General features: G+C 39.1%; 5 protein-coding genes across 6 annotated transcripts; 3 read left to right on the forward strand and 2 right to left on the reverse strand.

Annotated features, from left to right (window-relative positions):
• Positions 1-13,924: 13,924 nt before the first annotated feature.
• On the forward strand, positions 13,925-50,248 carry LOC108664463 (flocculation protein FLO11). Its single transcript, XM_018151050.2, has 5 exons — positions 13,925-14,218; positions 38,018-38,125; positions 40,574-40,829; positions 44,082-44,449; positions 44,832-50,248. The coding sequence occupies exons 1-5, from the start codon at positions 14,206-14,208 to the stop codon at positions 45,839-45,841; spliced, it is 1,755 nt and encodes a 584-aa protein (XP_018006539.1). The 5' UTR covers positions 13,925-14,205; the 3' UTR covers positions 45,842-50,248.
• Positions 50,249-50,514: 266 nt separating this feature from the next.
• On the reverse strand, positions 50,515-61,310 carry LOC108664462. Its single transcript, XM_018151049.2, has 7 exons — positions 61,058-61,310; positions 60,275-60,464; positions 59,497-59,630; positions 54,740-54,867; positions 54,470-54,580; positions 52,717-53,327; positions 50,515-50,992 (listed from the first exon to the last, which is right to left on the reverse strand). Exons 1-7 carry the CDS (start codon positions 61,134-61,136, stop codon positions 50,794-50,796), a joined length of 1,452 nt encoding a protein of 483 aa, XP_018006538.1. The 5' UTR covers positions 61,137-61,310; the 3' UTR covers positions 50,515-50,793.
• A 2,790-nt stretch (positions 61,311-64,100) lies between these two features.
• Positions 64,101-93,727, forward strand: LOC108664466 (glycine N-methyltransferase). 2 transcript variants are annotated; one of them, XM_018151055.2, is made up of 8 exons: positions 64,101-64,253; positions 78,666-78,805; positions 80,071-80,139; positions 84,015-84,142; positions 84,600-84,729; positions 85,235-85,355; positions 91,897-92,060; positions 92,333-93,727. In XM_018151055.2, exons 2-8 carry the CDS (start codon positions 78,666-78,668, stop codon positions 92,499-92,501), a joined length of 921 nt encoding a protein of 306 aa, XP_018006544.1. In that variant the 5' UTR covers positions 64,101-64,253; the 3' UTR covers positions 92,502-93,727. The 2 variants fall into 2 exon arrangements, with proteins under 2 accessions (XP_018006544.1, XP_018006543.1); XM_018151054.2 differs by lacking the exon at positions 64,101-64,253 and having other exon boundaries at positions 78,505-78,805.
• Positions 64,247-71,068, forward strand: LOC108664465 (glycine N-methyltransferase). The gene is made up of 7 exons (XM_018151053.2): positions 64,247-64,393; positions 64,950-65,018; positions 68,003-68,130; positions 68,585-68,714; positions 69,225-69,345; positions 70,037-70,200; positions 70,473-71,068. Exons 1-7 carry the CDS (start codon positions 64,254-64,256, stop codon positions 70,639-70,641), a joined length of 921 nt encoding a protein of 306 aa, XP_018006542.1. The 5' UTR covers positions 64,247-64,253; the 3' UTR covers positions 70,642-71,068.
• Positions 93,728-104,087: 10,360 nt separating the features above from the next.
• LOC108664461 lies at positions 104,088-108,311 on the reverse strand. Its single transcript, XM_018151048.2, has 3 exons — positions 108,188-108,311; positions 107,248-107,399; positions 104,088-106,413 (listed from the first exon to the last, which is right to left on the reverse strand). The coding sequence occupies exons 1-3, from the start codon at positions 108,263-108,265 to the stop codon at positions 104,580-104,582; spliced, it is 2,064 nt and encodes a 687-aa protein (XP_018006537.1). The 5' UTR covers positions 108,266-108,311; the 3' UTR covers positions 104,088-104,579.
• Between the last annotated feature and the right edge of the window lie 35,868 nt (positions 108,312-144,179).

Consider the following 144,179-nt stretch of genomic DNA (forward strand, 5'->3'; position numbering starts at 1 on the left):
CAACAAGTGTCCTTTCTGTGCTGGCTTACCGTCGGCTTTTCGTGTGGCGTCGCGGATGAAGGGTGGACCTTTTTCATAATCCCGGCAATAAAAACCGCTGTAGGAAAACCATAATACTGCGAGACATGTTATGGCAAGCTTCATGCGACCCGAACAATAGAGCGCCTCATAAGCCTTCCAAACATCACTCAAAAGGCCATAAAATTAGCAAGAAAAACTTGAAACTAGTTTGTGAACGCCCTCCTTTATTTTACAAATTGCGGGAAATTTTATATCACGAACGTGACACAAAAAGATGGTTACAATGTTATGCCATTGTGCGGCACACTTTTCGCCTTTAGTTAATAATATTGAATAGCTTTCATGACATTAAAACATGACTTTAAATTCTCAAATTTTTATCGAAGGTATGCCTGCAACTCTTTAGTTTAACTTAAATAATGGTAGAATTATTGAAATTACATACAAGGCACCGTTGTTAATGTAGTGATACTAAATTCTATGAAACTGATTCGGCGCATAAGTGGGAAAAAGGTTAAATCCACGTTGGAACAACTGCCTTATTTCATTAAGGGCCGTTCAAACGAAAATGTTTCTGGTCGACGACAACATTCACGGCTAATGCTTAAAAGCCTGAACACAAAGAGGAGCAGTGGGATAAGAGATGAAGCATTGACAACACTTGTCCCAGGAAGGTGTGAACGCGTCAAAACAAAACGCCGAACACAATGAACGTATCTTGTCGCGCCGCGTGGTGCTAATTGATTCATCCTCAATTATTCGTTGGATTCTTAGCGATATTTTCTCATCATTCGACCACTACAAGCATTTATTCACAATTCACCTCCGATTTAAGCATTTCGATTGATATTCTTGAAGTATCGAATTAGTAAGTGCTGCGAGCGTCAACTAGAAAAATTTGCTGGACGAGTCAGACTGAATGTTAACATTAACTAGAACAAAGCAGCGCTGAGAAGTTCGGTAAAATTTTTTGTTTAACTCAATACCAGTCGTGGACTACCATTACCTTACTGTTTCAAACGCGTAATCAAATTTTATGAAGGGTTCAATGTGCTTCCCACAGATACTTCAGTTGGGAGTTGTTCAGCGGTTAGGAGCTCCCTTAGAATTTTGAGAGTTGTTAAAAAATTTTTGAAGAGGTTCGAAAACTTATCTGAAAGCTATCTTATGCTTTTCTTCAATATAAAAATATTTCCTACATTTTCACATGTACATTTCTATAGGGTACTTCTCCACGTCAGATTGGCAGAGTAAAATTTTAATTTCATATTTTTTATTTTACTTCACTGTGATTTCCAGAACTGCTGCTCGGTGACCTGCGCTGCAATGACCCAAGTCCCGGCAGCCGTTGACAGAAGACGTTTCCTGCGGCGGGCAGTTCTCACGGCCTCTCAGCTGCAGGTGGCGAGCTGCCACAGGATGCTGCCTCTACAGTCCTCTCTCTCTCCCGACACCCCCTGCCTGCCTTGTCACGCTCAATATCCCGATCCTGCCTACAGCAGTCAGCGCCTGGCACGTTTCTGCTCGTTCATTACAGGCTATAATTAATTTAAATGCCGCCATATTTTTTATGTCGCTACTGTATAATTGATGATACTTAATTAAGTGTTGTGGGAATATTTTGGATTGGTTAGTGAACCATTTCACAAACCAAAATTTTCGGGGTGAATTTGTGTAAATTAAACAATTCTCAAATGAATTTAAAAGCTCAGTGAAAAGCATTTATCAATAGCAGTGTTTCCGAGTTCGGTGCGAAAATTAAAATTCAATTCGAACAACCAGACCGCTCGATTATAAATTATTTTGTGGAAAAACTCATCAGATATGAACGAACCATTACAGAGTTCATCAATATCTATATGTATGCAAATTATACAATGACATATTAATGTTTTTAATCATGTTGCCACTAGAAGCAGCAACATACAAGCCATAAATTCTCACAAGATGGGCTGTGTTGTACCGCCAGATCGCTCCGCAGTCGCCGTTCCGCAGTACCGGATGTTATGACGAACCAGCGGTCCAATGTCAACAAACCGACATACGCGACCCACCAAGAAAATGCTCTTCTCTCTCCATCCAAAACGGATTTTCTTTCTCCAGCTTCATTTATTCCTTCAATCTGGGGTTAAATGGCCAGTTTTGGAATATGAGCTAGAAGATAGAGACTGTATTAGAAGTAAGATAGACATAGTACAAAATTTGGAATATAGTCAGATGGGGTAAGACAGGACCAAAATCACTAACAAGCCTGTAGCATCTATACCATGAATAACTAAAAAACCCTAAACCTATCACAAGGTGTATTTATGCAATGGGCTTCTAAGCTACAACTCAGATGTTTCGCATCTAACCTAGTTTTCTGTACAGATTAAAAAAAGTGAGCTGGTCCCATCTTACCCCATTGGGGTAAGATGGGACCAGGCTGGGGTAAGACAGGACCAACTGGTAATTCTTATGTTACAAGGTATCTAATAAAAGTATAATTCTTATATTCAATATTATCCATCTAGAAACACATTATTTGAATAAACAACCACTTATTACTGTTTTGTGTTGTGGGAAGTTAACTCTAATATCAGTCACATTGGAGGTTTTGTCATGAGAAAACTTTGTTGACATTAAATGCAGCCATATGATCCATTTAGTCTTTTGAGCAAAAAATATGGATGATATTATATAGCTGGCATAGTTAATTATCATTTTATACTTTACTTTTGCTAGCAATAATAAGAAGTCCAAGAAACTTGCAAGAAACTCCAGTATTTTAGCAATAATGCCTTATTTGAGATTGAAATTTTCAAAGAAATTTGATGAGAGTGAGCAAAAGATAAAAATTTTGACCAAAATACTCCAGTTACTGCATAATAATATATTAATTTAAAAACTATTTTTGATATACTGTAGGGTAATAGAGGACCATTTGTGGGGTAAGACTGGACCATATGTGGTGTAAGATAGGACCGTATGTGGGGTAAAATAGGATCATTTAGTGGTCCCGTCTTACCCCATATCCGGTCCTTTTTTACCCCATTTTAGAATACATGTCAGGCAATGATGGTAGCAGGTAGGAATGCCAAGTATGTCTCAAAAGTTGCTTATTACTTGAGGTTACCTGCCTACATCCACAAACCTGGCCAAAAAATTTTTTGTCATTAGACAGAGCTTATTTCCTAAACAAGGTTAACTATTTTGTGACCCTTCTTCACATAGGTTTTCTTTAAAAATTAGCCAGAAATTCAATATTTACAGAAGAGGGTTGAAACAAACACTGAAATGACAGGCAATGATTGCTCTAACATATTCTTTTGTCAAATTAAATTTAGTGCAATTAGAATGCACACCATGGGCTGGTCCTTTCTTACCCCATGAAGGCTGCGATCCTGTCTTACCCCATTTGACTATATTCTCTCAGTAACAAGAAAAATTAAGTTTTATGCAGCTTATATATTTTCCACAGATGGATGGCACTTTTATAAATCAAAATGCATGAAATGTGAAGATTAAATTTAGCGTTGCGAAAAATTCAAATGGAATTCGACCGATAAAACGAGACAATTTAATGATGCCAATGTCCACTCAGATGACTTTGATTATTATCAGCATTAAAATTTGCCTTATTTGAATTAAGGTGATGCTTATTGTATGTATTGGTAAGAACAGTGTTTTATCTCTTCAAAGGCATGCGATTAGGAGGAAGTGAGGACACTTTATAGTTTACTGACGAGCTAAAAGCCTAACGTCTTGCGACGTGATCGATGTGTGTAGGCAAACTGTAAACACGCTCGTCGAGTAGGAGAAAAACTTGCCGTATTACCGCTGCAATAGCGAAATATCTGGGTGGATTTCTAGCTCTCTAATCTTTATTGTCAATGCTTTAGGAATTAGTTGAAATATATTAGGAGAAATTAGCATAACTTTTTTGATGAAGTCGCCATTGCTGCCGTTTGTTTCATCACGGGTACATTTCTAGCCGATTTATTTAGCTTACCAAAGCCAGCCAGCATATTTGCGGGCTATGGAGCTAACTTTTGAATTAAACAGTTAGCATTACACCGACATAAAAATATAACGTTAAATTTTTTATCTAACATAATATTTTTTATTAATAATGTATTGTATACAGACTGAACACGAAGAGTTTTCAGATTTGGTGATGGGAGATTAGTTAAATATGTGGGAGCGTCCCTATTTTTGCATGGTGTTCCTGAATGTCACTAAGTCTTTGTGGCTATGATTATGATTGCCCGTAGGAACAGTACAAACTAAAAAGGGAACAGTACGAACTAAAATACATGATGAGCACTCGATCTTATTGCATTTTTTTGGAATGTGATAAACCACAGATGATGCGTAAAGCTGATTAGTGCATCTGCATGTATGGAAGAGGCTGAAAGCTGCAATTTCGACAGAGGGGAGTTGAGTTTCAAAATGTATTTATTAAAGTTATCGTAAATTCAAACACTCCGATGTATGTATATCACTAAATTTAAAAAATATATTGCTGGAATTATATTGATTATAATGTTATTAATAAAGTAAAGTTTATTATTACCCAGCACTAGCCTTCTATGCGTCACGAAGTTTGGCTCTTATAAACATTTATCTCAAGCAAAAATATGATTTTCTGTTAAACGTTTCAAAAAACTGTAGATATCACATTAATCTACATGTATCACACTAATCTTCGAGCCATGAGATCCATTTATCAGTTACTCAGGCGTTGGCAGTGCGCGACAATTTTACGATCATTTACCGAGTTTCTTATCTTTTGGTAGATTTATTTCAAACAGGAATAATTATCCACTGATTGATCTAGGAGATGACTGTCATGTACAAGTGCTACCAGGTTCATGCTAATCCCAGGGGTTTCAGTTTGCGTTGTCAAGCTTCACCCAAGCAACTTGCGCTCTCCCGCATCTTCGTAAAAACTCTCACCAAATTAACGCGTCTAAAAATAAATTGGCAGTGCCTCTGCTTCTGCTCATTATGTTTTCTCCCAGTGCCGGATCTGTTAGGAATTATTACGTAGCTGGCATTTACCGCTGGTTCTGTGCTGGCCCGACTCGTTAATCGTCGGTAGTTACGCGCGTGACGGTGCAGCGTAAGCAACAAAAAATTCTCCGCAAAAATAAGAAATAAACTTTACGCTCAGAGCCTGCGTTTTGGCGGGACAAAGGCGGCTCGCGCGCTCGAGACTCGTCGCCGCACTCTGAGACATTGCTCAGTGGTCGGAAACATCAGACAACTCGAGATGTGCACGTTAGAATAAGTAGATTTTATAAATGTATTCATAGAATTATTGAAAAATAACTTATGCGGTTTTGATATAACAATAATTCTTTCATGATAGTAATCGACAATGGAAACCTTTTAGAACAGAAACTTAGCACAATTTGAGCACAATTAGAATAATTCTTATGCACTGGATTCATTCTGCAAATAAATGTTTGTAGTGGCTTGCTCAATTGATTAATTTTCAAATAAGTGACGAAATGGAGAAAATTCAAATTTTACGAGGGGTTCCGAGAATTCAATCCACGGTTAGTAAACTTTACGCAATTTTTTTAACGTATTTGCGATAAATTCTAGAATTTATTAATGAATGATACTGAAAGTTTCAATTTCTATTAAGGTTTTACTAGAATTAGAAGAGGAGATTTAGAATTGGAAGATTTATTAAGGTCACTAGAATTAGACGAGTGTTGGGTCCCCCCAAAAAATTTTGTTCGTCATCAACGCATGCCTATTATGTTTTGTTCAAATTCGTTGCTGCAATTTGGAACATTAAACTAATATATTGAATACGAATAAAGGTTGCACATTTTGCACAAAAATCAAACGATTTTAAAACGGATGTCTCAACTCCTGCTGATTGTCGTGACAGCTAAAATAATTGACTATATTTGATATGTTGTGCTGGCCAATTAGCTGGCTTTAATTTGTGATTCCGTCGACAATATAACATAACATAACATAACATAGTGATGTCGACTCTGAAGTGTAGGCCTGATGTGGCCTGTCGCCGATTCTTTTCCATTTCGTGCCTTGTTCATAGATCTAAACCTGTCTCTTATACACATCTAGATGTGTATAAGAGACAGGATTGGTGGTGGCTTTTGCCCAACGGAGCCTCGTGGCGAAGCTCATCTATCATTGATTCTTCACTAGTAAACACAAGATCTAGAATATTTGGGGTCTGTTTACCCCTAAAATGGGTTGGCTTGGTGATGTTCTGGATTAAATATGTCTATTAATAAGAGGTAGGTTGCTCTCATTGAAAAAAATTAGGCAAACGGTTAACTTGGGAAAATAATGGCTACTAGATGATTAATATGAAGCCTAATAATTAATATTAGGTTTATTAGGTTTAAAATTATTTGAGAAAATTAATTAAAAGAATCGCATGAACTTGTCCGAGATAAGGAACTCGTGTTCCCATGTCATCAGTGTATCCGCAGGTCCTCATTTCGTCTCGTTACCACGCCGTGTGTTCAGTTGCACCCAATATTTTATCAGACAGCAACGGAAGGTCAAATTTAGGTTAAGATAGGAATAAAACATTTCAGAGCACAGTTTAGTTAGTTAGTTTTATCTTTAGATTATTACTGACTGATCAACGAAAATATGTATATAAAGATAGTGAATTCATTTTAATTTAGTAGTTTGACGGGTTAGACTTGAAGATTCATACTTGAATCTTTCTATTATCCGATGCTCTAACTTGAGAAATCGAGTGAAGAACTCATCTGTTCTTGAAATCGAGTTTGACATCTCCCGTTGTACATATCAATATAATTATTTATTTCTTGCGAATGTAACTAATTTTCTGTTATTACTAAAATGTATAGTGCAAAAGCATATGCTATGATCTATTAAAAAGAATAGCACCTTTATGAGAAAATTCGTCTTTTAATTTCGATTTGCAGAATGCGATATTATTAAGAAGCATATTTTTTTAAGTTATGATACATTAAAACACAAACTTAGCAGAGGTTTATATATTTTCCTGGTGCTTCGCAGAAAAATACTGTGTAATATTGTGGAATTTCCGTTAGTCCTGGGGCAGCGTATTATCTGAGTTTAATTCACAAGTTCTTTGACCTGCGCGGGCAGTCGGAAATCGACCACTTCCGTTAGTGTTGCAGAATAAGTATATCTTGAGGCGCAATATACGACTGCTGCAAGACCAGCGCTCGCCTGGGGCATATGGATACCATTAACTTATATTGCTTTCTTCTTTGAAATAAGTTAGTGCATTGGATCAATACTCATGAAACATTTAACTAAACATCTGGAGTTGCGATGTAACCGAAAGTATCGTCGAAGTTTTTGTATGCATAAAGTTAACCATAGTCATAATAATTCTAATTCCTGAGTTGGGTGGATGGATAAACAAAAACACCAGAGTCGTTGGACAGGATATCACGCCGGCGACAGCAACGGTCTTGCGTCTACTAACCACATACCTAGGATAGGATGCTGCAAAACCCTGCAGCACAGCCTGCAGCAGCACTCCTCCTGGAGCTGCTGTTCACCGAACATGGTGCTGCTAAATGCTGCTGTTTTCAATTGAAATACTAATGTTTTTATTTTCTTAAAGATCCGTCCATCCTTTTTCTTATCACTCGTCAACTCATAGTTATCTTTTTCTTTCCTCTTTATTATTCACCAGCTAATTTTTTTTAATAAAATCCATCGCCTGCATAGGATAATTGGTCTTTATTCTAAGAGTTGAGCCAGTCTTATTGATTTTCTCCAAAGGTCCCCAGCTCGCAGGAACTACTCCTCCACGACCTGTTCGATCTTGTTCTAAGGTTTCAAGCTCGCTGGAACTACTCCACCACCAGTTTGATCTTCTCCTAAGGTCCCCAGCTCGCTGGAACTACTCCTCCAGCACATGTTTGACTCTCTCATAAGGTCCCTAGCTCGCTAGATCTTCTCCTCCACCACCTGCTCGATCTTCTCCTAAGTTCCCCAGATCGCTGGAACTACTCCTCCACCACATGTTTCACTCTCTCACATGGTCCCCAGCTCGATGGATCTTCTCCTTCACCACCTGCTCGATCTTCTCCTAAGGTTTCCAACTTGCTGGAACTGCTCCACCTGCTCTATTGATGTTTTTCGTCACTCGCTTGCTCGCGGTTTTCTCGCAACACCTGCGCTCTCGCCAAGACGGCCTGCGGGACCCAGCAGCCCAGCTCGACCGGACGTCGGTCGCTGTTGTGCCCGAGGCACCGATGCCCATCGGCGACCAGCGCTCCTTGCGGCAACGGAGCGACAGCCGCCCAACCAACGCGCTTGCCCGTCTTTGTCGACTCTGAATCGCTCTAGCTGAGATAGTCGAAATTTTTGTCTTGATGTTGATTGTTACCTGACAACATTTATACGTTTCGCATGTATGCTCAAGATGTGGTGATCAAGCCTCATGATTGATTTGAATATTATTCTTCCATTACATCAGTAGACCATTGAATTTTTACTTCAAACTGACTTATAATAAACTGCGAAAACACCGAGTAATTAGTTTCATCAATCTCCGAGAACTTATGACTGGCGCAGATTCTCTGCACTGCTTTCATCTCTACGCTAACATATGTATCATTAAAAGTCATTGAATAACTTCTCAAATTAGTTTTTTATTGCTTGGACGTTTATTTAAATATTTTCCTAAGCTTTTTAATTCACAAGTAAAATAGTTAACAGTAAGCAATCAATCAATCATAATAATTCAGAAGGCAGCTCAATATACAGAAATGTCCATTCGTCACATTCATTTACATACGAATGATCTTCCTCTTCGTGACTATTCACTTTCAGAAGCGGTGATCGCCGCTTGACCTCCGCGAGGTTCAGAGGTTTCGGCCACAGGAGTGCCGGTGCAGGATCACCGGTACACCGGAAATGCAGCTACATTATTCATGACCGTGCAAACACTTGCATGGTAGCGCGTGACTCATGATGAGACACGTGCTTTATTTTGTTCTTGACGAGACAAGTATCAAGCCAAACATGACAGTATGAGAGTAATTAGACTTAAATTTATTAGTATTCCTGTTAATTTCTGTACTATTTGGTTTACACCCTTAGCTTGGAAAAGATGAGAGACGCGATTAAATTACATTTCAAGTATCATGTCAATAATCTCACGATGTAAGATTGAAATCATTTAGGGAACTGAACAACTTGATAACAAAATAATGACAGATGAACTCATCCTATACCATTACGTCAAAAAGATAAGTCGTATTTATTCTATTTGGTTTCATATTGTCTGTTTACATTTTGGGTTGATCAGATCACGAAAGATTCAATCTATTAAAAATATTTTTTTCTTCATGATGTATCATTAAAATTTGACGTAGTATCAAACGGGTCCCGCATATCCTGGCGTGTTGACGACCGACTGACGTGCAACTCGAGTACCTTCGTATATAATTTTTCTGGATAGTCTACGTACATGTATCGCCCGCATAGGACATCCGGACTCTCTACTCTCATCTGCGATATCCGGGCTCGAGAGCCAATCTACTTCTCTATAAGAGCTATCCGGCTCTTTATGCTCTAATGTAGCCAGCTGCTGCGTGAATATACCAGCTGTTGCACATCTGAACGGATGCCAACTATGCTGCACTAGCTTATTCCTGCTGTGCTTCGTGTGATAAGGGCTGCGCCCGGCGAGCGCCCACGTTATATATCTACAGGAGGCTTACACAGACAATCAATTAATCTAGAGAAGAAATTACGTAAATGAGTCAAGTATTTACGCACGTTATTTTGCATTAACATTTCACTACTTTTAGATGATGTGTTGTGCATACGAGACGTTGACGATGTTTCATAAGTTAATCAGGAAGACTCATAGTATTATTTTTATGCAAAGTTTTCGATTCATGTATCATGAGCAGGCTATTTTTTTTTACAAATTATCGCATCTCCATACATATATACGTATTAAACAATTCTACATAAGTTCATAAATTTTATAAAATCAACGTAGTATCTGTCTGGGATCAAGCAATGGGTAATCTTCATTCATAACTTAAGTACTTATTCGCTTCACTGATGAGTCACAAAATCATACCAGATTATTAAAATAAACTACTACGGTATAATTTACGTGTCTTTGATGTATCTCATTCCGGATTAGGAAGGAAGTTGAAGTTGAAGAGAAGTTGAAATCGCCGGGGCGTCGAAACCTCATGCCCTAGCTAGAGCCTCATCCCCGGCCTCATGCCACGGCCTAATTAATGCCAAGGCCTCATGCCACGGCCGCATGCCACGGCCTCATGCCATGGCCTCATGCCCCGCCTCATACCATGACCGACAGAGACACATTACTGGGACTTGTTATAGTGCAGACGTAATTAGCGCAGACTTCTTCTAATAAATGGTTGTTACTTCAGCGCCTCTAGGCACTCCCTGTATACGAAATACGCGCATGAGAACGCGACTCTTGCGTTAACCGGCATCGACTATAATAAATGTTGTTCGTATTCTTAGATACTCGAAAAGCTCAGTTTACTTCAGTGTGTGTGATGTCATATTTACTGCATCATTTTTCAAACGTTTTGAAATAACATCGATACGGGGAACGGAAGATCTTTCGTTCTTTTTATTCCGATCAGGACGATTTTGATCATCTTCCGATCTCAAAATGAATAGTAGTTATTTTCTCATTAATATGCTAATGCTTTAAATGCACTTGTGTAGTTGTATGCTATAAATACTGATGGTTACATGCAGCTTTTTCTCAACATAGAGAAATAATCGAAAACACGACATCGCTACCGTCAATTGTGCGCCTGGTCATTAAATAGGCATAGACATAGGGGGGCATGCTTCAGGACTGGTCGGAAAATTCAGTTTTAAAATATCAGTTTGAGTGACGTGACCCATTTAGACACGCTGTAGAGGTCGAAAAGGCAACTAAATCTTCACTTGAACATGATAAGGAAATGAGAATTGATCTCTTAATGGTTTATGGCGCTTGAAGTTATTTACGGCCTCTAATCTGCACGGTAATTCGACCGTTTAAAAAAAATTTTCATCAGAGGAGAAAAATTTATATCGGTCAAAAATGTTCTAAGTTAAAGGCAGTTGTTGTCAAGCAACAACGGGAAACTTGAGCGATATAAGTGATTCATTTCAATCCGTTTTTTCAACGAATGCCCTGGGTTAAATAACGAAGGTCTATGTTGAATTAATTCAACTCGCAACTTGTTGAAAACGAAACTCGAGTTGACTCTTCTAAGGCTTTAATCAACATAAATGAATACCGCTACTTTACAGCAAGCTTAAGGACGACATTAGCGCAATATATTCATAAGTGAAACATTATGAACGTCGAGTAACTAATTATTAAATTCTCTTTAAGAACGAAATGAGTGGGTTATTAAATAAGGGTATTAACAGTACAAGAGCTGAGTCAGTTCTGTTGATGTTCGATACTTCTAGTTCAAAGTAAAATACTGGAATAACCTGTAGTAGTACAAATTTCACGACACAACTTACTAAACATGTATTTTCGTCAATTCAATTTCGGCTCTTTAATTTGATTATCACACACGCCTAAACTTCTTCCACCCTCAAGTTCTTCCTTGCCCTCACACTTTAATTATCATAAACACAAAAACTTTTCCCTTACCTTGAAGTTTCATCACCACTCACACCAATGATTCTCTCCCAATTTAAAATCCTACTGTTGGGCTCACCACGCCCACTACAACTTTTCCCCACCTCAAAGTTTGATCACCATAGACACCACAATTCCTCTCCAACCCATCAGTTCTGTAATTATAGACGACACAATTCCAACCGTAACCTGCAGTTTGATCATTATAGACACCACGATTCCTCCCCTACCCTTTAGTTTGGTCACCACAACTCCTTCCCGCACCTCAGAATTTCATCACAACTCACACTACTACATCTCACTCACCCTACAGTTGATCACCCACGCACATCTCATCACATTTGCCCGGTAGCGCTGGCGGTGCCCGGGGCAAAAGCCTGCCATCGGCCAGTTAGCATCCGGCCCACAGCCTAGCACTGGGCATAAAGCCGACCAACGTTTTAAGTTTTACTTGTTCCAGGATGAAAAGTTACTAATTACCTATACTAGTGAGTTAAATCTTTATGGCAGAAAAATTGACTGCTTAAAGAAAATAAAGCACATATTACGATTTAGAGCTTGTAATCAAATAATACAAAACAAATCATAACTATTAAAAGCAGTATTCATGGTGGATGGTCAAGTCCCATGGCAACTCAAGATTATCCAGAAAACTTGGAGTTAATATTTGATCATACAAACAGAAACACCGTTTTTTTAACTCCCACAAAAGTTCAGTGGGAGGAGAAACTGGAGCGATACTGGCCTGGAATCTGTGGGCCTGCACTTGTCCTTCCCAGCATCCACCTCAAGCCATTAGATGCCCAGTCGTCGTCCTTCATCCAGTTGGCAGAACAGCCAGCCTTGCTGGTGCCCCCTCTTGTTCCCAGCCGGCAGCCGCAGGCGATTTCTCAGTCACTGCGACAAGTCAGTGTATACCCAGGTGTCGTTGAGTGAGGTTGTGTGGCTTGGTGCTTGTGATGTGCTGTGTCCACTTGATCACATTGCATCGTCGATGTTGCCGAAAGACCCGCATTATAACTGTATTCCAACATACCTACACTAATCGCTGTTAGACTCCTAATATTGGTCAAAACGTGGAAGTTTATCAAAGCACTTGTTGATGTGCACGCAGCCGTGGGCTTAGTAAAGAACAGCCTTGAACGCGCGATAGAATTACTCCAACCGGAAATCGCTTCGCCCTTACATCTCGTACAATTTCTTTGCATTTGTTCTTAAGAATTATATGGGCTTTGGTACATTATCGAGTAAATTTATCTGCTTACATATGTGCAGTTTGATCCGTCATATTGGTTTTGTTTCCTCTCCCTCCAAAAAACTTATTTTTGTAAAAATTTCAAGGATTGTATCTTGTTTACTGTTTATGTACGTATACAAACGCCAAACGATAGTGCTTTCCACATTCACAGACTTTAAGTCTAAATTGTTGGGATTTCCATATTTGTAGGATGATTGATATTTCGCACATCACGCAGATCATTTGACAGGGAAAGTTTAGAATCTCACACCTATTTCTTATGTTCATACATAATTTTGTCAGCTTTTTCCCGTAGCTAGTGCATCTTGAGACGTGCAAGTAATGAAAGCTGTTCCCCTGCGTTGCATGTAGCAGTTTGATCGCCTGAATTTTTGGTCTACATTTCATATTTGAAAGTTTTAAGTGAAAGCATCGCAAGTTATCCGTGATAATAGTTGATGGATTAATTGCAATGAATTTGTAATAGGAGTAGCTCTAGAAATTTCGAAATTTGTAGGTCGGAGGAGCCAGGACTTTTAGTCCCCAGTATGAGACTTATTGGGGCTTATTTCAAAGCATTGAATCCTAAGTAAATTAAGGTACTATTATAGAAATGAAATAGGTCACAGAAAACGGAAGGAGATATGACTGCACTGTGCGTAGGCCTCATTACGTATACTATCGGATCTCATTTACATAATTGATAAATGCGTGAATAACGATTTTAACTGGTTACGACTATTTTCGTCAACCTTATAATTTCTTTTATACTTCGCTATTAAGTTTTTGCTATATTACTAGGTGTAATTTTTTACGCATATTTTATTCGACTTGCTAGTTATTAACACCGACGTGTCAGATGATACGACGTATCTGTATTTATGAAACTCCTCAATGAAATAAATGCACTTCCATTCGAACTTTCCTCCAGTTCTTAACCTTGCATGTGACAAGGTATAAATGCCGCTTTAACTTATTCAAAAATAAACATCTCATTTGATTTTATTTTAAGAGCAAGAGCTTCCTTCTCTTCGAGCATTTCTGAATAGTCATAGGACACACCACATTTAAATATATTGATATAATTTAAATCTCTTTCCTAGTCCTCTCTGCATTCCTATTCATGAAGGTTGCTTGATTTTTCTCCCTGTCAGTGCCGATGATTTTGGAGAGACACTAAAGTGTAGAATCGGTTTCCAAAACGGTCAGTGTACAAGGCTGTGTGCAGTGCAGCCAGCGCCTTGTAGTGTAGTCTGTACGCTGCAGTGCAGCGTCGGTACAGAGTCGGACTTTCGAGAGCACATCTCGCAGGATGCACATCAATAGTGAGTACTATCCTAGTATGTTGGTATATTGTCTCCCTGGCGCCTCATCGTAGAAGATATTTCATCATCGTTAGGACATATGTTCCTTCACCAATTTAACCTAATCTACAAGTAATCATGTTTGCAAAACGCACTTCATGCAACGATGAAATTTAAAGTGAATTGTTGTCGTGATGAAATGTCCCAATGATGAATTGCCACAATGATGAAATCTCTCGCATGATGAGGTGTCTGACCACCGTTGGAACTGTAGTGTTTAAATCGGGTTATAGAATTTGTTGTATTTATATCTGTTTCGGTTCTGAATCCTCAGTTACGTACTAATTCATGATTGAAGGTATGTATACATGTTTGTTGTGTATTTGTGGCTCGTAATGGATTTTGTTGATGAGAAAAAGGTTGTCTTAGATTGAAGTTAAATTAAACTTTATTCTGGTGTTTGGTTTCGTTACATTGGGTGGATGAGGCCATTCTTTACAATCGGTGGAAAACTGTTGAGGTTATTAGTTACATAAGGTTGAAGTTTTCTTCAGCTCAAGGTTGAAGAAGGTTTATACTTGCCGTTTGAACAGACGAGTCAGTTGGCCGTTGGGTCTGGAAGATAGGGTTGTCCGTGAGTCATGTGTGTGTGGCTGCGTGTTGAGAGCGTGCGTGGTTGCAGCAAGACGTCGCTAGCCGGATGTGCGGGAGGAGAGTCGGACAGGTGAAAGTTCTGTGTAATGTTCGGAAGGGTATCAGGTGCTCGAGCTTGTGCCCCTCTCATCCTCTTGTCGTCCTGACTATTAAACTTTCTACTCGATATGTAATGTCTCGTGATCCTGACCATTTTTGCCATGACCTCACTAATTCTTCGTATTATGACGGACACTTGTATATAGGCACAGGGGTTGGACAAAATTAGGGAAACGCCTTACATTTTGATATCGTAATTTTGAACATGTAATAAGCAATGAAAACGTGGCATATTTTTATGTTTTCTTGTTTATTGTTGCTGCTAATTGAATTTTTATCCTTTCAATGATTTTTCTAGTAAATTTTTTTTCTATAACCTAACCTATAACCTATAAATGGAAAATCTCTCTGACTTATAATGAGGCTAAATTGTTGGTGCCCGATTGGTAGGTGCTAGTGTAACAGAAACTTGCTCGACGTTTCTAGAGGTACTGTCTCAAAAGTATATATATATTGCTTTCGAAATGGAAATGCCCTCAGCAAAACACAGGTCTGGTTGAAAGTCAAAGTTGTCTGAGAGAGACATTCGGTACCTAAATCGAATTGTGAGGGACAATCGAAAGACCACGGCCGGTAAAATTACTGCAGACCTCAATTTACACCTACAGAACCCAGTTACCATAAAGGCTGTCCGCCGAGAGCTGCCCAGATCTGGATTCTATGGAAGAGCTTAATAGAGCTGCAATTAAAAACCTCTAGTTTCAAATACCAATGCTTCAAAGCCTTAAGTGTGGTGCAAAAACCACCAGAATTGGTCCCTCGAGCAGTGGAAAAATGCTATTTTCTCTGACGTATCATCGTTTAACTTATTTCAAACTTCTGACCAACATGGCCAAACATGGCGAGAGAAATTTCATGGCGAGAAATCTGTGATGATCTGGGGCGTTATTCCTTGGAAACCATACGGACCAATGATTTTTCTTCATAGAAGAATCAACATCTGTGAATATTTGGGAATTTTGGAGGATTAAGTTCAATGTTGTAAGTTTTGTAGAACTAAGTTCAAAAAAGTTCCACAATCAAGCACTGATTGCGAAGGAGAACGCCTCCTTCCAACAAGATAATGCCCCGATCCATACACATGGAATAGTTGAAAAATGGCGTGAGTAACCTTCTATTGAAGTTGAGCATCAAATTGACCACCACAATCAGCAGACCTGAATATTTTCGAGTATTTATTGTCGATTCCAGAGATGCAAGTCAGAAGTCGATTCCCGCCGCCATCGTATTTAAAAGAGCTGGAGGGAGCTTTAACCGAAGAATGGGTTAAAATTCCTTTTATAAACAATTCACAATTTTCATGAATCAATACCTCGGAGAATTGAGGCTGTAATTGCCGCAAAAGGACCTACACCATACTAAAATATATTTGTGAATTTCTCAGGTGTTTCCCAAATTTGTTCTAACCCCTGTATATGCCTGTTTTTGAGTTAGGATACATGAAGCGCATGGTTGCAGTTCATGTATTTGTGTATATAAGAGTATCTGATGTCTCGCGATTCTGAATACATTTGTCAACATCCACCCCATCGGATATCGCGCGAACCTACATTCGTAGTCAGTCAGCTATGTCCGTAGCTATGTTACACGATTCTTACTTCATAGTTTACACGTCATCGAGTATCTCGTAATCCTGACTACATTGTTCTCTTCTCGGCGGGTAATATCATTTCTGACCTCATTCTATTGTATTCTCCTAACTACACTTGATTAATTATTTATTTATCCCATGCTGCCCATTTTGCTCGTCACTTACACGTGACTTTTAACCGCATTGCATGAAGCATCACCCTTTCACAATATTATTTTTAATTTTTATGTAACCCAAAATGCAGTAAAATCTTGAAAATCTAACGGTAAATTTATTCTATCGAACCGGAGGTTTCGGCGTTGCACCTCTGCCTACTCAATTTCATTCAATGAGCGTTTCATTTGTTTACCCATGATTTAGCTTTTCATTTGTTAATGAGCTTGCAACCCATGATAGCAAAGAGCTAGCAACCAGCACGCCTTTACCCGAGTAAGTTCCAAGCTTGCTTCCTCCCCCAATAAATTATTACGCCATACCACCTCCCATGCACGCTGAGTCGAACATAGATTAAATACAAATGCCAACAGAATAGAATCGTTCGGTATCCTTTTTTTAAAGTACAATAAAAACTCAAGTTTATTTGCAAATAAACAGCATGTTTGCATGCAGGTATTTTATTCGAACCCTACTTTAAGGTACAGCGTATCGAAAGAATTCCTTCATTAACGGACTATACCATATGCGGTGTATAATAAGTTGACCATCACCGGGTGCTACTGCATCAAGATTTTTCACAATCTTGAAGGTGACTGACTGAACAACTTGTAAGATTTGCTTTGAAGGAGTTGATAGCTGCAGACAACGGCAGTGAAGTGTTGCTGAGAGAAAACGTCATTCTCGATCTTTTGGCACCATCAAGAAGAGCAGTTAAACTGAGGGAGAGTCGGTCCATAAAGTCCTATACCATATAGCGGGAAATTTCAGAACACGCGACAAGCAAGTGTGTCCGTAAAGATATCAGGTACCTACACAACGTAAAAAACGACAACAAGACTCGCCTCCCCGACACTCCTGTAAATTTCAGAAATGACTCTTCGACATCATCTTCTTCAGAAATATGGCTTCCAACTCTGGTGACTTTAACCTCACGCACCAAGTTGTGTTGGGTGCAGCTAAACATTGTTAAAATGACGCTCATCCGATGTGTTGGTCTGTTATCTTTAATATAATTCCAAGGAAGTGAAAAAGGCATATCAAGGATCGAGATCAAATCAAGGATTTCACTGACGCCTGAGGTTTTTACTGAGTAGGAGGTCGCTAAAAAGTAATGATCCAAATTTTGTGTTTTTACTGTTTTGTGATTTTTAAGCGATGTAATTTTTAAGCTATGTACAAAACATTGGCACTCTCCAAACGCAAAATCTTGCTTATTAAGTTACTAAATTCATCAGTTATTGTAAATTATCAAATGGCGGTCATCATGTCCTTTCACTGGTCCAAGGAAGAGCGCCGAAGTTCGTGTTTATTTTTATAAGCACGGATGCTTGTATTGAGGTTCTGGGCCCTTCTATTATTGTGACGTAACCATGACATTCTCCTTTGACTGTCGTGCACGGGCAAGATGCTTGCCTTCCCTCCAAGCAAGAGCCGTCTATTTAGAAATTTATATTTACCACATTGGTCGAACGAAACTAAAACTGTCATTCATCAACTGTGACTGGCCAGAAAATCAAATTGTATTCGTCTCTGAGACCCAGTGCTGTAGCTGTACGTACGTTCAGATGCCTTAATAATCGCGTTATCACGAGGAACTAAATAAATCACTAACATAAAAAAAGTGTTGGATCCATTACTCACTAGTAAAGGACTGGTTATTATTTATTACTTTACTGTTTTTTTTTCAATTTGAGTAATCCCACTACCTAGAATGTCTCTAATTATCGGTGTGTTACGGCAGTATCGTGCTTGAATATTGCAAAATTTTCATGCTAATCTCTTTTTGAAGCACCGCATCTTGCTTGACTACCGAGGCGCCGCGAAGACGTCGAAGACAAAGACGGTTGACCGGATGCTGAAGTAACCTTACGCCGGACTGGTCTAAGCGTTGCAACACTTGTCTCACGCCGCTGCCGTTATATTCCTAAACAAGAGCAGCTCTGTGAGCTCAATGTAGCCATGCTCACAACCTCACATTACGGCATATAGTTAAATTTATTTGATCACTACTTATTTAAAATCTTAAGTGGAGTTCTAAATGGATGAAATTTGTCGCATTCATTAGCAGGATCTTATATGTTGTATATACGTTTGAGGGAGTTTTCACTACTATGATCATATATATTCCTTGTCGTATAGTGGAGTGTAGGCCATTTTATGATAAATTATTTTAAACCGTGACTGATTGTCTTCCACATTGTCTTTCCGTAACGAATTTCTTTCCCTTCATATCCACACAAATAAGTTTTTTGTGGCACCTGTCCCACTGAATGGATGAGAAGTTGGATCTTGATAAAACTTGATTATCTATAATTAATCTTTATCCATCAATTTTTCGGTCATTTTTTTCAAATAGAACAGATGATTTTTTTCAGAAATTTTTGTTCTGGTATTTGCATGGCTGGATGTTGAATGATTTGAAGCAATGCTGTCTTTGTACACTCGGTGCGCGCGCCTGACCTGCTATACGGCAAGAATGCGACGTGGAGCATTATCGTCTTACGGGCCTTCTTTTGTTATCTCACTCAGACCGATCCGCTTCTCCTTCTTTGCTGTCCGGATACTCTTCTTCCCTTTGGGATCACGTTTTTTCTTAAGTGAAGAAACCTTTGCTGTACGCAGTTCTTGGTTTTTGTGCTGTTGGTCGTTCACTGGTTTATATGATGTCTAGAATGAAAGGTATTTTTTTATGAGATCGATTCCTTGAATTGATTAAAATTTTTTGCTGTATTTTTTTTAGCGTGACTATTCATTACAGCTTATCTCTAAGTTCCACTCGAGATTGATATGTCGTTTGCTGTTGTTAAAATCTAGGTAATCTTGACCACTGATAACATCTAAGGCGGATTTGTGTATATATTTTTTGTCTTTTTTTGAAAAGTTTTTGGAGCTACACATGATTGCGTATCTGCACCTTATACTTATTCGACAAATTCAAATAAAGGATTACATTGATTCGTATCATTCAATTCAGACTTCAAGAAATGAACAGTGCATTGGCAGTGAACCTTCGTCTGATATGCCTTGTAAACTGTAAAATAAAAATAAAATCTGATGACCATATGAACTGTAAATAAAAATCTTCCCTAAAGGAAATATTCTTAAGGTCTCATTTTGAACTGAAGCAGCGAAGCCTGAAGTATTTGCAAACTTGAACCATTCAGGTATATTTAATACCATACGATCACATGAAATTTTATTTAGCACTAACTATTTTTATATGGTGTACCCCGTTATATACCATAATCACAGTGAACGGTATGTATTGGTGATGCATGTATACATGTATACACAATATACACCAATACATGTATGTATCGGTGATGTAACGTGACAGGCAGGGTATGGGTATGATAGGCAACCACACGGAGGGCGCTAACGTGCGTGTGTGCGTGCGTTCGCTCGCATAGGCTTTGCGGTCACCCATGGAATGTTCTACTTGAGCCGCCGTGGAGCATCATGTGTCCTGAGATGACGTAGCATCATGTGCCCTGAGCTGACGTAGCATCATGTGTCCTGAGCTGACGTAGCATCATGTGCCCTGAGCTGACGTAGCATCATGTGCCCTGAGCTGACGTAGCATCATGTGCTCTGAGCTGACGTAGCATCATGTGCCCTGAGCTGACGTAGCCCCGCGCATGCGGCGCATAGTTGGACAATATCATGCGTACCGGTATATCAAATAATATTATGAAGGTTCCTAAATAATTTAATTTTGCCGTACCGTTTTTTTTTACTGCAGGCTGACAAGTTTATGAGCGTTGGCGTTTGTGTTTCAAAAGTCCACGGAAGTGACGTGTTGCGTTTGACGCCACTGCACCCCGTCCCCGTTTTAAAACTTGTGATTTGTAATTATTGTAAAGTGAAATGTTCTTTATAGCACATTTTTCTCATTGGAAAAAAGGCGTTATTGTAAGGCGTCATGTCCGTCCGTCTGTCTGTCCGTCCGTGACTTCACGTTTTCCGTCGACGAGAAAATTCGCGCTCTTTCACTCACTGCAGTGAGTACTGGGTTATATTTTTTCTTCATTATCCTACTTAATTTCTAACTGAAATTTATATTTCCGTAACACTTGAACTATTGTACTTAAATTTGAACTTGTTCACTGCTCATTTGATATTTGTTTAATGACACCCAACCGGTAATCGTGTAACTTTTCCTGATTATATATACCTCACTGAATTATTATCCATCCTTTGAACTTCCTGTCAACATTCAGATTTGTATTCAATTCGAACTCGATTTAATTAGTAACCCTCATAATTATCGTGCTGTTTTTTTATCTTGTTTACTTGGGCATTTGAACTAGAGCAAATATACAGCTATTTGTTGATCACGGCCTATAATTTCACGTGATGACTGTTATGCTTTTAATCATTTCATACTAACGAGTTCACCAAGCGTCGACTGTTGAAATTCGACCTCTCTTTCATAGTATATTGATTTAGACTTATGGAGGGGCTGTTATAAAATATCGTTTTCTGCATTTACTTACACAAGTTCAATGAGGGAATTTTGTTGTTATTAACTAATACGCGTTAAATCGGTCTATACTGTTTTTTCTGAACAATTTTGAGTCATTTTCAATTGTGCATTTCTTCCCAAAGGACGTGCAAGTATTCAGTCAAGTTGATTTTGATACGTGAAAAACATAATGAAAGAAACAATTACCAAGTAAAATTTTGAATACATTAGAGTCGTTCTGAAGTCAATTTTTTTATTTTGTTTCGTTCTTTATGTGTATATCAGATGCGCCACTAAATCGTCTAAAATAATTTGCCAGCTAAATAACTTGATTTTGGTGTGGTTTTTCACGATCAAGTCTAAAGAATTTCTTCCTCTTCGCGAGTGCAGGATGCCGTCACGTTAATTACGTTAAAAAAGTAATGATTTTCCTACGAGCAAAAAGTGTTGACGGAGTTTCATGTAGCCGGGCGGTGGCCCTGGAATATAGCGCTTCCTCCTCCACGCTCTGGATAAGAATCACAGGAAGTTTCTTTGTTGCATCCGAGGATCGCGGCGAAACTCGGTGAATTTCCTCCGGAATCGTCGCGTCGGACACTATCTATCATTGCTTCAATTTTAAGTGCCTGTCACGGATTCATAAATCGAGTTTAGTTTCTTATACTATCATAGGAATATTCATATCAGCTCATGAAATAATTGCGAGTTGCCTATGCATAATTTTTTTTGTGCTTCTAGTTTTCTAATGCAGAAATCGTCCTATTTCCGAAGTAAATCATGTCTGGATTCTCAAAGCGCGAATTTTCCGCCGCTGATCTCCTGTCGTTCGATTCTATTTTTGTTCTTGTCTCCTATTCTTCTTCTAGTAATTTTCTCAAAGATGTCGTTCTGACTATCGAATAAGTAGAATTCCTCTCCATAATTGTTATTTCATTCATGATGATGAATAAATTCAAAATTCAGTTGGCTTAGCTATATCATCTGACCATCAACGTAGCCGCATGCTCGCTCCATCCTGGCAAACGATTAAAATTAGTTACTGATCGTAGAATATAATCAATATGAAAATGTTGATTTCATTGAAATGTCTCCCACTTGTACATTTTGTAATGTTAAGTATTATATGATTGAAATAAAAAATTTATTTTTTGACATGACCGCCTTTAAGTTGAAGAGCGCTCACCTGAATAGAGATTGTGCGTCAAGACTTGCATGTATCACTGACAGAGCCGCTGTATGCCCACTCGCCTGCCCGCTCCTGTGGTGCTTCCGAAAGGTTTAACTCTACGATAGTTTGATCAATTCAACCTAGTTCGTTCTTATTAATTAAAATCTCGAGGTTATGCTCTCGGCACGTTGATTAATGCATTTCATCGCCAATACCAACGGGTACTTAATGTTTTATTCTTAAATGTTATTTCTTATCCGTTATACTACTGAAGCAATCAGCTTACGTTGGGGCTCCGGATGTAGGAAGTGATACTGATGACCTGCGGTGCTGCTAGGTGATCAGCGCTGCTATTTGATAACGCAGGAAATTAATCTTGTAATCCAGTACAATGTGTTAGTGATCTGTGGTGGGCGCAACACGCGGGAAGTGCGTTTGCCACATTGGTACGCTAATGTGTATAACACGCTTGATCAGCTGTGCTTAGTTGTAAGTCGAAGCTTGTGGAAACAGAGATTAATTTCTCTAGATTTCCATAAAATCCGCATTAAATTTTTATTTTTATAAGCGCATCGTTTTTTTATCTGGCAAAACTCTTTACTTGACTCTTCTTCCCTAGCAGTCACTTGGAATTTTTCACTTGCATAAAATAAAATTTCAATTATATTACAAAATCCGAAATTATTTTCTTAAATTAATGTAAAGCAATTGTTCACGAGTATACTGTACGCTAGAGGATGCTGTATGAGAAGTAAATAAATACCTTATAGAGCCATTAACCGAAAATCAAATTTTCCTGTAATTTGCCTTTGGCTCGTCTTGCATGACTTGGTTGCTCTCATTGACCACGTATCCTATTTAGCGGCTGATCCTCCAGCTCCCTAAAGTGGATAAGGCGTTACCGTGTAAACTGCCTTGGGTTTAACTATTTACTGGTGTTGGCGATGCGGTTTTGCGGTATCGTCACACTGTCATCGAAGGCCCTAACACTCACGCTGTTTCCTCGAGCATCCATATAGCTGCTCTCTTTACCGTGTCTTTACTGTATTGTGACAACTGTATGAAACAATAGAAAATCAATACGCAATCTTGCGAATTAAATTAATCGATAATTTATTGAATCTCTACCTATAATTTGCAACGAACTGTCGTTGGGAATTTGTACATCTCGTAAGCATTTACCATGCACCGCGTGCAGTCTCGAACTGGGTTTTTATGTGAAGTCGTGGAGTGTACACAACTGATAGCTCGATGTTTACGTTGCCGCTTATTTGTGCTTGTGGTTTTTCAACTTTAGATCGGTGGTGCAGAGTCCAGCTATCAAACTACGGAACTTCCGATTATGTGGTTACCCTGCCTATTACAAGTGAAGGTAATGTCAATCCTGGCATTCTACATTAAGCTTAATTTGCCCCGTGCTCTTTTATACTATTTTCAAAATTTCAGGTTGATATTCTGGAATTTATACAGCGGATAACTGAGATAGTTTGAAAGTTTTAAAACATTTAGATTGTATGAATTTTAACAGGATAAACTTGAGAGATAGTTTTACTTTTGCTATAAAACTATACATGTTTAAACGAGTTTTACTGTTTTTTCTTCTGAAAATCAAATTTCGGGATTCTTCAGCCATTATATGTATATACATATATGCGTGTTGTAATAATTAACCCCTTGCTTTATAATATCTAAGTGCATAATGACTAATGAGCATCTAAACGTTGACTCTTTATTTAGATATCAATAAGCTACATTTCAAAGCTATCATTTGGACACATTACAAATGCTTGCGTCATTGAGTGGGCAACTGCATTGAGTGGGCAAGGCAGAAATTTCCTCCTATGATGCACCTGCATGTAACAAGTGTGCACCTGCATGTAACAAGTGTGCACCTGCATGTAACAAGTGTGCAGCTGCATGTAACAAGTGTGCAGCTGCATGTAACAAGTGTGCAGCTGCATGTAACAAGTGTGCACCTGCATGTAACAAGTGTGCAGCTGCAGTGGTCCAGGTGTACTGTACGTTAAGTGAACAGCATACGCACTCTCCACAGCTGCCATGAGCTTTCCCTGTTCAGAAACCTGGATTTACAAGCGATTATACATTTGTTTTCATTTTCACCTGTATTTCATTTTGTGTCTTTAGTATCTTCGTTTGGTTAGGAAGCTATTTGATTGCCGGAATGTTTGTTTGTGTTGCATTGTATCGCGCTGGATTTGAACGTCCAATTTGTGTCTATCTCTCCGAGAATATTCACTGGACTTGGCTTGTTGGAATATGAATCAATGTGAAAATTTTCCCATGTATACCTTTTAAAAATGTCGTATACATTTTTGAAGTATTGTATTATACTTCGATTTATGAATAATTTTTCATTAATTTTCTTTAGCACTTCTGATACAAACCTCAGTTCTTGGCGATATCTCGAAATTGTTATCATACAGAAACAACCACGACTCCTACGTAGTATGACAAGAACGTATAGAACTGAGTGGATCTTCAGTTATAAAACTCCAATCACAAAAAGCACTCGCGTACTTGTAGTTATTCAAAACCTGACGCTGCCGTTCCACTAATTTAATTTTCTTCCTATAAATCGTGTCTCTGGTGCCGCTGCTGCCTAGATAGTGATCAAAGTGACTTATTAAATCGCTCTCCAAGGCCGTGGGATTTATTAGTCGCCGGAACCAAGCCTCAGTCTCCTACTGACTGATTGAATGTTCCGCCGCCTCTTCCGCTGCTCCAGTGCCTCACTCACCGCTCTATTGCACCGCGACTCATTTTTGTGACTCATCCTTCGAGGGAGAATCGTTAATGTATAAGATTTTTAATCCATATTAATTTGGAATAACAAAATAACGATTTTGGTAGTGCGAGTGGCATAATAAGTAAATATGTTCACTTACTTACGCGAGGTAGATGTACGTAAGTGTGAAGTTGTAGTTGAAAGGTAGTTGTTCAGATGCAAACAAATATAGTATTAATGGATATGTGTTCCTGACATTAAATATTCTTAGTAACAGCTAAGCTTTATTAGTTACAACTACGGGTTCATGCTTACGGATACTTGGTAAAACCTGCGGTTTATAAGTCACAATTGTGGTTTCTTGGTAGCAGCCACGATTTCTTAGTTGCAGCTACTTTATCATCGTAGCTGATGCGCTATCCCAGCAACTAATACGGTATCAAGGTTGCAGCTTTTATTGCAAGGTAGTAGCTGAAATTATTTGTTACACCTGAGGTTAGATTCTTACAGCTGTAATATCCTACGTACAAACTGCAGTATTAGGGCCACAGCTGTGATTGTATAGCTACAGCTCGGACGTCAATAATGCTGCAGTATTTTCGTCGCTGCAGTATCATGGTTGCAGTTTCAGTATTATTGCTGCATGACCATGGCTACTGCTGCAGTATCACGGTTACAGCTGCGGTCTGCTCGTCGTGACTGAGCAGCCTGTTCGCGTGACGCTATCACTGATGCCGTCATCGCGTTCGTCTGTGGTAAAGCAGCTTCCCAGACTGCGTCGTTCTAATGATCGTGTCGTTAGTTTAATTGCTTAATGAACGTCTCTTCGTCAACACCCTTCCGTGCGCGCGCGCGCGGGGCTCTTGCGGCGTCGCACACCCACAAGGCTTAATTGTCAAATTCTTAACTCAGCGGGAAAATCAGAAGAGAGCTTTACTGAATATTTCCGATAATGATTATCCTTTTTTATATTGTTATAGGTTAAAGCCTAATTACTCAACGCCGATTCAAAGTATTTATTGATGTTTCATCTTGTTAGCCATTTGGAATAATAAATTAATAATCCGCAGTTTTTAATCACTTTTCATTGGCCGATCTGTGTTGCTAATATATCTAGTTAGTGTGTACAGATTCAAATCTTACGACTCAGTAACTCAATATAAGCAAGCTCGTGGGGTTGCCCAGACGTGTATGCTGGGCAACGATCAATGGTCTGATTGAGAGGGTTGACTGCAGCTTCTGTTCATCAATGATTGATTCTTGTTCTTATAATTAAGATGCTTGGCTTAGAAGACGTCCCTGACTGCGTGATGATGTCTGCATACTCTATTTTGCTGGAATTCTGTTTCATGCGAATTCGTTAAGGAGTAACGCTTAATTGTTTCTTTTGTTTCAAAATTTAACAATTTCGTAGTTGTGCGTTTCTGCTTGAGGAAAAGACAGATCAACTTTGATTTATTTTGTATTATTCATGCTTTTCTATGATATTCTGTGTGAATTAAACTGGAATGCATGCTTTGCCATTGATACATTCAGTGTATATATATGAGAACATCTTTCGTTTCATTTATCGTTTGCGATTGAAAGAACGAACTTGAAACGAGAATGGTTAGATTGATAGAAAATGTTAAATGAATGGTTGGCTATTTATTTTAATTATCATTAGTTTGAGAAGAATTACGAATCCTGTACGCATAGAAAGTGTTCGCTGGCAAATATGCGAGTTTATTGATGTATTGGAATCCTACATGTACAATATAGCTATGCCGACGGCTCTTGTTCTTGTTAATGATACCGTGAAATAAAATTGATCCTCACAGCGTTAGTTGACTGTTTATTGCGTATAAAAAATAACCACAAAGTTAATATGTATGAGAAACGTTAGCAGACTACAAGAGTATTTTTGTGTGTGTGTTATTTGGCGTCACTCACAGAGGGCGTTGTATTCTGCATTGCCCAGCTACACAGTCACAGACTGTCTCTGTACATCTTCGTACTTCACTTCAAACACATCGACTCGCCTGGTCCCAAGTCCGCTATGAAATCCTCATGAAAAGCTTGGAAATTATTGCGGTAATTGCGAAAGCCAAACGAATTATTAATCTCGCCAGTTGACTCGTCCAAAGTTTTTACTGGCTAGTGCAGTAGATTTTGAAAATAACTCTAGGCAAGATCTTGCCACGTAAATTAGATTGATAGCCGGTCGGTTATTCTTATTATTGTGTCTTCTTAGATACCGGTAGGTATATAAATAGCTTCATTTGTCATTAATTTTTTTTCTCATCACGACGAATCAAATTTTTCCTTACTAATAAATAGCATGAACTTCCTGTATTTTCGTTTGAATTGTGGAATTACTCTTTTCAAGTAGCAAACAATTGTTCATTTCGAAGTTTGATTGTTTCATAATCAAAATAGAAGAGTTTATGCAGTGTTACTGGTGGCAAATTTGTACCTATTAGTACAAGAGATATGTTATCACAGCTAGTGTACTTGCTTGGACGCCGCAGTGCGATTGTCACAGAAGGCTGTTGATAATCGCGAACTAGGCTTCGGTTGCTATCCAAGTAACTGTTACGAACGTTCGTTAACTGACTAACGAATAGCTAACGACTAATGACCTATGACTAGCTTCGTTCAAAATTGCACGAATTTAAGACCTATATCGTGCTTAAATTGTGTATACCAAAAATAGACCTTATTTTGGCAATTTCGAACTGTAAAAATGAAACTAACAGTTACTGGAGGTCCAAATTACATTAAAATTTGCCTTACCTGGAATTAACAAAATTGCGGTCAATTTCAGTTCCTGCAATATCAATTCTCATCAGAATTCTTTAATGTTCAATTTTTGTTATATAATGTAAGTAAAAAAGCTTTGTGCAGTTTTAATGTAAATTGTAACATTGATTTACGTGTCCTAATTTTTTGTGGCCTGTGAATAATTGAAAATGACTGTAAATTTTCGTCTTTTAGTTAGGTATGATCGTATGAATTTATTCGCCTATCGCATCGTGTTTTTTTAGATCGAATGCACAAAAATTCGCTGAGGTGCTCGTCATTGCTGACAAGAACGTAGTAGCTCGTGTCGTGAGTGTTATGAGGCCATTGCTACCACACGTAAAAGTCAATAAATGTCAAGCTTTACAACCCATGACGATTAAAATAAAAGCGACTAATCTCTTGTACAAAAGAGTCATCGATGCCAAGAACGTCACGACTCACGTCGGGGGATTTTTAGCGACAAAGCTGTCTTACAGAAGCGTAATTAAACACTTTAGCTTTTCGACCCACATCGTAAGTATTATAGTAGATAGTAAGTGGTTTTGTGTCACTCACGACGTCTCGTGTCCACTACCGTAACTCTCACGATCTGTATCATTTAGTGAGCTGAACTTGTGTCGCACATTCTTGCCAGATTCTTGAGAGCTCTTAGCGTTTTTGTATCACAGTTAGTGCTTTATACTGCCTACATTCTCCGCGTGTTTAGCATTAGACCGCGCACGACTTACCCCCGATGTTTTTTTCTATTGCTTTGTTACAGAGTCGTGTGCTACCTTAGCTTGGATGCACCCTCATAGTCCCAAGTGATCTCGGTAACAAAGGATCCATTTCTCATGTATAGTTTCCTAAGCTGCTTAATGTTCCTTGCTTACGGAACTTTCACTTATGTAGCAGAGTTTTGCATATAATTAAAGATACGTAATTAATATATTAATTGGCGAGAGAACATGATGTAATAATGCAGCATATGATGCAGTCAGCGATCACTTTATTGTTATTCAAACTTGGAGGCTATGTTGACGATACTAAAATTGGTCCTGCAACTTTGTCCAACGGTTCTCGGGAGCTCGGTTAGTAAACCAAGTTCCTATGTTGACTTCATTTTTCATCAAATTTTTGTTGAATTGCAGTCATTCATTTTTGTTAGTCGAACATTATGTTAGAGCGGTTAACTTGATCGAGCCCTAAATGCTATTTTTTGTGTTGATTTTTATGAATATGAAGACCAAGTTCATCCATATTATTAAAACTTATTCATTATCCTCGTTTTAATAGCTGCCGTAATGTTCTGATTTTTTATAATTCCGTTATTTGAAAGTAAGAAGTAGCTAGTCTCCCAATCAAAATTAAAATAACATTCTGCTTTGATTTTTTATTAAATTTTTCAAATTGCAAAGTTTCATAGCGTTATTATAGCAATTACTGCGAATAACTCAATTCTTTAAAAGGTTGATGATCTTGCTTTAAATCACTTTGTAACTATTATCCAGAGTTTGTTAATTACATAATAGTTCTTAACTTCTTGTGTATTTTACACGAGCAAAGGCGACGTAATAAAGTGTAGCTCAAGCGGTGCGTGACGCAATGATGCCAACGGCGCTTGGCAGCGCTGCCTGCTGCCGTCCCTCCCTCATAATTCTCCTCCCCTCACTCCCTCATATTGCACCTCCCCTCACTCCCTCATATTGCACCTCCCCTCACTCCCTCATATTGTCCTCTTTTGTATCAGAGGTTTTCTCTATCCATGTTCTAATAACAAGTGATAGATATGAGGTTTAGTTCTGTTAGTGAATAAAATCCTTGGTTCATATTTATTCATTGGCAGTGCCGTCTTATACCTAGTCTGTATGTTTGTATTTGTTGTGCCAATCTATCTATCTATGTTTATGCTTAATGTTGCCATATTCTTCAAATTACTATCCTGGCATACCTGTTAGTGATTGTTTTAATGTTTGTGTTAAAATGCACTCAGAATGATATTGCCTACTTTATTTATATGCTTTGCCAATCATTAAATTTAGACATCAATTCATAATCATCTTCGATTGCTGCAGATGATAAAAAATGAATTTAATAATGTTGGAGAATTTATAATAAACTATTAACCAATAAATTCCACCCCCTTAAACATGGTATTGATGTTAGAAGAAGCATTGGCACCATCTGGGTATATATGGCGGTCACATCTGGGTGGGCGGTCACACAGATGGCATACAGTGCCAGCTGCCATCCTTGTATTCATACTCACTCAGCTGGCACACAATACCAGCAACCGACCTCACACTAATTCAGCAAGCACAACGCTGCCGCTGTCGCCTTTGTTTATATACTCTACCTTATAGGACACATTTCTTGCTCCCGTGTAAATTTATTCACTATACGTTACATGACAAATTTTCTAGGACTGTTCATGTTTATTTATTGAAAGTTTTCACATCTCCAGCTGCCCGCTATAGTTATTCACTGGATAGAATATTACACATTTCCAGCTGCCGTACATCTTTCACACTGAATAGCGTTTCGTATATTTCCAGCTGTCGCCTTCAAATTCGCACTCAATTAACTCGCCTGGAATGGAATTGAGTGCACGCGAAATCTGTACAGTCACACTGATGCGTCACGTTAATGTAGCATTTTTACGGTGCTAAAGACCGCCAAATTATTATGATACGTACTTAATACAATTGATCATTTTCATATTGAAGATACATTATTCAAATTCATTACTTATTTGCCTTGCAATTGCTCCATCATGTCAATGCAATTTTTACAAACTATAGTTCTCATTTCAAATTAAGTCTAAATACTTAATAGCATTCGTGTTCAACACCACAGAAAAATTCTTCATAATAATAGCTCATGCGCACTATTAAGTTGTAGGAAAAGCATTGATATTTTCAGGAAGAGGATATAGGGTTTGGCTTTTGACGCTGGAATTTCATTACATGGCCTACTCCACTATACCAAATGTTCCATATAAAGATGATTTTGCCACTCCGAGCGTCGTATCTTTGAGCGTAGTTCGGAGATCTATTTATGTTTAATTCTCAATTCTTAGAGCAAACGATTATATTGAGTTGCAATTAAACTGTCTTAATACGTAATTCTAAAGTATATTGAACTCTATAGAATGCATGCTGCTCGAATTCAATCGTTTGAAATATTTTTTTTTTTCAAATTTGAAGCATGTTTTTTCTTCATTTTTGCCGAGTGCATGGTTTTCTGAAAGTCGTTCGATAGTTACCCGGAAGGAGAAAACCTCCCTTAATCATCCCTGTTAATCAGGTTATAAGTCAGAATTCTGATATAAATTTCTCTAAACAATTTCCTTGATTTTAAATTAGTTGGTCATCCCCCACTCTGGATTTGTACGCGACGTCTATATTCCTACTCAGCTTAATTCATACTGAGTCATTCCCAGCCATATTCCGACCCTATAGGTCCTCACTGCGTTGTTTATCCCACGCATAGTGCCAAGGCAGTTCCGGGAACCGCCTGAGCTTAGAGGAGGCGTTTCTGCGAACATCTCTCCTTGCAAATTTTTTCATATCTGCGCTGGCGCTCGCCTCACATCGAGGCAGCCATGTGTATACGTGCGCGCGTAGGCCCTTGTTTTAGCGACGCCTCCTGCCAACATGCACCAGTGTACAGCTCGAACTACTTATGTTTGTGCAGTGATAGTCACGGCCCATGTACGGCTTATATGTCTGTTGAAGGCTCGTATCGTGTAGGTTATACGAGTAACGGAGTAATTCTCGAATAAATTTCCGCAAATTTACAACTCTCCATTGAATTTATAGTTCATTTGCAGTTATACCGGGGAATGATTTGGACTATAAGCAAAATGTTATGTGCCATAATTTGTACTTTTGAAAGAGTAGCCTGCAGGCACAGCAAATAGCAGCTCGCCAGACTGTGATGTGGTCTGCCTTATTAAGCGGAGTGCGTCATAAGCTGACCAAACGCCAAGTCCAATAACAGCTCACCAAGCCATGCGTCATCTTACTACAATGAAAATATCCCGGAGGCCGTATCCAGATTATCTGTTATAGATTATGGATAGTGAGCAGATTATAGATTCGTTCTGTGCTATTGTAAAGTGTGTGGCAGTTATAATTGAAATGGATTTATGAATATTCGAGTCAATGTTATATCGTAATTTTTAGTTTACCAAATGAATACATTGTATTCATTTGTATTCATCCACGTTTTTATGAATACATTGTATTGTAAATGTTATTGTTATGCGCACAATGCATATTGTATTTAATTGTATACGGTATGTGGTTATACAATGTGTTTCGTGATAGCTACCACTTCATTGTTCTAAACATTCTACAGGCGTTATTTTTACACCTGGTTGATGTCTGATCTCGATCGCTGATGTCTCGATCTGGTTGATGTCTCGATCTCGAAAATGCATATGAACCTATTCCAGTCAGAGTAATTGAGAGCGCTTCTAACAGGCTCATTGACACATTAGAACAAGTCATTTTAACATACTTGATCATCTACTGGCGTCTTTCCACTGAATTATGCACGACAAATTATTTCTAAAGATGCTACACTACAAACAGTAAGAGCTCTTGCGTGCTAAAACATTTGTAGTTGTCCGTTTCATGTCCTCAATGACTCAGTCAAAAATATCTATGCATTGTGCTTGCAATAATTATTGATGAGGTTGGTGTGAACTGTATAAGTGGGACGTCTCTGGCTCCCGAAAAATACAAGTGGTGAGGAAATGCGTAATTTGATCTGCTATAAGCTTGCATAGCAACATCTATTAGCGATGTCGGGAGCACACCACTCAGTTACTCGCCTCATCAGTCATTCTCATGCTTCAACACTACTTTTTACCATCTACCGGAGTTTAGGCCACGTCAACGTCTATATCCAACGTAGATAGGTCATTTCAGGCTGTCAGCGCCTTTATTCAACTTAGATAGGTCATTTGAGAGCCTCGCAGCGCCTATATTCAACGTAGCTAGTCATTTGAGAGCCATTCCGCGCCTATATTCAACGCCTTTATATATTGATAGCGCCTTTATCCAACGTAGATAGGTCATTTTAGAGCCTCTCTGCGCCTATATTCAACGTAGATAGGTCATTTGAGAGCCTCTTTGCGCCTATGTTCAACGTGATAGGTCATTTGAGAGCTTCTCTGCGCCTATATTCAACGTAGATAGGTCATTTGAGAGCCTCTCTGAGCCTATATTTAACGTAGATATAGGTCATTTGAGAGCCTCTCTGCGCCTATATTCAACGTAGAAAGGTCATTTGAGAGCCTCTCCGCGCCTATATTCATGTCTCTTATACACNGCCTCTCTGCGCCTATATTCAACGTAGAAAGGTCATTTGAGAGCCTCTCCGCGCCTATATTCTACTCTCGTCTGTAGTTTGAGGTGCGTCAACGCGTATATATATGCAACTGATCAGTAGCGTCAACGGCAACATTATAAATGTTGATCTGCCATCTGAGACGCGCACTATTGCCATTATTCAGTTTAAATCGGTCATTTGAGATCACTCAACATTTCATGGATCTGTGGTGCTTCAACTATATGTGAACCGTTTTACATGACTTAATTGAGTCTACCTTTCACACCGACAAAACTTTTCCTCAATCATATTGTTTGTTTAACATGCATTCAGCTGACTATCCGCACTAGAACCAATACTACAGAGCCAGCATGTCAGCTGTATATTCGAGGGGCGATGTAGCTACACCTGTGTGTATTTTCATATCAATTTACGACTGTGTCAAGTTCAAAGCACCCTGGCTGGTGGCAACAAGTCTTCTGCTGAGTCACTTTTCCCTTGAGAAATGACTGTACAGTGTACAGTATAGAGAGGACTGGACTGGTGCCAACAGTTAGGCTGCCGAATAAATACTTTTGCGCCTATTGCATCAGTCACTACATGGTTGCTACATGCAGACTACCACTGCAATAGAAATCAGAAGCATTTTATTGTCGGTAGAATTATTATTCGAGTTTTCTAATTCGATACTGGAAATATTTTCCATGAGTATAAAACAAGAATGATGCCATCATCGTACCCCTTTATCACAACTCAATTTACCATCTCATTTTGCATATTAGTTTTGTAGTTGTGTTTAGTTGGATGACAACATAAAATTATTGGAAAATTGAACCAGGCGGACTCAATTGAATTCCCAAACCCCCGTTTTTTGTGCCTTTCGTTTGATGCGACACAGAAGTCCCACCATTTAACCTCCTCCCGAGGACAAGTCATTTTTTTATTTTGTCGAGTACCTTTTAGAAAATTGCCATATATTCAGGTATCTTTTAAAAAAGAATTATTCTCCAGTATCCGATAGTTCTCGTGTTGATGGTCAAATTCAGCTTAGAATTTCTACAACATTTCCATTTCATTTTTCAGCGGAAATGAGACGCTTCTAGTTTCACGTGGAACAATCCAGAAGTAAATATACGGTCGACGGAATTATCAGATTAAAATTTATAACGTTCTAATTATTCCAAAGTAAACAAGTTTAATATCAGTATGTAAATATTTATAGATTGTGTTGGTACAATTTATTATTAGTTAATATTTTATGTGGTTACTATATGATACAGAAAGATCTCGTGTTTCTCTCGAGCTATTAAGCCTATTTCTTAAGGGTACTAAAATGAACCCTTGCGTTGAGAAAGCTTGATCTATTAAATAAATTTTCAATTAAAAACTTTCTAGACATTTTATTCAGTGTTCGAAAACAGTGCATGGTAGTGTTTACTTTCCTTGGTAACAAAAAATCTCTATTTGCCCGTTGTTTTTCTAGCATGTCTTTCGATTTATTTTCTTTGCACTTCGTACAGGCTAGCTTGTATCAACAACACATCTATTCTTTTGAAGCAAAGGAGTTGCTGATCATCAAGTTTGTTGTGTTTCGTGGATGAAATAGTGTTAATTTTCAACACTGTTTGATCGATACCCCTCTTAATTTCGTTGTTGATACATACATACCGTAACCCACGAAGAGTTTTTCACGCTAGTTGCTCGCTCATTGAACAATTTATCTACATTCAGCGTGGTTCTCGGGACTTTCCTGCTTTAAAAACTCAGTAAAGAAAGAACTAGTGAAGATATCATTACAATATAAATTTCATTGAAAAAGACATTACCTGAATTTTTCTACTACTTAGTTTTAAAGATCACTTCGGGCAAATGACAGCCCCTATTTTCAATATATACATTCAGTTAGTCAATTTTTTAAGTTATGTTCAAATCGTTGAAGCATATCGACGAGTATGTTGGCGATGGCTTGGCGTTTGTTCTTCAAATGAGCTAGGGTCCTTGGACAGTCATTATAAACAATTGATTTATGATAGCCCCATAAAAAATTTCTCAGATCCAAGTTTGGCATTGGACCGGCCAAAAAGGTAACCTCTCAAAGAGAGGAGGCGCTCTGCAAAATGTTGTATCAGACGGAGACAACTTTGCAAAACGGCCATTAGAAAAGTACGCCTCGACAGCAAACGCACGCTGCTCACTTGTCTAATGCATAGTGGCAACTGACTAGGCGGGAGACAAAACTTGATGACGTTGCCTTTAATATGAAATGCTTCCCGCCCTTTTCCTACAACATCTGGCTGCTTGGCACGAAATTCGAAACAGAAAATTTACGTGAATCACCTGGTATACTTTCAGTGAAATTGGAAGTTCAAAAAATATATACGTGCAGGTCTGTAATCGCGAGCCCTAGAGCGAATACCATCTATATTGCAGACATAAGGAATGAAGCTTTGGAACATTTTTTGTGCTCCACGTCTAGGAAATGACTGCCGCATGCAGAGGGGCACGATCTGCTATAATCCTATAACCCTATGTATACTAGCGATAACTAGATATACCTTAGTTTTCATGTCCTAGCAGCATTGACTGCGGTTGATGTGTCCGTATCTCGTATCTTTGAACTGGCTTCCTAAGGTGAATACGGTTTGTGGTATTTCGATTGAAACCTCGCGTACAATACTGGTGGTGCAAGTTTATTTCCTTCACCTCCGCACCTCTTGAAGTTTGTCGAAATAAAAAAACTTGCACTCTAAATTGCGTCCAAAATCTTCCGAAGTGCTTTCATTTCATAAAATCACCCACTGCTTTCAGTTGAAGACTCGTCTATTTTGAAGAGAACAATGGGTTTGGACTTCGACTTACAAACCTCGACGTCTCCTCTTAACAAAAAATCTCGTAATTTACAACAAATTTTCATATGAGCTCGCACTTTGATACGATGTGATTCGGTGTTAGCACGGGGATGTACAGCAGCTCGTTCCTGTTTGCTCAAGTGACTTGAGCTGTCATCTCTTGCTATTTTTCTCATCTACACTCGAGACTCTTTCAAACTTCAGTTATGTTTTTCCAACCTTGGCGTTGCCACAACTTCCGGAAGCCTTAAAGAACGATTAAATTCTTCGATTGCAAGAAAGTATTTTTCATCCGTATTATAAATTTTATGAATCTTTCCTCAAACGAAAGGCAAATTTGTTTGAGAAAACGAATCCTGTTGGTCGCAGACGTTCAACAAACTTCTTGTGCAATCACTTAACACGAGCAGCCAAAAAAATATGAAGTGGCCAAGCTTTTTTTCTGTCATTTCTTGGTGGTTGCAAAATATTGACGGAATTGCTTTGAGTTGAGCCTAATGAATATCAACAATACAATGTGGTAGATAAAGAAATTTTAGTGGAATTATATTGTACCTCATTCATAACATCACCCAATCCACGTGAGATACCGGCTAACGAATAGATGAAAACATACTTTAGTGGCAGAGTGGCTCCCCGCCATTTACTTCATCCGAAATTCGGAGCGCACGTTTGCTGATTATAAACAGTAAATACTGCACCCGCTAGCAAATAAATTCTGTAAGTTTGAGTTGGTGTTGTGAGTTTGTGGATTGATTGTGTACGTCCCTGGTGACCAGTTTGTTTGCTCAAACGCATCGGGAATACCGCCGTGACCCTTACCATTTAAACTCCTCAGCCACACCAGAAGCCGATGTGTTGCACTTATGCTCCCCTCAAAAAGGCCCACAAGGTCACCCAGCTGTTGGCAGGAAGCGGTCAGTCTCTTACCGTAAAGCTTGCTACGTACAAGCTCCGCTTGTTTGCATCACTGTTGTTCTTCAGAGGAGGGCTCTGCTGTCCTCCAGAGTTACTTAACCTTTAGTTTTTGCCCGCGTTGTGCGCTCAAGGGATTTGGCGACGGCCTACCACGGCGTAAGAACGTCTTGCCCTTAATGTTACCCTATAATGCCCTGCAATTAACTGATGTTTTATTTAAAATTATACCAATTGCCATAGATCTACTGATGCAACTGTTACTGGCGTATGGATAGTACCTTTTCTGTTGATACAAGCGTTATTGAGGCACTATTGCGCTTTCTTTGGTGCTGGTCTTTGATGCTAAAGTTTGCTGATTCACTAATTGAAGTTCCTAAGATTGTTTCAGCCTTCTGACGAAAGGGGTTCTTTGAAGGGGTTTTTATCTCTTGCATGAATTTTCATCAGGTTCATACCTTACATACCCCAATGAGATGAATGAGTGTTAACAACTATCGAACCTGCCAACCATACCGAGTTCTTTTGTCATCGCATCTAGCTATTTCGTTCAATTAACGAGTTCTGCAACGGCAGTTTCTTTAATTACCAAGGCGTATAAAGACATCAACATTATTTAAATATGAAGTCTGTCTTTACTAATTTCCACCTAATTCTTATCAGTTTTAGTGATGGATCAAGCAATATGTAAGCTAGTATAAATTGAATCTTGCTGCTGGAGATGATTAATTATTTCCCCACACTCATGTCAGTCACCTCACTCACTTTAATTAGTCACTTATTTACTTCTGGTTCACCACTTCTGGTACAACTTATAATACGTTTATTATATTCTCAGCCTTCTGATATTAGACACATCCCTTGCTAATTCCGCCCTTGATTACCAGTTCTGGACAACTTAAGAACATATTTATTATATCCTCACCCTCAAGTTCTAAGACCCCTGACTCACTTATTCACTTGTCAGTTTTGGACAACTTGAGAACATATTTATTATATCCTCACCCTCAAGATGTAAGACCCCTGACTCACTTGCAAAACCCCTGACTCACTGATTCACTTGTGGTTCACCAGTTTCAGACCCTGGTGGTGGTGGAGGAGGAGGAGTGTCAGAGGAGCGCCAAAGCTCCCCACCAGAAGACACCGACGCGTACGGCGACCCTCACTCGCCCGCAAAGAAAGGTGAGACTCGCTTCCCAGCGATGGCTTCACATTGTGAAGGAATTTTCGGTGAACTCTTTTCTAATATGTATTAGTAATTAAGAGGCTTGTGTTAACCTTTGTCTACTGAAGGTTAGTATGTTTACAAAGAGTTTCTATACGAATAATATTGTATCCGGGAGAATCTGATCGGATTCCGTACAATCTTTTTGCGATGATGACGAGAGCTATGGAGGTTAAAAACTCTAACGTAATTTTTGTGTAATTATTGCTATGGATTCCGTTGGTATTTATTCATTAGAATTAAATGTTTGTAAGTAATGATAATGGCCACTACTGTGCAGCTAGTGAAATTGCATGAAATTGAAACGGTACTTGAAATTCTCGGAAAACACAACTTTCTCGTCCACAGCGAACGGATTAATATCTTCAGTAAATAATATGTATGAAAACATGTCAAGTTCACAACACCATGACTACATTTGACGTGTAAGACTCAACGTATTTCAGTCGGCGGGATCCGTCTTTCCCACCCTTAAAGCGGTTCAGTTGGCACACAGGATGAAGTCATTGCTGTAGCAATAGCGTCAATCTTGCAGTAATTGCAACATCCTGCTTTGCTGCGATTGCCGAGGGAAAGATCGCCGCTGCACTGTCGCCAGAAGTCGTCTCTTCTGCGGACGAAAACAACACCGGACTGTTTGCGAGCACTGCACAAAAAGCAAGAGTGTTATTTGATTATTATGCCGGTTGAATTTGCTATTTAATTGATATTAATTTATTTACAAACGAATTATTATTCGAAAACTTTGTTTTTTACCAGTACTGATAGTTGTGTCCACTAAGCGAATAGTCAAAGAAATGTTGTCTTCGGTATTATGAGACTTCTGCTTAATAGACCATATATTCTTCGTTAGATTCATTCTATAAAAGAGTGATGTTCTTTCAAATGCCATGAAATTGTCTGCCATATAAATTCCAATTGTATTCTTCCTTGGACCATCGCTGGAACAGTAATTAAAAAAAAAAATAATTTAAAAAATTGTATGCGTATGGAGTGCTACCTCTTTATTGCATCTCGCAATTCCCGTTAACCTCAAGATCAGAAATCTCGGCGAGAGTAACTAATGTGTTTATTTTATTGTGAAGTAACTAATCTGTTTCCATTGACCTCATACGGTTCACCAAGATCCATTTGCATGTGGATTCCGTATAGAACTCAAATCTTAAATTGTAATATTCAATGCGAGAATAAATATATTTTCGTGATTGCTGTTTGCGCTAGTATCGACGTTTATAGCTTGGCCTCTCTAGCTGATATGAGCTGATCTAATTTGTGTGGCCGATAGTGAAGAGTTGCAACTGATAAAACGTCCATCGTCAGGTGAGAGCTACCGAGACTCTTAGTCATGGATTCGTTGTGTCGGGGTGAGTGTTGGTCATGGTCTCACGGAGACATCCGGTTTCATCTTCAAATATTAGCGTTTCTTCTAAAATTGTTAGAAGAAACGCTAATATCTTTAATATCTAATATTAGTCTTCTCGGAACATATTATTGTTCCGAAATTTACGCGCAGCCGGTCGGTCCAGAATGTCGTCGTGTCAACATGTCATGTTATTGTTAACGCTGTACTGTCTCTTGCAAGGGGCACAATTTAAAAGTATGATTTCACCTCAAAATTTCATGTGTCGTCCATTAATTTTTTTCGGTGAATGGAGAGGATTAATTAAATTTGCACAGGTAGCCTCAAGCTACGCAGTACGCTCTAAATGTTCGATGATAGTGGAATGTTGAGCTACAAAAAAGTATGTTCACAATCGCCCTGTAGATATATGCTAATTTACTATGAAATGTCTCACAATCGCCAAAATTTTTAGACCCTGCGGAAAATTCTTGAGCTGGCCTCCATGCCTTACTTTTATAATTAGAATTAAAAGTTCACGGTCTGCCGTGGCTGAACTTGTAAATGGAAATCCATGTGAACGTCCCCATGAAGCCATTTTGTGTATATACCCAATATGAGCCTAGGGTAAATGTGATAAGCTTAGTCCTAGTGATGTTTTGTTTACGCATTTCCTTGGCTAATCAAATTTGTATCAATTTTACGTCACGTGCATATTTTTCTTCTGATAAGGAAATGGTTTTTTATGACGTCACCGGCAAATATTTGTAAGGCCGATAAAGGAATTAATTTTGACGGTCATGGGTAATCATTTCATCAGTTGATAAGAAATTGATTCTCTCTTTCTCTCTGTAATGAAAAAGCTTAAAAAAAAGAATATTCATAGAATGCTGCGCATTAATAAAAACTATTGCAATAAACGAAAGTGTAGTGCATACTATATACGAATTTTTTCATTCATCGACATTTTTTTATCAACATTTTTTTGGACGAAAATTTTATAATAGTACGATAATACGATTTATACCAACATACTAATAATAACATCACATCGTTAATGTTGCAGGCGATGCCATGATCAGCAACATCACGCTGTGGCAGTTCTTGCTGGAGCTGTTGAACAGCGGTCAACATCAACATCTGATCATGTGGACCGGCATCGAGGGAGAGTTCAAGCTCATCAACGCTGAGGAGGTCGCCAAGCTCTGGGGGCTCAGAAAGAACAAGAACAACATGAACTACGATAAACTTTCTAGGGCCCTCAGATATTATTACGACAAAAATATCATCAAGAAAGTTCTTGGACAAAAGTTTGTCTACAGGTAAGATCTTGGGTGTAAAGGGAGATACTAATACGTTATATACTAACGGGTTATTTGTTTTCTAGATTTTAGTTATTTAATCTTTTGCGTTGCATGAATGATCCTGTATAATTTTGACTTAATGTTCGACTAAATGCTTATGTTATGCATAATAACGAATTGGAATCCAACTACGAAGTTTGACCGCCTCTGGTAGGTACTCAGTCAGCCGATGTTCATTAATATGGAGTCAGGACAGGTTACTCTTTCTTCGCAATAAATGCTTGTAGTGGCACGAATATTTAATTTTTCTGAATTACTGTTTTACTAAACTGAAAACCCACCATATTGTTCTTCATTATATGCTGATTCATGTATGCATTATTACTGTGCACTGCTTCATTCATCTGAGCATTAGAGGCATTTCCTGTTACCCGCCTCCCGGAAACGCTTCAAGATTGCAATGCACTTTGTAGCTCGCATGAAAAAGCCGCATATCACTTCTTGTCTTGCGGCCTGTCATGCCGATCTTTCTTCTCAAGTGCCATCTATAGCCATGTGCTGATATTACCGCATCGGATACCAATAAAGGCTTCAACCCTTCACACTGCAGTCGTTCTTCATTTGCTTATAGCTGTTAAATTATATATTATTTTAGTTGTTTCGCCGCTTTTTTTCTCAATAGCTCCCCAATCTATATCGATTTCTCGCCAAATTGTTTTTTTTTAAGTCTAAGCTAACTGGACCAAATGGGTATCGAATGTTTTTTTTCGATGTGGTATTGTAAACACGTTATTTGTAATCTAACGTCTGTGTGAAACTAATCATACGGCTGTCTAACTTCATATTCTTTGTTATAAATGATTGTTTATTATTGAAATGATTGTTTATTGCGTATACAAATTATGCTCATATCCAGGAATTCAATATCGAGAACTTTAAACTTGAACAATCAAGGCATATGTCAACAATTTTTTAGGAGACTCTTAAGTGAATTGGCGTTGCCTAAATAACACCAATGAGCGGACGATCTCCTTAATCTACGTAACCTTATTTAAATTCAAAATTATCCTTATCGAATGTTCATAGTATGTGCCTTTAAAGTGCGCTTTACTTATCGTAATCATTTCATCTCGAAATAATAAATGTACGGAATAGGTCTACTTCAGGTCGAGTCTTTGTCATACAAAGTGATATGGAATGTTTGTTGTATTCGAAGGAGCGAAAAAGTCGTTAGTGTTAAGGAAATGTTGCTTCCTCTCATTTATTTTTTCTTCGTCATCACCTTAACCTGATTTGCATCTTATCTGTTGTTCGCATGATTTTTTTTCCATTTTCTGTCCGACGAGTGTCAACTATTTCTATTTTCGTTATACATTCATCCGGGCTCACCTCACAGGCCTTTATTCTTCATTAGTCTCGCATAAGAAATTTTCTACGATTTAAATCCTCTCGTACTGCGTCATTTTTTAGGGGTCAAACTCCAGGCTATTTTAACATGCACTTGAGACTGGTGTGAACGTCGTCTTTTCTCTCATCGCTTGTGTAGAACTGCAGGTGGAAATACTTCCATGCACTGCGTCGAACCATCCCGCAGGTGTAGCTCGCTGATGCCACTGATAATTCTCACTGCCTTGCTGTGAAAAATATTCTCACTCCCGTACCGTCATTGGCAACGTTAAAAACCGATAAACTTTATAATGAATACGTAGGTATCAAAACCACTTATAAATTGGATATTTAATGAAACTAAGTTTAAATTTCAAATCCTATTTATCTTTATTTAAACCATAGTTGAATGGTTCAAGTTTATGCTTACCAGAACGAAGAAGTTTTCGTTAAATGCACAGTTTAGATCTAATACGATTGATTAGTCATGGTTATTATAAGAAGAGATATTGATTAGTCATGGTTATTATAAAAAGAGATATTAATTTTGAACGAATGAGAAAGAACTGATCTGCCAAGATTTTTTGGAACATCAGCTCTTTGATCATAACTGCATCATAACTTTATGCGTCGTGTATCTATCACGAGGAGTTCTTCCGATAATTAAGCTGCAATTCACCATCCTGCTGCCTGCATTGATAAAACAAGTGCCAACACTTCAGCTTATCTTCCGACTCTGTTCATCGTATATCAAATGGTAGGTCTAGTAAATCTTTGCTGTAGTGCAGAGCATTTTGTCATCTTTATTTGGTTCCTCTGCAGCCAGTATTTTGAATTAATTAATTATCTTGGATTTAATGCTTCAAATTTCAAAAATTATTTAAATCTTGTATTCTGAATGTTGTTCACAGATGTTATGGCAATTTCCTTTCCATTAGTTATGAGCCATAAATATCTACGCTCTATTTACATCGTTCTCATTCCGATCAGTTACATACGATCAGTTATTACGATTTTTTTGGGGTGAAGACAGATACGGGAAGGATTCATTATCTAAGGACGATGATCCTCGGCATCTTTTTACCAATCAAGAAGTACAAGCCACTTATTGGGTAGCAGCTAATACTTGAACATGCAAGTTGCCCGCTATTTTCCTTCTAACAATTTCCTCTCCGATAAGGTCTCGAGGAAAGCGTCTGGTGATATCATCATTCGACTGATGTATCTTTCTAGTTCGTTTAATTTTGTTCAAGATTTATGCGCGATCAAGAGGCATACTGAGCTGCTGATTGTTGAGTTTTTTTAATGAGGATAATCTATCGTCCGGTTATTCATTATGTAGGCAGAGATAAATATTTATCATCTAATTAATGGAAAATTTGCATACTTCCTCCTTGAAACGACCCTAACGGCAATTTTTCTCTCGTTACAAAAACATATTGATGCGTCTACGATTTGGCTCGGTTGAAATCACTGCTTGAAGAGAAGTCTTGTGTTCTGATATTCTTCCTACGATAAAGTCAAGGGCGTGAGAGCAAGGGAATAGTTAGCAGGCTATCTGCATATTTACCTGCGCAATCTCTTGGGAGTGATAGCGTGTATTCGTATTCCTGTTGTTGTTAGCGTGTTATTATGTCACATGTTCGGTCAAAATTGCACTACTGCCAATTTTGAACGAGCAATTATTTCTAGCCCCGATTTCCACTTAATCAATACATTTAATTTAAATTTTATTTCTCAACTCGCTGCAACACCAAGAATTTGATCGGTTTTCAGTTTCGTGTCCTGAAATCAATTAAGATATTGATGTACAGCGAACACTTGTATTTTATCACAATTCTTCCTATTTAATTGATTTCTAATCCTGTAACTCTACTCTCACAGATTCGTCGCATTCCCCACGGACCAAAACAAACCAGAAGGAGGGAAGCCCAGCACGACTTACCTCACTCCCTCCATCAAATTAGAGTCCCCATCACCAGGCAACAACTCTTCCCCGTACCCCAACAGTGTGCCCACTCTGGCCAGTCCATATTCACCAAGCACCTCCTCACCATCGCCCCAACCGTCGCTACTAAACCCGCCGCCTAGCATTACCCCGACGGCGCCTTCCTCAGTACCTGCGGTGGCGGCTGCAATGTCCTCAACCCACATCGAAGTTACGGCCGCGTCCCCGCAAGCTGGGGGATACTCGGCCTCATCTTCCCCTCACTACCTCACACCACCGCCACCTGCCCATCTCCACCACATGAGTACGTTGACACATTATATATATACTCACGTGCATTATTCAATCATGTTTTTATTTAGTTTCTGAATCTTGTTTTATTCGTTATTATGTCATTATTTATTTGGATTTTATCACTCGCACATCTGCAGTACTATAGTAATTTCTCTAACGAAGTAGAACACATTCAATCCACGTGTCCACGCGGTCAATCGATTTTCAAATAATAACTGCAGGTGTTTATCGAATTCAGCAATATTTGAACTAAATGATTAACTTATTTGTATGATCTCTCTTATATTATTTTCTGTTGATAAAATTAGTTGCAAGTAGTTATGGCGACAGTTCTACGGCTGTTTTTATTTTTTTTTAAAGAAACGCTCAATTTTCCGTTATCTATCTTTCAGATCCTTCTCAGCTGAATGCCCATCACCTGAATTTCCAATTCTACTCAAAATGCTTGACTGCTGCTGCGTATGCGATGCAGAACTCTGTTGTTGCAGCTGCAATGCAGCAAACCCAGCATCAACAGCAAAGCTTTGGAAGTTCGTCGTCGCATGGCACGCCGAGTTTGTGGCCTTCAGAAGAAACGCCCAGACAAGACCCTAGTGACTTGATCACATCGCAAGATACCAAGCATGAAATGGACGAATCTTCATCTGAGATGATCACAGATAAAGATAGTTACTCGCGCTCAAATTCGCCTATCTCTGAGGATTGTTCGAATTCATCGTCCGCTCCCCTTCATTTAGTTTCAGAAGAAGCGACTAGAAGAAGGCTTGATGATGAAGAGGAAGAAAGAAGACGCAAAGCCGATGAAGAAGAAAGGAAGAAGTTTATGCAAAAAAGATCTCGGTCTCGTTCGCCTCAATCTACCATGTCTTCATCTTCTCCTGCTCATGATTTTAAGTCCTCTCCGCCGTCTTCTCCAGAACTACAAAGACGAGCTGGGCTCTCGTCATGCCAATCATCACCGTCTACTTCATCAGGATCATCCAAGTCTCTTAATGCTACTGTGAGACACAAGTCTGGAAGTAAGCCCAAGCCATCGCCGCTCTCCATAGAAAACATTACCGCCCATTCGCCTGTCAGATCTCCACGCTCTCCTATGCTTCTGTCTGCGTCTAGCTTGAATACACCTCTAGTGAACCTGCCATCTCCTCCATACAGCGGCATGCACACCAAGAGTCCCTTCATCCCTCTGCCTTGGGCGAGCTTATCGCCATTTGCTGCCGGGTTTTCGCCTTTTGCGACGTCACCTCGCGGTCAACATCACTTTACGTTCCCAAGTGGACCTTTTTCATATTCCTCCTTGACGGCCTCACAAGTACTATCCCCGCGGCTGTCTAATTATGTGCCCGCATTTGAGTTTCACATGTCATCGCCCTCGGAAAAATCAGTGCCAGTTTTCCAATGACATGATGCGGCCCGCGGACTCACTAGAACTTCACCCACCGACTCGACCACTACTCTCAACACTCCTACCTTAAATACCCCCACTTTCTTCCCATCGTCATCTGCTTCATCCAAGCGATCATTTTCTCCTCTCTTCAGAACATCCCCTACTTTGTCATCGGCATCGACATCAAAGGCGTCTGGGAGACAAACATCTCCATTGTTTACCAGCGAATCTCCCATCGTTGGTTCCTCCAAATCATCGCCATCAAGATACTCGACTTCTTCAGCGACGTTGTTGAAATTCTCGCCGTCGCCTTGCTCATCCAAGACTGGCGCTTCCATACCAGACTTGTTAGCTATACCTGAGCTTATGGTAAACCTCAAAAGCGAGTCTCCTACTAACTTGAAAGATTTATTGCAACAGTCAGAGGATGCCATAGAATCTGAACCAGTAGTTAAGGATGAAATTTCTTCGCGAAATAGCAACATTTCGGAATTGTCTGAGAGATAGCTCGAACGTTTAATTTTTGTAAGAGCATGTTACTAGTAGCATGAGAACGCTTTGGTAATCATATTGTATTTTAGATATGTCATCATCATCTTCATGATCATTTCTCAATCACCGCAGTTTTCACTCAAACCCCACCACGTATTCCCTAGTCTAGTTGAGCTCGCGGGCGCTCGCTTTTTTTAAAATGTATGTTCACATCTTGTATTTGAACTGCTTTCAACTTCAGTCGTCCTAACTTCAGCCTTTAAAGTTTAGATTTTCAATTTACGTTACACTCGAAATTACTGAACACTCGAAGCAAACAAAATTATTATAATTGAGCTGTGAAAATTTCTTTTATGTCTATGCTCTTTCCAATAACTGTGTTCGAGTTGTATAAATTATTTTGGGCCAAATTATTATCGAAATTTAACGTATTTTGCTGCCTAACTCGTCCATTTATTATGTGATGATGAGTCGCTAAGACATTGAAACCGAGCCTATCAATATCGAACTGTCTAGGAGTTTTTATTGACATTGTATCTATTTTAAGCGTTACTTACTTGATAAATAGTCTGTACCTACCTATAAAATAGATTGTTACTGTGCGCAATGTCCTTCATGGCAGGAGATTTTTTAGATTCTGAGTTTTAAATATAGCAAAAGTTCAAAATGTTTGTCGGGCACAAACAGAGAACTTTCTCAATTCGAGCTGTCATTTTAAATAATTTAATCGTTTCGAGGCATTGTAGATTTTTAGAATGATGCATTATAGTGTCCCGGGTTTGTTTTCAAATTATTCGCTTGTTGCGTATGTTGTTACTGAAAGCAAACTTTTCATCATCTAGCATATGGTTTGTTTCGTTACCTTGAGGTCTGCGGAAATGCTAATTTTATCATAACTTGAATAAAAATAATGGCATAGGGTTTGTTCTAACACTAATACGGATTATTCTAATCATTAATGGAAGGTACCCACCTTTAACGAACATTGTCTGGGCTACAAAATATATTATTCTAACGATGCTGTTCGTCTATTACGTATGATTTCTTTCTACACAAGTTGATCGATTATTAGCAGGGAAACATCTACTGTGCCTTTTGTCGTGCCTGTAAATGTTAGTTAGAATTGTCATTGCAAACGTTAATAGTAGCAGGCGATTGGAATGAAAATGATAGATTTGTAAGTGATATATTTGTGCAAATTTTTTTGGTGAAGGTTATGTCAATAAATCTACTATGATTTAACACAAATATGCTTCCGTGTGTGCCTTATAACGCGTTCGCGACAAGTGAAGGTGACGGTGATCAACTTTTGCCAATAACTATGCCTGTTCATGTTTACTCTAGATTTATTATTGCCAGGAAAAACTCCAAGGGACTTTTGACGTATCTTCTGCATCGATGTGATACGTGTAGCTTCGTAAGCGATACATTACCTAGCATTGCATTTCAGTACAAAACTTATCTTGTTAGTCCTTTTGTTGTGGTCAGTGGCGACCGCCGATTTCAAGCTTCGACAAAACTCTTGGACGTAGAACTCGATGAGCTGTTGATGCGTAAACTTGCATGGAAATTGAGCTTCTTTACTGGTTATGAATATTGTAGTTTTTAGTATTTTGTAGTCAGCCCATCTATCTGACCCTGGATTGTAAGAAAATTCACGTAATATTTATGACTTGAAATTGCGCATGTGGCGCATGTTCGGTTGTAAATTAAATCTTCTTAAAAATCATTCCCGATTAACACTATACTTGCGATCAGACACCATCTCCAATGTTGTGTTGGATTATGTATGCCAGAGAAACTGAATTCTTTACATTTATTAATACCGCAAGGCCGTTCTGGCGATACTCAAGAAACTAATTTTTAGGGATATCAGCGAAGTGTGCTCAAATGATAACGGATGACGCAGAAAGAAAGAATTTCTGAACTTCGAGGTGCGAAAGTCGCACATTTTGTTTCTTCCTGGAATTTCCACGAAGTTCCCATCTAAAGACGTGTATGTAAATACAGTGTAACATGAATCATACCCCTAGCACTGCTTTGTCACTGCCTGTAATTTTTGTACAGCCTCAGAGTAGATACTATTTTCTCTTGATGCATTTTACCTGCAAGGCAAGAGGACTCGATTTTTTTGCAAGATGCTGCTGGTGCTTTTTGGTATTACTTGTTAGCTTCTCACATGTTGGGTTATGAAAATCTTCAAATCGGATAGAACTTTAGGAGAGTTTTTCGTAACGTTTTTCAGTTATAAATATTTTAGTATTTTAGGAAAAGCAAACCATGACTTCAGCGTTGAAATGATGCTTCCCATTTTTAGAGTTCAGTACTGTCATTGTAGTTATGCAAGATTAGTAAACTCGGATCAAACTTCTAATAAATAACTGGGTAATGCGTCATAAGAAGTATATTAGTCTTAGAACGTTGAAGACTTGCATTAAATTTCTTCTTTCCTGCCTTCCGTAATGTTCAAATATTTTTTCAAATAATCCTCAATGAGGGTCGGTATTAAAATAGTGAACGTTCTATTGAATTTATGTTCTTTGATCTCCATTATTGTGTCATGATTATTATATCCGTGCTGCCAAATGCGTGCCAGTCAGAAACGTAGTGTTTCGCGTGTCTTCCCTCAGGCTTGCCGCTGGGAGTGCATTTATCCTCAGGGCTTGGTTGATCGCAAATTTGTACATTTGCCAGAGTGGTTCAGCAGTGAACTTTTTAAGTATGCATCATGCGTGATTAATTTATTTGAATTAACGCGCTTTTTGGAGGTCCAAAAAGGCTTTCTCCCATAACTTCACAGCGTTAACGAGCTCATTTTGTAGTTTTGTCGCAAGTGCCAGTCGATTTTATTTTTTGCATTCTTTTCCACTGATTTTGTCACGACTCTTCCCATTTTAGCGCAGTTCAAAAACGCGAAAGTCCGTTTGGTTATACTGAAACTTCTTCACAACGGAACGCTCGCATATATGAAAGTGCGTCGGGGATAAATTTTTGAAGATTAAGATATTTTTTCTCCTTTTTTACATTTTTTGCTTTATGATAAATAACGCTTGAAGACAACTGCAGTTTCATAAGTTAGAATGTTACGTTAAAAATAGAAAAACAAGGCATTATTGTACATATGATTTTGTGAATACTTCAGGATTATTTTGTTGTTAGCCACGTCGTCGACTATCGATAGCATTAGCAGCACTTCTGATGAATGCGAGTCTCCTGTGAGACCTTAATTTAGAGGTAGCCAAGTTCCGATCTTCTCACTCCCCCATAGTTCTTGTAAATAGATATATTTTATTGCCGTCATATAGGTAATGAAGAGAAGCGTGTGACTCATGCTCATGTCTGGGGACAACTTTGGCACGCACTCCCGAAATATTGGCATACGTTTGAGCTCCGCTTAACTTTGAATTTTCTTACTAATCCATAACGTGGAAGTATTTACTTCTTCGAAGAATAGGAACGTGCACCATAAAATGTCTTATGAACCACCACCTACTGTGTGGGACCGTGTCCTGAATTTGGCTTGAGTTGCTCAAAGTATCATTTCAACTCGCCACCCCCAGTCTGGTATTCAAAATCGTATGTATCGAATAACCATTTTTAGCCTCGGAACTTGACGTTTTTAAATCGTTCTCATCTGTTAACGTGTTTCTATTAAACGTAACTAAATTTGCTGAAGACAAATTTCATCTTCGTGCAAATGAATTTCGCTGTGGCTTATTTATTTATTCCACATTTTTCGTAAATTTAAATTAATATATACTCTTTACCGTGCTTTTGTCGGGAGGTGTGAAAATTATATTTTCTGGGTGACAATGTTGTGTAGGTCGTTCTCCATGGTGAACTTTTCGAAGTGGCTCAAATATTGTACTGTGTATGGTCTTCTATTGTGATACATTGAGTGCCATTGTCAATAAAATGGACCAACTGTAACAGCTTTTTTAATTTACATGCTTTGATTAATCGTTTCTTTGCGATGCCAAGGTGCAGTTTATACTATCGAAAGCGGTGTTTCCAAGTAAATGAATCCGAAGAAGCCGACCGTATTTGCCTAGCTGCGTGAAAACACGTACAACATAGTTTGCATTAGTGTTAGCCACTTGAGCTTATTAAGAAGCAGTAGGATAAGAACATTAATCATTCAGACAGTTGCTGTCAAGCATTTAATTTTTAAAGTGAAATCCTGGTGAAGCCCTGGTTGTACTGCCATCTCTCAGTTACCATCTCGCAATTGCTTAGCAAGACTGGCTAATCCAACGTTTAATTCATATAAAAACTCGCACGGACCCTCAATTCCGTCATACCACTTTCATGCTGCGCTCCTTATTGATTCATGAAACTAACTCTATTGCCTCTTATTCAGAAATTTAGCTCTCCCAGCAAGCTATTCTACGACTTGAACATAACACATGTTTCTAACACCAAAAACTTTGTGCGCAAAACTTCCTAATTTGTGCAGACATTAATTTGCGCACACATTACTGTCTTTTTTCAATCAGAGTTGAGATAATGACGTCGCTGAAGGTGCGTATGTCTGCGTGCAGCAGCTGAGCGCCCGTGGCCAGCAGCGGGCCGACAACGGTTGTGTAGGCGTCGCCGCCGTGGATCTGGAAGGCCGAGAACAGCAAACTTGCGCACAGCAACAGCCGATCGTCCTCTACGCTGCCGTACGCGCGCCTGGAAATAATCAAACTGGATAACAGTTGAAAGTTAACATGCAATCGAAAATGACTAAATTACTATGTACACGGGAGAAATTAGACATCTCGCAAGCATACGGCATACGAGACCGCGTCTAAAGAGTGTCGAGGATTCATCAAAGTTTCTACTGAGAGAGTATATTAGGTAGTCAGGTAGAGATACCACATCAAATTCCTGATGATGCTACCTTGCCTTAATAAAGATGGTAAATTTAAGTTGAAGTGAGCATGGTGAAATAAGGAACCAACAGGGAAATAATGTGGTGGGAACTTGTTTACACAATGACACTTCGTTAAAAATGCGAATTTCACTCGCGTTATACGGCTTCAGAATCGCAGGCTCGAAGTGCTTCACTGTGCCTCTCCATGGCATATGGAGGTAAATCAAAAGCACTTCAGCGAATGTCATAATAAACGGGACCACTTAAGGAAACCTCATTTTATGCGTCCGTGTCAAATTTAAGACACTCTCGACTGAGCGCGAGAAGTGCCGCGCTCACAGGGACAATGGCTCTCATGATCAGAGCAAATCGGTCAATGTTGCTGTGACAGTGACATATGTCGAGGCCGACAGTCCTGCAGGCTGGCTACAATGTCAGCCCATACATATTATTCCGCGTTGAGGTTTATAGTAACTATATATGACGAGCCCAATCTTTTGCGCATCGTATAAATCAAAAGTTCAATGAAGTTTTCGATTATGCAGATTGTTTCTGTCACCCATGCCGTTTCTTGCAATAATTCATGCAGTCATTAAATCGGAATATTACTTTGCACACTTGAAGCATACATTGCCAATTTTTAACTTCGTCTCGAATAGAATTTTAAAAGCTTTCTAACTCCATTTGTAAAATAAAGTTAAAGTACACAATAAAAGCGCTAGACGATGCCCGGCGCCGGCATCGGCGCCCCTCCATAGCTTAAAGACGTCCAATCGTTGGCGTGTGTTTTGTGAGAGGGGACGCTTGCTAAGGAGGATGTGGGCATCTCATCCTCAACAACTGGTCACTAAAGTTCCTTTTGTTGGATGCTTAAGGAGCGATGGACCTCAGCCTCATGCCATCTCCAAACTCACACAATTGATATCGATGCTCGAACAAGCACGGCATTCAACTGCCAGTCTATTGCCACATCCTCTGCGAGAATGACATCAGAAAAATGCTTTTATATCTGACTTGATAGCCTGAGTAAGACGCTCGATGGATGCGACAGTTAATAAAAATATTCCAAAAAAATGAAATTAAAATAAGAGAAATTATCGTGTAATTGAGTGTAGTCTAAATTCAAAGTTTTTTTTGCTCAAAACATTGCCTCTGCTATCCAGTTTATGTTTAACTTTTTGCCATCGCTGCAGCTTTATGTTTGTAATAGTAGTCATATTTGTCGCGATGCTAATTAGTGCCTTATTTGTCACCTAGTTAGAGTTTCGCCTGAATAATATTTCCTTGACCGCCCCTGCTCTCACATTTGTAAACGCTGAATAAGTTTGACATTAAATCTACTGCATCTCCTGATAACCGTGGTCGGTCCATAAATCTGGAGTTAAGCCTGAAGAACAATCTATTGACACTTATTGCATGGTTTAACTTATGAACCTTTATATTAAATTATTCAAAACAAGCAGCTAGTTCTGCACAATAATCTTTAATTTGTGATGTGAACCCGGAATAAATCTTTCCTGGTTTCAACATACAGCCTTACCTGAATTTCGGTGCTAATTCCGTCTTTCCGGTAATCTTGTAGAGCAATGCAGCATACAGTTCAGATCTGTACAAGTAAGACGCGTCTAGGAGCGTTAAGGCCGACTCGTGTACATCACTCATGTCTTCTTCAATGAGACGAGCCAAATTTGGTTCAATGTGTACTTTATCGCTCAGATTTCCAGCGCCATGCGGATGATCTTCATTTCGAAACTTATCCGATGGAACAGGCGAGTCATCAAGTATTTCAGGGGCGTTTTTCGACGGAGATTGTTGTTTCTTCGACGTATTTTCGTCCGGTTTGGAATGGCTAGAGGTTTTAGGCGAGTTTGTCTTATTCTTTAGTTTCTTGATTAGATTCTTATTTGATGTTTTAAACTCTCGGGAAAATTGCAGATCTTCTCTATTTCCTTCCCTGCGTTGGTCATCGCAGCGACGTTTCTTGGTACGCATTTCATGTTCGTCCCCGTCATGCGGACGTCGGCGCTGAGTCGTCGAGTTTTTTACTGTCGTATCGACATTGCCTTGCTTGGCAGATGACCGCCGCAGTCTGTACACGATGCACATCGCCAGTAGGTTGATGTACTCCAAATGTGAGCTCGGGAAAGAACACTGCCCACAATTTTGAATAATTGTATTCATCATTATCTGAAACTAGGGCAAAATTTGTCATTATTGCTGTTTCTTTTAAATAATTTCGTAATGCAATTCCAAGTTAGCTGGAATTTTATGGACAATTACAGCATCGTTTAACACTACGAAGTAAACTTGCCACTACTGTGCTGGAATTAAGGCCTAATTATTGCTTAAATCGTAAATTAATTATGTTTAAAAATGAAAAAGACGAATGAAAATTTTATATTATTATCAATTAAATTCTTTTTGATATCATCAGTGTAGAACTCCATACTACAAATTTAAGCAACTCGTGTGCCAAAATTCACAAGGTAGACTATACACTTCCATCGGAACATCAACAAAATACGTCCATAGCTTGTAACGAAATTAATCCTCACAAGTTAGATGCTTAATATCCACACGCACCCAAGAAAATTGTAGTCTAGGGGAGGGAAAGTCAAAATATCGACTGTTTCAATGTTATACATCGCATTCTGCCTTGCCAGAAGAGTTATAATTTATAAATTAAAGGTAAAGGTAAATTTATTCAAAGGTAAAGTGCAGCCGCTGAAAGACGTTCAGTCAGGCATTGCTGAAATCAAGTCAAATTGACTGAAGGTAATAGCAACCTAAGCTTACACTCATTATCAAATGATCATAGTTTTTCACGTTCATTTTCAGTCGGGCGATCTCAAATTCAATTGTGTGCTTCTAAACCTACTAACTGCGTTAGTTAAACGCATTTATTTTGCACTCGGTAGATACTTTAAAGAGCATGTCTGGCAAATATTAGTAGCCACTCAGCTGCCCTGCAAGTGCTATCATCCTTCCAGTCACATGCTCTTATCAATGAAAACTCTTGACTTCGGCCCTGAACGCCTCTTAATCAATCAGACTCTCCATGCAACTGGAGTAGCTGCACTTGTTAAAACAACTTTTATTCAGTCGATTATTTGTATCGAACATGAAAGCACTGTATTGAAACTGTTCAATGAAAACTCTTGACTTCGGCCCTGTACACCTCTTAATCAATCAGACTCTCCATGCAACTGGAGTAGCTGCACTTGTTAAAACAACTTTTATTCAGTCGATTATTAGTATTGAACACGAAAGCACTGTATATAAACTGTCCTTACTCGGTGTCCAAGCGTTTCGAGAACCCTGGTCTCGGAGCGCAGGATCGCTCGGTTGGAGTAGTCGAGCTTGAGACAGCGCAGCGCGGCCCGCAGCTTGGCGATGCTGAGGATCTGATGGTGGGAATAGCGACATATTCACTACTAGTTTACTGAGTAGCTTGAGCCTGTCAACAACTTCCTCGGTCCAGGTAATAACCAGAATACAAAACGTAGGAGCAGAAATATGTATTAAACTTCAAAATCTTCACTCACGAATTAAACTTCACTCACCTTAGAGTTTGAGTCAATTTTGGAGATGAGCTGAAGACACGAGAGCAGCCTAAGCGGAGTCTGTTCTGCGAGCCTCTCAATGACTTTCTTCAGAAGCACCTGCTTCTGATGCCGCTGTTGTTCCTCTTCTGAAGGTTAATAATCTTTTGAGAATACTTGCCATCATCAATTCAATTCATCTTCATCGCCCCCTCACCGAGCGCATGTAGAATGGAATATTTTCGCGCATTACATCCAGTGGCGGAAACAACTATACGACCAACCGTTTTTTTTCTGAATATTTTTTCTTGCATGAAAAATTCCTGGAATTTAATTATGAGAGGTTAAATTACGTTTAAAAACGATTCCAACGCTATATGAAATAAATAATTCTTTCAAAATATATGAGGAAGAAATGATGAAAATTAAAAAAATCTCGGTGGAAATAGTTATAAGACCATGATATATTTCTCCGTTTTTGGATCCCATACACTCGTTTTAATAGGCAATCTTACCTCCTTTCGCCTTAATTACCTCAATGCATCTTCTCCCCATGCGATTTACCAAATAATCCAGTGCCTTTTGAGGAACTTTATCCCAGGAACGAAGGTTAGCGGTGCTCAGGTCGCTCACAGATTGGAACTGGCGCTCATTTTGGTAAATATCTCTCGTCACGATGCCGCATAGGTTTTCAATGGGGTTGAGGTCAACACTACAAGCGCTGGCCACGGCAACAGGTTAATATTCTGCTCTTGGAACCACTTGTTTGCTGACTTCGAGGTGTGAATCGAAGCATTGTCTTGCTGGAAAACATATGATCTCTCGTGTTTCTCATCGGCAAAAGGGAGAAGAGGGTGAAATAGCGTGTGCTGGTATGCCTCGGAATCTTGTCCCCCTCGTAAAATAGTTGGAGTTGATTTTCCCTTTCGGCTGAACGCCCCCAAATCATGACCGAACCAACACCAGATTGCCGCTTGGAAAAAATTCAGGTTCATGGTTCAGGTGATGCCAATAGCATTGCCACCCATCTGGACCATCAGATTAAGCCTTTTTTCATCACTGAAGATAATCTCTCACCGATAAGCACATTCTTTCAGCTAGTTTTAGTAGGTTGATAACGTGTTTTTGTTTAAGCATAGGGGCATTTTTCCGCTTCATGTACTTCGAATCATGCAATATCTGACGGATGCATCGTGCTGTCACATCAATTCCAGTGGCCAATTTTATAGAAGTAGAGGTAGCGCCAGCTTTAGAAGCCTCTGAAAACAGTCGCCCAAGATACCTGTCGGTTAATTTTGTGATTGGTCCAGGGTACATTTTTGATCCGTAGCCGTCCATATTAGTAAAAATTGATTGTACAACGGTTTTTGAGCGTTTTATTTCCTTTGTGATGTCCCCGTTGGCTTCTACCGCATTTTGCAAAAGCCAAAATCTGCGCCTTTTCGGCCACTGTGAGTCTTGTCCGCTTTGGCATCTTTTTTACTGAAATATTTATTACATCATATCTTTTTTACTTAAAAAATATAAATGAGGATACTGAACTGCACCAGAAGTACCCTAAATGCATGGCGAAAATCAGGATATTCTTCATGTTGCTGTACTTTTTAACGAGAAAATATAATAGTAATAGAAAGATAGTAAAATGAAGAAAAACCATCATGGTCTTATAACCATTTTCACCTAGGTTTTTTTGAATTTCATCATTTCTTCTCATATATTTTGAAAAATTATTTGTTTCTTATAGCGTTGGAACCGTTTTCCAACGTATATTTAGCCTTGTATAATTGGAATCTAGTATTTTTTAACGCAAGAAAAATATTCAGAAAAAACGGATGGTCGTTTAGCCATTTCTGCCACTGTATGTACAGTGCCGGAAATGGATATACGACCACCCAGTTCTCTCCAAATATTTTTTCTTGCATAAAAAAATATGGGATTCTAATTATACGAGGTTAAACAACGTTTAAAAACGTTTCCGAGGATATGCTAAAAAAATAATTTTGTCAAAATACATGTATATGAGAAGATATTATGAAAATTATAAAAACCTTGGTGGAAATGGTTATGACCAAGTTTGGCCCATATGACCATGACCATATGTTTTTCTCCATTTTGGTATCTTTATGTAATATTTTCACTTTAAAAAGCACAGCAATATAAAGAATATCTTGATTTTCGTCATTTAAGGCCTTTCTAGTGTACTTCTGGTGTAGTTCAGTGTCCTCACTTATATTTTTGAAGTGAAAATATGCCAAATAGGACACGACTCACTGAGGCCGAGAAGGCGCAGATTTTCGGCTTCGTGAAATGCAGTAGAAGCCAACGGGACATCGCAATGGGAATAAAACGCTCAAAGCCCATTGCACAAACATTTTTTGCTAATCCAGACGGCTACGGGTGAAAAAAGCACACTGGACCAACCCCAAAATTAACCGACAGGGATCTTAGGAGACTGTTTTCTGAGGCTTCTAAAACTTGCGCTACCTCTACCGCTATAAAATTGGCCACTGGAGTTGATGTGACAGCACGACACATCCGTTAGATATTGCATGACTCGAAGAAATTCAAATACATGAAGATGAAAAATGCCCTTGTGCTCCAACAAAAGCATATTATCAACCGACAAAAATTTGCTGAAAAAAATTTGTTATTGGTAAGGGACGGCACAAGATTATCTTCAGTGAAGTAAAAAGTTCAATCTTTATGGTCCAGATAAATGGCAATGCTATTGGCACCGTGTACTGGACCGTGAGCCTGAATTTTTTTTCAAGCGGCAATCTTGTGGTGGTTCGGTCATGTTTTGGAGGGCGTTAGCCGAAAGGGAAAATCAACTCTAGCTATTTTACATGGGAGACAAGATTCCGTGGCTTACAAGCACACGCTGTTTTACCAGCTTCTCCCTTTTGCCGATGAGAAACATGAGGGATCATTTTCAACATGACAATGCTTCGATTCACCTCAAAATCAGCAAACAAGTGGTTCCTAGAGCAGAATATTAACCTGTTGCCGTGACCGGCGCTTAGTCCTGACCTCAACCCCATTGAAAACTTATGCGGCATCATGGCGAGAGATGTTTACCAAAATGAGCGCCAGTTCCAATCTGTGAGTGACCTGAGCACGGCTATCCTTCGTTCTTGGGATAATATTTCTCAAAAGACACTGGGTAATATGGTTAATAGCGTGGGGAGAAGATGCATTGAGGCAATTATGGCGAAAGGAGATGAGATTGCCTATTAAAACGAGTGTATGTGATCCACAAACGGAAAAAACATATCTTGGTCCATTTCCACCTAGGTTTTTCTGATTTTCAACATTTCTACTCATATATTTTGAGAAAATTATTTTTTTTTTCGCATAGCGTTGGAACCGTTTTTAAACGTAGTTTAACTACGTGTAATTAGAATCTCATATTTCTTGTGCAATAACAAATATTTGGAGAAAACTGGGTGGTCGTATAGCCATTTCCGGCACTGTATGATACCCAGAATTTTTGTTCATCTGAACATGTCCAGCACTGAAGATAATGACTCGGTCTCGAAGTGAAACACGATAGTGCTTGACATGATTGTGATGCTGTTAATGATCATTTATTTTTATCAATAATATCTTTCTATTAATTACTTCAACGATTATACCAGCAGTTTAAAATGCAGTTTATGACCCGAGACATCTTTTTAACAAATAAGAATAGAATATTTCTTCCTGAATAATATGTAACTTCCATACTGAAATATCAATACTTGACTCTCATTGACGCCAAAAATTATACTTATAACGGTATTAATGCAGCAAGCAGGCCATGCAAATGTGGTAAACGCTTCCAAGCACAATCAGCAATCCCTCACTGAAGATGACCTCCCCAAATGTAATCGGCAATCAGCCAATCACACACTTAAGATTACCTCGTGAATGCCATCAGCAATCGCACGCCGAAAGTGACACTTGAAACAAGTTGGCTGGTATTTTCAGAATATTTATCTCTAGTAGTCAGGATATGAAAGGTCGATGAGAACAGTGATTTTTCTTATTTTGGCGAAATAATTCATCTGTAGGATTATATGTAACGGACATCTGATGATTAAATGAGGTTTAAGTAGAAAGCATAAATTTGAGTTAATTTTCCCACGACAATGTTATCAGTTGAAAATTGCTTTTCAGACCAAGCATATATAAAGTATTGCAACATGTTATTCCTCCATTAATAAATAAAGTACGTTTAATATTACATGTTTTCAAAACTTAATTCAACTACCGTTGGTCCTTTCGACAATAATAATTAATCAAAGGATGACTAATTGTTCCTGTTTCAGCCAAATGTCTATAATTCATATACTTACATAATTCATACATAATTATAATTTTCCTCGTGAATTTTTGGCCTGAATCTGGTCAAAGCCCTCGTGATGATTTGCAATATCGCTATCCCCGAATCATAAGCACTTAGGTTATCTATGATTGGGGCCCATGGACTCTTAAGAAGCAATGAGGATAAAATATTTTTAATGCTCGGCATAAACGCCATTAGCACAGATAATCAATGTTTCGAAACCCAATTAGAAAAGAAAACTATTACAGCTATTGTGATCAAAAAATGTTGGATGTTATATTACGGGGCCATCACCGACAAAATGAGCCGAATTCAACAAATTTAACGCGAGTCTCTTTCACGATAGTAGGCGAGCGGCAGGGAAATTGATTAATTACATTTAATCCTTCGTGAAATAATAGCTTTTAAGAATAACTGCAGACGACTACCGATAATGTTCAATGTTACCAACCTTTTCTGCTGAGGCTTCTCTTCCGCGTCGATGTCTTGCCTTTCGAGGAAGATTTGGTTTTTATATCAGATGATTGATGTCCTGCGTTCTCTTCCACGTACTCAGTCATGACTTCGATGTGCTTAACTATGAACCTGCACCGTGCATAAATAAAATAGGTCCATTCATTGTACTAAGAGTTAAAATATTAATGTTATGAAGTATTCAGGCGATACATGTCGAACTGATATACCGGCACGGTTATTCTAGTAAACTTGTCTAACTGAAATATGAAAAATATGTCCGTAGATTTTCATACTGTCACAACGTTACAAAAAAAATTATTACCTCCAAAAGTAATTTTGCTAGTCAACAGACGTAATTCTATTTATAAAATTCATGCTCAAACGATAAACTTAATTGGTCTTAACCGTTGAGAAATTAAACCTAATTTATTTCCAATATGGAGAGCCACAATGTACATTTATAGGTAAGAATGGGAAATCAAAGCCACAGGAGCATTCAGCAAAGAACATTGCAGTGCACAATTCACACAAGTGTGCTTAGACTAGTTCATAGAATTCTCAAAATGAGGCTTGACCTAAAACTTGATTACATCAAGATATGAGTGAACTTGCATGATTTTAGACTTGAAATTCAATTTTTTTAGTGTGTGAACTACGATCAATTTTTACATCGTGCACGTTAATTAATGAGACACAATATACAATTTTACATCACAAGCCCCAAAGCTTTTCCTAAATTGACATTTTGATGTCACAATGAAGTTGTCTATTACCTGCAGTAGAGATCGATGGACTTGTATACAAGTGCCTGAGGCAGGTTAGCGGCACGCACAACGTACGTGAGGAACGAATACAGCCGACCAACGACATCGCGACACACACTCGATGACGAAGTCTGCCCTGCTTTCTTCAGTCGTTCGTTTTCTTCTTGCAACTGCTGCAGCCAAGCCTCAAGTAGGAAATCTGACAAATTTTGGTTAGTGAAGAAAAATTGTTTATTATTAACCTAACATAACATAGTGATGGCGACGCTGAAGAGTAGACCTAATGTAGCCTGTCGCCGATTCTTGTACTTTTCGTGACGTGTCCACAGGAGATCTAAAAACAGGTCCTTCGAACGGATCTTTTCCAAACTGAGCCTCTGAGCCTGAGGATAGTTGAAACTTGAAATAGCTACTAGGTACTAGCTAGTGGCTACTAGGTAAACTCCCACCGGGTTCGATATGGCGCTAGGTATTTCAAGTCTGACCATGTATTTCTAAATAAATTATCTTGTCTGTTCTTGAACACGTTTATACTCGGAGCGTCAACATAGAATTCTTTAAAAAATAGTTTATATCGGTGCAATAAACATTAAAAATACCTACTTGTATGACTCTCAAACTGCTTAGTAAAATGGCACTCTGTCAATGCATTTATGTTGAGGATTTGATCAAAGCACCATGCGAGAAAAACGTAAAGACCCATTAAATGAACTATATTCATTCATTTGTTATTCTTAGAATTTGAGGAAACATTTGTACTGCCATCACGCCATGACATGAAACATATCTTACCGAGTTCTTTTTCCTGCCAAATTTCATGGCACAAAGTAAAGAATGTTGACGGTGTCTTGCCTCTGCCGCTAATGTCCATTTCCCAATAGAAATTTTAATGTATATTTATAATTTTATATGTCATACGTCTTCTTTGTCTAGAATTTTTGGTCAACAAAAATTTCTGCACAACCTCCTCTACGATCATACGGTGACTAGCAGTTTAATTTAAAGTAAGTCATGTCTGGCGCAGCAGTTGCAGCAACGGGAAACACTTTCCCTGAAATTCCTAAAACTGAATCCATTTTAGTAATTGGTATTAAAGCTCATTCATAGTTTCCGTTGTTTTTTACTCTTTATTTGAAAATTGCCACCCACTTTACACTTTTTTTATTTGAAATTGTTAACTTTTCATGGTCCATTACGAATGCAATTTAAAGAATGAAATGTGGTTTTCGTAGGTATTACAAACATTTCACTATTGGTAGTTGCTAAGTAATAATAGTGGATCATGGTGGATGATTACATAAGTTGACGTTTTGGACAATAGGAAGGTTTCCTAATAATTTATCGTGAATTATTATCGCCGCATTATCATCACAGAGATCAGTTATATCATCGTTATTCAAGGAAAAACATTGACAGCACGATTAAAAAGCGCATGGAGATTAGACGTTAAGTTTTCTGCCTCTAGAAATGCGTTGATTGTCCCATAGTATGTAATCTAATCTCTATAGGAGCTCTAATTGAGATATCCTAACGATTAATACTTATTCATGGGGCGCATATAAACGTGTTGGGTTCAAAAATTTGCTCTCACTGGCAGGTAAGCTTGGTTGTTGGATAGCAATCTTGGAACCGAATCGACACTTCAGCGAGCTCGCGTGCGAACTAGCCTGCGCACTCGAATGCAAAACCTAACTTGACGTTCAACTCAACAGCCATAAATCCATTAATAATGAACGGATTTTATTCAAATTTGAAAAATAAGTAGATAATATCAGTAATTTGTGGACGGAATTATTTCACATTTTTACATCAATTACTTTTTTATTAATACGGAAAACCTAACTTCATTTTCAACTCAACCAGCCATAAATCCATCAATTATGAACGGATTTTAATTAAATTTGAAAAAGTAGATAATATCAGTAATTTTTGGGCGGAATTATTTCATATTTTTACATCAATTACTTTTTTATTAATACGGAAAACCTAACTTCACGTTCACCTCGCAGGTTAGGTCCAAGTCAGGTCAAGTTTCAGTATTTTGTGGCATTTAAAAAAAATAATTGATGTAAAAATCTGAAATAAATTCGTCCACAAATTATTGATAATATTTACTTAATTTTTAAATTTGAATGAAATCCGTTCATTATTGATGGATTTATGGCTGGTTGAGTTGAAAATGAAGTTAGGTTTTCCGTACGTATTAATAAAAAGTAATTGATGTAAAAAATCTGAAATAATTCCGTTCACAAATTATTGATATTATCTACCCATTTTTCAAATTTGAATAAAATCCGTTCATTATTGTTGGATTTATTGCTTGTTGAGTTGAACGTCAAGTTAGGTTTTGCATTCCAGTGCGCAGGCCAGTTCGCAGGCGAGTTCGCTAAAGTGTCGATCCGGTAATCTTGGACGTGTATTCTTAGTTGATCTTTCAAGTTAGGATTAATATCAATTTTGTTTTCATTTTTTAATTTCAATAAAGATTCATACAAAAATTCCAATTCTATCTTCTTCTTGGTTTTGTTAAATTTTGATATCACACGACAATTAATTCCGAGATTTAGAAGTTCCTTTTCATTTTCGTCCTCCCACAGGGAGCGCAGCCGTGCACCACAAATTTTGTACACCAATAAGCCCTGAATCGAACGCCTTGGATCTTTCCGGACATCCACCAATCAGCCGTGAATGGAATCTGCTATCCGTAACCGATCATTGACATCCTTCTGCTTTGAATATTTTGAGCTCCACACCCCCCAGGCACGAGGTCGAATAGCCTACGGTCGAATGGCCGTCCACCACTGAACGTTGCGTAGAAGCATCACTTCATACCCTGGCCACCGCTCGAATTGGAACTTGCGCGCAACAGCCTGCGACCACTTGGCTTTGCCCACCTCCGGCCTCGCATAAAACNACCATCTACTATGAGAACCAAATGACCAGCGGTTATAAAGCAGATGAACGGATCCTTCATTCTATCGTTCACAACAACATCGTGAACGTAACTAATAATAAAATTAAACTACTGATTTATTTCAAAAACAAGAAAATACAGAATCTTGTAATGAACAATAAGTAACCCTGCAAAAAAACGTGAGTTTCCCAAGAGACCAATGTAGTCTATAAATTTTCTTGCAATAGAGAAGGTTGTAGACTTCTCCCCAATATGGACTACATCGGGCTCACAACTACAACATTAAGCCGACGTCTCACGTGCCACCTTCTGTCTGGCGGACCAAGGAACCACCTGATGGAGGCCCACGACGAGACCATCACTCGTACGGTGCTTGAAGAATGCACCAGCGTCGTCGTGAGATGCCCCGACGCCAACCGACTCGCGATAGCTGAGGCCCTCATCATTAAGGATAGGACCCCAGCAAACGACCTTCAAACTACTGGATTTGTCAGAACCTTGAGACTGTTTTCGGAGTAATTTTCGGTGCTTTAATTCTTAATTATTTTTGTGATTTTGTAATTATTCCTAACAATTTTGATTTTTGAGTAGTATCCCATTTACTTGATTTTGTACTTATGTCGACCCAAATTCCATCCATCACTCAAGGCGCCTTTTAACTTGATAATGAATGATAGAAACATTCGAAACGTCGTCAAAGAAATAAAAATGTCCTTCGGTAATCTGATTTTCAATTTACCTGTGCAAACGCTAAATCTTGTTCGATCTATTGAAGGAACTAGGTAATAAGAAAATTGTCAATAAAACGAATTCGCTGGTCTTCAATGAAACCTGCTTAAAAGTATATTATATCATATACTATAGAAAAACATTAGGTTTACTTTCTTCATGTTCTGTTTTTTAGGAACTGGCTATCACTTTTTTCTATCCTGTTTTCAAATTTCAGATGAAAGTTATTGGTAATGTTTTAGATCTTTTCAAAGAATATTCTCTCTATGTTAGTCGAGGGACGGTGCAAAACAGCTATAAATTTCCTGAAAGGCTAGAAAACAGGCCTACTACTAGTCTCCTGAAATGTCCGACAACCGCATTTATCGTACCCGGTCACTTGGCATCCCTGCAGCAGGCCTCAAAGATCAGTACTCTGATGGAACTGCTGCCCACCTCTGGGAGCTCTACATTGGGGACAAGAGCCAACGCACAGCTGTCTACAGGTGGCTTTAATATCTTATATGTTTTGTTAAAAATGCTACAGTTTGAACACTTCTCATCTCAACTGTGTTGAGGATTTGTGATTAATCATTATTATCTATCATTGTTCCTGGAAGTGAAAAAATGACAAACAAAAAATATTAATTTCTGGCCTTCACTTTCTTGTTTCTTAATTTTGAGAAGCTGTTTGCTGTTTTTAAAACTTCTCATAAATACGTGAATATTCACACCAAAACTGCAGTCTTTCATTCTCACAAAGAAATAAGAAATAAGAAAGAAATGGCAAACAAAAAATATGTTGATTTCTGGTTGTCACTTTTACTTTTTTCAATTTGAAAAGCTGTTTTTAAAACTTTTAATAAATATGTGAATATATACACCTAAAATGCCAGAGTCTTTTGCCTAAAAGAAAACATGAGATAAAAAATTATATTATTTTATTTCTTTATAAATGAGCATCAAGATCTTGAGTATAATGCAATGCTCAATGGTTTGATCAAGACATAATCTTATGTGTCTGCTTACCTATCTAAAAACTGAACCATTTCTATATCACAGAAAGTTCATCACAGACCAGCTAAAGGCACGCAATTGCATTACAGTGCTGGATGTTGCTTGCGGCACAGGGTATGTTTTTACAAATCTTTTTAACCTGAACAAATATCAAGTTCTTGTGTTGATACCTATTGTTAAACTTTTTCTAATTGCAAATGTAAAAACTTGTTTGCTTTTTCATGTAAGATATACAAGAATGTGCTCTGCATGAATTATTTTGATGAATTTTGGGCAACCAAATAATAGATTTCATGTTCTCTCACCATTCACTTTAGTAATGTTTTGTATCAATAAGCTCCTTTATAAAAACGATAAAGTAATGTTTTGTGCCAATAAGCTCCTTTACTATTATTAACATTCTTCAATGTTATTCATAGTAAATTATTATGTATTATATTTAGCAAATTATTTATATTATAAGGTTTGATATTATATATAGGTAACACGGTCTTGCCAGCCATAATACTTGGCATAAATCTTTTCTAAGCAAGTTTTATAGAAGCCCTCAAGTTATTATTACTTAGCAATTGAGTATCATTGGTAAAACTAAAAATTAATATAAAATATTCTGAAAGTAATTTCAATATATGGGCAAATCTAGTGGTAGGCCTATAAAAAAATTTTTTTTATTTTCCAATCGATTACACTATGTCGTTTGATTGTACTTAGGTCATTTCAAAATTTGTTTTTTTAGTGTTGTAAAAAATTTATTGATTTACACTTGATAATGAAAATTGTGCTGTATTTGATACGTCATGTGATTCATTAAAATGTTTTGTGGTGACCTGCTTCTTGATCTGCCCATGCTAGCAAGGAACGTCGTCCAACTCATTTAAAAAAAATAATAAACAAAAAAATTATTAATAAAAGAATTTTCTGGTCATTAATAAACTTGTAGACAACTTCTGCAACAAAGTTGCAGTTAAATCGAAGGAACACCTTCTGCTTAACCATACCAAAATAAATGGTTTTAGATTAATTGTCGATGAGAAAGACCTCCTTATCGATGATAAGGACCTCCTGACGTCTCTGACAATTTTACATTCTACCCTACAATTTGGAAAGAAGGAAAATTTTAACTCTAAAACCAATTCTAAAAAGGTAAAGGACAAAAATTGTAACTCAGTACTCACTGCAGTGAGTGACAGAGAGCGAATTTTCTCGTCGACGAAAACATGAAGTCACGGACGGACAGACAGACGGGCAGAAGGACGGACGGACAGACGGACATGGCGAGCACAATAGTGCATTTTTTCCATAAATGAGAAAATGCGCTAAAAATGACTTCACATATGGTTCGACGCAGAATAACTATCTGTAACTCCGAACTCGTTCGATCAAGCTGCTATTGCTGCTCATAAATGAGTAATTACTCAAGCCAGGCGTGTAGCGTTGTGGCACCGCATGACAATTTTTTTATATAATTGGGGTTAAGACTAGTGGCGACAAATGCGCCCACCAGCCTGTTCTCTGTCAGAAACCGCATGACAATGCCGTAGCGCGAGTGACCGTATATCGTTGTTAGCCTCCCTCATGTGGTCCATTGATCCTATACGGACTGTAGGTGGCAAGGGAGACCATTCTATTACAATAAAATATCTCCTGGAAACCTTGTAGCCGAACTTTCAAATCTAGCCACCAACCGATAAAAAAAGTTCGCAAAATTTGAACAAATAATAACAGAATTGTGAAATAAGAATTATTGTATGGTCTTCAACAAAACTTACATCAAAGCCTTATGCCTAATTTCAACAGTACAGGTTTGTGTCCACTCGTCAACCGCATATGATATAACTATGCTAGTTCATACTACATAATGTACATGCGGCATACGGGCATAGCATGGCATTGCTCAGGACTGATATTTCACGAGCTCGTTATATGGACAGATGACCGTTAGACAGGAAATCTCTTAGATCTAAATTACGAGAAACGTGTTATACCGTATCGAGAATTTCGTCAATATTTTTTGAAATTAAAGTAACAATAAGAGTAATACCTGTTTCTAAAATATTCAAAATCAAATTCATGTTTCGCAGCAATCCCATAGTTTGAAGGAGATTCGAATTTTGTTATTTCTATAAGAGAATCAAATCTATTTAATGAAAATAACAAATTGAAATATTTTCTTTGATTACTCTTCGCCCTGTTTAGTACAAAATGCCTCGTGATTCGTCCCATGAAATTAAAATTTTTTTGCATTAAACATCGACAGTTGGAATTTCTTAAATCATCTTTTGTGGGTCTTATACTTCTAATATTATTTTCATGCGGTTTCCGCTTTTACGAAATTATTGATGTAGTGTAATTCTCTTTGATTGTTTCTCATAGGGGTTGTCAATATCAGCGATCTCTGAAGACTGGTGATGAATTTTTAGGTGTAGGTTTCTATTCGTTGAACTGATTTTACCTAATCTGTTCTTACCTCGCTAATAAATACAGCTAATTCAGTACTGTACTGAGGAAAACTTCCCAGTCCCCTCTAGTCATGCGCGCATGTCATACGGCTTCTCGGCGCTATCAGATGTCACTTTCGTATCTGCCAAATAGCGTCGTACGCGCTAAGCTTGCTGCACCACCCAGTAAAACTTGCACACAAGTTCATGATAACTTCTCGTTGATGGCTTAATGCATTGAGGCAGACCTCCCTAGAATTGTCTATGTAAGTTATTTATCGTATCATAAATGTACCTTCAACTATAGACCTAGTTTCCTCAATCTGTCTCAGACCGCTGACATGAATAAAAACGTGATAAGTATCTTGATTTTATTGGTGTCCATGATCAAGATAGATCTTGATTGTAATTAGTTTTTCCCTGTCAACAATGACTGAGACAATTACGAACAAGGATGTAAACAAATGACTCATCTGTTAACTGCGCGTTAGCTCATGGAAAATAAACTCGACGTACATATACAGTTAATTTAGTCATGAAATCTCATGCATAATTTATTACCGAAATTAGGATTTTTAATTACTGTTCATTCGGGCCAATCAATCTACATTGATATTATAAGTGTAACTAATCATTGACCTTATGATGATGACATTGCAGGATTGACTCAGTGATGCTGCTGGAGGAAGGCTTCAGGCTGACGAGCGTCGACCTCTCCGACAAGATGCTCAAGTATGCGCTCAAGACGCGCTGGAAACGCAGGAAGGAACCTGCCTTTGATGCCTGGGGTGTGTGGCTTACCCATGTACTACTTGTTTATGCGATACTGGATTTGCCGTTGATTTTTTCAGTCTCAAGTTACCTTGACTGAAAGACAAGACTATTATAATTTTGACTATAAGACTATGATAAGAACAAGAACTTGCTTGGTCTGTTGTGTAGCTTTGGTATAATCACCATGATGATGAAAATTGTAAGTGGAACTTTGCGACGGCTTTCTACCGAAGTTCTGGTGTGGTGTTTTCTTGTTTTCATCTCATGTCGACAAATTTATCCGTCGCATAAATTCTATTATTATTTCAAGTTTGACTACATGAAGGAACACTCGTCCATGAAAAAGTAAAATTTGTAGGACCTGTTTTTATAGTTATATACAATTTAGAATGAATTGTTCACCATATTTGGCAATTGTTATAATTAATGGGAATGAATTATTAATTATTACTACCAATAAATTTTCAGAAATCGAGGAGGCTAACTGGATGACGCTCACGGAAGACATATACGGAGAGGAGCAGTTCGACGCAGTCATCTGCCTCGGCAACTCCTTCGCCCATCTGCCTAATAAGGAACTCGACTTCGCTAACCAGAGGTGCTGCCTCCTCCTCCTCTACACATATTTTACAAGAACTACGAGCAAAATTATTAGATTTTTCTCTGGTGAATTACGAAAACGCTTCTCTACTTAAATTGCAATTCTCTTCTGGATAAAAAAATGACGATCCTGTCCACACGTCACATATCAAATTTTACAATTGAGCCGCAATTTCAATTTAGCAACGACGACGCGAGTACGTACGCTTCTGTAGCAAGGCCATTTCCGAAGTATAATAATTCTGCACTAAATTACACTTTAAAATTCTGATATTGTCACTTCCAGCTTGAATGCACAATAATTACTAAATTTGTACGGGTAACTTTAAATTCTATAACTATACTTTTTGAAAGGTCACCCAGAATCTTTCAAATAGTAAACTAACTTGTAAACCTACAGTGTTCAAACTTGCGATTCCCGAATTTTCAATTAAAAAACTATAAAGCTTCAAACTAAGTTGGATTATTACGGTCCAATTTTTGGAGATTTAATGTTTTCTGGTCTCAGGTTGGCATTGAGCAACTTCTGCGCGATGGTGAAGCCTGGGGGTGTGCTGCTCATCGACCACAAGAACTACGACGACATCCTCGAGCGCGGAACATCGCCCACTCACAACATCTACTACAACGTACGGCGGCCGGGCTGTTGTCGGGACTTGTCTAGTCGCCCGGGCTGTTGTTGGGACTTGTTAAGTCGCCCCGGCTGTTGTCGGGACTTGTCTAGTCGCCCCGGCTGTTGTTGGGACTTGTTTAGTCATTTAGCCGCCCTGGCTGTTGTCGGGACTTTTCTAGTCGCCCCGGCTGTTGTCGGGACTTGTTTAGTCGCCCGGGCTGTTGTTGGGACTTGTTTAGTCGCCTGGGCTGTTGTTGAGACTTCCATAGCCGCCCGGGCTGTTGTTCGGACTTGTTTATTTGATGGGCTGTTATTGGGACTTTTTTGGTCGCCTGGGCTGTTGTTGAGACTTCCGTAGCCGCCCGAGCGGTTTTGGTACTTGCTTAGCTGCCCGGGCTGTTAATATGTTTTGCTCTGTCGGCATCGCTTATAGCTTGGGCTTGCTCAGGCTGAATGTCTCGACATACAGTGTAGTAATTTGTGAGGCAAACACCAAATAACTATTGAGGAGATGCGTCTAATATTAGCCAGGTATAATTACAGTGCTAATACAGATAATAATAGCCACAACTTAGAAGCCCTACCAATGGTATGGAACGCACCCTTGAAGTTAATTGTCGAGTCAATAGGAGCGACAAGTGATGCTTTTGCGAATGCCTGCCTGTGATTGAAAGTAGGAAATTTTATATGATGGTCGTGTTTTTCAGGGTGAGCACTTGGAGTCGATCATCACATCAGTGGTGGTGACGGAGGGAACGCCTGTGCTGGTGACGCTAGACTACGTCATAAAACTCGACGGTGACAAAGATCTCAGAGACGACACCGACTCTGAGCGGGCCAAGCGTGGCAGGCTTCAGAAAGTTACGCAAAAGTATGTGGAAAAGTCTCAGTTTGAATGAAAAATCTGGGGAAACCCAGATGCATTTTTAAAGTTGATTTGTATCAAGATGTAATTCCTAATTTGTAGGTAGAATCTTCTTTACATTGTTTCTTCAATTGTAGTAAAATATATGTAACAATGTTGAAAAAAGTTATTTTTGAGTTTCATTGCATTAAACACATTCCAGGACCACCATAATTGCACAATTTGAACGAAGAGTGCATTCAGTTGATACCATATTCAAACCGTCCTTTCTTGTGCAGCAAGTTCCGTCTCTCGTGCTTCCCTCACCGTCTGGACTCCTTTACTTCGCTGCTGAAGGAGACCTTTGGGCCCGAGGCTCAACACAGCGTCTACGGGGACTTTCAGCCTCTTGGGCACATTCCTAGTCCTGTCTTTTATATCCATCTTATAGAGAAACCTGCCCGCTAGGATATTGTCAATTGTTTCAGTTATGCCTAGGGAAATGACATTAGATGTAGAGCAGGAATTTCACAGCCTCATTATACGAGCGTATGATCGTGTTCAAATTCATCGATAATATTTTAAATACCCTATTCACCGAATAATGTTAAGATAATACCGAGAAAGCGGGATTTGAAAATTATCCCAAAGTTTAACGCCATGAGGCGATCTTTGCAAACAAATCAACAGGATCTAGACATTAAAGAAAAAGTTTATGAAATAGCTACCAGTTGAATGTTAGGGTAGTGGTGTTGAAGAGTGTTCTGAACTGTATTGACCAGACATTATCATGTAAAATTATCATGTGTGCATTACTCAATATTTGTTGTGATTTGACACTATTGAATTCATAATAATAAAAGTGTGGGCTTGATTCTTATATTTGTGTCATTTCTGTTACTCAGTGTCTCCCTGCCCTATGCATTTACAACTTTGCTATTCATCAACTGTAGGAGATGATAGAATATGCACGGTTAGTCTTTCAGTCATGCTATACCTGTCGTATACGAATCATGGAAAATTATAGTGATGGTCATGGAGAGTCATGTAAAAGTCATGGAATTTTTTTCCTAAGTACCGGTACTAACCCTGAGTAAATAATTATATTTTAGCGATTCATAAGGCTTATTAACGACACCTGTGTTAATTTATTATTTTGAAATTCCTTCTATCTGATTAATCATTTTAGTAATTATCGTAAAAGTCTTGAAGAGCTCTACACAAAGTACCTACATACTTATTAAGAAAACCTGTTTGCTTAAATCGCAAATTAACCAGGAATTTAAAAGCAATACAATAGCACAAAAATTCACCATATCTTTATAAGAGAAAGCGTTTCGGAAACATCTCCATCGTCAGTACATAACACAAAGTTCAGTTCAGAAGAAGTTTAGTCCTAGAAACACAAATACAATCAATAAGGAAAGTAAAATCTACTGTCCGGTATTAAAACAGAAACGAGCAAATGAGACATGAAATGAACGCCAATAAACGGGCCTATCTATTTGCTATTTCAAGAGGAAAGGAGCTAAAAGCGGCATTCAGACTAGGCTTCTGTTTAAATATACACCGGGATTCTAAAATTCGTAGATCAGTAACACCGGATGTGGAAGCTATAGAACTTTAAAATCACTATCAGATAGAGGTGTTTCACTGCTTGGCATGAACACGTACAACAGAATTAGGAGGATGTGCAAGTAGGTTCCCCGTTCTATAACTCCTGCCTTTATGCTCAGCCAGTCTAGTATAGAAATTGTGTGCCGTCATACCGGCGTACGCTGATGCGCACTGCGCACAACAATATGCGTAAACTAGTGACGATCGCGTAAGAACAGGGAGGGTATCCTTATACCTGAAAAACGAACCGATTATAAAATTGTTAACCAACAACACATGAAGATTTACATCCGAAAGGTATTTAGCGAACTTTTTAAGACTTTTAATTCCTGTGACATATTGTGATTATTGTCAGATGCAGGGCCAAAGTAGGGAAAAGAACAGTAAACAACGTTCCTATAGTCACTCTTGGGAACAACTTCATTATATTGCTTGCACATAAACTTTTTAATTTGGGTAACCACGAGGTGCAATGGAAAGCAATTTTGTGAAGAGATACTGCAAAAAATTCAAATTCAGAGATTCAGAGTGCATGGCTAGGAAAGCAGAGCAAATGCGAAAGCCGCAGTTTATCAATGTTTGGATCCCATTTATTTTAAAACGAAATGAACAAAAGCTAAAAAAGCTGGTGCTTGAGCCGGTAAATGTCGATTTTTTGAAAACCGAAGTTTGGAAATGGCCATTAGATGTGGTAACTTTGCAATCAATGAAAGACAAACTATTGTTTGATTCAAGCTCCATTGTGAATTTGATAGACTTATATTGGAGATTGAGATATTCAAACAAAAGGCCCACGTGAGTCATGAGAGGAATGCTTAAAATTCGAAAAAGTATCATCAACATATCGGTTATAGAAAATTGGTTTAAAATCAAGAGGACAATTATTGACCAACCAAATAGCTTCGTGAAAACATGAAAATACTGGCAAATGTAGAACCAAGTGGAAGCCCCCATGCCCAAACCGTCAATTTGTCAGTCAAACTTGCTAGCAAATACGAAAATTAAGGTTCGCACAGATAATTCAACGAGAAGTTTAGAAAAATTGCGGCTAAAACCCATGAGAAGATCACTGACATCTTTAAACAATGAATTGAGGCAGATATAAATGGTTTCAGAAAGAGATATATTAGTAAGTAAATTTTCTAAATCAAAGTAGGGAACGCGTAATGTTACGAACGTGAGGAACGAATACTGCCGCCCAACGACATCGCGACACACACTCGATGACGAAGTCTGCGATGTAGCGGATCTCGCTACATAACCACTTTTATATTTAAGAAAATAGTTTTAAAAAAATTAGAGAGAATTCATGCTAGCGAATCACTGCTACCGTTAGCAACATTCATTTCCGGAAGGCTTCTCATAGCTCACTAGCCTCACTTCTGCCCGTGCCCAGTGCCCACTCAGAGCTCATTTCTATTCCAGCAGCTGATCCGGTAACATCGTGCAACATCACGTCAGCACCTCACAAGCACACATTGTAACGTCACCAACATCAACACATGCCTCTTACAACTCCACGTGATTCTCACCACGCCACATGCATCACGTCACGTGCATCTCAACACGCCACGTGCACCTCATCACGCCACGTGCACCTCATCACGTCACGTGCACCTCATCACGCTACGTGCACCTCATCACGCCACGTGCACCTCAGCACGCCACGTGCACCTCATCACGCCACGTGCACCTCTTCACGCCACGTGCACCTCATCACGCCACGTGCACCTCATCACGCCACCTGCACCTCTTCACGCCACGTGCATCTCGTCGTTGCCACGTGCTCCTGACACCTCATCATCACTACTTTTCCTTGTCTCCCAGTTCGTCCCGTGGCCACCAACATCAATCAGGTCACGTGAACTAATAATAAACTAACACAGCTAGCCCCCACAATATGGTCAGAGCACCATGTGAGAAAAACGTAGAAGCATCAAATGAATTATAATTTATTTCATTAATTTGTTATCCTTTGAATTTGAGGAAACATTTGTACAGTTGTACTGTCAATCTGTCATCATGCTATGACATGAAACATATCTCACCGAGTTCTTTTTCTCGCCAAATTCCGTGACACAAAGTAAACGATGTTGATGGTGGCTTGTCTTTGCCGTTAATGTCTATTTTCCAATGGAAATTTTCGTGAATATTTATTTATCATTTGCATATCTGTCTTACGTTATATTTGTCTTGAATTTTTGGTTAAAGAAATTTGCTGCACTAGGCTACCATCTCTGCCATCATACGGTGACTAACTTTTTAATTTAACCCTGTACCGCCTGACACGAGTAACCAGAGCAATATTGTCACAAACCTACTTCCCAAAAATTAAACGTTCTACTTCTAGTGAGCGCAAAATGACTTGCACTGATGGTTGCCGCCACGTACGAAAATTTTAAAATTTTCTCTGTTACGTACAAACGTCCTCAGGTTGCTACACTCAATACTTTACATATAATATTTTAATTTGCAAGTTATGTTCTCGGAGAGTGACACACGGCGGTAGAAGGTTAAGAGAGTAGAGTTAAGAAACGGAAAACACTTTCCCTGAAATTCCTAAAATTGAAACTACATTAATTGATATTAAAGCTCGTTCATAGTTTTTGTTGGTTTTGACTCTTGATTGGAAAATAATCAACCATTTAAATTTTTTATCGACATTATTGGCTTTCGAGGGCAATATTCAGGATGAAAGGTTTGTTTTCGTTATGCAAACATTTCACTACTTAACAAAAACCGTGGACCATGGTGGATGAATCTAGACTTACATAAGGTGAGCATTCTCAAATTATTACCATAAAATTTGGAACAGAGGAAATTTTTACCTCTAAAATTAATTCTAATATGGAAAATGACTAAACAAAGCTGTCATCGCATATGGTACGACGCAGAATAACTATCAGTAACTCGATCGATCAAGTTTTTTCCAGCTTCATTGCTGCAGTAGGAATGTATCCTAATAAATCTTCGTGAATCCTTATCGCCGCAGTATCACAATGATATCATTGCCAATCAGGAAGAAACATTGAAAGTACGATAAAAAAGCGCCTGGAGATTAGACGTTAAGTTTTCTACCATAGGAAATGCATTAAATGTAGTATTGTTCCTATTGTATCTTATCTCTGGGAGCTCCTATTGAGATATATTAACGATTAACATTTATTCCTAGAGCGTAGAAAACGCATTGGGTAAGAACTTTCGCTCTCACTGGCAGGTAAGCTTGGTTGTTGAACAGCAATCTTGAACGTGTTTTAATTAAATTATTTTCCTTTGTAGATTAGTGGTCTATAAATGCAAGCCATGTCATCGACATGATAGATGGTCTTCTCTGTGAGTGTTTATGCACTATGCAGTTACCGTAGAAATCACAAATTGCCCAAGTGGTTTCGTGGTTACAGTTCGAGTACCAAGATTGGCGCAGAGGGGCACGTGTAACGTGTTCGATCCCAGCTCTATGAGCCAGTTTCTGGTCGAGGAGGACTCTGACTGTGGCCGAGTTAACATAGCTCCTGGTAAAACGTAAATACGATCTCTGTGGTTTAAATATGCCAAAGCCTAATCAGAACGGCTTTCAAGCTCCAGGACCTCCTGGAAGCTTAGAAAGTAATGCAGAAAATCTAACTGAATCTCAAATGGAACACTTTGTAAACACAGGTGATGACTGGACTGAAGATCAAATGTGTGAAGAAGTGAATTCTGAAAGACCAAAGAGGAAAGCAACAGAAGATATGACCCCTGGTACTCAGCAGAAAAGAACCCATCAATCTAACAATGAAAGTGATCTAGTTAGAGAAATATACCCTATTCAGAAAAACAAGTTGATTAACATTGAGACTGAGAGAACCAATAGTAATAACAATGGAAACAATCGATTGCCAGAAAAAATTGATAAAGCCAAAAGACAATCCACAATGCATGGAACTGCAGAAGACAGAAATGACAACAGTGTTGTCCTGATCCGGCCTGCGGATGCTGCTTCCCGCAAGATGCTGACCTCCCCAGCCAAGCTCTGCTCTGCTCTTGCCACCCCACCATATTCTACTTGCAATATCAAGGATGTAAGAGTAAACTTGAGGAAGAATCTGATTGCCATTGAGATGGAGAACCCCAAAGATATTGACAAGNAACAGCGAGCATCATCCAGGCCATTTGGAAGTAGTTGCTGTTCCACCTGCAAGCCAATGAAACTTGTCTGCTGCTGAGGAAGAGACCCAAGAAAGCCATCAACACTGCCATGTCCAGATGTGACAGTTGGCCCGCAGGAGGTCATCTACACATCTCAAACAAAGCTAACAACAACAACAACAGTTTCTGGTCAGAATCGGCAAGGAGGCCGGGCGGTTAAGCACAGCAGAATTTGAATCAGTGAGTTGCGAGTTCGAGACCGCAACAAGATGTGGATGTTCTGAGATGTTAAGAATAGGCGACAGGGCTATGGCCTAATAAACGCTGAAACCGCTATTATTATTATAGAATCTTTCTTCAGAAGAAGCACAATTGGGTCGTATTACAAATGATAGCTACTGTTGGTATCGGTTGGTGGAATTAGTTCAAGAAATTTTTTTATATATGTTTGTAACTCTAATTTCTCACACGTTCAATGGAATCTGCAATTACACTCTGAGACTATTTAATATTACTTTTTGCAAGTTAACGTTGCAACTTAAAATTAGCTGTCATTGCACTGCTGTCACTTATGTCGTCCACTAGCTACGTCAAACTTTAAGTAGTAGTATTACTATTAGAGTAATTAGACAATGCTGTGGCACTGTGGTCATAGTTCAGAACTTCAGAAGTTCAGAGTACTACCAAGATTGGAGCAGAGAAGTCAGGGTTCGATTGCAGCTTTGTGAGCCAGTTTCTGGTCAGAATCGCCAAGGAGGCCGGGCGGTTAAACGAAAAAAAAATGGAAGCAGTGAGTTACCTAGTACGACTTGCGAGTTCAAGTCCGCAACACAGTTGAACACACTGTGGATCTTCTGGGACGCCTGTCAGAGACCACCACTGCCGTGCTAGTGCTTCGAATGGACTAGGGCCTATCATGATCCCTTCCCTGAAAAACGTAGCCTACAACACTTCTTGACTGCAACAGTATCAGCCGCACGCCACCAGACAGATCACATCCATTGAATTAGATCAATCAGCCCGCAGGAAAATAAGCCTGGCGTCGTATGGCCCAGCGTCGTCTGCCAACAAGCGAAAAAATTTTACCGCGGCTGATTGGTGTTCATCCGGAAATATGCTAGGCGTTCCTTTCAAGGCTGATTGGTGCACAAATTTGGTGGTGCACGGCTGCGTACCCAATCTTCTGCAAACTGTTGAGGTAAGAGGTTCTTTGTGCTGAGGCCTGAGGTGCTGAGCTCTCGTGACAGTAGCCGGCTTTGGCCTGCTGCTACGTCATCTTTCTGGAACTATCTTTCTCGAACTTTGAAAATACCGTGCTGTCTCGCTCTGATTAGCGTTGAGCCGGCGAATGGTACGACCAGCTAAAGTGAAGTTCAACTCCTGATTCCTGATCCTGAACACCTATAAATGCTCCTGACATCTAACTGCAAAATTTGTTACAAAGATTTTAAGATGCCTCCAAGTGTGGTTAGTGCCCCCGGGTTTGTGGTTAGTAACTTAGTGCCCCCAGGTGAGTGGTTAGTGTCCCCAGCCTCCAGGTGAGTCGTGAGTGGATAGTGTCCCCAGGGCCCAGGTGAGTGGTTAGTGTCCCCAGGTAGTGGTTAGTCGTTAGTGTCCCCAGGTGAGTGGCTAGTGTCCCCAGGTGAGTGGTTAGTGTCCCCAGGTAGTGGTTAGTGTCCATCTGCCCTGGAGTGGGGCTATCTGCCCTGGAGTGGGGCTTTCGAGCTCTGCCCTGGAGTGGTGCTCTCTACCCTGGTGTGGTCTCCACTTTGGTGGCCCTGTTCTGTAGCCTTTCAGCCATTTAGAAATATTGAGTATTTTTTTTTCAAGACACCCAATTTTGTACCTGAAAACAAAATTCAGTCAAATTCCTTGAACTGTTTTGACATGGGGCTGCATTGAACCAGTCTTCAGAGGCTCCCATAAATTCCAATTAAAGAAAAAAGAAAGTGGATCTTCTGCGATGTTAAGAATCGGCGGCAGGCCTACGGTCTAATAAACGTTGAAACCGCAGTGACGGTTAGGTGAGCAAGTTGAGCAACAGCTGTTTTTTCTGCTCAAGGTCATTTAGGTCAGGATTGCAAACAAACAGAGTTTTTTTTAAATTGAGCAACCCACCCAGGTTACCTTATAAATATTGGAATAAATGGGCAAAATACGTTTTATTAATTTTTTCACTTCAATAATTCATACCTATCTACAGAGTCTTTATAGCTAATTTAAGTTAATCATTAAAAATTTGATTACCTACATGATTACATCTGTGATTTATCATAACTTTTAATCAAATTAATCCAATACCTAATTGTCAACTTTTTGAACAGTGATTTAATAATTGTTAATTGATAATGCACTAAATGCAGCATTAATGCATTATGTAGGCTCCATAGTCCATACTTCACTTATTTATATTGACTTTGGTTTAACTCGGTGCTCAATGAATTCCTTTCAATGGCCTAGATATCTTTTAAAAATGATGAACTTTCTTAATTTTATATATATGGTATAGAAAAACATCAGAGACACTTTGCTCATAACTGCTCATGTTCTGCTTTTGGGAAACTGGCCAATCATTTTTCTCTGTCCTGTGTTTAAATTTCAGGTAGGTCTAGGTATAAGGTATTGGTAATTTTTTAGATCTTTTACAAACAATATTCTTTCTACATTAGTCCAGGGACAGTGCAAAATAGATTGAAATTTCCTGAAGCATTAGAAAACACGTCTACTACTACTGCTAGTCTCCTGAAATGTCCGACAACCGCATTTATCGTACCCGGTCACTTGGCATCCCTGCAGCAGGCCTCAAAGATCAGTACTCTGATGGAACTGCTGCCCACCTCTGGGAGCTCTACATTGGGGACAAGAGCCAACGCACAGCTGTCTACAGGTGGCTTTAATATCTTATATGTTTTGTTACAAGTGCTTCAGTTTGAATTGCTTAGCACTTCTTTTCCTAATTGCATTGATGATATGTGAATGTGATTAAGATTAACAGTGATGGGCACAGCTAGCTAACCAATAAATTGTAGAAATTTTAGCTGAATTTACCACTAAGGCTCTAACCACTAACTTTTAGTAAATTAGTTTAGCATTGGCTCAATTTTTGGAGGGCTCTGAAACTGAAAAATAGAACTATAGAGGCAAACTTTTAATATGTTGTACCATTGACAAGCAGCTATCCAGTAAGGTGTAGCATGTCAACTTGCCACGATCAGATGATGATCAAGATGTACATAAATAATTAAATGAACAAATGAAATTTAGCAGTAGTGTACATTCAACATACAGTTTATTAAGCAAATAATAAAGTATTAAAGAAATGAGAAACATTGAGAAATAAAAACTCTTAGTTATAAGCAGGGTTACATACTGTTCTTACTATGGCTTGCTCCTCATCTCCTCAAGGTGTTGATTTTTGCCCATGATGAACGTCAGCCTCTCTGCCCTTGACAAACATCAGCCTCTCAGTCTCATCGCTGCATCAACCAATCATGTCTTGTGCTACAATACTACATTATGTAGCAGTAGAAAAAGATGTGCGTGGTTGACATACATATGTTTATGTAATCAGCCATCAGTGTCGCACACGGCTGACAATCCTTAGCATTAAATATGAACACCTGACTTTTTGATCAGAAGAGATTTTTAAACATTTTCATCGGACTGTCAGTTAGCGGAACTGCGGAACTAAATTTAGCAAAGCTAGTTGGTCTGCTAATGGTTTTCAAAGTTGGCTGAAAAGCTAATCCGATAAGGAAAAAGTTAGCTTTGCTAATTATTGGTTAGCGGAAGTGTGCCTACCACCGGTGATTAATCATTATTAGGTATCATTGTTCCTTGAAGTGAAAAAATGGCAGTTAAAAAATATGTTAAATTCTGGTTGTCACTTTGACACTTTCACTTTTTTCAATTTCAAAAGCTGTTTTAAAAACTTTTAATAAATATGTGAATATATACCTACACCAAAAATGCCAGTCTTTTGCCTAAAAGAAAACATGAGATAAAAATCATATTATTGTTATTTATTTCTTTATAAATGAGCATCAAGATCTTGAGTATAATGCAATGCTCAATGGTTTGATGACTTTGATCAAGACATCATCTTATGTGTCTGCTTACCTATATAAAAACTGAACCATTTCTATTTCACAGAAAGTTCATCACAGACCAGCTAAAGGCACGCAATTGCATTACAGTGCTGGATGTTGCTTGCGGCACAGGGTATGTTTTTACAAATCTTTTAATCGTACCCGGTCACTTGGCATCCCTGCAGCAGGCCTCAAAGATCAGTACTCTGATGGAACTGCTGCCCACCTCTGGGAGCTCTACATTGGGGACAAGAGCCAACGCACAGCTGTCTACAGGTGGCTTTAATATCTTATATGTTTTGTTACAAGTGCTTCAGTTTGAATTGCTTAGCACTTCTTTTCCTAATTGCATTGATGATATGTGAATGTGATTAAGATTAACAGTGATGGGCACAGCTAGCTAACCAATAAATTGTAGAAATTTTAGCTGAATTTACCACTAAGGCTCTAACCACTAACTTTTAGTAAATTAGTTTAGCATTGGCTTAATTTTTGGGGGCTTTGAAACTGAAAAATAGAACTATAGAGGCAAACTTTTAATATGTTGTACCATTGACAAGCAGCTATCCAGTAAGGTGTAGCATGTCAACTTGCCACGATCAGATGATGATCAAGATGTACATAAATAATTAAATGAACAAATGAAATTTAGCAGTAGTGTACATTCAACATACAGTTTATTAAGCAAATAATAAAGTATTAAAGAAATGAGAAACATTGAGAAATAAAAACTCTTAGTTATAAGCAGGGTTACATACTGTTCTTACTATGGCTTGCTCCTCATCTCCTCAAGGTGTTGATTTTTGCCCATGATGAACGTCAGCCTCTCTGCCCTTGACAAACATCAGCCTCTCAGTCTCATCGCTGCATCAACCAATCATGTCTTGTGCTACAATACTACATTATGTAGCAGTAGAAAAAGATGTGCGTGGTTGACATACATATGTTTATGTAATCAGCCATCAGTGTCGCACACGGCTGACAATCCTTAGCATTAAATATGAACACCTGACTTTTTGATCAGAAGAGATTTTTAAACATTTTCATCGGACTGTCAGTTAGCGGAACTGCGGAACTAAATTTAGCAAAGCTAGTTGGTCTGCTAATGGTTTTCAAAGTTGGCTGAAAAGCTAATCCGATAAGGAAAAAGTTAGCTTTGCTAATTATTGGTTAGCGGAAGTGTGCCTACCACCGGTGATTAATCATTATTAGGTATCATTGTTCCTTGAAGTGAAAAAATGGCAGTTAAAAAATATGTTAAATTCTGGTTGTCACTTTGACACTTTCACTTTTTTCAATTTCAAAAGCTGTTTTAAAAACTTTTAATAAATATGTGAATATATACCTACACCAAAAATGCCAGTCTTTTGCCTAAAAGAAAACATGAGATAAAAATCATATTATTGTTATTTATTTCTTTATAAATGAGCATCAAGATCTTGAGTATAATGCAATGCTCAATGGTTTGATGACTTTGATCAAGACATCATCTTATGTGTCTGCTTACCTATATAAAAACTGAACCATTTCTATTTCACAGAAAGTTCATCACAGACCAGCTAAAGGCACGCAATTGCATTACAGTGCTGGATGTTGCTTGCGGCACAGGGTATGTTTTTACAAATCTTTTAACCTGAACAAATATCAGGTACTTGTGTTGATAACTATCGTAAAACTTTTTCTAATTGCAAATATAAAAACATGTTTGCTTTTTCATGTAAGATATACAAGAATGTGCTCTGTATGAATTATTTTGATGAATTTTGGCAAGCAATCATAGTTTTCATGTTCTCTTACCATTCACATTAGAAAGTTTTGTACCAATAAGCTCCTTTATATTCTTCATTGTTAATTATTGTAAACTATTATATATTATACTATATAATAGTTGCCAGCCATAATACTGTACTTGGTATAAAGAAGCAAGTTTTGTTGAAGCCCTCAAAATTAAACTTATTTAGCAATTGAGTATCATGAATAAAACTAAAAATTTATATCAAATATACTCTGAAAGTAAACCATATCAATTTCTGGACAAATCTAGTGGTTGTGAATAAATAGATTTAATTTTTTAATTGTATACTATGCCCTTTATTTCTACTTTTCATTTCAAAATTCGTTATTCTACTGTTGTAAAACCCTTCATTTATATTAACTTGATAATGAATATTGTCCTGTATTCAAAAGTCTTATAATACATTAAAATGTCTTTTGGTGACCTGCTTTGTGATCTGCCAATGCTAGCAAGGAAAGTTGTTCAACTCATTAAAAAATACTAGAAATGAACAAGAAAATTATTAATAAAAGTATTATATAGTCATTAATCAAACTTGCAGATAACTTCTGGAACAAATTGGTAGATGAATCAAAAGAACAACTGCTGCATAACCAAAAAAAAAAAATAGCTGCAGATTAATCCTCGATAAAAGGGCCTCCACTATCCCCAGCCTCGTAACATCGGAGGACCGCATGGCAATGCCCTAGCGTTCGTTACTGTAGGTATCATTGTTAACCTCCCTCATGTGGTCCCTTGATCCACCAAGTGATCCACCTGTCACCTTCATAGGTGGCAAATGAGACAATTCTATTTGAATAAAATATATCCTGGAAACCTGGTAGCCAAACTTTCAAATCAGGCCTAAAATTGGCTTGATTTAAAAATTGGCTCAAGCATAATTGGAAGAAATAATAGCTTAATTGTTAAATAAGAGTTACTGAGTGGTCTTCAACAAATCTTGCATCAAATCCATATGCCTAATTATAATAGTACAGGATAGAGTCCCACTTGTCAACCACATACTACTATGCTAGTTCATACTACATAATGTACGTGCGGCATAGCATGGCATTGCTCAGGACTGATATTTTATGAGCTCGTTAGATGGACAGATGACTGTTAGACAGGAAATCTCTTTGCTCTAAATGACAAGAAACTTGTTATACTGTATCAAGAATATTGTTAATGTTTTTCAAATGAAGGTAATAATAAGAGTAATACCTGTTCCCAACCCATTGAAAATCAAATTTATGTTTTGCATCAATCTCATAGTTCAAGGGAGATTCAAATTTTGTTATTTTTTAAAGGAGAATCAAATCTATTTAATTAAAACATTCAATTGAAATATTTTCTTTGATTCCTCTTCACCCTGTTTAGTAATGGCCCATAAAATTAAAATTTCTTTGCATTTATCAACAGTTGGAATTTCTTAGATTAAATTTGGTCAGTCTTATACTTCTAATATTATTTAAATTTGGTTGCTGCTTTCATGATATTCTTGATGTAGTGCAGTTCTCTTTGATTGTTTATCATATGGGTCATCAATATCGGCCTTTTTGCAGACAGATGAATGTTGTTTTAGGCGTAGGTTCCTATTTGTCGAAGTGATTTCACCTAATCGGTTCTCACTTTCTTAATAAAAAACAGCTATTCAGTACTGAGAAAAATTTCCCAGAACTCCCCATGAGTCTTGCAAGCGTCATATGGCTTCTCAGTAATATCAGATGTCACTGTCATGCGTGCCACATTGAGTCATATGCACTAAGCTTGTTGCACCACATTATAAAACTTGCACACAAGTTAATGATAATGACTCGTTAATGGCATAATGCATTGAGGCAGACCCCCTTCAAGTTGTCTTTGTAAATAATTTATCAGATCATAAATGTGCCTTCAACTATAGACCCAGTTTCCTCAATCTGGCTCAGACCTCTGACATAAATTGAAATGGGATAAGTATCTCGATTTTATTGGTGTCCATGATCAAAATAGATCTTGATTGTAATTATTTTGTGCATGTCAATAATGATGGAAACCATTACAAACAAGGATGTAAACAAATGACGTGTCTGTTAACTGCGTGTTTACTCCTCAAAAATCAACCTAACAAATACATTAAATTTGCTCATAAAATTTCGTGCATAAGTTATTACCCAAAGTAGGATTTTTTAATTACTGTTCATTCAAGCCAATCAATCTATGGTGATTATAAGTGTAACTAATCATTTCAGGATTGACTCAGTGATGCTGCTGGAGGAAGGCTTCAGGCTGACGAGCGTCGACCTCTCCGATAAGATGCTAAAGTATGCGCTCAAGACGCGCTGGAAACGCAGGAAGGAGCCTGCCTTTGATGCCTGGGGTGGGTGGCTTATCCACGTACTACTAGTTTATGTTATACTGGATTTGCTGTTGATTTTTTCAGTCTTGAGTTACTACCTTGACTGAATGACATGACTATTATAATTTTGACTATAAGACAATGACAATAATGGGAACTTGCCTGTTCTTTTGTGTATCATTGATATGATCACCATAAAGGTTGGTAATTGGAATTTGCAACAGCTCCTAAACAAAGTCCTGTAACTCCTGTTATTGTATTTTCTTATTTTCATCTCATGCCGCCAAATTTATCCCTTGCAAAATGCTATTATTATTCCAGGTTAGGTACATGAAGGAACACTCCTCTATAAAAAAGTAAACTTTGGAGGACCAGTTTTATAGTTATAACAATTTAGAATCAGTTGTTTACCATATTTGACAATTTTTATAAATAATGTAAATGAATAATTAATTAGTATTACCAAAAATTTTTCCAGAAATCGAGGAAGCCAACTGGATGACGCTGATGGAAGACATAGACGGCAAGGAGCAGTTTGATGCAGTCATCTGCCTCGGCAACTCCTTTGCACATCTGCCTAATGAGGAATGTGACTTTGCTAACCAGAGGTGCCTTCTCATTCTTAGCACATATTTTATAACAATTATGAGATAAATTATCTGACTTTCCTCTGGTGAATTACAAAGACATTTCTCTAGTTGAATTGTGATTCTCTCCTAGATAAAAAATGTGAGATCCTGTTTGTACTTGTCAAATTTTGCACTTGTGCCGCAATTTCAATTCAGCAACAAAGACGCTAGTACCTATGCTCTGTAGCAATGCCCTTTCCAAAATATAGTAATTCTGCACTTTATTACACTTTGAAAATTTGAAATGTTCACTTCCATCTTAAATGCAGAATAATTACTAAATTTATACAGGATAACTTTAAATTCGATAAATACCTACACTTCTTGAAATGCAACTCAGAATCTTTCAAATAGTAAACTAACTTGTAAACCTACAACATTCAAACTTACACTTTCCAAATTTTTGATTGAAAAACTATAAACTTCAAACTATAGTGGGTTTTTACAGTCCAATTTTTGGAGATTTAATGTTTTCTGGTCTCAGGTTGGCATTGAGCAATTTCTGCGCGATGGTGAAGCCTGGGGGCGTGCTGCTCATCGACCACAGGAACTACGATGACATCCTTGATCGTGGCACTGCTCCCACTCGCAACATCTACTACAACGTAAGGCGGCCGTGCTATTGTTGGGACTTTTTTTGTCGCCTGGGCTGTTGTTGGGACTTGCATAACCGTAAGGGCTGTTGAGACTTGTTAAGCAGCCAGGCTGTTGTTGTTGGGACTTGCGTAACCGGCAGGGCTGTTGTTGAGACTTGCGTAGCTGCCCAGGCTTTTGTTGTTGACGTTCCCGAGCCACGGATATGCCATGATGCCTGTGCTGCACAAGAAAGCCGCCTTCCGAGCCAACTCGGACACAGCTGTGTGACGGATGTTATGCCTGCCCCGAGCCTTGGTGCTGCCAGCTCTGGGCAATCAAGCTGAAGATACTCCATGGTGTGGGGGAGTGCATGACATTGGGGTACAGGTATGAGTGAGTGCTGTACAGGCGGTGTTTGTTGGGAGTATAGTGATGGATGGTGACCACAGCGTAGTCTGCTTAGGTGCACCCTGTCTGCATGATGTCTGGCGGTGAGTCGTCAATGATTGTTTGATTTACTCATTTGAGATTGCGTTCCAAGTTAGGTGTGTGTGTGTATATATTTATATGTTTAATGAAGTTGGCTGGGTCTGCGGGCAGTGGTAAGGAATTAATTATTGTGAGATTCCTAGTTGTTGTATTGAATGATGGCTATTTGTCTGGGTGAAGGGGGTTAGTGCTGAAAGTGGTGGCAGGGGCTGAGTGGGTTGTATAGTGCTGATGCAAGGAATTGAGCGCCTCTCATGTCTAGGTGTTCTTTCAGAGGATGGACTTTGGTTTCTGCGTGGACGTGACTGGATGGTGTGGTTTGGGTGCTGCCAAGTGCAATTCTGAGTGCTGTGCTTTGTATGGTTTTTAGGTAATTGTGGAGTGTGGGCGAAATTATGGGTGCCCAGGCTGGACTTGCATAGTCTAGCACTGAGCGTATGTATTGTTTGTACACGAGTGCGAGGGTTTCTTTGTTCTGTCCGAATGTTGTTCCTGTGAGGGCTCTGAGTGTGTTTAGCCTAGGTCTGCATTTTGTTTTGATGTCCTGTATGTGTGGCCCGAAAGACATTAAAGTGTTGTAAGTGACACCTAGAATCTTGGTTTCGTGTATGTGTGGCGTGATGGTGTTGTTTAGTGTGACTGTTGGTCTGTGCTGATCCTCTGTTGTGTGGCTTGTTAGTAGTGTGCTTGTTGATTTAGTGGGGCTACTTTGAGCCTGTTGCGTGCTAGCCAGCCTCCTAGTTGTGTGATGTAGGGTTGTACTTCTGTGGAGCTTGTGTTTGCATTGATGTGTATCGAGGTAATTGTGATGTCGTCTGCGTAAGATAAAATGTGAATGTTGCCTGGTGTGGCAGGAATGTCATGTATGTAAAGGTTGAAAAGGGTTAGTGAGAGGACTGATCTTTGGGGTACTCCGTTCGGCATGTTCTTTGTGTGTGATGACTTGACATTGTAGTGAACGAACGACTGTCTGCCTGTTATATAGTCTGCAGGCCAACGGCTGGTGTTTTTATGTAGTGTTGTATTGTAGATTTTGTCTGAGTAGGAGGCGCTGGATGTTGTTGTTGTTGTTTATTGCGTCCGTCACGCTCGCCGGGGGGATAGGCTCAGGTTGCCGGCACCGGAAGAGGGGGGAGGTGGGCGAAGGCAGGGAGGGGGTGGCCAGGAATGCCGCTGCCTCCACGGGGCTGTCCCACAGTGAGGAGACGCTGAGAGACGTGGAGAAGGCGGGGCAGGCGAAGTGGTGCTGGACCGATTGAAGGGGATCCCTGCACTCTGGGCAGGCGGAGCTAGGGGAGCGTCCGATCCTAGCGGAGTAGGACGCCAGGGAGCTGCAGTATCTCGAGCGGAGCTGGGAAAGCGCCGAACGGTAGGGGGCGCGGGAGTGAGGCCTAAGCCGATGCAATCGGCGGTGGAGGAGCAGCGAGGACGGCGTTCATGGCGTCAGTCGCCGCGACACGGGAGGTGATCTCCCTGCGGAGAGCTTGTTTGGCTTCTCCGTATGCACCAGCGGGTAAGATGCCATTTGCCAGGAGTGGTGTGACAAGGTGGCCGAACCTCGACTGAATGGAGGCTTTCATGGGGCGGTCCCCCAGTGGAGCAGACAATGCGGAAAGAGGTATGGAAGGGCTGGAGGGCGCTGGCGAGGAACTGCATAGTCCAGCACGCCGACAAAGGGAGGACGCCGGTCTCCTGGTGAAGATGGGAGATCGGGGCCATTTTGACGCAGCCGGTGACTGGTCTCAATGCAATGTTTTGTATTATCTGCAGGCTGGCGACTGCTGTGCGTGAGGCAACAGGGTACTAGATGGGGGCCGCGTAGTTGAGGATTGGGCGCGTGATGGTTCGGTAGGTGGCAATGATGTCCTCCTTGGAGAAGACCCAGTTGGTACCACCTAGGGCTTTTAAGATGCGAAGAGAGCCAGTCGCTTTCGTGGCTATGGCTCTTGCAGGGGGGGGGGGGGGAGAAAGTGAAGTGCGTATCCCCGGTGACGCCTAGGATTTTGGGGGTTTTGTCCAGGGGGATGATGCCGTTGCAGATTGTGGCAGATGGGTGGTATCGGGATTGGTGCGTATATGGGGTGAAAAGCGTGACTGATGACTTACCAGGAGCCACGGCCAGTTTCTTGTCCACCGACCAATCTGAGACGCTCCGAAGAAGTACGGCGAGCTCAGCCTCCACAGCGTCAAGCCTCGGGGACGACACGAAGATGGTAAGGTCGTCCGCGTATGAGGCAATGTTGGGGGACGGCACCTGGATGACGGAGATGAAATGGTTAAAAAGTGCCGGCGAGATGACTGAGCCCTGGGGGACGCTCGAGTGAATAGCTCTGAAAGGAGATTGAGTTCTCAGGTAGAGGCAGGATGCCTGCCTGCCTCTAAGGTAGCAGCACAGCCAGCGGACCAGGTTGTGATGTAGGTCCGAGGCCGCGATCATGCTTAGGAGGGGGTGGTCGACACTATCGAAAGCCTTCGAGAGGTCTACTGCAGCGGCGACTGTACGGGCTGGGGGGCGCCGAAAGTTAAAACCCGTCGCGATCTGGTGCACGAGCGAGAGGAGGGCTGTGACACTGGAGTGTCCCGGTTTCAACCCATGTTGCGAGGGGACGGTGGTGAGGGATCCTAAGATGTATGGGAGCACAAGACGCTCTACGATCTTGGCTGCAGGGCAGAGGATGGAAATAGGGCGGTATGAGGAGCCCTGGTTTCCAGGTTTGCCCGGTTTAAGGATTGGAATAATTATTGAATTTTTTCAAATGGATGGAATCGAGGCTGTGGAGACGGAGATGTTAAAAATTCGGATGAGGAACTGGAGACCACGTGGGCCGAGGTGCTTGAGATGAAGGACCGTGAGGAAGAATTGTTGGCGGCTGCGATAGCAAGCTTCACCATGTCTAGTGTGAAAGGGGAGAAATCCCTATCGAGGGGATGTTCAGCCCGGATTCGACATATGAGGTGGCGGGTGGAAGGGCTTTGGGAGTTAGGGGCAATCAAGGTAAATAGCTTGCAGAAAGCGGAGGATATCTTGCGCTGGGAAGAGAGGGAATTCAGACCAAATTGGATTGGCTGATTGGGGGGAGGGCGGTGTCGCTTTCTGGCTAGTGAGCGGTGATTCCAGTGCTTAGACTGGTTTGTGCGCCTGCTGCATGACGCAAGATGGGTTCGCCATGTGTTCCTAGCATGGGCTTGTATGGAAATACTAATTTCCAGATTGAGTTCTGGGAGCCGGGGGTCGGTTGGGTTATGCGCCCTGATAACATCCCGTTGCTCGATGGGCAACCGGGTGTCAGGGTTGATGGAGAGGGAGAAGTCTTTCCGGAAACCGGCAGGGATATCTAGTCTGGCAGCAGTCGTTAAGACTTCTCTCAAGGTCGACTCACCACCACACGAGGTGGGGGGAGGGACCATCTCGAGTGCCGCTTCGATGGCTGCCGTGTAGGCGGGCCAGTCAGCTTTTTTAAAGTTGACGTATGAGCGAGCGGTCCGGGGGGGTCGGGGAGTCGACGGAGGAAGGAAGATGAATCAAGATGGGCAGGTGGTCCGAGTTCAGGGCGACTTGAGGAGTCCAGGTGGTGTTGAGGAAAAGGTGATCGCTGATGATGGCGAGATCCGGCGAGGAGGGCGGGCCATGGGAGGGGAGGCGGGTATGGGAGTCCTCATTGAGGTAGGCGAGGGAGGAACCGGCGACGAGGTCGTCGACTACGGCTCCTCGCGCTGCTGCTCTCAGCCTCTCTGGTCTTCCGTATGGGAGAACCAGGAAGGGTGATGGGCGTTAAAATCGCCAGCTATCAGACAGTCGCCGGGTATGGAGATAATGTCGGCGAGCTCCGGGAATATCCAGGGGGGCAGGAGGAGGCCGGCGGGATGTATATATTGTTGATACAGAGAAAGGAGCCATTGAGAGGGGTGGAGATGGCTAAGGCCTCCATGGTGGCGTCGTCACGCAGGAGGGGAGAAATATCACGCCCGGTGTACGGGATGTCGTGACGGATCAGGATTAGGAGACTGCCACCGTGGCCACCGGGACGGTCCCTACGCTCCAGCGCGTATCCAGAGAAAGAGGGGTAGCGGGAGGCCGCTGATAGCTTAGTCTCCTGGGTGCAGGCAATCGCAACATCGTGCTGTGCGAGGAAGGCAGCCAGTTCAGCTGCGCTGGATTGGATCCCATTGCAGTTAAACTGGAGGACGCAGAGGCGAATGGAGGCAAGCGCGGAGGGAGGCTGGAGGGCGGGGTCTGGTTGGGCTCGGGTCAGGCCGTCTGCACGTAGGACACATCCAGTCTGCGGAGTAGAGGTGAAAAGAGCGAAGGCCGGAGCACCGCTTGTGGGTCCAGGCATTGCACATGGAGCACAAGAACGAGTAACACAGCCATGTAACCGGGAGGGAGCAGACTGAGCAGGAGTACGGGCCAGGGTTGGGATGGATACCCTGGGTCAGGAGAAGAAGGACGAATAGGAAGAAAATTTGGGAGGGGAGGAGGGTGTAAGGTGCCCCAAGGAAGATAGGCGGCCAAAGAAGTGGGTAGGGGGAAGGGAAGGCCGAGGTTCCCCTTCCCTTAGGGTAAAAAATGATGAAAGGAGCCTCCGTCCGGTAGCGATCCGGGCGGAGGGCCTCTGCCGTTTGGCCTGACTCACAAGTATGCCGGGCATCCGGTCGACGCGCAGGCCAGGGTACCCCCACGACGTAGACGCGGCAGAGATTGGGGGCATATAGATCGGGGGGCGCCGGATGACATCATTGGCTTTGCAATTGTCTATTGCAATCAGGATTGTGCGATGCACTGGGCGCTTGTAATTAATGCCATCTTGTATACGTTGTGTGAGGCTGGTGAGGAATGTGGTAGTGAAGTGATGGGTTATGTAACCGTGTTGTGTGGGTGAGAGGGGAATGTGGGGCGTGGTTTTTGAGAGTATGAGGCGCTCTACAACTTTGGATGGTGTGCAGAGTGTAATGGGCCTGTATGAGGCTGCCTCGGTAGGGGGTTTGTTCGGTTTCAGGAGAGTTATGATTTTGCCAGTTTTCCAGATTGATTATATAATGGAGTAGGCATATGAAAAGTTAGCTATGTTTGTGATAGTGGTAACTGGTAATACCATGCTGGCCGAGGTGCTCAAGATGAATGTTGGAGATGTTGTCTGGCCCCATGGCTGAAGAATTTTTGAGCTGTTTTATGACGCGTGAGATGTCAAATGTTGGGGCTAGGATGTAATTGTTGTCCAGTGGAAATTTGTGTTTGCGCCTGTGAATTTGTCTGTCTACCCGATGCTTGAGTAGGTGACTGAAGCTGGCATAATAATTTATCAATATGTTGGACTGTTTTGCGTGAAGGGATGGTATCCTAGGTGGTAATAGCTGAGTGAGGTGGGGTGAGGCCACTGTTGGAGTTAGTGAGGCTCCGGATTGTTCTATATAGTTTTGAGGGATTGGTGCTGTGGTCGAGTGTTGCCCCAAATTCTTCCCAGCGTTACTTTTGTTTATGCATTATTGAGGTTTTGATTTGCGCATATAGTTGTTGCATGTTCTGATGAGACGGGAGATGTCAGGTGTGAAATTAGGGTTGTACATTTTCCTGTTGCCCTTGGGAACATATTTCTTGTCAGCTTCGGCGATGATGGTGTCGAGGTGGGTGAGGGTTTGGTCAATGTTTGGTGATAGGTTGTGTGTTCAGCTCGCGGAGCGGACCTCCGTTTCCCTGGTGAATTCTTCCCAGGAGTTTCTATTGTAATTGCGAATGGTTTGTGAAGTGTGCAGGTTGGTGTCTTTGGTGGAAGGCAGTGCGATGATAATGGGTAAAAAGTCGGATGAGAGGTCCGTTTTCGCTCTCCAGGAAATCCTGTGTGATAGTGATAGGAGCAGAAGGTGATGTCTGGAGGGGCAGGTCTATGTAGGGCTTGATGTGGTATGTGAGTGGGAGTGAGTGTATTGTTAAAGATGAAGAGCAGCTCTAGTTGGTTTCAGATCTCCACCCCTCGAGCAGTGGTGTCTTGTGGGTTGTACCAGTCTTGGATGCATTGCATTCAAGTCACCTCCAAGGACCAGGTCTGGTAGTGGGAGAAAATTATATACGATGTTATTTTTCAGAGTGAGCATGTTGAGTCGATCATCACATCAGTGGTGGTGACGGAAGGAACGCCCGTGCTGGTGACGCTAGACTACGTCATAAAACTCGACGGTGACAAAGATCTCAGAGACGACACCGACTCTGAGCGGGCCAAGCGTGGCAGACTTCAGAAAGTCACGCAAAAGTAAGTAAAAAAGTCTCAGTTTGACTGAAAAATCTGGGGAAATCCAGATGAATATTTTAAGTTTATTTGTATCAAGATGTACTTTCAAATTTGAAGGTAGAATCTTGTTTACATTGTTACTTCAATTGCGGTAAAGTGTATGCAATGATGTTGAAAAAGCTATTTTTGGGGTCTCATTGCATTGAACACTTTCGAGGACCGCCATAATTGCACAATTTGAACGAAGAGTGCATTCAATAGATATCATATTCAAACCTTCCGTTCTTCTGCAGCAAGTTCCGCCTCTCGTACTTCCCTCACCGTCTGGACTCCTTTACTTCGCTGCTGAGGGAGACGTTCGGGCCCGAGGCTCAACACAGCGTCTACGGGGACTTCCAGCCTCTGGGGCACATTGCCCGCCCTGCCTTCTATATCCATCTCATAGAGAAACCTGCTCGCTAAGATATTGTTAATTGTTTCAGTTATGCCTTTAAAAATGACATTAGATGTGGAGCAGGATTTTCACAGCCTTATTATACGAGCGTATGATCGTGTTCAGATTCATCAATAATATTTTAAATACTCTATTCGCCTAATATTGTCAAGATAATACGGTATTGGAATACAGTAAATAAATCATACACGAGCGATTCATGAAGCTGATTAACGACTGTGTGCAAAAATATTATTTTGAAATTCCTTCTATCTGATTACCGCTCGTATTTTTATCATCTCCTAATTTCTTACAGAACTACATGACTTTTAATATGCTTGGCTAATTATTTTAGTAATTATTATAGAGGTGTTGAAGAGCTGTACACAAAGTACCTACTTACTTGGCTTGATGTCTTCTTCGCCATAACCACCAAATATTTGCGTACGTCTTTTCCTTGACGAATCTTTTTTTTAGGAATAAGTGTTTTTTGGTTTATGCATTTGGCGAAGTTATATTATTACTGGATTTGTTTGTGAAAGATTTATATTGTTGGCTCTATTTTTTTGGCTTTGTTTTTGAAGTTCAGTCGTTATCATTGCTATTAAGTTTTATTCATGGTATTTCTACAATCTTGTGCACCTGTTTTGTTGTTATAGAGTAGCAGTGGTTTGTTGTGGTTTTTGTTTCAGGTGCGTTTGTTGCGCTTGTTTTAGTTATTTGTTTGTTGCGCTAGTTTTAGTGATTTGTTTGTTGCGCTAGTTTTGGTGAGGTGTTATTGTGCTTGAAGCACCTTTTCAGTTTGTTAACTATTTTTTAAGTGTCTGTGTTTTCTATTCCATTTCTCGCACTTATTTATTTGCTAAATTCATATTTTCTATGAACACCGTCGTTAAGGTCGCAAGTTTTTCTGACATTTTCAACTGGCTTTAGTGTTATGATACTGATACGTACTTACCTACGTAGTCTTTTTATATGACTTACTAATTTCGCAATCCTTATGAAATTTCATATTGGATAAAATGTAGAACATATACTTGCCAAAAAGTAATAATCTTTTCGCTGAAAAATAATTCGCAACACGTAACACCAATATATACCAACCAACAGTATTCCGCTAACATTCCAACAATCAATCGCAATTAAATTTAGAAGAAATCGAAGTTGATAGTTAGAAACTGGCTGTGAACATAACTTCTCTGTTGAACTGGCTAGTCACGCCTTTTTTTATTTATTCAATAAATTGTAAATTGATTCTCCTTTGTCTTATTCCTGCCACTCATAGATTAGCTTGTTTGTAATTAGTTTCCTGAGTGTTGAAGCAAATTTTGTGAGCATTTTGTCGAGACTTGATATGCAGAAAATAAAGGCTAGAAAAAAATGGGTACTAAAGCAAGTTTTACGAATTAAGTACTTATAAAATCACGAGAAAGAAGGACGTGACTTTTTTGCGCTATTTTGTAACCGAATATCATTGATTTTAGATACAACTGAGACCCTTCAATAAAAAACCTACCCCTCATGGGGGACTTCTGACGCGTGTCTGTGCTCGTCTGAAGTCCTATGGGATTTCGCGCTCCTAGGGGAAATGTTTCTGAGCCCTCCACCGCTGAGCTCGCGGTGTCTGACTGCGGGGTTTAGTTATTATGTTGATAGGATTCCTTACATTTCCCTTCTCTGTCTCTCTCGCGCGGGCGGCCGACGTACCGTGTAAGCGACCTCTTGTTAGAGTGTCTTAGTTTCTGTTGCTTTTCACCTGTCCCTCCTTACCACCTCGTATTTTTGAGATGCTAACGCTGCTTCTTTATAGCTAGCTTCAGCAGAGTGGACAATTGAGACTTTCCGCCCCTTGTGGGTGATGATTCATTTGCGATTTTGAATAATTGAGATTTTAATTTAGACCTTCCGCCTCGCTGGCGTTGTTATATTTTGAACCTTCGCGGCGAAAAAGCTTGGTAGCTGAAGCACTAGCAAACCATTATACTACTACTTCTGAAAAAACCTTACCTTCCTAACAATGAAATGCCACTTTGTTCAGTCTGATAATGTAGATCATTAATAATATAGTAACTTTAATTTGCTCATAGTTTTTTGGGGAGGTGTAACCTTGGTTGAATTAATTAATTAATTCAACCCTGGTGTAATCCTCTACATTAGATATGCAGAGAGTTCGCCTATGTTTTTGTCTGTCGTGGCACCTGAAATCACCGATGAAGTCATAGCTCCATTAATGTGCATAATATTATTATGTACCTGTGACGTGGAAAGTTAAATTTCCAATAACATAATATTTTCATTTTTCCATCCCATTATTTCATTATTAGAATAAGTAAATGTTCAAAGCTTTTTTTTCGTACTAACGTAGAATTTTCGTCGTAAAGCTATCATGCTAAACGATTTTTTTTTTTTTTTTGAAGGATTAGGTAAGGTTTTCTGTGCCTCGAACGTTAATGAGTTAATATCCTAGTAATATGGAAAAGCATAGAATTTATACCAAGTGGCATACTATGACACAAAGTTTTCTTTGTACTGACATCAATCATTATCAGTGTTAAGCACTTGTACTAGTCTCACTAAATTGTCTACTCTTTCCTACCCCTGACTAGGTACATGCAAACTATGAAGGAACCACGTCCACGTGAGGAAACATAGCTCCGCCATGTTCTTTCTAAAGGAGGGCAAGAATGTTCAGTTACAAAACTATTGTGGTAACATTTTAATTCGCATCCAAATGCGTCGCTCAAGTTTATAGAAATATTATGAGTCTCCCAAAAAGTGTATGCAACCGATTACTTGATAAGCATGTTCATTTACCTGGGTTCAGGCAATTGAATAAGCAAGTGACAACCGAAGTCAACATCTTTCTTGACTGATGGCTGATGCGGCGGGTACAAGTCTTCCACAAGGAATTGACAAAGAAGAAGTCTGTTCAAAGTCAGCTTCCAGCTTCGTGTATATGTGACTGAACATGTGTTCTAAAGTCTCCACTGGCTACGGTAAGTCTGATGAGGCTCCAAGGCTACCGCTCCTTATGATATGTGAGTAAAATTAATTTTTTTTGCTTACTAGTGGAGTTACGTTAGAATGTGTTGATACAAATCTCGGACAAATTTACGGCCAAACTCGCGGCCGGTGTCCCCAAATTCAGTGAGCAAAGAATATCTCCCAAAGTAATGAACGCAGCTGGATGAAACTTGGTACACGTATTCATTGAGACCTAGCGGTGATGTTTTACTCATGTTTAGCTCGTGAACATTTTCTGGAATTTCACCTTAATTCGCGAGTTATATGACGATTGACGATACGTGCCGAAATTTGGAGTGAGCCTGACATTTCTTCTAAAATCTAAACTACTGTACAGATTTGAATGAAACTTTGATTATAGAAACCTAACCTAATCTCCCAACGGTGATGTTTACCTCGTGACAATTTTTTAGATTTTGCCTAAGTTTGCAAGTTTTTTTTCAATTTTACCTCATTCGTGATTTAAACAGCAAAACGTGCTTAAATTCGTAGTGAGCACGAAATTTCTTCTAAAATACTGAACAGATTTTGACGAAACTTCGTAAATGAATACCTAATCTCAAAACGGTGATGTTTAGCTCATGACAATTTTTTCGATTTTGCCTTCGTTTGCGAGTTATACGGCTTTACGAATACGGCTCTTGGTCAATGCAAGTTTAAAATTCAGCCTGAGAAATGTCGTTTGTTTCTCAGTATATCCGTGGTATAACTCGCAAACGAAGGCGAAATCGAAAAAGAATTAGCACGAACTAAACATCACCGTTGGGAGATTAGGTTTCTGTATTCAAAGTTTCGTTCAAATCTGTACAGTAGTTTAGAAGAAATGTCAGGCTCGCTGCAAATTTCGGCACTTATCGTCAGATAGGCCTAACTCACGAATTAAGGTGAAATTTAAAAATTTTTCACGAGCTAAACATCACCGTTAGGTTGTGTTGATGAAGTTATTTCGAATTTTAGCATATAATTAACGAATGTTCATCAATGGCTCGAGTTAATCAGATGAAACTGTGGTGTTTCAGCTTCTTATCTATCGGCGCGCTTACATTAATCAATTATGGTCCAATTTTTCATTCGCAATCCATTCTCCATGTAATTTTCTCCATTATTAATTTTAAATATACTCCTAGGTAATTTTAAACTTGATATCAATAATTTATAAGTTACGAATAAATTTGGTGGAAGCAAAATAGTTGAAGATTTTATCTATGCGGCGAATACATAAAGTGATGTGTAGAACTTTATGCGCGAACTTTAATGAAACAGCTTGTAAGGGCTTTCGGTATATCAGATTCAAAAAAATAAACCAGTCACAATCCCCATAGTCATGGAGGGTTGCATTTATTTACACCAGAAATAATGTAAAATTATTCAATACAGAAAAATGATAGCCAATTAGACATTGTTACAGGATGCTGACTCTGGAGGTGATTGCTAGCAAGCTTGTGCCTGAGGATGCTTGGTGCATAAGGCTAGGTAAACAATGGCCTTGTGATGGCCTCCACCTCCCCTACAACCATCCCAATCCACCATTTTATTCAATCTTTGGCTTTTTGTAAATTTATTTATTCATTAAAGTAAGGAAATATAATATAAATAACGACCTTTGTAAAAACCTAGGCACTGGGGTCCCCTTAACCCTGAATAATGACATAACAGTTTGCCAGCTTTTATCACGTCTGAAAAGCTACAATTGAATTTAACACGATGAACGTAAGAAGTGCACTAAATTCATCCATCAAATGACACATATTAAACTTTAACATGAATTAGTTGTGAATAATTTTCTGCAGACTATTTACAATATTCACACAGAGAATTATGCTCTTGCTTCAATTTTATATTTCTTTACGCGTCTTGGCAGCTTAGGACCCCTGATAGGAAACTCCTACTTCCTTTCAGGATCATTGAAAGCGGCTTCCTACAACATTAACAGTAAACTGTCGAAAGTATTGTAATATGTAATTATGTAAATACTCTAGTATTTAATTATCAAATAAAATTTGTAAATCGTAATATACGCATACAAATGCTGAATACTGATAATTATTTCTAAAATTGGGCCGCTGGCTGTAATCGAAGCGACAAGAACGCCTCCCCAACGGTAAGGCGAATTACGCTATCATTTCCCAATAAAAAATTTCTCAAGAAGTTTAAACTAACCATAGCATGATTATAACTGGTGCTGGTGAAGGCGAGAGGTGGCCTCAGCCCACATGCTGATAATCCAAACGGATTACGCCCAATAGCTCCTACACCAATGATTTAAGCCCATACCATCACTTCTTACAAATGCCGTAAGCCACAGGGTCCGCAGACCGCACCAGACTGCCGTAAATGGGAACGGCCCCGCACCGGACTGTCGCATCACCGTACCCACTTCGCAGGCGTAAGCCCAGCCCTGACGCTCACCAGCATCTTCTTCCTCCACACTTACCCCCTTCTCTCCACCTTTCCGCGAAAGGGTTAGGTTAGGTTAGAATTCTTCCGCAATCTGGTACCGAAAGGAGGGGGAGCAGGGGGTAAGCGTGGAGGTTTAGCCTCCAGAAGAACGGACAGGCTGGAGAGGTAGCAGTGTGGCGCAGGGCGTACCGAAAGGAGGGGGAGCAGGGGGTAAGCGTGGAGGTTTAGCCTCCAGAAGAACGGACAGGCTGGAGAGGTAGCAGTGTACTGATAGCACTGTGGCGCAGGGCGTTCTTTATCGAAAGTGGTGAAGGGGCTAGGCTGCATGGAATAGAAATATTTTGGGGTTTAGCGTGTGGATTACGACCATTGTTTTGGCGGCTTGCAGCTCATTGACTCGTTGGTTTACATCCATGAAGGGATTTAGTCCCTGTTACTTTCAGCAAGTAACCATGTTGGCTAATTTGCTCTGCACCATGCTTGCGCACGGGGTGAAGCATGAAAATTATGCTGGTATTGGGCAATGCTGGGCTATTTCAGTCGTACCCCCGCGCACTGTTATGAAGTGAAACCTAATCTCCGGAACGGTCAGCGGAGCAGCTCCGCGTGAAGTTTCAGCGGTTACAATTGCGTCGGTATACTGGTAAATGCAATGCATCAATTAAAGCAAGGTAAAGGTCGTTCGTTGGCCTCAAGCTCGTGCGTATAGTGGACGTTTGTATTCAGTACAGGCTCTATTCTTATTAGTATTTGGCACGAACAACGGTTTCAATATATGATCGCTACCAGGGGCATATCACCCACACAATTTATAAATTCCTTAGGATTTTGTGACTTACTACTGGGTTTGAAGGGGTGATGATTGTGTCAATTCTACTTCCAAGAACAGGAGTTCGGTAAATTCATCCGCTAATTCTCATGATAATCTGTGCACACTGAACGCTGATTTGCGATTTGAACGAATTCACTGTTGAGATTTATTTATGTTGTCGCGATCACCGTGAAAACGCGTGCGTATTTTCCTCTCGTAATTAGACCCCCGCCGTACGCAAGGTCACGGGCTACCTCCTGATCTCAAAAGGCAGAATTTTTGTGTACGGTGTCGAAATGACGACACTTATTTTATTCAAAATGGCATGTAAAACTGAATCGATGTTTACTCTGGTGTTCTCAGTAATTCCTTATATTTCAAGTGAGAAATTGTCTTAATTGATGCGGTTACCTTCGACACTTATTAATAATGGTCTGGAAACTCGTCCTGAAATTTCGCTGTGATATAAACCAAGTAAAGTCCAGTTGCTGATAAATTTTATTTCAGTGCCACTGTAGCGTAAATTTGTGCTGTATGTGTTCACCTTGATGCACCGAATGAGAAGTCGTGGGTATAGGGCTTATCTCTGGACTCCAGCGAAGCGTGCATGTTATCGATGATGTAGCACTGATCGGACAATTTTTATATATAATCCGATGACATTGTTGTTTACTGCAGGGAGAAAAAGAGGTTTTCACGATTTGGATGGTAGAAAAAGTCGCCTTATTTCGAAACCAGGCCGTGTCTATGAACTTTTTTCACTTGACGGATGAAAAGTTGCACAATCACGACCTTCACTTGGGTACACGTGTAATTTTTAGAGATGCTGTAGCCTCCAAATCATCTGAATAAAAAGATAAAAGAAATTGGCAATTGAAAACGGAACTACTACCAAATTTGTGCATGTATTTCTCAGTCCGTAAACATTTTAGTATTAGCTGTGTATTTCGTTTTTTGAAGTAAATATGGTTTCGCAAAAATTATTGCTCTGCTCAAATTACCGATTATATGCGCTGGTGTAATTGGAAACCTGATGCTGAACTTCTAGATCTAGTTAAATTTTTAAAATTGGACAACTTTTCCAATTCCTAAGTAGTTATCCAATTGTTTTTCTGATCATTTATTTAACTGTTTTAATGATCCATTATATATCTAACTATTGTAAAATCAACTGCAGACATTTGCTTCGTTACATTAATGGCAAAACCAGGGTCCTGCCCCATGACCTTACCTCTTGTAACGAGGATTCTAATGAAATTCGATTATAGAATTCAATGCAATTAAACGTCAGATCGTATCTCCTAAAATTTCCTTCACTTTTCAGATCAAGTTACTCGTTTTCCGACAATTCAACTTTAAATTAAGGGCACCAATTATTTTCTTCAAGTTTTTCCAGCATTTATCCTGCGATGCCCGCTCGTACAATTCGTTTCCCGACGGTTGATTACAAGATAATAGCCGCACCTTGTCTCCCAATTAACCCAAGGTGTTTTAGTTCCCACCATAACAGTCCCCATGCTGCTCACAGCAGATTTTTATCTACAGGAATGATCAAAAAAAAAATGTATTCGTGTTAACCTGATTTCGTGTTGAATTTGCACACTTCTCAAGTAAATCTCAAGCATAGTTTAAAAAAGTCATAAAATGCAACCGTTGCTTAACTCACTTAGCTAACACTAATCTTATCTTCGGCCTCGGCTGCAAAAGGTTCGTTCTTCTCGTACGAATTAATGCAAAGTCATCCTCGCCCCGCTGGGGTTGGTGGCTATCGCTTCCTTGTCGCGTCCGATCTTTTGCGAAGACTCGTGAACTCGTTAGCGCCTGTAGAGGACCCCCCTTCTGCGGCGTTGTGTGTTCTCAGCGCCCCAGCATTGTCTTCCGCTTGTACTTGTGCCATCTGCTTCAATGCGCGGTTAACATCTCTAGATGGTCACGCATGACACGTTTGTCTGTGCCATTGAGTGGAGCAATAGTAAGCATAAACAGTATTGTTAGTCCAATTTTTCATAACTAACGTTTTAGCTGATAGTAAAATTGTCACAATTTAGAATAAACAACAATTTTAAGAAAATATGGTGTAACGGTAAGGTTGTGCACACATTTTAGTAGATTCGCAATTAAAAAGGAAATATCATTCTGAGAAAAGGACGAATTTTGTCACTAAATGTTTGAGCTTCTATTATAGGTATTGATAATATTATATTGTGCAACTCGATCCATTAAACATCTGACTACATCATTGACATAGTGAACTAAAATACTTACTAAACACCTGAATGATCATCAATGTGTAACGAATTCATTCTTCGATTAGATGGAAATTCATGTATAATTCATATAGATTGTTGCAAGTGAAGCAAGGAGTCGACATCAACAGACTTGCATGTTCCCTTGTGCAAAGGCAGCTGAGACTCCAGATTAATGAAGTAGAAGGTGTCGTGCTGCTGGACTTTTGTTCGATGACGAGGAAAATTAATGAACTGTGAAGATCAATATAATTGATGATTTCTTATTCTTCCAAGCGAACCTGTTTGGAAAACGTGGTTCACTTCTGGAATGTGTACCTTGAAAAACGAAGACGAGATTGATCGTTTTCGAAACTTGATTTCGTCATGCCAATATCTAATAAATTTACTGGACTATTAATGTCTTTTTTGTCTTCTGTTCACGACCATCATCGTGATCTTTAATGGAGTTAGGTAATCATGCCCTAATTATGTTGGCTTACTTAAATCATTCTATTAAATCATTCTATTCGTACTCGTTTTTAATACCGATGGTCACGGAAGATCTTTTGTACTAATCTATTAGACTCGACATGCATTGGTTTTTCAAGTTTCGCATCTGTGCTATTTTTGCCAACCATATATATATATATATATATATCATATTCTTATAATATTCCTTAATAGTTAGAATTAACCCTCCAAATAGCTCACGGATCGAGGCCGAATCGCTGTGCCCAGTAGATAATGCATTTAATTCTTAGACTCTCTTTTTCCCACGAAGGCTCGCAACCTTTTGCCTTTTTAGGCAAAGCCGAGCAAGCCTCCCAAGGTCGAGCTAAACGTACGTCACGAATCACAATCTCAGTTAAAGTTCATCACGACGTCAAAATGCGAGACGCGGGATCGTCAGCGCCGTGAGTTCTTTAATAATCTCGAAGTTCTCACGAATTATTTAGTTTTGTTTCTCTAGTGCATCAATACTACTGCGTGACTGTTACCTGCATCAGTACTTTATTATATTTAATTGCCATATTTCTCAAAAAGCGTGTCATAACCTGGGTTCACGCTAGGAATTTTTTGTGCATCGTTGTCAATGAGACGTCGCTCTCGTGCTAATTAGAATTCCGTCATGTGGATACATCATTTTGGCGTTATTTTTGTATGTAATTACTAAGCTGTCATTTCCATGACAAGTGTTATTTGTCTCTGAATTATTTCTGTGGCTTGTTATAAGAACACGTCCGGCACGACTGACGCTCGTCAGGAGGACCAGGGTCGTTGTCAGCGGAAGAGCTTCTCATGAAAAATAATATTGACAGTTTTTTTGTGCCTAAATGTTTGAGATTTGCGTGCAATGTAATCGAATATTCGGTGCGTTTTTTACACACTGTGTTCTGATTAATGGTATGAAATTTAGGTCATTAAAGCGCCAAAATGCATACAATAAATTTCGTATTGATCGTGACGAAAAAAAATTTTACGGAATTTTTTTGCATGTCTTTTGTTAACCGACCGGAATTTGTATATTCCATAAATTTACTAAATTGATGGATATTTCAACTTGAATAAATTCACTCATCGATCTCGATGTTCATGATTATGTTCCGTATATTGAATAAAGTATGAATTAATTAGACATTTTCTCGTTACTGTCAACCTGTTCACGTTTCAGAACTTGTTGCTCAATCAAGGCACTCGGGTTACATTCAAAATTCATTTAAAGATTCTTTAGCTGGGTCACTTCAACACAATTTTTTTAATTTTTAAGCTTAAACGTGAGCGCTTTTTAGGATCCTTCCATACTGCGAGTTTAGCTCTCCTACATAGCTTGGCTCGTAGATTTTAACATACGTTCTCATTAGCGCCTCAGATATAATTCTCGTTAGTCATGCAGATATAGTTCTCATTATTCATGCAGAGATCATTCTCATTACTCACACAGAGATCATTCTCGTTGGTCATGCAGAGATCATTCTCGTTGGTCATGCAGAGATCATTCTCGTTGGTCATGCAGAGATCATTCCCGTTGGTCATGCAGAGATCATTCTCGTTGGTCATGCAGAGATCATTCTCGTTGGTCATGCTGAGATCATTCTCGTTGGTCATGCAGAGATCATTCTCATTACTCACACAGAGACCATTCTCGTTGGTCATGCTGAGATCGCCTTGTTGTGTATTAAGGTGTCTTGCTTAGCTCGATACGTCGATGGCTTCTTTTTCCTTCCGGTGCGTTCATGTTGAATTGATCGATAGCTACGCATGCTAAATTTTTCGTGACAGAAAAACTTTGACACTTTCATGTTACAGAAATTTTAATTTATCAAGAATATCTTCTCTAAATGTTGATTTAATGATTGATAAATATGTTTTATAGCCTCTACTATTTTCGCAAGTATGTAATTGGATCTCGGCCAATAAATGTATTCAGGTTAACGTTAAATACAACATAACAGGCTGTTTGGTTCATGCTTTTGTAATGTTTCTTAAATACAATACCACAGAGAACTTATTGTTTACTCAGTCAATTGCCAGCATTAAAATAACTGACACCCGTACAAAAGGATTGCTTTCTGATGTTCGAATTTCAGCTTCAAACGCTCATCAATAAATCATTAACTCTTTACTACAAATGATGGTGGATTTGTCATCATTTCTAGAACGGCTTTTCATCTTGGATTGCGAAATACGCCCGTGAGTGAAGGGCAAATTACTAAACTCATTTCTTGATCTTAAAAAAATAATTTAATAAGAAATATCCTTCAAAACTACGGCTCTTAAATTGAAATCGTGACATCGTTTCAGCGAAGCTCCCTCGTCGGAGTCACTTTCTGTGAACTAATTCAATATCTCGTATTTTGTGTTCATTCGATGATGCGCCTGAAATATTTTCAATATCATAGTAGGCGCTTTTTCAAAATTAAGCGTTCTCTAGGGGTAAAATGTCCTCCCATTTGTTTAAAAGTTGATTACTTTGTTGTCGTGTGCTGTTATATTTTAAATCTTGATATTGGCAAGCTGTATAATTCCAAAATTAAAGCCCATATTTACCTAGATCAGTAATGATGTTGGGTAAAAATTCATTTCTTTCCATTGCGGATGACGTGGTAGAAGGCGAGCAGAAAAAAAGACATTGAAAATATATATTTATTTTATTTTAAATGGCTGTGAAAACCAGTCGTACAATTGATATGTCTACATTCTTCTACGTGTAAGCACATTCATCGCTATAAAAAAGGGAGACCTCTCGTTACAAATATTTCTGGTATTTCACCTCCTGCATTTACGTTGTATACTTTATTGTTGTACTCATTATTCTCACTAAAATCCTATGATTTAATGGTAACTAATAGCTACGCGAATATTAAAACCAGACTGACAGATACTCCCTCGAGTATAAATTATACTGCACGTAAATTTAATATTTACGATTTAATTTCTTCAAATTGAGCCTCTTGCCTAGAACTGTCCCTCACGTGATCACTACACGTGAATAATGGCATTTCTTCATGTTTGCTTCATAACGAAATATTTGCCGACCAATTGTCAGTGAGTTCTGAAGGAAAAATATATTTTTTCTTTCTCTTTGATCACAGACTCGATCCAAATTAGTCACGTACTCTAATTAAAGAAACCACTATAAGTCATCATCTTAGATGATCTACTAGCCTATTATTTTTTTGAGGATTTGCCCTTTCCATTTCCTCTTGCCCTCCTGACGACGAGCAGACTTGGGACACCACAACGCTACATTCCACCAATGGATTTTCAGTAGTATTTTTTTGCTCGTCCTTAGTTGCCATTTGTCCCTTTATTGAGTTTTCGGGTGCTTTTGACTCGTGCTCTTTGTTGAGACAGCTTCCAGATGTATCCTTTAAATGTAGAGTTTCATCATTGGACATTGGAAAAAAATTGTTGGGGCCAGAAATGTTGTGAAAAATTTCTAAGGGAGTGCCCGTGATTGCATAAGCTTTCAGTGCATCGGCACTGATCCCGTAAATTTTTTCGTAATCATCGAATATTTTAGAAAATGTTGTTGCCTGGCATGCTTTTGCTTGCATTTGAACAAGGAGCGGTAGATGTGACGCATCCGGAGAGGCGCGTAAAGAAGGCGGTAGTGTTGAACAAGAAGCGTCAGTGTCCAAAACATGCGTACTCCCTTCTTTCCGTACGAAAGGTCTGTGAACATTTTCAGTTGGTTCTAAACAGACAGATTGTTGCTGCAATTCTTGTAAAGTATAGTTTAAATCAGGTCTAGTTAGTGATCTGGGCAATGGGATACTCGTGGCATCAATCGAATTATGGTTGAAGTCGCTCCAACTTTTACATTTCATGAAACTTTCTTCAGATGTTGATGAAGTACCATCGTTCATTAATTCGGCATTTGTATCATCTTGTGAATCTTTTTGATAATCATTTTTTAGTGATGGAACAGAATAGCAGTTGCGTTCGTTTACAAATGAAGGCACATTTTTTAAACCCATGGGCCCCACCGAGACTGGGCCATGGATGCCCGTCGAATCGCGAGTTTCTTTTCTTATAGAAAGATCAATCGGCTCCTCTTGGTGGCTAGCGAGGACTTCGGTTCGTTGTTGAGGAAAGCCCGTGTAAGATTTCTGTGTATAGGTTTGAAATTCAGTTCGCTTATTTAATGACAATGGCATTTCAAAATCACACTCTCGCTTCGATGACCGAATACCAAAAAATTTATTTCTAGTCGAAGACTCTAAATACCCCAGGTAAGTTTCCATTGCAGTATGTAACTCTTCCTTAGCTCTACAGGCACTCCCGCTTCCGAAAATTCGATGGAATGTTTCCATGGGAGACAATTGTGTGTCCGTTACTTGATTATCTGATTGTTGGTTTCTACAATCCATAATTATTGGAGTTTTCAACTTGAACTCGCTTGCTGTCGATGTGGATGGATGTATTTTTTCTAAAAATTCAGGTAACAAGGAAGTCGACGAATGGAAATTCTGGTAAGAAGCCGCCTGAGCTAAAAATTGAAGTGATAGCGAGGCGTTCGGAAAATTAGAATCTGAAGGAACAAACAAAGGCCAGTGGTTTTTAGAGGCACTGTTGAAAATATCAAATTTATTGCATCGTGAATTAGACGATGTGCTCGGGCTGATAATGCTTAATTCTGGCGACTGCGAAGCCGGGTTGTCGTTTCCAACAATCTTCCTTGTAATAGTTACGGATTCTTCCATTTTAGGATTCGACGCTATCTCGACGTCAGACTGTCTCACTTTCTCTAAACTAGTCGGGCTTTCAAGTTCTACATTTGACTCTCGCTTAATTTCTTTTTTGGTTATCGTTAGCACCGGCTCTTCATGAGCGTCGTGTCCAATTTCGTTCCTCGTATTTTTAGCGTGGCTGTTGGCGTTCAACTTAGTCGCTATTGGAGTGAATGTGTCAGAAGAAGGAGGCTGATCTTGGAGCAAACAGTGGATTTTGAACCAATTCGACCGCCTACCATACCTGTAAATAAAAAAAGGTTTTATTCAGTTATGTCAAAGTGAGAAATGGCATTTTCCGTAAATAGTCTTATAAACATCGGCGGTTAATCCGTCCTTTAACGGTTTTGCTGTTCTTGAATTATTGTGATAATAAAGAACTTCCTCCTACATACTTTTTTCCCGGGTGCGCAGTTCGGCATGTAAAATCAATTGACTGAAAAACAATTGATTGACTGCATGGCTGATTATTCAAGATATTAGAGCCTCTTTTATTATCTCACATCTTGAACTTTGTGACCCCGTCGCGGGCGATAGTCACCGGAAACTCCGTGCTATCTAGGCCAACAATTCATATTTGTACTGTCAGACAACTCCAACACCCTCTGTTTAGTCGAGACCAACATTATGCGTTCTTTATGTGTCTGTACTTGCATTTTCAAGCTAATTTCCTCGAAGCCGACCACTTCTGAGATGTCATGCAATTCTTTACGCGAGTAAACACATGAAATGTCGACATGAATGGAACAAGCTGATATTTTAGGTCACTCTGCTGCCACTGAATTTCAGTTCTAGATCATTTTTCCAACGCTCATTATGAGATGTAAGGTCTTTTCAGGACTACTTAATTACGTCGTTATGTCATTATTTCCTAGTTGTTACTTTTAGTTCTACTTCCATCCGCCAACTTCTTGTCAGATGTTAAGTTTGCTCTATTCAATGAACATAATTCAAAAATTTTCCCTAAGTCCGACCATTTTCTAAGAATTTTCTGCCCCTTATGTCACTTTTAGGGCGCAATCCATCGCGGAATAATTTTTGTGTGGGTAGTGCTAGAAGACTTGTTGATTTTGCCTACCTTGAGCCACTCTTGGACATGCCGGCTTTGATGCACTGCCTCAACCGACAGCTCTTGCACGTCGTTCTGTTCTTCTTGGTGATGACGCAGCGGCCGCCGCTCTTGCACTCCGACAGAGACGTCACACTATTGTACGAGCGTCCGAAAAACGACTGACGAATGAAAACATAACAAGATAAGAGATAAAAAAATGATAATTCAAATTAATCTCATTACGACCTAAATCTTACTCGAGTAAACTACGGTCGTATTTTCATTAATTACAACAAAATTACGCATCTTATTAATATTATACAATGACATTCCATTTCAATCATTTGCCCGTCGCCCTGAGAGCACAAATATTGCCGCAACCTCTGGAGTTCGCTCGGCACAGCGGCTGTCCTTCAGTATTTTATCTGCAGGATTTTTGTGTGGAGGTCACGCGCGATATTCTAGGCATGGCTAAGATTCCAGCCGCTGGTGTTTGGGATGACAGTTCATTTCAAGTGAATGTGCTGGTCATGAGGATACGAAGGCATTTAGAAATTTCTATTCGGTATTATTAAAAATTTAATGGCTATTATTCGCGATGTTATTAATATTTATTTAATTATATTTAAGCATTAATCAGTTTTTGAGAGTTGTATGCATGCACTGCCAAAATAAGATAACTTGAAGTGTTTTCTTAATGTCGGAAATTGGCTCCAGTGTATTTAAACCTTATATGTAACGAATTTAAATCCAAATGCGAGCAGGTTAACACTTGAATAATTTTATAAAGCCAAATATTTAATTACGGATACAATCAACATAAGTCAAAATATAGTACATAAGAGCAACTTATTATCCAACTAATCAAGGCGCTGCAGGATCACTTATATCAGTTCATAAAATCTTGTTAATTTTGATGGCAATTTTCCTAATCGATTAACTTAGCAGCCAAACTGCCCTGCCATACCTTGCAGCCTTCGCACGTGAAGGCTCCAAAATGGAAGCCTGCGGCCGCTTCTCCACACACTCTGCACCACTGCTGCATGTTGGTGGTGATGGTGGTGATGTGTGGTGCAGGTGTGGAGGTGGTGGTGATGTGTGATGCAGGTGTAGAAGTTGTGGTGATGTGTGATGCAGGTGTGGAGGTGGTGGTGATGTGTGATGCAGGTGTAGATGTAGAAGTAATGTGTGATGCAGGTGTAGATGTAGAAGTGATGTGTGATGCAGGTGTAAAGGTAGTGGTGCAAACGCTCCTTGGTGATGAATGTAGCACTATGTGATGATTGCAGCACTACAGTCGTTGATGATGTCTTAAAATCTCCTGCATGGGTAGTGAAGGAGATGAAGGCGATTTCGTGATCTTGCTCGTGACGTGATGCTTGTGGTGATATTATTTTAGTTGTGACGCGATGCTGGTGGTGACGTGATAATGGTGGTGACGTAATAATGGTGGTGACTTAATACTGGCTATGTAAGTGTTGTTGGTGATGTGCAGATGTTGGAGACGTGGTGATGGTGGTGATGTATATTCAGTGGAGTCCTCTCGAAGACTGGATTACTGAGAACCAAGTTCACCTGTTGAGAAATGGATGGATTATTAGTAACTCTTCCGTGAAAGTTATTTGCATGCTCATTGGAATTTCTGAATTTTCGATAGCACTGATGTGCGGGTCCTCTTAACGCGAATAACAAATTATTAAATAGAAATTTACACTTTACAGAACATTTTAACCTCAGTTGTCAGTTTATTTTGGAGACAGGAAATTTCCGTAACTAGAACTTGGAAACCTAAAGAATTTGAGTTTTGTTCAAATAATTGGGTTGTAATGTGATCTACACAATTGGATGGTTGAATGCTCAAATAAAAGGTGCAAGAAAGTGAAAGTCCCATAACACAAGAAGATAGTGAAGGTCATAAAAATTGTATCGTATGGGAGTAATTTTCCACTCTAGGAAAATTTATTTTCTCGATAAGTAAATGCCATAAAATTTCAAAAGCCTGGATCATAGGCTACATTAATACGGCAAAATAAAGAGCCGAAAGTACAATATGCAACTCGCATGGCACCGATATCGTGCTAGATACACTCGCTTATTCTTGTTGTACAAGCTCTCCTACAAGAAACTATTGAGCTCTTCGGCACTCGTATGCTACCCGCACACGACGCAACTTTTCGCTGCCCAACTCCAGAACTGGGAGACAATTTTGTTACCTACATGAGATTTAGAGACATCCTATATAGATACCGGTGTCTCCTGAATGCCGGTGATTCCAGAGGCTTCTTAAATGCTTCTAAATATTTGATTTTTCTGTTATCTTGAAGTAGCCATTTCTAACCGCTTTACTCCATTTTATGACGTGCATAGATATATTCGAGGAATCCGTTGAAGTTTCCATGAGGATCTCTTGGTGAGTAAGGAATTGTTTAGCCATCACTATGTACGTAAATGGAATAATTCGCTCGCTTAACCATCGCTTGTTCTTATCCTGTCATCCTTCGATGATTTACAAAAAACTTAAATACTTCTATTGCTCAAACATGTCGACGGGTAGAAACTACTACGTCGCTATGTACGAGTATGTTAAAATTAGAATCCAAATACCATGCAATGCGTGTTACGCGCTGTATTTCGTGCGCTGATGGGTGCAACACGGCATGGGTGTACCCAGCTAACTTATTCGAGTCAAGGCCAGAAGCCTGAGCAGCGTATAACGTTCCTCTGTATCCTTGCTGCTCATCACAGCGATCACGGCTTGTTGCGAACCTCCAAACCGCTTTTGTTTCACGGGAGACAAACGCTCGTTCTAGGTGCTCGAGCGAGGTCGCCTTATTCATGCCTGCATTCGCGCTCTTAATCTCCTGGTGAACATCGCATCAGCATTCACTCTATAATAGACGCTATAATACTCGCTTTTTATTTTCAAGATTTTTACTGCAACTCTGCATTTCCTGTCATTGCTTAATTCGCCCTTCAGATGACGTCCTTTGAGAACAATTATACCGACCAAGTGAAAACCTCGGATTTTCGTGGCGAGAAATCTTTGTAGGCCATATCTGTTCTTCTAGCACGCCTTCTTCTGCTTCTAGAACCACCCACGAGCTCTCCATATTCTAGAACCACTTACGTTTTATTAGATTTCTCAAGGTGAAAATTCTTTATTATTCACATACATTCAACTGTTCTCGATCCTTCGACCTTGGCACTCTATAAGAACCGTCGCCCTACAGCAGAGCCCGCGTCTAGGATATTGGAGGCAATCCTGCGCGTATTGTTGTCTTATCCGACGAGGGTCGATTAAATTCACGCCACGTCATTGTTATTGCAATAATAATGTCATATTTTTCAGTTATTCTCGTGCGAATTAAATACCATCATATAGATTCACTCTCACCTTTGCCGCAACACCGCTGCTGCGGCTGCGAGTTTGGTTGCTGCTGCTGCTATAGCGAACTGCTTGCTTTAAATGGTGCTTTGATATGGCTGCTCCTAATTTTTAATGATGATGATGTTGATGTTTGTTGTCCCACAAATGATATAGATTAAAACTGTTGATGAATGGTGTAAATTTGAAACTGGATACTATGCAATTTCTGTTTCTACTATGGATTAAATAGAAATGATGGTATACGGTGGTTTTCATGAGTTCGATATTTATAAAGTGGAAAGCACGAATATTATGAATCAAATTATATGTATTGATAACGACAAAATATCTTTTTCATGAATATTCTTCGACAGGTTACAGCATCGAACATCGCATTCATTCCATTTTAACCCAGCCAAGAATAATAGAATTCGTATAATTCACATTTTAGTTTCACTCCCTTCATGAAGCTGGTATTTATGCCATAAAAAAGCCGCTAACGATGAAATTATCATAACGATGGCAAATGATGATCTTTGAACTGAATGGATTGGGCCAGCATCCTTGGCGCGACTGAGCGATGTCATGCAATGACGGCTTAAATGTAGAGACCGACATCGAAGTGTTATTCGCGTCTTCCATAGACGTGACCTGTATTGAGCTTTTATGGACTTCCTTAAGGGATGTTCAAGCAGTGTTGTGAGCATTCATTCAACATGTTAATGATCTGGGCTAACCTCAATAGCTGTTAAACATGAAAGCCTCGATATCAGTTTGAACCCTATTGAAATATAAAGCCAAATCGGCGCCCAGCGACTGTTGGCCCGTCATCGGTCGGCCAAAATGCAATGCATACTCGACGATGCTGCAAATTGATTCTTCGGCTCGACATCTGCGGTGAAGATTTGAACAATTTCAATCAATTTCAGAGGGTGCGCAATGATGATTGCTCGCTTAAATGCCAATTATGATGCGAATCAAATTATGCATTTAGGCCTGAGCAAGAAAATCGTGGCGATAGCGATCATGAAGATGAATGGAATCGACACCGCAATGAATGCCTTCGAGCAGCTCAGAATTTCATCGTGTCAGAAAATATTAATAATCGTGCCTTTCCAATCTAAAGTCTAGGCTTTCCATTCACTGGACTAGGAGAATCTTGGACGTGACTTTAATTTTATTTATCCCGAAATTTTCGCTACCAGCTAGCCTAATAATACTGATAATTATTTCGAGTGACCGAGTGTAATGTCCCATTTAAAAATTTTAGCAATAGTTATTAAATTTAAACTCTTATGTAATTACGTTCCATGTGAATAATTCATTTTAAAAGAAGGTTGATATGTTTATTAGTTTGTATGCAAAATCTTGTTCATTGTTCAATTTTTTCCAAATATATTTATCCATACTGATAATTGATCTAATTATCTAATTAAAACCTGTCATCATATAATTACGTGATTTGTTTTGAAGCCGCAATGCTTGCACCAACGAGGCTTCTGTTCCAAAATGTGACATTTTGTCAGTCGCGCAATGCGGGACCGTGCGATGCGGTAAAAATTATCGGGATTTTTTTACGAAAATCCATTATAGATGATCGCTCGTTTGACCTCCGTTCATACGATCGAGGAGCTCTTCTTCCGGCATTGCGTTTTGTGGCTCGCAATGACTTCATTGAAGTCTCCTTGCACAGGCCGACCATTAGGATGGCAACGCTGTAGGTTACAAGATTTAAATTTACATAATTTCCCTGCAGTTTACATCAATTAAATCATTCCCTTGCGTCATTTACATAATTTCCCCGTATCATTTCCCTGCATTTACTTTATTTTCCTTCATCATTTCTCTGCATTTACATCATTTCGCAGCATTCACTTTATTGCCCTGCATCATTCACATCATCTCTCTGCATCATTCACATCATCTCTCTACATCATTCACATCATTTCTCTGCAGTTCACATCATTACAATAATCTATCATGAAGGCTACTCTGCAGTGGCCGCACTTGCCACGCTCCAACGAGCTCTCTCACGCTCATCTCAGGAATATATCTTACTATTCGAACGCGTAAATTCTCGCTACGCGTTAATTAGATTGATTTGCTAGCTGACTTCTGCTCTTCCTTTTGATATTTTCTAAAATATGTTCTGCGATATCGCTCTTTATATAATTCCAACAAAGTTTTTGTTTGCGTCCTAAGGGCATTTCTTGTGATTCAATTGAATTTATTATATGCTTTAGTAGTTTATAGGTTTTGAATATATTTTATTCCTAATATTTAGTGAATATATATTATTTGGTTTTCTTTAATATTCAGTCTTTTAAATTTTCTTCTATCGCTCGACTTCAGTGGGACTATTGACTTTCCATTGCAGCGGTTATAGTTTCATATTAAAAATAATCCGAAGACTATTAAGCTCCGTATTTTCAACTGAAGATGCTAGATAGAGAATCAAATCTTGCTCCTCGACATCGTGCAAACATTTCCGCCTGATCGTTGTATATCTTCGTAGATCAATATTAGACGAAAGCAATAGCGATAAATAATCTCGAGCTGCAAAATTCTACAATCTTAATCCCTCGAAACTATAGAACTTTGTGAATAATGAAATGACACAATAGAATGACATCATCATTATAATCATCATTCCACATTTTGTACGCATCCGGCGATGAGGCGGATCTATTCGACAGTCGAGAGCATTTAATATTTGGGATAAGCGCGGTGAAGTTCCCTTGAACCTTAACATACAATACGCTTGGAGGACACTGGTCACAGGATGACTGTATGACACTGTTTGCTCGTCATCAATTAGAGAATTATTTCTGCAGCATTGTACTCGACTGTAATACTATTGTATGGTGTAATGACTCTTGTTTAGGTTTCTAATTTTTTAATTTACCCTTGTTAATCATCTTCCCGATGATGTGCAGTAAATCATGTAGAACAAGTTGTTAGAAACAAAACCAACAATAAATGCATGTTAGAAGATATAACGCGTTATACTTCTTAAAATAAAGTAACCGTTCGCAAAATATTTTTCAGTTGTAATAAGCATACAGTGGTTGATAAAAATATAGACTCCGTCAGCTTTGGAGCCCGGTAACTATTGACACAAATTTTTGGAGCATGCCCGGAAACTATTGACTCCCAAATTTGAACAGTAGAAAAGGAGTGCTTAGAAAGCGGAAATAAATCGAAATTTTAGTCGCTTAAAAAATATAGTTTCTACAGCGTTACAGCTGTAGATAATCTGTCGATATATACTGTAATTTAAATTTACTCCGAAGTTGTATGCAGTTGTAAAACATGTGGCAGTTTTTCAAGCCAACAGAGCAGCAAGCGACTTTAATCTGTCAGTAACTGTTCATTAAATCCAGCTCTGCGATATCTCACGTTGACTGGTTGAATCGACGCGCTCTTTGTATCCATACAAGCAATGAGGCACTTAGTGGCTTCCCATGTTACCTTAGAGGGCACAAGGAGGCATAGAGTGACAGCTGCGGCTGCAGCAACAGCCATAAGCAGCAATGCTGTTCGAAGCAACAGCTGCAGAATAAGGAGTATTGCTGCATTAAGAAATGTAAACCGGATATTAAGAATGATAATTTAACTATAGAATCTTAATAATTGTAGTACAGTGTATTTATAAGCACATCAAAGCTAAGAACTACATCTGTAAGATCGAGGAAGGCATCAGCGCGCCATGTGCATGGGAGCTCCTCAGGAATTCTTCCGGCCGGGCGCCTCAGCCTTGAGCCTCGAGAACTCGTTACGCGCGTCACGATGGCAAGAGGCCTGGGGCGGCAAGAAGCTCCGGTAATGCTCGTCTTCAGAGGCTCATTATCGTCAAGTGCTGCTGCCCCACTCCAGCCAGCCAAGGATAAGTTCGTACCACGGAAGAGATTGCGTCGCCGCTCTTGAAGGATGGTCTTCGGATCAAAGAAGCCGTTGAATTCAGACCAAAAGCCTTGAAATTTCGAAGCATTACTCTCTCTGCAAAAATCGTGCCTCTAATCCGACTTCATTTCGACAATTGAGATTTTTACAATTATTGAGGTTATTGCACACATCATGTTGCTGCTCCTACTGAATGTGTTTCTTTTCTTTTAAATTAACAGTAGTCTGCGCGGTGCAAACAGCATTAAAAAAAATAATAAAATAAATAAACACAAACGGTGTTCAAACAAGCATATAATTACCCACAAACGGTATTCAAATAAGCCTATAATTACATACAAACGGTGTTCAAACAATCCTATAGGCAGATTAAAGAATCAGAACAACGTCAATTAGAGCTTGGGTGAGCTGAAGTCACTCCAGCAAAAAATATTTATTGCTTGTGGTAAGCAACAGAGGCGCACGTAGCAAATCCTTTGGGTACAATAATTGGTCCAAGACCATCGTAGATTTATCTGTGTAAAGTATCCTAGTCTAAAAAGAATCGCTAACTTGCCTGACTTGAAGGCATACAGGCCCATAAGTTTGAATGAGATAAAGCGGCCGTCATTGACGTAGAAGGAAGTTATTTGCTCAATCTATTAAAGCACGTTTAATGCAATATTCATTTCCAAGTAATGTGATATAGATTAGAGAACAATTTAGACGTACTGCAAAGATGTAGCTCATCGGCATGAACATTTTTATTTCCTTTTCACATTTAAGCGATTGGCAATGCATTAAACCTAGAGGTACAGTTTGATACGCTATTGTATTTATGCATATTTTTTCATAGCGAGCACATATTAAAGTATCTTGTCCTGAAATTGTAAAATACTTTACGCTGTTGCAAAAAATAATATCGCAAACAATCTTAAATTATATTACTTCTTACGTGTATGCCTCGTATAATAACATACCCCTTATGCTCTGCAAATAAATTTTACATGACTATTTTGTCAGCCAATTTACAGTTTACTAGCAATGCTTTCCTTTGTACTCTTGTATTTTCTGATGAACTACCATCTATGTGTTAGAAGTTTAGGATTCACGTCAGCAATTGGATATTTTAATCACGAATTTAGATCTCAAACGAAGATCGCAAATTCGGAGCCCAGTCTTTTGATGGCAGGTGTTGACCGACTCTGCTATGCTTTTGAACCTGGTGGCAACAAGTCTTGATTATATATCAATTAATTTAAGTAATTTCATTCTAAGGTTCTATTTAACTGTTTGAATCAAAACTTAGTATTATAGAACTTTTTATAGCCCTCGTATAGCTACGAGACGCTTGTTTTGCAGCGGTACCTGCTGGCTGTATACGCTTCATTGCGCCAGAAGCTGTGCCGACCTTGTAGCTAAAAAAATGCTGATGCAAAAAAACATCTCGAAAAAGTGAAGGAGGAAGAGACGAATATTATCTATGGAAGAAACACAATAGAAAAAGGATTCAATGTAATGAAATTTATTTAGTTGCTGTGTTTTATATTTAAAATTTTCCTCTTTGACACTTAAATTCGGACTATACTTGGTCCGCTGCATCGAAATTGAGTTCTTGGAAAATTAAGTCGGAAACCGTGCTTTAAATATGATTTGTGTGACTTTCTTACAGTTATAATTACCGCAGTTAATTATCAAGTCTATGACTTTTGTAGCGATTTTATTTGTTCGTGAACATGAAAATCAACAATAGTTTCAAGTTACGTCAATGTCTAAGAAAGCTCATATACGAGCGTCAACAATTACTTTAAGCCTTCACCAAACAAAATCGGAAAAAATATAACTCAGTACTCACTGCAGTGAGTGACATAGAGCACATTTTCTCGTCGACGAAAACTTGAGGTCACGGACGGACGGACAGACGGACGGACAGACAGGCAGACGGACATGGCGAGCACAATAGTGCATTTTTTCCATAAATGAGAAAATGCGCTAAAAAGGAACTCTGGAAAATTAAGGAAATTTTGAACTAAATAAGAACAATTAATGGTACACGAACATGGAAAAATGCAGTGACGCGTAGTAGGAAAGAATAAAAGAGGAATTGAGTTTGAAGAAACGAGGAAAAGGGGAAGAACACTAAAGTAAATTAGTAAATAGTGAAATATACTTTGCGTAAACCCATAGATTCGCTTATCCCTAGATTCATAAATTTTACGATTATTTTCTAATTTTTAGGGTCTTAAAAAAAGATATTTGAGGTTTTACTCCCTTTTTTAAAATTCCAGATACACTTTAATAACAATTCTACCTGAAATTATTCTGATTTCTACCTGAAATCGACGCTCAAAATGACTCGCTGGTCTTCAATAGAAGCGCGACTGAGGGAACATCTACACTCGTCCGTAAACATCGCCTTGAACTTTGTCCAGGCAGTGTCCGGCTTGCATCGTATTACTGGTGAGAATCACAGACACGCAGTGCATGAGTTGCCCATGACGTGGTCAATACAGCTCAAATTATTGATGATCTTGCTACCGCTAGACTAGAATTAAGTACATCAATCGGGTTTAGTTGGTCTGAATATTCAGTTAATTCATGTGAATGTGATGATGTTGAGTATATAGATCTTATTCACTATAAAATGCATATTGTTAGCCATCTAAGAAATCAAGAAATTATTATTTCTCTTTGAGAAAAGCAAGATATAATTGTATATCATTTACATTCAAGATACCCTCCTCCCGGATCCAAGCTACCTTGCAAATGTAAGAATTACAGCCTCGTAGGCAAGGCTTTGCACGATGGAATTGACAATGAAGCTTCTACTCGTTGTGCATAGATGAGGTCCCAATGTTGAAGCACTGGAATTGGTCACTAATTCTGAATATCAAGCACCTAAAAGCAAAGTAAACAGACGAAAAATTCACCATTTCCAATGAGAGAAAACGCTCCGGAGTCCAGCTCCATTGTCAATACAAAAACCTAGAACACAAGAACAAACAATTAGTAAACTCAAATTCATATTGAGGAAATAAAACCTAAATCGTTAAATGAAAATATAAAAATGAAGTAAATATATGCATATAAATCAATCTATTTACAATTTCGAGGGGATAGGAACTGTTGTAGGCATTCCAACTTGGCTTCTGTTTAAAAATGTACAATGATTCGAAAATTCGCAGGTCAGAAATACCGGTTGAGGAGGCTAAAAATCTAAAAATCACTATTGGACACCGGGACGTTGCACTGCTCGGCATGAACTCGTACAGCTGAATGAGGGGGATGCGCAAGCAGGTTTCCTGTTCTATAACTCCTGCTTTTATGCTCCGCCAGCTTACTATATAGAAATTGCGCGATGTCAAACCGACATATACGCAGATGCGCACTACGCACACCCACATTGATAAGCTAGGTACGATTGCCTAATAACAGGGAGTGTATCTTTATACTTGAAAAAATTACTAATTTTAAAATTATTCACCAGCAGTGTATGAAGATTTACATTTGGGAGGCATTTAGAGAACAAAACTGTCAACTCCATAGCAACAGTCTTTGAAGCGGGACCAAAGTAACGAAATGAGCAATATAAACAGCGATTCTATTGTCACCTTCGGGAACCACCTCAGAATAAGGATTTTAGGTACTTGAATTCAAGGAGACGTGCTTGAAGTGGCCACTCATCACTGCAAGGAGACGTGCTTGAAGTGGCCACTCATCACTGCAAGGAGACGTGCTTGAAGTGGCACCTCATCCTTTGATGGACTTCCACTAAAGCTTCCTGTTATATGTTCCTGCACCGTTGTCTTCCTGCACAAGCGGTTCACGTGATTTGAACTCCTGCAATAAGGTTGCTTTTATTGGCTGTACGTAGATCAATTTTTCTGAATCAACTATTTTTAAAATCATCTGTTTCTTTGAACTCTAGTTGTACCTGCGGGACTCCATGAATTTACAGCTATGAATCTTTTCCTTTTTGAAGGCATTAGATCTGCATCACAATGGATCAATTCTCGTAAAGTATTTTTTAGCACCTCGCGAACTATTTCGGACTTACTAAGTGTGCAGCGAGGTCGGGCAAAATTCGAAACTGAGTATTAGACGCCGCTAGATCAGAGCAATCGACTGTAGCTCAATGCAGTCCTGCTTGTTCTCTGCATCCTCATCTCACATTATAACGTTTCACGCTTAATAAATCTAGTTCTTGATGCTCGGTAATCGTGCTCGCAATAAAAGGAGAAAACACATCGTGCGCGAGTCGGGCGGACATCCATCATTGACAACGATCGAAGTCTGATGATCTTCACACGATCGTCTTATGCATGGGCCAGAGACTGTCAATAATGGGTTATGACATATATTTTGCTCGAAAAATTGCCTCACAAATTTATTCGTTTTCAATTTTTGTGGGCCGTCTCCTCGTCAATTTGTTCGTTTCCAATCGTTGATTCTTGGAACATTTCACTTTGCTTCTCGTGTTGGGGCATAGGAGATACTTAGAAAGTCATATGACTTTGATTCATGTCTTTAATAATTGGTTACTCAAAATAAGCGTGAAGCACGAAGTTTTGGTTACTATGATGTCTGCTTGACTTATATTTCCTTGGGTACTGCAATGAAGTTGTTGGCTTCGAAGCTCAATATGTTCTCGCTTGTGCTGGTCATTGTTATTCGATTTTTGAATTGTGATGGACACAGCCGCTTGTTCGGGAATCCTTCTATTTCTTTTTACAAATGCGATTTTAGCTCACGGATTTCCATCGTCCTCGGCAGATGAGAAGAGACGGTCTTGATTACTTGTATCGTCGACCGCTCAAGAAGATATATCTAATATCTTTGTTAAAAAAATTTAAGATAAGAAATTAATTTAATATGAAATGAAATTAGAATCATTAAAAAAGTTAAGTAATACAGGAGCGCCACATGAGCAAAACCTCACATGGTGCTCTTTGAAACCTTTTGAAGTGGCAACGAAGAAGCTGCGATTTTTATTGTCCTGTTTCCGATGCCGAAGTCAAAATAAAAATCCTTGTATCCTGTTTTCGATGCACGATCGAAGGCCGACCCTGGCGTCGATACAAGTGAGGTCGAGCTCATTTCTTGTCTAGCTTCTCGCCGGGCCCCAGCTATGGTAAATTTTATCCCATTGTTCATCTGAATGGAAGAGACGAGTTCCCATGAAGGTGGAGGGCATAATAAGCTCATGCATCTTTAGGAGTTCTTCACTTAAGTTCTCCTTGAATGAAGACTTCGTTCGTTGCCAGCTAGGTCACGGTCATGGCGTATATTCCAACGTAAGCGTGCGCTCCTCATGAAAAATTAAAATCATGGGTGGTTTATCAGCGGTCAGTGTATCATCGGGAAACGGTCAGAGTTGATTCTAAATAATAATGAAGTATAAGTTTTTCATCTTCAAAAAGCACATCTCGTATCCTGAAGATTGACGTCTATCTATCGGAATTTTCTCCGTGTTTTAAGTTATGCGACACAAGAATGAACTGTGTAAATCGTGAATCAAAACGCCATTCATTGCGTGCCATGCGTAACGCCGTTCTGATGCACCATGCATCCCTGTTGCCTTGGGGTTGTTGCCGCCCATGCAAGAACTTAACCCTGACGCCCAAATGAAAACTTAACCCTTGTGACCCGACATCCGTGGCTGAATATCATAGACTTTAGTTTATGCGGGTGGTGACGTACACATCACACGCACATGAGATGGAGCAGACCATAATGTTCCATGAGGCGTGCCCCTCGCCATGTCGTCCTGTAAGGTCATAATGTTACGACAGGCGTGTCTCTTTAAGGCCATAATAACGCTCTGTCTAATTAGCGGATGATGTGTTACCCATCATCGCTTGTCCTCGGGCTAGAGGGAAGATTTATTTCTTCTTCAGGTCACGAGCAAGCGGTAAAATTTTTATTAATCTGCTATATTATCCTCACGTGTGCATCATCATTAACTATTTAATTTATCTGCTATCAACCACTCTGTGTCGGGTCTACTGCGGAGATTTATTTATGAAGTTTGAAAAATCTGTCAAATCATCTCATTTATTCTGGAAAATTTCATTTGAATATGTTACCTTGTATTATATCTGTAGTTTTGAGTAATGAACAGCGAGTCATTGCCATTATACGGAAGTGAACGAACGTATTAGCTTTAACTAATGGATTTCAAATTTCAATGGTTATACCATCACTTGCCGTCTGATGGTCAGTTTACAGTTATCATTTCAGGATGCGTTTCGTTCGTTGAAGTTTTTTTAATCAAAATAAGCCATCATTTATCTTATAAGGCCATTGTTTTCAGATGAATTGATTACGTCGTTTTTCTAGGCTTAAATTAATAGAGAATTTACTGTTTTCCAGTGGATTATTTTAAATATAACCATTTTTTGTACATTTCTTTTGAAAAGAAAATTTTTTAAGGATTAATTCAGCCTCCATCTTCCATACGCTATGTGTAGAAGTCTCTGGTTTTCGGACGGGTTTCTCGCACTGCCGTCTGGGGGCCAAAGTCGACCTTGTGCTAAGCAGAAGCCCTGAAAGAGCTAGGCTTGTTTTTGTCATCCATATGCACTTCCTCGCTCGACCTTATGGGACTCTGACATTTCTTCTCCAGGTCCTCGAACAGCTGCTTCTTGCCTCTAAATTCTGCGAGTACAACACGTGTGTGTACTTTTCCCCTTGGAAGTAATCGCCTGTAGCAATATAGGAAGTCGACGTGCAACTAGCCTTTAGGAGATATCTCAATGTCGATTTTCCAGTTTATCTGACTTTGAGTAGATTAGACTACAATTAAGTGTATTTTATTAAACCCAATGGTTATGAAAATAGATGTTTGATCTGGTCTCATTACCAGAAAATACTCAGCAAATAGTTCTTTTTGCAAAACTGTAGAAAAATTCTTATTTTTAATGCATGAAGTCAAAAAAGTTCATAATATCTTTTCGACGTTTGCACTGAAGGCTGTTCCTCCACTATCGGAACTTCACTATCATTTTGCATGCGCTATAATCCTAAATTACTGACTCGGATTCTTGAGAAATTTGAGTTGTGAAGTAGATTAGCGTAGACTATGTTCATATTTCCGGAAGATGATCGTTTTCACTCTCGTTTTGTCTGCCACGGTCTGATTGATTCCTTGTAGTGCATGCGTGACAGTTGAAGCCTTCGTACCGCCATCACCGCACCTAAAGCGGCACTGCAGCGTGATGGACGCTATGGTATTCATCAAAGCGCTTACTGGTCGTATTATTCAAAACTTCATACATATATCAAATATAATATTGAAGACTTTTTACAGTGAGACTTTTTACAGTGAGACTTTTTACTGTGAGACTTTTTACAGTGAGACTTTTTACTGTGAGACTTTTTACAGTGAGAATTTTTTACAGTGAATGAAACTTACGCACATTAGCTGTTATAGATTACGGTACATGGTTACCGACTCTTAAATTTAATTTGAGATGACAAGATGTTACACCGCCATAATTATGACATAATTTTCTATGAATACCATGACTGACATGCATCAATGTTTATTTGACTTTCACCTGCCGTCTCTGTCTATGATTTAGTACTCAAAATGTCGAATAAATTTATGAAATTCGAAGTAAAAGCCTATGCGAAAGAACGTTGAGATTCCTCCTAAGACCCTCTTACAAGACTTACCTCCAATTGTGGTTTCTTCAGCCGCAAGTAATTGCAATTTTTAAATTCGTCGTGCCGAGGGCATTGCTGTCAACCTCGTGGTTATTTATGTTGAGATGTTCGAACGTTTCATCGAAATTTCGATGCCACAATCATGATCTTATATATATATATATATATTTTCAGTAAAACTATATTTTGGCCCGGACATGTATCTTTTTTGCTAGATACTTTCTTGTCTCTGTCAGTAGTAATTCATTCGAATATTCACCGGGAGCAAAACTCATTAATATTAGCATTTAGTGTCACGTTCATCACATGAAACTTGCCATACTAAGTCTTGCAATCCTGCATGCTGCATGATAGATGCTAGAAATGAATTGTATTTTGCGTTTAAACAGCGAAGTTTTGACGAAGGAAATCTCGCGCGTCTAAATTGACTTTACAGGCCAGGCTTGCCAATTTAAAGGTCAGAGTTCAGCCCCTGACGTTAATTAAAAATCACGCCGCATGACGCCTGCCGAAACAAAGATGTCAAGCTTGTCAAAAAAGACCAACTTGTACTTTCCTGAAGGACGCAATAGTAGAGACAAAAGAAGCAGAGAATAAAAGATCCTGCATTTGAAGTACGATGAACGATGAATTATGGGACAAGAAAAATCTCGCCAAAGTTCACGCGGCTTTCATGAGAGGAAGCAAGTGCATTGTAAATAGAGAGAATAAAAGACTATTTAGTAATTATTTAGCTAAATATATTGGGAGTAATTTTTTTCCATTGAAGTTGGGCTTCAACCACCATGAAAGCTACATATGCCCGACTAAGTGTACTGCGACCGTGGATTGGAGCGAACTTGAACCAACAATCTTAATGTTGTTCAAATGAATAATGCTATCAGTTTCATGTTGCTAATGATTGTAAACAGCAAACTTTTTGTTATTTAAGCTTCGTTGAAGTTATATTATTTCTATTGAATTATGCGAGCATTTCTCGTGATACCACATGTACAAAATCGATATGAAACTCAAAATAGAAATTGACGACCTATACAATCGAGTACTGTAGTCAGACAAGATTTAAGGCGATCGTCAAGGAAACATTAGGTGCAACGATTCTATATATAGTCACAAATATACCTCCAAAGCTATGTATGTTGAAATATTGTCAGACCACAAAACCATAAAACATTTAATACCCGTTTTGAGCTTCGTATTGCTTTTGTCTGGAGTGCGGAAACTTGCAGGCAAGAGGCAGCTCTGTCCGCTGAGTCACAGCTGTGACGCGTTAGTCAGAGCCGGGCGCATTGCGGAGCCGGAACCGAGGGTGAAATACGTCACACAGTTATACGTTATATTAGAATTGGTTGTGGCCGACCTTAAACAGTCATGATTATTATTAGCCAGTTTCATGCTGACTATGAGTCACCTAAGAACATCTCTTTCTATGAGCTGCGTGATCGATTCTATGTTGCCAGGCGGCCGAATTGTTTAGATCACCAATAATAGAGTGGCAAATTATATATTCGAGACTGAAATAATTTGTATAAATTATGGTCAAATCGGCGAGATGACGGGTGGTTGAGAACAGCTAGATTGTGGCAGCGGGCTTATGGTGAAAACCATATGGCTATGGCCAGCTAGCTACGGAAACTGTGATGAATGAATTCGGCCACAGATCAAACATGAAATATTCTTCAATACTGACAACACTACATTATTGTGATTGTGTAATTCACTGGCCATGTGACAGTTTAATTCATGAATGTGATCCTATATGAATTAACATGTTATATCATCACCCATTCGACAGGATGAACATGATAGATCATCATTAGCCCCAGGCATCACCTCGGTCCACGTTGCATACCTCAAGCTTAACAAACGATCATTTTTATATTTACCTTTCACGCGATGTAGTTCAAATACGCAGGAGTTTTTGTCGCAAATTTGTAAAGAATACGATAATTTTTTCTCACAACTTTATTGTCTTAAGACGAGAAAATAAGTCGCAAACATTTTACTGTGGACACAACATTGCCAAATCTCCTGAAAGATCGTTGATAAGCCGTTCATTTTAGCTATTGGAAAGCCAATTAACGCTGGATATTTATAAACCACAATGAGATAAAGAAAATGCGTATTTGTTGTCATGACAAAGCAGCACGGTATTTTAATTATGGTAATTAACTCGCATGATTGATACTTCGAATAAAAATACAAGTTGTAAACGATTTTGAAATTTTTTGAACGATGGTCTGGAACCTCAAGGATTATATAATTAGTTATAAGAGCTATTATCGCGTGACAAAAGGGCTCGTTGAAGCAATTGTATGGGGCGCCTTGCAGAGTAATGTAGCGTAACAAGGCATGAGTCGACACAAGAGCGAGAGTGAGGTCGTCTAGTACACTCCGCCATCATTTGCAACTATCGTAAATCAATCGTCGCGAGCGAGGTCGTCTCCTCTGCCATGTTTCGTGAGAATCTAATTGAATGACTTCCAGGAAATGATTAGTTACTGTCAAGAACCGAAATAGTCTCGTTTGTATTCGTTATAAATGTTATGAAAAATTATTAGTCTTGTTCTTACAATTTAACGTTTAAGTTTAATTGAACGACTGACACTCCTAGAAAGATACAGACACTGTCAAGATGTAAGGTACAATCGCCAAGATTGTCATGAATAACGTCATGTGGTGCCGCATTCTTCATACTCCTACTTCCGTGAGAATGAATACCAAATGAATAACTTTGAATAAATGAATTCTCTGAAATACGCTCGCGGCTGCGCAGGTATAAATTCCTTGGTTGTGAGTCGAAAATAAAATAGATAAATTCCAAAAGATAATTTTAATATTACTTTATATGCGCTAGACTAACTTCAAAATCCTAATGAATGTTTTGCCGAAATGATTCTTTCATCTGCAAGATCCGGAATGTGTTCATATATATTCGCATTTGCCTTCTTGTGATGCAATATTCTTATAATAATATGCGCTTAAAAATTACTTTTTAAAGACAACACTTTTAAAGAATCCAGTGTCGTCGATGCTACACCTGTACAATTAATTTCTAATTTTTCAAATATTAAAAAAAAATAATTTTTACATTTTTTATATAAAAAATTTCAAAATTATTTATTCTGTCCATTGATTCATGCATTGTCTCCGACTATACGCAAGTGTGCAAAATTTCAGATCGATTGGAAAGGTAGAAGTGTGTTAAATATTGATTATAAGATTTGTAGCAGACAACAAGAAGTGAAGTTAAAGAGAAATGTTGTAAAAAGTACAAAACTTTCTCGCAATGATTCGTTACCAATTCCGTACAAATATCCAATCTGCTTTATTATCCAAGAAATTTTCTGATAATATCTTTATATATCTTACACCACAGTGACGATTGAAAAAATTTCTTGAATGAGTTTAATTTGTTCGAGATGGCCCAGACAGACCACGGAGCGTGGCTTTTAACTGACGGTGAGATACCATCGCTTTAACATTTTATTACTACATTTTATTACTACTAACATTTTATTACTAAAGCCGGCGTGTCAGTCTCCGACCTTTGGATCTAACGCTAGCTTCACGGCTCTGAACTTCACGATGCATGAATTCGAGCATGAGCTACGTCCTTGTTCATGACGCACGCTGCTGGTAATCTAGCCAATTACACGTAATCGTATGCATATAGATGACATTGAATGTATGTTAGCACATATTTTAGAGCTCAGATATAAGCCTGTAATCTTCCTGGCATTTGTGTTGGCAACAGTCAAGACCGCCGCCCTAGACCTTAATATTGTTCCGGTACAATAGCCTGGAGTCTGTGCATGAGTGAACAAAAAGCTGCTTGTTTGTATAAGTGCATGTCGCACGATGTCGAGGCGAGCCTATGCATGAATGCGCTATAGCGCCGGCACTCACGAACTGCGGTTCACATTGCACGCAACTCTCACTCGCTGATTTTCCCTCACAGCCAAATAAACACATAGGGTTTAGAGTGCGCGTATTGAATCGGAACAGTGCGGGATGCACTTGTCGATACAGCGTGGATTATTTGAGTAAGTCAACTAATCAAGTTTTGCGGTAAAATTTAATGCCCGATGATATCAAAAGACGAGTTACTTCGGGTTCCGGTGAAGGAAATTTTTCGTTTAAATTAAACGCAAAATTAAATCGATTGAAATTTAGCTGTGTAATCAAATTCAGGGCTGAACCACGACGTTTATTGATACTCGGCCAAGGCCCAGCAGTTCTGGGAAATGATTGAAGTATTCAATCAATTTGCCGGCCATGATCATGCAGCGAAGGTCGAAATTTTATCTCTCATCTCGACTCATGCAGAGCAGCTTGATTGATTTGTGTTCTCAAGAGAGATTTATTGCCGGAACATGGATAAGTTAAATTAGATTTCCATCGTGTAAAATATTGCTACAATATATTCTTAACATGATTATTTTGTTCATTTCATAGGAGCTTGAATTAGACAAATAATGTGGTGATAATGTGGTTTTGATCACCAAGATTGATAGACCGAGTTTTTGGTTCGAAACCTCCAACTAGTCATGAAAATGCAAATCTTGTCGAAATCGGCAAGGTGGTTAAGAAGCAATGTATGCAATAAGGCCAATTAGTTAGGCATAATCAAAGCTGAAATCAATATTCATTATTATTAATAATTATAATTATTATTACTTCTGGCTCCTTTTCATAAGAGATTCATCATGTATTTCGTTACGTAAATATTGATGCCACTGATAACGATGACTGTGCATTAATAAGTTACCCCTGACTTATTACGACCGTTCAACCATCGGAATACATGTACTGTATTATGGCACGCTTACAGTGAAGAAAGATGCGTCAGAAAAGTTACACTACAATAGACCACCAAAATAGCACATGCAATGCACACTGCACAGTGCCCAGTGCCCGGGAGTGCATGCGGCTTCATTCACTTTCTAATTAAAAAAAATCATACACTTTTACACGAATATTTATGGTTGTGACGCTTATGTTTAATTTTTTTGTTGCTTATCCTGAATTTTTTATACAAACCAGAGTTTCAGAGGAATATTGAATTATCCAAAAATCCACAAGGCATTCAATTTTGAACTTGAATTATGTCTTAAAATATTATTTGCTACGTGTTGTAATTTAGAATTGCTTAGTGGGTAATTTCAAGAATCTGAAATGTTTTTCCTTGAATTTATACCTTCGATGGCTTTCCAAACCTGACTATCTTAAATATTCGCAACTATTTAAATTAATAATTAATTCTTAAATTTCAATTTGTTTTGCAACCTGAACCAGTAAATTCATCGTGATTCATTCGTTAACATATAAGTGCCGTTTGAAAGTCTGAAGGCATTTTCAACCTTGAGCTCTGAGCGTCATCTTAACTCCTCTGTTATGACAGTGGCCTTAAATTACGCATAGTTTTGACTGAAGAGCTGCAGTCAGGCTGAGGCTGAGATAAGGATTGCATTATGTTAGCTGGCAGACGGCATTCCTGACGAACTATCGCGTGTCCTTCACTTTGCAGGATCTGGAGCAGCGATAGGATAAGAATCCTGCCTCCTGCTGCTTCTTCGTATCCTGATAATGTTCCTTGTCAATCTTTATACTCGCTGCATGTGAAAACATATCAAGCACCCTGACTCGTCGTAAGTTTCAAATCTATGTCTCACCCCATGTTTGTGGGAGAATTCTTTAAGTATTATAATTTTATTGACAGGATCCTTATCATATCCCCACAATTCCTCCATCGTATTCGGGCCCAGCATCTATTCATTCATTACTTTGAAGATCTACCTATGATAATAATAAAAGCTTTTATCACAGCTTCAATGTTCAGATAATCCTTGGCACTCCTGTAAATGCCTGTAGCTCTGGTGATAATTTCCTCGTGCATCAACAACAGAAGAACTTCTTCATTAGCGTGCATAGAGAAACAAATCTATTCATGGGAATCTCTCTATATATATGCAAGTGAATGTCCTTTCCCCACCACAAAGGCTCCCTGGAAAATGAAAACGTCGCTGGATTATCCATTCAAATAAAGATTTAGTGAAATGTCATTATAATATCACATGGTCACCACTAAATAGAATATATTAAATTCGATTGTTGTTCGCCAGTAATAAAAGATCTTTTCATTAGCAGTTACAAGCCGCATAATCAGGTCGCTTGATTAGCTGCTGAAATCTGCTTACATTCCCAAGGTACACTCGACATTCAGATCATTAAATCACTTCGAATATTATTAGCAGATATTATCATAAACATGTGTTCCTAATTCTCCGCTCGCAAGCCGATGAGATGTCCGCTGCTTGCATCGTTCGTTTATATTTGGAGCCCTGCACGGTTCCAAGAAGGAAAGACATTTTTATTTTTGTATTTTAGAATGACTCTTTGATTTTTGTCAATTATTTGGCATTCTAAATTTACTTCGGAGATATTATTTGTTCGGAACGTACGTTCCTGCATAGACTAAAAAGTGAAACTTTTTCTATCAGGAATTCAGACTCGGCTATAATCTCCTGCTGTGTAATTGTGCAATTCTTACGAGCATTTTAAGTTCGTGTATTTCAATGTTCTCTTATAATTTATCATAATTGTTTTTTTTTTGGTTTATTTCAGCATTTTGAAAATTCGGATCAATTTCTAGACATTTTCCTGGAAGCAAAACTTATCCCGAAGACAAGGAAATCGTGATTATCTCTCCACCACAAGGCTTATCTTATCACAAACTCGGAGGCATTTTTGAGGAATTTTTTCTCCAATGATCATTGAGTTTCATGGCCGAATGGATCATCATTATTCATCTTCAAAGTATTTATACACATATGCCCTTGCTGGCAGTTTTATAGTCCTGAAAAGCAAGGAAGAAGCGTTCAAGGAAGCCCGCCTGCTGGCGTGAAAAGGAAGAGCGGCTGCATGGCTCGCTCGATCAGAGTATTCGCGCTTGAGGACGGTCGAATTTACCTACAATATTCACGTTCCTAATTTTTCCGAAGAAATCTCAGTTTTATAATTTATCAGAACTCTTGTTTCTGCGTGCCGTGATTATGGTAATGTTTTTTTTCTATGGAATTTATTCCAAAGATTCGATGATCCAATTTAGTTACTGCCTCCCCGCGGCGGTTCACAGTTCGAAAAAAAAAAAATTCTATCTAATCTAACAGAACACAACGTGATGTTAGAATCAGCCTTCTGATCCGGAAATCATGCATTACGACTCAGCTATGAAAATCAAAATAACTGAGTTATTCTTATCAACAAATGTTGTAATTATTATTATTTATTTCGCTAATAATTATGAAAATAATGGCTAAAAATACACTCGCACAAAAAAATTACCAGCACAGTCTGAGCGCCAAAGCCGTCGATGACTACGCAACTCACGAGGCATATGTTGTACGTAAGTTTTTCTGATGTTCACGAAGGATATTTTTTTGTGCGTTGTGCTCTAGCCTTCAAAGCTTGATTGATCGTTGCTTGTTTCAAGGAGCTGCTAGTTTCGTCGATAAGTAAATCGCTCGCTCTTTCACAACGTTTGTTGAGTTCATGTCATATATACTTTATTTATTTGTGAAGCCTTTATAAATTTTTTGGCAAATTAAAGTTCATTATTTATCTTCCTGATAATTAATGGGATCGATTTTTTATTTTATACGAAATCGATTTATACGAAATTCTTCAACACGGAAACGTTACCAATTGTTGGAACGAAACCTTGGTTTACGTTTACTGACAAGAGCAAAAAAATGCTTGCAAAAAGAATGGAGCTTATCTGCTCTCTCTTCCCCAATTTATCATAATTTTTCTGTACATATTTACAATCACACAAGAAATTGAACCTGTATAGAAGGATAGGACTAAAAATTATTCCAAAGTATGCCAACAAACCTACAACGCTCGTACGGAACTCCGCTGCACAATTAAATTTCAATCATGCTAATATCCCCGACTGAAATAATAAAATGCAAGTGACTGAGATACAAAATACACTGAAAATGCATATAACAGTGCCCTGTAGTAGTGCAATTTGTACAGATATTGGAGCCCTCACGAGCGTAGATGTTTTGTGCTACGGTGTGGAAACTGCCTCGTAATTTGTATTATTGTGCATATTTTCGCCGCAAATGATCATACACTTTTTTTTAATGCTTCAATTTGTGAAATGCATTCGCTACCATGTAGGAAAGATCCCCTTTCTGTTTTTGTTGGTTTTTCAATTCAACTTTCACAGCATTGCATCCTGCACGAGTCTATATCAAATCAAATGTTGAAATTTCGTGAAATTTAATCTCAATTACTTGCTACCAGCCGTGTGAGTTGCACCAAGTGAAGAATTCGAGTGACTATCTGATAAAGTTTCATGCAGTTAACTGCAGCTGCTTGATTTCTCTCGATTCACGCTGTTCACACGGACAAATACCGAACACTGAAATCTTTGGGCACTCACAAGGTTTATCCCGTAACGACCACGAAGACGTTCGTGAATTGGGTTGGCAAGACAATTCTAATATTTAAAAACGAACAGAATCAAGTTTACTGCCGTTTTAAGACTACGCGCAGAAGATGATCGGTTTGCGTAAACCGGCCTTCACACACGCAACTGCATCATGTATTGCTGCCTAAAAAATTGCTTCTGTATTGGTTGATTTTCTGGCATTTGCAAGTATTGATAAATTTTGGTAAGCGGGCCCTAATCTCTTCAACGAATTCTTTAGTGAAAAATAAAATAAAATTCCGACACTATTTCAATTAGATTCCAATTTTTGTAGCTGCAGACTATACATTGACTGAAGAGTGCCTCAGATTACGACCTGATTACAGATCCTAATATATATCTGTGAATCTGTGACTTAAAAGTGACTGTAGTGTTCCTCAGATCATACGAACTGATCCTACTGGTATAATTGACCTGAAACTTATCAGTGACTGTAGTGTCTCTCAGATTGCCACGGGTTCTGATTATATTTTGGATCTGAAACTTAGCAGCGAATGTATAGTGCCTCAGATTACCAAGGGGTTACATATCATATTAAGGATCTGGAACTTAGCAGTGACTAGTGTGCCTGAGATTACGACCGGATTTTACAAACTATCATAGATCTTGGACTTAGAAGCTGTACGTGTGCCTGAGACCTATAACAACTTTTCTCACTGAATACAACTGATGTAGAAAGAAGCGCCATACATCACGAGACTCATCCATTGTCATCTCTTGTTATAAACGTTTCACGTCGGCAGAGACATATCGGAGGGCGCTATAGGTTAGCGAGCCGAAGGTTGTCCTATTGTACAACTTGAAAGGAGTTCACTAATAGCTGGTGAAAGTGATGGCTTCCTTTGCTATATACGTGGCATGACAATGCTTTGTGCGTAGACCACTTGCGCACATGCAATCAAACGAATATATGAACCCATGCATGTTATTCTCAAGCACAGAAATTTTACTATAATATATAATTAAATATCATTTTTCATAGTTGTCGATCGATTATTGCATGCGATCTCATTTAGAACATGCCATCATTATTCACGAGCCAACAAATTTTCTATAGGAAAAAATATTTGTATTCTGACACGTCGAAACGAAAAACCGCAACGTCACTCCGAACACCGCTTTAATGCCATCTAACATCAATAACATTCAACACGAGAAAATGTATTGGATACGAATTGTTTTCAATATATTTTCCTCGGTTCTATGTAACTTCAACTTTTCTTCGAGTGACATACAATGAAAAATTAACATTAAATTGAAAATAGGTTTAACAATTTCGATTTGACATCGAATACATAGCTCAAGGTGAGAATTTTCCAGCCGCTTTCGATCCACCGAGTGCCGCCTACTGCTTGATAATATCCTGCACATGAACATCGCTTCTAGAGCCTCGCACAAAAGAACTGCTGCCCTCGTTTTGTTGCTTGAACTCGTCGCTTGTCTTCTGAAAGTTTGCTTGCGGCTTAGATGTAAAGCCTTCAAAAACACATCCAAGGCAACTGCTACGCAGAACGCATTATATCAAGTCCCAAATTTAATGAGAAACTACGGCAAGGTCTATAGTTGGCAACAGGAAAGTTTCTCTCAGTTTTTTCTCAGGTTTATTATTTGCAAATAACCATTTTTTTTATTATCAGTGAAATAAATATACGTTTGTTTCATCAGGAAGGATTATTTGCAGTATAGCTGCATGCACCCGAGTTTTCTTCTTGTTATTTTCTCATAAAGAAATTTTCCGTTTCATCCACACTACTCGAGAACGCGGTGCGCAAATTTGGTAACACAATAAAATATAATTCCTCGCATCATCATCATATTTTGTCCTTGCGCATGCTTGAACGCATTGAAGGTTTCGCTCCTTATTGAGCGAACAGTTACAACGATTCTCCACATGCTACCTGTCTCTTCCTTAGTTAGATTTGACGGTCGTTAAGCACTGACCTCGTTCCCACACAAGCATAGGGAAAAAATCCTTGCTCATCTCTGTTTGCTAATTTTATTATCAGTTATGTTGAAAATTTCATGCCACAGACATTCTATTCAAATTGACGCTTCTAAAGATCGACGCTTCGTCCGAAACCTCCAGCAGTGACTGTGCATTCATGAATATGTATTTCACAGCCTATGTTCTCGGCAGCTACTTTGTCCAGCGTAGGAGACCAGGTGTTCTGTCTGGGTTGGTTACAAGATGGGTGCGTTTAACACTGTATAATATAATGTATGTATAATATAATACAAGTGTGCTAGTCCTATAATTAGTCCTTCCTATAATGCTAGTCGATGTTTGAATTCAATGATTGATGATTGAGTGTTTTAAATACGATGAACCAAATACGTATTAAGTAGGATGAACCAAATTAAGATTTTACTATTGAATGATTGAATATATTGATTGAGATTATTTTCATGAATTTAATGGGGTTATCGCAAGCAAATTTTGTTTTGTTTGAGGATGTATTTCATGTCAATTGCTTGTGCAATGGAATTTATACGTACATTGAGCCAAAATGCGATTTAATCCATTGCTTCTATAGAGATGATGTAATACAACGATAAAGAAACACAATATACTCACTTACCCCAATATACTTAGAAAACACACACACAGTACTCACGCGTTCGAACTACTGGATTAGAACTAAATGCAGTTTGATTTTCTGCTCATTAATTCGATCGTGATAAAGTGGCGTATCGTAGAAGTGTGATTGAGTAACTCGTCCTCTCATGCTTCAATTGAAGCTGCACCTGCAGGCAGCGATGAGCAGTAACGATGTAAGGGTTAAGGCTATCGTCCACTATGTATACAACAGAGCTGTTCCACTATACGCTTCACCTAAAATACACGCATGCACTCCATGATCGGCGCAATGCGACGTATGATCGCTGACGCGTGTTTCATGACGTATTAAAGTTGACGCGTGTTTCATGACATCTGAGCATTGACGCGTGGTTCACGCCTTATATGACCGTTAATGCGTGTTTCACGACGTATTAAAGTTGACGCGTGTTTCATGACGCATGAGCGTTGGCGCGTGTTTCACGACCTATGAGCATTGACGCGTGTTTCACGACGTTTGCTCGGTAACACGAGCATCTGTGCAGTAACACCTTTCCAATAGCGTGCCCTTCCGTAACGCGTGTTCTACGTCTGAGTAAGCTAGGTAACAAGTTTTCTACTACATATGGTAGGTATAAGGCGCTCTCCTTGGCACATTCTCGGTATAACACAGTGAGACAGTAGCCTATCAGATTGATGAGCATTGACCAAAATTATTTATCGCATATACGAGCCACTATAAGAGCGTGTCATGTAGTTTCCGATAAAAGCGGAGAAGATGAAAAATCTTTCATAAAAGCTGTGGACAAAATGAAAGCTAAACGTTCTCCACCTAGAATATGCATTGTCTCTGAACCAAAATGGAGAAGTTAATCCTCCAAAATGTGTTTTTATTGGTATTGTATTTTTAATAAAATTTAGCCTATGAAAGGGATCTTCATATATATGAAGGCATGCAGAAAAACCGTCTTGTTTTGGCCAAGTATTAAATACTTTCAGCCGATAAAGTTGATTCAAGAACCGTAGTATTGCACTGAATGAGCTTGCAACCAGAGCACGAGAGAGCTGCATCTGAGAGCCATAAATCTATCTTGAGTTGACTTATAGCAAAATTGGGTTTACTAGGCAAGTAAGGTTTTTCACAATTTAATTTTTCATTACTATAGAAATACAGGGCATCAACGCTTTACACAAAATACTGCTTAAAATATGCAAATTCCGTAATGCTTATGTCAATTTCCAAGGAACATTATAATATCGATTTATTATGACCTTCCTGATGTACGTAATTGTGGCGTTCGGTTCATCTCGCCGCACGCTCGTCGCTATCTTGTCTGTTTTCATTGGTTAGTTGTTCTTGACTGCCATTTTAAACACTGAGCCGCTCCAACCTTGTGTTTACTGATTTAGTAACAGTCGTCAATACTGTTATCATCTCAGAGCCTGCTTACTAGCGTCCGCATCAGTGGACAAAAAGTTAATTGGGATGCCAATCATAGACGTGTATACTAATAACCTCATTATATATTAATAAAATAGTACTTAGAACCAATCGCACGATCTCATTCTATAATGATATAGTTTTCGTTTTTAATACCAAAGTAGTGTTTATCAGCTTTGTGTACGATTAATCAGGGTGTTCCTTCTCAGAGAAACAAACATCTTCATTTGAAGTGAACTATTCCATCGCTGTCAACGATTTTTTTCTTTCTTTCACGATATGTTCCTACTTTTAATAAGCCTACTCGCAAAAGAAGATATACAGGTAAAGATTAATTTTGTATGTTTAAAACCAGAATTCAGTTGGTAGTTTCGTAAAAATCAGGTAGCTATATAATGACTGATCAGAAGATAACGAAATACACAGAGGTTAGGGAGATGCTTAATTGATATACGGCAATCCAGTTTTATTGTTTACAGATACAGAGCTGGCGATGAACTAAACATGAATGAAATTTTTCTAAACAGGTTGACAATGATGGACAAGAAAGCAATGATGGACAATTCTGAAAATCTCACTGGTGCCCCTCGACCGAGTACCCAAGCTTCGTCGTGTACTTTGATTTTTGAAGAATTTGATAACGAAGTCGAATGTCCAGTGAAGCGAACCAAGAAAGTTGATAAGAATTGAAATTCAACCAGTTTTATGGTTTCTGTATTGTTTAAAAGGCTGTATACATTTTTATAGCATATTGTTTTAGGAAGAAAAATATCCACAAAATTTATCATTGTGCATTGCATTGGCACAATTCATGAGCTTCTTATCTCAGTGGGTCCATTGTTTAATTAGTGACATTATTCCTCGCAAGTTCGTCCTATTCAATGTGAGCCATCGCCATGAAATAGAGCTAATTTTTTGACGATTTACTTATTATAGTCGTGATGGTGTGGACTGTACGCCTACCATTGAACCTAATCGAGCTGTAAATTCTTTTGAGTGTTCTCACCGACTTGGCAACAATTCTATTGAATGTTTTCTAAAAATATTTGCACACAGGCTTGGTAACTATGCTATAATAATACACAGATCAACAAGAAAAACACGGACAACGCAGCTGATCTAATAATGATGCTATGCCCCCCCCCCCCAGTAAAAACTGTCGCATTAGAAAAGCGAGTTCAACCGCTGGCTATAATCGTTTCCTGCATTTAACATATAAACATTACATTTACAAGTATGATATCACGGATTGCTTGGACCACGCTTCATCGCGGTAATTTGGTCGGAATGAGCTTGTTAATAGCGGCTTCTAATTACGTACTCATCAAGTTCTTCAGTAATAAGTAGTGGCTGCTGATATTCGCGGAACACCGATGGTATCGTCATTACAATTGCCCTTCGCAGTTATGATGCAGTCGACCTGCGTGGTCATTCCTGACGGCATTCCGGCCGCCGTCTCATCTGCCCGTAATGAGATCGGGCGACGCCACTGGAATTCGAATATCATTCAAAATAAGTCAATTAACCCTGAACGTTTCTTCTGCACATAATACGGACATAGTTCGATGACGGTTCAGTTATTGGATAGCGTCCTAAATTTGAAGTAATTTTGAGGGGTTTGTATTAGACGTTTTATTCTCAGCAGTTGTTTCGTTTCAAATCAGCAAGCATCGCAAATCCCGAGGTGTTGGTTAGCACAAAAATCGCAGTTATGATGCTTACGACGGAACTATCACGGTTTTTGGCTAAGAAATGATCGAATTGTAAAAGGCTTTCTAAAAGATGAATTCAAAAATACTTGCGAAGCGAGGGCAGGACTATTATCAATTTTTTTGCCGTGTAAAAACTATCTACTCCGTTTTAAGCGTCCGATCCATCAAGATAGAGAAAACTATACATTATTCTCAAATTTCGCTTCCCAGTTTCACTCGACGATTCCTTATGACCGTCAAACTGGCGTATGAGCAGTCAGAAAAATTCCTTATATTATAAGTCATATGTAACAAAATTCGCCTCATTCGGAATTTGTCTCGTCGAAAATTACAATACAAGAAATTCTAGACAGTTGAAATTTGCTATGAATCAAGTAATCAATTTAAGGTACTCACCTCAGAGTTTCTGTTGTGTCGCCAGTAAGTCCGCACATTTGCCATTTATTTCCAACTTTCATCATCGCATCACCGATTATTTTGGCTAGTTTTCATTGCTCTTCTAAACACTAATACTTTGATGAAAATATCAGCGGTCTATAAGATACGAACATCACTTCTATAGTTCTAGAGTACTATGAGTTCTTTGCTCAGTAAGTAAAAATTGAAGGACCGTATTCGAGGAGCTTGAAAAATGCACAAACATTGTAAAAAAACAATTTTTCGATGCTCGTTTCTATATACGTCTGAACGCAATAAGCTCCTCGAATCACGTGAAGGATAACTTGTTTTAAGGAAATTCGATGGAAATATACCGTTTTCAGTGTTAAAATAAGAACTGCAAAAGATCAAGATCGCTTAACATAAAATGTTCGTGTTATATTACCAGTTGTGTGTAAATGTTTTGAAAATTGATCAAGTCGTCTTCGGTGATTCACGTGATAAATAGGCCTTCCAACGTCTGACAACGGTTTTTAATTATTCAAAATGTGCCTTTCTGCAGATGTTATTTGGGGTTCAAATTTACTTCTCAGTCCAGAGAACCATAAGTGCCAGGGGAATCCAAGGGCCAGAAGGACACAAGTGCCAGAAGGACACAAGTGCCAGAGGGACACAAGTGCCAGAGGGACACAAGTGCCGAAGGGATACAAATGTCAGAGCGCCACAAGTGCCAGAGGGACACAAGTGCCGAAGGGATACAAATGTCAGAGCGCCACAAGTGCCAGAGGGACACAAGTGCCGAAGGGATACAAATGCCAGAGCGCCACAAGTGCCAGAGGGACACACGTGCCAGAGAGACGCAAGTGCCAGAGGGACACAACTGAACCATGCGCACGTGGTTGACTCGAGCGCTGTAGGCGGACCGCAGCGTACGCTCCACGCGAGTACCACGGCCGTTGTGATCGGCGGTGACCGCAGCAGCGCCAGAGATGATCCCCGGTGACCTTCGAGCCTTGGCTGGAAAAAAGTGGAAAGCTGCGGCACTCTTGATCGTCCTCCCGCGCGAAGATGAGTCGCTTGCCTCTCAAAGAAAACGGGAAGAGGCGAGACCAATAAAAAATATCGAGAGAAGGCTAGTAAAAGTATTGTAGAATCACTAGGATGCCCGGATGTGGGCTGAGACTGTCCGATTTTCATGCAGAAACTATACTTTGAAGCGTAATTAAAATTATTTTGAAATGAAATGGTGTGGCCAACAGATTGATTTTCGCGAATAAGTCTGGTCTTAAAAAGTGGCGATGGGCATGGCTAACTAACAGAGGTGGGCAGTAACGCGCTACGTTTTCAGTAGCAGTAGCGGTAGCGGCGCTACATTTAAGCAATCGTAGCGGTAGCGGTAGCGCCCGCGACATATTTAAGTAGCGATACGAGGTTTTGCCGCTACAGCGCTACCGCTACATTTATAGATAAAGCCTTTAGATTTTACTTAATAGTATTAAATATTTTTTTAAAAATCAGCATGATACATGCATAATATAAATTACAGAATAAAACTGTACGAAAGATGTCGGTGTAATGTTGTCAACCTCAGCCTGTTACTAGTGTCAACATGTTAGTTGTTAGTCCAGAGGTGGGCAGTAGCGCGCTACATTTAAGCAATTGTAGCGGTGTAGCGGTAGCGCCCGCTACATTTAGAGCATGTAGCGGTAGCGGCCGCTACATTTCTAAGTAGCGCTGCCCAGCTCTGCTAACTAATAGTTAAGCAATAAGTTCCGAGTTCATGTTATGTGTCGTCTTATTTGAAACTTAGCCGAAATTATATTACTAAGCGATATGGACACACGATAAATCATTGTTATGCCTAATTAAAATTTCTAAGTTTCAGTGATAACTTTTCAGCGTTTAGAAAATTTCGACGTTGTTGATGTGCAAAGCGTAGCGCAGCTACACAGTTTACACAGTGGTAGAGGTACTGAGCTAGCCATGGGTTCAAGCCTTGGTAAGCTTAAAACTTATTTCTCGGCATCGCTGGTGGACGGTGCTAGCTTGGTCGCCTTCAAAAGGTGGTGCTTCCAGCATGGCATTGCACTGGTGTCGTTAATCAAACTCTTGAGTACGTGTTACTTTGGGGAAATCATAAGATAGTTCAAGCGTATAATTTGAAGACCGGAATAAAAAATGAAATTCTGTCGATGTTCTTCAGAATTTTTTTTATGAGTTTTTACCGGGAGATTTGCTTTCTTAAAATTTTTTTTAAATTAACACTGCTTGCGCATTTTAAAATATTGTTTTTATTGTTATGAGCTAACTGACTGTGTGGGATTACATGCTATTCAGCCCAATACGCTTCCATGGGATTTTGTTCGCATATTGGCACGCAGCTGTGTTCTACAGATGGTTGGTTAGGTATATATCGAAGATTTTTCTGTATAGCTGATTTGTTTCTGATGGCTTAGGGCTTACTTTCCCTGCAGGCGAGTTCGCTGAAGTGTCGATCCGGTTTTCGATCCCAGCTCCAAGCGCCAGTTTGCGATCAGAATCGGCAAGGAGGCCGGGTGGTTAGGCACAGCAGAATTGGAGCAGTGAGTTGCGAGTTAGAGACCGGCAACAAGCTGTGTATGTTCTGCGATGTTGGGAATCGACGACAGGTCTACGGCTTAATAAGCGCTGACACTGCTATGAACTATTGATGCGTAACACTACATCCAAATCTTTCTAGCCCAAAGTTTCCTCCAGCGCTGCTATGGTTTTGACGTCCTCGAACGTTATGGTTGCTAGCTGCTGCATGGATCCTCACTTTACCGACATATTTGAAAAATGTCAACGTTGGTGAAAATAGAACCACGGATCACCTCCGGCATATTGTTGAGAGATCAGGAATAATAAAGGACATAGGCAGCTCTACGGGGGGATTCAGACGTATCGAACTTAAATCCAAATAGGAATAGTTACTGAAATGGGCCATGGATTTGAACTTTGATGACAGAAAGTTCGTTGTCGTTTCTCGATACAGATGAATATTCGAATTTTTGAGAGCTCATTCTATTTTAGATAACAATATTTTAAAATTTATCCTTGCATTCTCAAAATCGGAGCCATATGCCATCATAGCTCAAATAACTTTTTCATTTATATATAGATTTTTTTCATAGCTGGGGTAAAAATTATTTTTGGGGCAAATTTAGGTGACACTTGTCGGAGTCGTACTCGACTCGTAACTCGAATGCCGCTGTCGAGGCAATCGGAGGCATGCTGTGATTTCTTGTCGTCCAGGTACTACTGTAGTACTGTACCGTGTTATGTCACTTATCATCTTATGTGTACGAATTTCGTACACATAACACGGTATAGTACCACTACACCGACAAGATTACGAATGTGCGATGGATTTATGCCTGCTTTTAAATTCGAATTCACTTGCTATTTGCTAAGTCGTTTTCAGCCGCTGACACGTTGTTTATTCGAAGTTGTACGATACCATTAATAATCTAAATCATAGGTTGGTATCTATTCCATACTGCAACTAGCCAGATTTTTGGCCCCTCTTTCAGACTCGTGCAGCAAGTTTACAGTCTGAGTCTGGGAAAGAGATGTACTACTTTCATGAAGCAATAAAATCAGAAATATTAAAGTTGTTTTGACTCGCATGTTTATTATGTAATTAGTACTGTGGTTTAAACTTTAAAGTACCACCAGAGCATTTTTTTAGAATTTTTCAAGACAGACTACAGCTAAATAGGCCTAATAAAGAAATTTTGAAAATCATTGATTTTTAATGAAATAATCTTGTTTATATTTAATTAAATAAGAAATATCTTAATGTCTTTATTTATTGTTACAAAAATTTCTGCTTAGTCAATAGCCATTATGTTCCAGTTCCAGTGGTCCAGCCCATGTAGTGATGTAGGTAAAACAATTTTCCAAGTGTTCAATTTAATCTTTGTTATTTCAATAACATTATTTCATACTGTTACTGTAGATTGAATTTACTTCATTACATACAAATTTCTTTAATCTGCTTATCTTTAAGTTATGTTTTAGCTTTAATTGCTTCAAGCCAACTGTCACCATAATTGAAAAATTGGAAAGAAGCTACCCATGAAATCTGATTGGAAATTTAAGGTAATGATCAGGAGTACTGCTTTTCAAAATTCTCACGGAATTACACCGAACCGCCATTGCACGGATTTTGTAAGAGATCTTGAACATTCTCACGGAATTGCTATGTTTTCACGATTAATCATTTAAACAACTAACATCTCAATTTTGTCTAAAAAAAGATTACTCATTATGTTGCCTTAATCCTTGAGCATAGAAAATAAACACCTAAATTGTTTTAGTGTACTGAATTACTGCATCCATCCAGGATGGAATTCTAATTTCGAAGGTTCATATATTATTTCGATCCACCAAGACCACTTTTTCTACCCAACATCGTTATTTGAGGCAAAAACTGAACTTCTTAAAGGCTTAAAATACGTACACTACCCCATGGTCAGGAAGGTGCAGCGTGTACGCTGGAGGTTCGTTTTCGGATGTACGCCAGTACGCCAGGAAAGAAAGTTGCCAATATGCTTGCTAAAAACAGAAGTGTAACCCTCACCAATGCTGCATGATCGACACAGGCACATGTACTTTACGATTGATGCCTGGCGATCGTCACAAACACACGTGCTTTACGATCTATATAGCCGATGCCCAATGATCAATACTGAATTGCGCGCTCTAGAGCAATACGACGGTTGAGTGGGTCGACGAACATGAACGTTGCTCCTGGTCCAGTAGCTTCTGTTCGATCGTGCGTCTGGCTTCCGTATTTTCTTCTTGGCTTCAAACTTTGCGCGGATTTCGCTTTGCTGATTGCACTGCGGAATTCGTCTTGAATTCATTATCAATTTTGTGCATCTTGCGGAACTAGTGCCAATTTTTCGCAGCCTAAGCCCTCTACGGAATTCATTAACAGGCGAACTAATCCATCTGAAGTCGCGTTTTTTCCACTTGTGCCCATGAATTAGACAAAAATGCCTGTAAATTAGAGCAATCCCTTGATTAGCACGGTTTTGAATACCGCGGTTTTGATTAACGCGGAAAAAAAATTTGCGACCTACCCTTAATTTACGCGGTGCCAGTTTTGATTAGCGCAACTTTTTTTCACAACGCATCATTTTCCCGCCTCTAGCCAGAGGTGTTACGTTCATAACAAAAGTGTAACTTTTTGCTTATTAGATCTTATGTTGTTACTTTTGTTATGACTTTTGGAAAAATTCGCCAAATGTTGTTACTTTATGAATTTCAGCCAATAATTCTTTAAATAAGGTCCCGTTCCGTAGGCATTCGTGCTGACTACTGAGTCGGTTTAACCGCGGCTTGTCTCGTTCATAACTCGAATGATAGAGTTCGGCAACGTTCGCCGGTAAGTGCTCCATGCCGGTGCTCTAGCTAGCCCTTTAAGCCCTGGTGTGACAAATTCGTCACACAGAAAATAAAAGCTTCTACCGCGAGTAATTACATGTTTGGAGTCTAGCCGCGAGTGTGACGGTAGCGTCACATGTTGTGAACTCGTTCGAACGACTTTCGATGGAGTAGGCGCGTTGCTACTGCCAGTACAACACAAAGACTGCGCGTGATCTGAAGACTGAAGAGTAATTCAGATTGTTTTTTCACTTTCGAAACATAATTCAGTGCGTAAAGGGCTAGTTACTCGTTAGCCTTCAACTGGTCAAGATCGCTGTCATATCTACTGCTCACTTTTATCAAACTACATAATTTTCCTTTCCTTTGCTATTTTTGAGGATTCATTATAATTATTCCCATATATTCTTAGGTTTGATTAGCGCGGTTTTGCTTAACACGGTAAAACTCGGGGATTTATTAACCGCGTTAATCAAGGGATTGCTGTAGGCTTATTTTATTACCACGTTTTTCTTATCTTTTTTCGTGTCTGTCTGTCAGCCTGTCTGTCATCAAAAATTCAGACTTTAATTTAGAGCTTTTCTGAACATCCTAGAAACTTGAAATTTGGCATGCATGCTTATACAGTTATACTGCCTAACGCTAACAATTCAAGGTTTGATCATCAGAAGTAACAAGTAAAAAAAATATTTAAATAAAAAAAATAAAAAAGTGAAAAATTACAATTTCATGGTTGGGAATTGAGTTTTTTGTCAAACATCCAGACTTGCCAACCCTAGAAATTGATTTGAATTGCTAAAATTGCTAAACAAAAAAGTAGAAAGTAAATAAATATAGAAAAAAACGTTTTTTTAAAAACCATGTTTTCTGGTTTTTACAAAACTAAAAATGATGAAATAAAACAAATAAAAAAAACTTTAAGAACCATGTTTTCTTAATGGACAAAATAGAAAAACATTTACTCTCACATAACATTACATAACATTTTACATAACTTTAATGTTATGTAAGAGTAAATGTTTTTTTGTCTGTTAAGAAAATGTGGTTTTCAAAAGTTTTTTATTTGTTTTATTCATTTGTATGACCTTCTCCAAATCTCTCGAGTAAAAATAAGAAGAACTGCTTATTTTCACCTGGGAAAAAATAAGAAGTAATATCTATTTTAACCTAGGATTTTATCACGTTTTTCTTTTTACAACGTTTTTTCTTTTTACCACGTTTTTCTTGACTTCGTTTCGTGTGTGTCTCATCAAAAATTCAAACCTTAATTTAGAGCACTTCTAAACATCCTAGTAAGTTGAAATTTGGCATGCATGTTTATGCTGCCTAACAATTCAAGATTTGATCATCAGAAATAATAATTTTGAAAAAATATATATATATATTTAAAAAAAACACTAAAAATTCACGGTTTGGAATCAAGTTTTTTCTCAAACATCCACACTTGCCAACCCTGTAAATTGATTTGAATTGCTAAAATTGCTAACTAAAAAGTAAAAATAAATAAATATAAAAAATATTTTTAAAAACCACGTTTTTCTGGTTTTTACAAAACTAAAAATAAGGAAATAAAACAAAAAAACTTTTAAAAACCACGTTTTCTTAACGGACAAAAAGAAAAACATTTACTCTTACATAACATTTCATAACATTTTACATAACTTAAATGTTATATATGAGTAAATGTTTTTCTTTTTTGTTCGTTAAGAAAACGTGGTTTTTAAAAGTTTTTTATTTGTTTTATTCTTGACTTTGTTTCTTGTCTGTCTGTCATCAAAAATTCAAACCTTAATTTAGAGCACTTCTAAACATCTTAGTAAGTTGAAATTTGGCATGCATGCTCATAATGCCTAACAATTCAAGATTTGATGATCAGAAATAATAATTAAGAATTTTTTTTGAGCAAAAAATTTAAGAAAAGAAAACACTAAAAATTCACAGTTTGGAATTGAGTTTTTTTCTTGAATATCTGCACTTGCCAACCCTGGAAATTGATTTGAATTGCTAAAATTGCTAACTAAAAAGTAGAAAATAAATAA

Source organism: Hyalella azteca, unplaced genomic scaffold (assembly GCF_000764305.2).
Source record: "Hyalella azteca isolate HAZT.00-mixed unplaced genomic scaffold, Hazt_2.0.2 contig14805, whole genome shotgun sequence".
Classification (NCBI taxonomy): domain Eukaryota; kingdom Metazoa; phylum Arthropoda; class Malacostraca; order Amphipoda; family Hyalellidae; genus Hyalella; species Hyalella azteca.

Bases quoted from the DNA above. Each gene is read 5' to 3' on its own strand.
- LOC108664466 (XM_018151055.2), top strand. From the start codon at position 78,666: ATGTCCGACAACCGCATTTATCGTACCCGGTCACTTGGCATCCCTGCA. The intron at 80,140-84,014 runs GTATGTTTTTAC...TAATCATTTCAG, and splicing joins GATGTTGCTTGCGGCACAGG to GATTGACTCAGTGATGCTGC. The intron at 84,730-85,234 runs GTGCCTTCTCAT...TTCTGGTCTCAG, and splicing joins TGTGACTTTGCTAACCAGAG to GTTGGCATTGAGCAATTTCT.
- LOC108664465 (XM_018151053.2), top strand. From the start codon at position 64,254: ATGTCCGACAACCGCATTTATCGTACCCGGTCACTTGGCATCCCTGCA. The intron at 68,131-68,584 runs GTGTGTGGCTTA...ATAAATTTTCAG, and splicing joins ACCTGCCTTTGATGCCTGGG to AAATCGAGGAGGCTAACTGG. The intron at 69,346-70,036 runs GTACGGCGGCCG...CGTGTTTTTCAG, and splicing joins CTCACAACATCTACTACAAC to GGTGAGCACTTGGAGTCGAT.
- LOC108664463 (XM_018151050.2), top strand. The intron at 38,126-40,573 runs GTGAGACTCGCT...TTAATGTTGCAG, and splicing joins TCACTCGCCCGCAAAGAAAG to GCGATGCCATGATCAGCAAC. The intron at 40,830-44,081 runs GTAAGATCTTGG...CTACTCTCACAG, and splicing joins GGACAAAAGTTTGTCTACAG to ATTCGTCGCATTCCCCACGG.
- LOC108664462 (XM_018151049.2), bottom strand. From the start codon at position 61,136: ATGGACATTAGCGGCAGAGGCAAGACACCGTCAACATTCTTTACTTTG. The intron at 60,465-61,057 runs GTAAGATATGTT...AAAATTTGTCAG, and splicing joins TTGGCAGGAAAAAGAACTCG to ATTTCCTACTTGAGGCTTGG. The intron at 59,631-60,274 runs GTAATAGACAAC...TGCACGGTGCAG, and splicing joins TCCATCGATCTCTACTGCAG to GTTCATAGTTAAGCACATCG.
- LOC108664461 (XM_018151048.2), bottom strand. From the start codon at position 108,265: ATGCAGCAGTGGTGCAGAGTGTGTGGAGAAGCGGCCGCAGGCTTCCAT. The intron at 107,400-108,187 runs GTATGGCAGGGC...TTCATTCGTCAG, and splicing joins TCACGTGCGAAGGCTGCAAG to TCGTTTTTCGGACGCTCGTA. The intron at 106,414-107,247 runs GTAGGCAAAATC...TTTTATTTACAG, and splicing joins ATGTCCAAGAGTGGCTCAAG to GTATGGTAGGCGGTCGAATT.